The sequence below is a fragment of the Pelodiscus sinensis genome, chromosome 18 (assembly GCF_049634645.1).
Source record: "Pelodiscus sinensis isolate JC-2024 chromosome 18, ASM4963464v1, whole genome shotgun sequence".
In the NCBI taxonomy this organism is placed as follows: Eukaryota; Metazoa; Chordata; order Testudines; family Trionychidae; genus Pelodiscus; species Pelodiscus sinensis.
In genome coordinates this window covers 23,848,763-23,990,469 of record NC_134728.1, presented here as the reverse complement: position 1 = coordinate 23,990,469, position 141,707 = coordinate 23,848,763, and the positions used below count along the sequence as shown (strand labels likewise).

Below are 141,707 nucleotides of genomic sequence, written 5' to 3'. Positions count from 1 at the left end.
CTCTGATGCCCCCGCCCAAATCTGCTTTCCCCCACAGTGAGAGGTGCACACTAGGGAAAATAGCCTAGATAATTTCACCTGCATCAAACATCACCAGATCCGGTAGGTCACAAACTCCTATGTCACTGGCTAGATGCTGCAGAGTGAACAAAACATGATGAAAGGGAGGGAGGCCACCTCTCCACCAAATCAGCCTGGCTCAGCAATCCCCATGTCGCCCTGTCCTCCTCGCTCCCAGCCAGACTTCTCCAACTTTGTGACCCAGGACTTTCCTAGAATCCACAGGCTGGCAGTCCTAGCAGTGCAGCGCACTTCTTTCTTTTCCCTCAGCGGGCTAAGGCACATGCACTGTCAGTTCCAAACCTGCACATGCTAAGCACCCTACATTCTGTGGTGTCTCTACTCTACACATTCCAGCCTGGCTTCACAGGGCTCTAATGGGCCATTCCCAATGGCCAGAGGTACGTCTGTTTCACAGAGGATTGTGACAGTTCAGAATCTGGCTTCATTCTGATTTGGGTTGAAAAATCAAAAATTGCCAAGTTCTCTGGCGTGGAGCCTGGTGCCAGGGCAAGTATCCTGGTGAGCCTCAGAGTCACACTCCTTGGATGCTCATCTTTTGAAACCTGTTTTTGTTCTGTGGCAACTGCATTGAAATCAAACTGTGACCCCAAAGCGTTTTAAGTTCAATGAACTGGCACATTCCCACAACAAATGTTTTGCTGGAATATTTCTGACCCCCTCCACAGTATAGGCTTAGAACATTAACACCTTCCGCTGGACTCTGTGGTTAGTGGGGAGAACATGTAGCAAGCCAAGCATTCAAATTCCTGTACACACATTAGCTAATAATTGAGTCTCACTAGATGGCACCAGGCACCAGCATGTGAAATCCTAGCTTGTAATTAGATCCTGTGGCACTTAGAGGCTAACAACTATATATATATATATCTTTCCTGGGCAGATTAGCTTGCAATTAGGTTGGAAGGATTTGATTTGTGTTGGTAAATGTTGGCAAATGTCAATTTCACTGCACACACACAAACCAAGAGGAAAAATTCATCTATAATAATCAAAATTTACAAATGGGCAAAGTCAGAGAAATAGTACTTGAAACCTAAATTAGAGTTTGTTTTAAGGCTATTTACTTAGTATATTTTGACTTCTCGTGTAAACAATTTGAGTTTTAAGAGTTGTAAATGCTTTAATTTTGGAAGCTCGTCTACTATCATTAAATAATTATGTCATGACCCCCTCTCTTTATCTCAACTCCCTCATCATTTCCCAAAGAAGAGAAACATAGCAAAAATGCTTAAAAATATCCATGGATACTATCAATCTAAACATAACAAATATCAGTCAAATTCTACCAACTCTACTTTTAGATGCCGAGGCATGGTACAACTGTGGGCTGCAGGCAGACAGCATTGCATTGACCAGAGCTGAGGCAAGGGGATCTAAGCATGGCTCTAGCCTGGCATATTCCTTTCTCTGTCCTCCCAGCCATTGTTACACTGGAATACCAGGGACATGCTGGGGCTGAACCTGAGGCAGTGACATGGGCTGAAAACAGTGGGATCTGCTCCGAGACTCTCAGAGTGAGAAATTCATCAATCTAAGGAAGTTGCATTGTGCCACCCAAGACTTTCACAGCACCTGGATCCGACTGCGTGGGAAGCTGTCTACGGCAGGAAGCTTGTTCAGTAGCAGCAGCAGCAGGTCCAGCATTGGTTCCACTTTATAACTGACTCTGATGCTGGAAGAACTGGGGTTTGAGAACTCTGCGCCAATAAACCGCTCCTGGGTACCTCATAGCTGGTGCTAAAGGTGCCCAGAGATCTCAGCTCAGTGCTGCCTTAGCTCGTTTCTCCCCTTATTGCTCTCCAGCCACCGGATCACTTGTGGATTCAGAGCCCGTGCCTGCATGTAACCTATCGTGTGCACTAGGTGGCACTAAATGCTGGAATTCCATGCGTCCTCACGGCACAGCGTTTGAACAGTGAGTGCCAATGAAAGCCAGGACATACCCAGCCATCAGCATAGACAGCCTCGGTACAGCAAAAAGTCCTTTACTGGTTGAAACCCTGGAAAGGGCGAGGCAGCTCTGGGCCAGCATTCACCCTCATCCTTAGTCCTCTATCTCCTCTGGCCTTCTGGCCTCCTTCCTGCCCCTGAGAGTTCCCGCCCCACATCACACATCCCGCCAGAGGCTCTGGAGGTGGCTGGGTGCTTTGGAACTGGCTGTTCTGTGCCTGGTACCCCGCATCAGCAGCCAGCGCTGTGCTCTGCCCTGCCCAGGCAAAGGCGGTGCCTGTCTTGCACTGCTTGCAGTCGAAAGCCCCTGTAACTCAGGCCAGTCCGAGGCTGTCGTGGCAACAGCGGCTGGACAGGGCCTGTTCCAGCAGCCAGGATCAACATTTCCTCTGTGGCTCTGACCATTTTTCCTTTTCCCAGGCTAAGTTCCTGCTTCAGTGTCAAGCCGAGGGGGTCCCCGGGAGCAGCACTGACACCGCCAGCGCAGGAAATCATTTCCCACAACTACGGCTGGTGAATGACAGGGCGACCTGGGCTCTGGTTCTTTCTGCTCTGGGTCTGGGGGAGGGGCAGCTTGTGGGTGACTGGGGAAGATGCCCAGGCCGTGGGGAGGGGGTATTAGGTACATAGAGACTCACACACAGCGAAGGCACGGCAAAGCCTTGCATTCTCATTCCTCAGAGCAACATGTCCCAAAGCCCACCGGGATGTAGAAATGGGGCTTTCTCCCCAGCTTTCACTGCCTGGGAAGGTGTGGATGGGGCAAGCACTATCTTGCGGGGGCTGGGTGTTTTCTCCTCATTCTGTCCCTGATGCTGTACAATAAGCTTTAACTAGACTGTCCTGCTCTGTTAAAAATAGACTTGTTCCTGCAGCCGTTATGGTTTTCCCTCACTACTTGGCCAACCTTGTGGTTTCCTCCGTTGCTCCACTAACAACGTATGGCTCTGGGCTCAGCAGGTGTTCTCTTGGTTTGAATGTTTGCGCAATTGCCGGCATTTGTCTGGTGCAGAGGCTCTGGCCGGGGTTCCTAGACAGTAAAATGCATAAGGTAGCCTGTTTCTTCCTGCCTAAACATTAACAGCATGTAGGGCTTGGAGGGTTGTGGGGCCAGGGCTTGGACTGTGCTTGTCACAAAACTTGTGTTGCTCAAGAGATTTGCATAGTCTGTTTAAGGAGCAATCAATCTTTGCAAGAAAGTCTTCAAAAGGGCACCAGATGCCCTCGTTGGGAACGAAGGAAGGTGATTACCAAAGGGGCTCCCAGCTTTCAAATGCTGTTCTGCTCTTTCCTCTTAAGACAAGAGCTCACAAAGGAGCCAAGAGCCAGGCAAAGCAAAGGAGAGGAACATGTAGTGATGACTCTGGTACCTGTGGCTTTGTGTGAGTCCAATTAAACCAGGTGACTCAGCCCAACTCTTACTAGACAGAGGCTGAAAGACAGAAGAGACTCTGGAATGGGGTGGAAACTGCCCCAGAGGGACTGTCTGGACAAGAGCATGTTTCAGACTGCTGTTGAGTAATGTCAGAGCTCATTGCAGCATGGCAGGGTTGTTATTTTTTTCTTGACCAACAATGATGTGGACAGACTGGTGACCCCGATTGTGAAACGGACAAGGGAAGGGCCAAATGTTAGCTGGTCCCCAAGCACCTCCACCTCCCGCCCACTCCACCCATGGGAGTGTTTAAATCCCAGTGGGCTCAGCTCAGGGCATTCAGACTCAGCTCTACAGAACCACCATGAAGTCCCTGAATGTCCTTCTCTTTGTTGGGCTCCTCCTATGCTGGACAGAACTGTCGGCTGCGTCTGGGAAGAGGCGAGGTTAGTACAGAACAGTTCTACCCCGGGGCAGGAGGCAGTAGGCTCTGATCTTATTGGAGGGCCGAGAGCAGGGGCTTAACAGGGTTCTAGAATTCAATGTTTCCAGGAGCTGACCCGTGTCTGCCTGGATTCATTTCTCACCAGGTTTCGGTTTTTGGGTGAAGAAGGGGAGAAATTATTTTCTTTACATAAGAAGTTCTCCCAGATAGCGTCCTTATCTAACAAAACTAAGGTACCATGCTGAGAGACACTATGTAAAAACCTAATATAGATATGTACCGTGACAGTCATGCTCACCATTGTTTCTGAGCAGGTAATCAACAGGCTTGGCAGAATTCAATTTCTATTTTTGTATAATTTTGATCGACAACACTATTTATTTTAAGTATTCTTTTCAATTTTTACCTATTTACATTTTCACAGAAAATTACCTGGCAAGTAACCAATAATTATTTAGTGACAGTAGACACTGACACATATTAGGTAACATTACACAACGAATGCAAGACAAATTGTCAATTGCACATTTCAGAATGGAGAAAGAAAATGCAGTATCCTTAAATCAAGAGCTAAGCACCCTCCAGCTCTCTTTTATCTTACCTTGTCCATCAGTAAATTGGGATTATTCTTGACGAAAATATTTCAGTTGGTTTGAGTGCACAGTGAAATCAACATCAACACACATTTACTGATAAAATACAAATCCTCCAAGCCTGGTAATAAATACACATAAACCCAAACTCTCTACATCCAGACCGAGATCCTAGAATTTGGGTATCTTTTGGGTTTCAATGGGAAACCCCATGTCAAACAAGTAAGTCCTGGATTTCATCCAGAGGCCACAGGGATTGTTGCTGTGCATCAGCTTTTTTGGGAAGGGGTTCTACTGCCATGAGTTACCCACTGAAAATTCTCTCTCCCACTGTTATCAGTCTCAGCTTTATTGATTAATTGAAGGATTAATTGAAGTTTACACATGAACATTTGGTGATGGAAGGAGAGAGAGAGTGAGCCTAGTCCACGGAGAGCCTTGTAGATTAAGACCAGGACCTCAGAGTAGGGTTGGTGCCTAGTGGATAGTTAATGCAGTCAACTTTAGCTGTAGAGTGAGGAGCACTTATATTCCTTTCTCATTTCTGCTCTATCACAAAGAATGTGGCTCACAGCACCACTGCCTGTTGAAGATTGGAAGCAGCATTATCCAGAGTTTGGTGGTGTCGCGCTGTGTCCTGACATGTAGCTGTTGTATGAGTGTTGAATTCTGACCCTCATGAGGCAGTGAATGGCATTGCCTCTAGCCTGCCGGGTGACATGCCGTGTGGATTTTAATCAACAATCCCCGCAGCCAAGACCCAGTTGCTCATACGATGGCTTTTTTCTGTTACAGTGAAGCCTGGGATCTGCCCGCCAGATTACGTAAGATGCGTTCGGGCAGAACCTAATGAGTGCGGCATGGACTATCACTGCAGAGAAAGACAAAAGTGCTGCTATTCCCGTTGTGCCAGGCGGTGCGTAAACCCAATACAAGGTAGGACACACAGATCATGAAAACACTCATACAGCAGGAATCTCTCCCTGGTCCTGATGAACCGGGGGTTGTCTGCGGGATTTAGAGGCATCTTGGGCTGCCACCTTTGTGGAGTTAAACGGAGAGAAAAATGCCTGGGGAGCTCAGAGTAGGAATTCCATCAGGTGACAGCTGGTCACCCCATCCAGAGGCCCTGATGAGAGCCAAACACCGAGTAAGAGGGGTTCACTGTGTTGGGCACTTTATGACCAGGAATTGGAAACTGCTGGCTGCATCTGGAAAGAAACCAGGTTAGTACAGAGAGCGGCTGCCTCCCATCCTACCCTGGGGCAGAGGGCAGCAGGCCCTGATCCCACTGCAGGGCAGAGAGCAGGGGCCCAGCAGGGGTCCCTGCACTGTGTGACCCCCGCAGGGCAGCAGCAGCGGACAATGTCGTATTTGGTATTTTGCAGGGCAACACTGTTTTATTTGCAGCCCTTGTGCCCAAAGGAGTGGGGCCAGATTTGAACCCTTTGATGGCTAGGCCCAACATTCTGGGTTCTCAGCTGCTTTTTAGATCAAAGAAAGGAGCAGCCCCATTTGTCTTTGCTGTGAGCCTTGAGCCTGCTCGGTCCACAGGGACAAACAGGAAAATAGCCTGTTCTGTGGCATTTAGTCAAAAGTGATTGTGAAACGGACAAGGGAAGGGCCAAATGTTAGCTGGTCCCCAAGCACCTCCACCTCCCGCCCACTCCACCCATGGGAGTGTTTAAATCCCAGTGGGCTCAGCTCAGGGCATTCAGACTCAGCTCTACAGAACCACCAGGAAGTCCCTGAATGTCCTTCTCTTTGTGGGGTCCTCCTATGCTGGACAGAACTGTCGGCTGCGTCTGGGAAGAGGCGAGGTTAGTACAGAACAGTTCTACCCTGGGGCAGGAGGCAGTAGGCTCTGATCTTATTGGAGGGCCGAGAGCAGGGGCTTAACAGGGTTCTAGAATTCAATGTTTCCAGGAGCTGACCCGTGTCTGCCTGGATTCATTTCTCACCAGGTTTCGGTTTTTGGGTGAAGAAAGGGAGAAATTATTTTCTTTACATAAGGGCTACGTCTACACTGGCCCCTTTTCCGGAAGGGGCATGTAAATTTCAGCAGTCGTCGTAGGGAAATCCGCGGGGGATTTAAATATCCCCCGCGGCATTTAAATAAAAATGTCCGCCGCTTTTTTCCGGCTTTTAAAAAAGCCGGAAAAGAGCGTCTAGACTGGCCCCGATCCTCCGGAAAAAGTGCCCTTTTCCGGAGGCTCTTATTCTTACTTTGAAGTAAGAATAAGACCCTCCGGAAAAGGGCACTTTTTCCGGAGGATCGGGGCCAGTCTAGACGCTCTTTTCCGGCTTTTTTAAAAGCCGGAAAAAAGCGGCGGACATTTTTATTTAAATGCCGCGGGGGATATTTAAATCCCCCGCGGATTTCCCTACGACGACTGCTGAAATTTACATGCCCCTTCCGGAAAAGGGGCCAGTGTAGACGTAGCCAAGAAGTTCTCCCAGATAGCGTCCTTATCTAACAAAACTAAGGTACCACGCTGAGAGACACTATGTAAAAACCTAATATAGATATGTACCGTGACAGTCATGCTCACCATTGTTTCTGAGCAGGTAATCAACAGGCTTGGCAGAATTCAATTTCTATTTTTGTATAATTTTGATCGACAACACTATTTATTTTAAGTATTCTTTTCAATTTTTACCTATTTACATTTTCACAGAAAATTACCTGGCAAGTAACCAATAATTATTTAGTGATAGTAGACACTGACACACATTAGGTAACATTATACAACGAATGCAAGACAAATTGTCAATTGCACATTTCAGAATGGAGAAAGAAAATGCAGTATCCTTAAATCAAGAGCTATGCACCCTCCAGCTCTCTTTTATCTTACCTTGTCCATCAGTAAATTGGGATTATTCTTGACGAAAATATTTCAGTTGGTTTGAGTGCACAGTGAAATCAACATCAACACACATTTACTGATAAAATACAAATCCTCCAAGCCTGGTAATAAATACACATATGCCCAAACTCTCTACATCCAGACCGAGATCCTAGAATTTGGGTATCTTTTGGGTTTCAATGGGAAACCCCATGTCAAACAAGTAAGTCCTGGATTTCATCCAGAGGCCACAGGGATTGTTGCTGTGCATCAGCTTTTTTGGGAAGGGGTTCTACTGCCATGAGTTACCCACTGAAAATTCTCTCTCCCACTGTTATCAGTCTCAGCTTTATTGATTAATTGAAGGATTAATTGAAGTTTACACATGAACATTTGGTGATGGAAGGAGAGAGAGAGTGAGCCTAGTCCACGGAGAGCCTTGTAGATTAAGACCAGGACCTCAGAGTAGGGTTGGTGCCTAGTGGATAGTTAATGCAGTCAACTTTAGCTGTAGAGTGAGGAGCACTTATATTCCTTTCTCATTTCTGCTCCATCACAAAGAATGTGGCTCACAGCACCACTGCCTGTTGAAGATTGGAAGCAGCATTATCCAGAGTTTGGTGGTGTCGCGCTGTGTCCTGACATGTAGCTGTTGTATGAGTGTTGAATTCTGACCCTCATGAGGCAGTGAATGGCATTGCCTCTAGCCTGCCGGGTGACATGCCGTGTGGATTTTAATCAACAATCCCCGCAGCCAAGACCCAGTTGCTCATACGATGGCTTTTTTCTGTTACAGTGAAGCCTGGGATCTGCCCGCCAGATTACGTAAGATGCGTTCGGGCAGAACCTAATGAGTGCGGCATGGACTATCACTGCAGAGAAAGACAAAAGTGCTGCTATTCCCGTTGTGCCAGGCGGTGCGTAAACCCAATACAAGGTAGGACACACAGATCATGAAAACACTCATACAGCAGGAATCTCTCCCTGGTCCTGATGAACCGGGGGTTGTCTGCGGGATTTAGAGGCATCTTGGGCTGCCACCTTTGTGGAGTTAAACGGAGAGAAAAATGCCTGGGGAGCTCAGAGTAGGAATTCCACCAGGTGACAGCTGGTCACCCCATCCAGAGGCCCTGGTGAGAGCCAAACACCGAGTAAGAGGGGTTCACTGTGTTGGGCACTTTATGACCAGGAATTGGAAACTGCTGGCTGCATCTGGAAAGAAACCAGGTTAGTACAGAGAGCGGCTGCCTCCCATCCTACCCTGGGGCAGAGGGCAGCAGGCCCTGATCCCACTGCAGGGCAGAGAGCAAGGGCTCAGCAGGGGTCCCTGCACTGTGTGACCCCCGCAGGGCAGCAGCAGCGGACAATGTCCTATTTGGTATTTTGCAGGGCAACACTGTTTTATTTGCAGCCTTTGTGCCCAAAGGAGTGTGGCCAGATTTTAACCCTTTGATGGCTGGGCCCAACATTCTGGGTTCTCAGCTGCTTTTTAGATCAAAGAAAGGAGCAGCCCCATTTGTCTTTGCTGTGAGCCTTGAGCCTGCTCGGTCCACAGGGACAAACAGGAAAACGGCCTGTTCTGTGGCATTTAGTCAAAAGCGATAGTGGTGGTGGATGGTGTCTTACTCGCTCCCCTGAGTAGCAAGAGGTCAGAATTCAATGTGTACATGGCCTGACCCATCCATGCCTGGGCTCATTTCTTCCTCAAATTTGGATTTCTGTTGGCTTGTGTGAGCACAGTAAAATCGATGTTTCCTGAAATTGACCAATATAATATTAATCCTCCAGCCCTGCCAATAAACACATAGGAATGCAAACAGAAGTTCTACATACACACTAAAATGCTAGGGTCTGGGGTGAGAGGTTACCTTTTGTTTTTCAATGGGATCAGGAAGCCACACGTCAAATAAATTAGTCCTGGGTTTTGTGATGAGACCGCAGGGCTTGTGGCTGTGCTTTAGCTCTGCTGCTTGCAGCTGGCTACTGAACAGTGTCTTATTCTGATTAGTCCCATCTTTAGTGCTGAAAATCATCCCTGATGATTGATAGCAGCTTGTGTGTTAACGTTTGGTCATGGAGGAGAAGACGATAACAGAGAGCCCAGTCCATGCAGAACTTTGAACACCAAGGCCAGGTCCTCGGAGTAGGTCTTGGAGGAGGAGATGGTAGAATCATAGAATACTAGGACTGGAAGGGACCTCGAGAGTTCATCGAGTCCAGTCCCCATACTGTCTAGACTATCCCTGATAGACATTTATCTAACCTACTCTTAAATATCTCCCGAGATGGGAAACTCCACAACCTCCCTGGGCAATTTATTCCACTGTTTGACTACCCTGACAGTTAGGAACTTTTCCTAATGTCCAACCTAAACCTCCTTTGCTGCAGTTTAAGCCCATTGCTTCTTGTTGTATTCTGGGGGCCAAGATGAACAAGTTTTCTCCCTGCTCCTTATGACACCCTTTTGGATACCTGAAAACAGCTATCATGTCCCCCTCCAATATTCTCTTTTCTAAACTAAACAAACCCAGTTCTTTCAGCCTTCCTTCATAGGTCATGTTCTCTAGACCTTTAATAATTCCTGTTGCCCTTCTCTGGACCCTCTCCAATTTCTCCAAATCCTTCTTGAAATGCGGTGCCCAGAACGGGACACAATACTCCAACTGAGGCCTAACTAGCGCAGAGTAGAGTGGAAGAATGACTTCTCGTGTCTTGCTCACACCACAGCTGTTAATGCATCCCAGAATCACGTTAGCTTTTTTTGCAACAGCATCACACTGCTGATTCATATTCAGCTTGTGATCCACTATTACCCCTAGATCCCTTTCTGCCGTACTCCTTCCTAGAGAGTCGCTTCCCATTCTGTATGTGTGAATAGTAGAAGGAGCGCTCAGGTTTTAATGCTCATTTCTCATCCATCAGAAAGATTCTGGGTCACAATGGCAGATCACTGTTGCAGACTGGAAGCAGCAGGAAGAGTGCAGCAGCATAGCCCTGTGTGTCGACCAGTTGGTGCCATTCAATTGAAGAATTGTCACCCTCACAGGGCAGAGAGTGACGGGGCCTCTAGGCTGGCGGGTGACACACCGGGTGGAGTTCAACCACTAATCCCCCCACGCTACAGCAAGTTGTTCACACTGTGACATTTCTCTATAACAGTGAAACCTGGGATGTGCCCACCGGATGACACGGTATGCGTTCTACAAGGACAGGATGAGTGTAAGAGGGACTTTGAGTGCAGAGGAGAACAGAAGTGCTGTTATAACGCTTGTGCCATGCGCTGTATAGACGTAGTACCAGGTACGTACCACAGCTAATGCAGCGCATACAATCTCCTGCAGAAGGAAATCTCTCCCCACTGCCAATGAGCCAGGATTGTCTGCAGAATTCAGAGACATCTTAGGCAGAAACCGTTGGGAATTCAGAGGACAGAAAAATGCCTGGGGAGCTGAGAGGCGGAATTCCACCAGGTGACAGCTGGTCCCCCCATCCAGGGACCTTGGTGAGAGTTGGGGTTGGTCCTGCTTTGGGCAGAGGGCTAGGCTTGATGGCCTCCTGGGGTCTCTTCCGGCTTCTATGATTCTATGAGAGCCAGACACTGAGTGAGAAGGGCTGGCTGGGTTGGGCACTATTATGAGCAGGAGTTGGAAGCTCCTTCTGGAGAAGCAGAGAGAGGGTACAGCTGGTCCGACCCAGCTCCTGAGGTGACAGTTGCACTCCAGTAACAGAGACACAGCTGTGTCCTTATGAGGGTGAAAGTTCATGGGTTGCACAGAGTTAAATAACATCCCCAGGTACCTGGGGACTGGGGTTAAATGTGTGTGACAGGGGCTCACTCCAGCCCTGCCTGGACCCGTTTCCCCCATGACCTCATCTCCAGGCAGCAAGTCTCCAGTCACAGGAGAGCTCAGCACTCGGGGTCCTACAGGGCGTGGCTCCCTGTCGACCATGGACAGCTCTATGAGAACAACAAGGGAACATGACGCGACTGAGCCTGTGCAATGCCGAGAAGGGGCCTAGCGCGGAGGGAACATTGCTTGAAATGCTTCAGCAGCATGCGAACGTCAGGCTGGTGCAGAAAGGGCCACAGGATGGAGGCGGCTGTCCCAGGCTGCAGCTCTGCAGTGTAAAACTCCCCTTGCAGCATGGCAGGGTTTGGAGGGGGAGAGCAGGAGAACCAAGAACAGTCGGGGCAGACCCGAGAACCTGACTGTGACATGGAGAAGGCCAAGGCAGAACGCTGACAGGCCCCCAAGCACCACCACCTCCCTCCCAGCTCCACCCCTGGGAGTGCTTAAATCCCAGCTAGCTCTGCCTGGGGCAGTGATACCCAACTCTCCAGCAGCACCGTGCAGGTAGTGGGAGTCCTTCTCCATATGGGCTCCTCATGCTTCAGACGGAGCTGCCAGCTGTATCTCAGCAGAAGTGAGATTAGTACAGAGACCGTCTGCCTCCCATCCTACCCTGAGGCAGAGGGCAGCAGGCCCTGATCCCACTGCAGGGCAGAGAGCAGGGGCTCAGCAGGGGTCCCTGCACTGTGTGACCCCCGCAGGGCAGCAGCTAAAGGTGTCCCATTTGGAAACTTCCCTTATTTGCCGCCTTTGTGCCCAAAGGTCAGGTCTGACCTGTGAATCAGGATTTAAGACAGATTTTAACCCTTTGAATGCTGCACCGAATGCTCTGGGTTCACAGTTGGGTTTTAGACCCTGGAAAGAAGCAGCCCCATCCCCATTTGTCTTTGCTGAGACTCCTGAGCCCTGCTCACTCCACAGGGACAGAGAGGAAAACCTCCTGTTCTGTTGCATTTAGTCTAAACTGATGGTGGTGGATGGTGTCTAATGAACTCCCTAGAGCAGCAAGAGGCTGGAATTCAATGTGTCCATGGCCTGACATATCCCTGCCTGGGCTCATTGCTTCCCTAAGTTCGGATTTCCAGTAAGGAAGGGGATTTTTTTTTTTTTGGTGGTGATAACAGTTTGTGAATTAACATTTGGTCATGGAGGAGGAGACAGTAACTGAGGGTGCCCAGTTCATACAGAGCTTTGAAGATCAAGGCCAGAACCTTGGAGTAGGTCTTGGAGGAGGAGGTGTAGGAGGAGCGCTCAGGTTTTGATGCTCATTTATCGTCCATTGCAAAGGACGGGGGTTACAATGGCCCATCACTGTTGCAGACTGGAAGCACCATAGCCCTGTGTGCCATTCAGTTTGAGAATTCTGACCCTGATAGGGCAGTGAGCGACAGGGCCTCCAGGGTGCCGGGTGACACACCGGGTGGAGTTCAACCACTAATCCCCCCACGCTATGGCAGGTTGTTTACACTGTGACATCTTTCTGTGACAGTGAAACCTGGAAGCTGCCCACCAAATGATGTAATATGCATTCAGTCAGAACCTGATCAGTGTGCTAGGGATTCTGACTGCATAGGAAAACAGAAGTGCTGTTTTTACGCTTGTTCCATGCAATGTAAGGATGCAATAGGAGGTATGTAACACAGGTAGTGCAGCGCACACTGTCTCCTGCAGAAGGACTCTCCCCACTCCTGATGAGCCAGAGGAGACTCATCTTCCCCATGCAGGATTCAGAGCCATCTTGAGCAGGCACCTTTTGGGGAGGTCAGCAGGCAGAAAAATGCCTGGGGAGCTCAGAATGGGAATTCCACCAGGTGACAGCTGGTCACCCCATCCAGAGGCCTTGGTGAGAGCCAGGCACTGAGTGAGAGGGGCTGGCTGGTTTGAGTGGGCAGATGAGCAGCAGTTGGAAGCTCTTCCCGGAGCAAAAGAGGGTACAGCTGGACAGACCCAGTCCCTGAGAATACAGTTTCAACCTCCTAAGGATGCAGCTGTGTCTCTGTCACTCATGGCTGCTGTAGAATTAAATAACTCCCCTAGGTACCTGGAGGCTGAGGTTAAAGGTGTGCGTGGGGGCTCACTCCAGTTATTCCTGGCTTTCTCCACTCCCCTCATCTCCAATTGGCAGGTCTTCAGTCACTGAACTGCTCAGCACTCAGAGGCCCTGTTCTGGGCTTCCAGTGGGTTCAGCATACCCCAGAATGGGATGGGGGAGGTGAGGATGAGGGGAGGGGGTAGTTCTGTGCCATTTTTTGTTCCTCCTGGATTCTACACAGAGGATTGGATCCAGCATGTGCAAGAGAGGCCTATAAGGAGCCGTGTCAGCAGCACAGGGCAGGCAGGAATGGCATTCAATTTGCCTGCCCCGTATCCAGCCATGCCTAGGCCAGCAGCTGCAAAGAAGGCTGCATAAAACCACTCTGGTATTTGGCCCTGTATCAGAGGAGCAATTACCCGCTATGTAGATCACTGGCCGTGTGCACCTGTGCACTCACACACCTGGCACAGACGAGCCGAGAACAAAAACCTGGGTGTTTTACCAGGGACTTGCCAAGTAAGGAGGAGTATTACTGAGCACAGGCCAGTGCTGCCCCAGGGAGGGAATCACAGCTCTGAGCACAGACACAGAGCACTGCATGAGAGAGGGAGCTGGAGGGCCCTGCCAGGGGGGCAACGGGAAACCTCCTTGCCTGTGAATTCTGAGGGAGTGGGATCCTGAGGACGCATGCAGCAGGCTCTGCGTGTGGGCCGGGCTCTTTCTGTAGGAGCTCAGCTCTCCAGTACATACGGAATGAGGCAGAGCTGTCCAGACCGCAGGGGCACAGAGCTCAGGCTGTCCTCAGCCACGTACATTGCACAGGCTGTCAGGATACGGGCAGCTGCTGGATGCACCAAGCATGGGCCAGGCCCTGCACAAGACACAGTCCTATAGTGCTGAGAGCTTAGGAGAGCCTGAGACCCCAGCCAGGCCTGGAGCTGGGCCCTGCTGGCTTGCTGCCAAGCTGGGCCCAGGGCAGCTGAGTTTGTACCGAGCTCAATTTTCTCATGATGTCTCTTATGTTTTCATATTTCCAGTGTAACTCCCTGCTGCATGGACAGGCCAAGGGCACCACGAGACCAGTGCTGACTCTAATACCTGAGTCTTGGGCTATCCAGATCCCTGCAGGCTGTATCCCGAGGTTCCCATCCAGCCTCCCACATGGTTACAAATAAACTCATTTATGCCTCAGTTTATGGCTTTACTTGTGGTTCTCTGTTGAACAATCTACTAATAATGAATGAGGGAAGGGCAAGAGCCAAGGGTTGGGGGCCGGGAGGTACATGAGGAAGTGAACATGGTTGATTATTTCAGCTGTGGAGCCAATTTTTGTAGCAATGAGGCCAAACGTTCTTGTTCCTGCCAAAGAAACATTTTCTGATCGTAACTCAAAGGGCATTTGTTAAGGGGTGTGAGACAGGAGTTTTGTTTGGATCTAAACGGTCCTGATCAAAATATCTTGTAGTACCAGTGATACACAGGGCCCTATCAAAAATCAAGGAGCCACCAAAAACAAAGCCTATTAACTAAGAGCAGTATCATTTGGGATCTATCTCCAGAAATTCACTTAAATTAAGACAGATGTGTACACACACTCTCTCTCTCTCTCTCTCAGCTGGTAGATACAAAGCAGTTCTAGGAGGCATCCGGCCATATCTATCCTTACAGAAGAAGCAGGTTTGCTTCCTGGTGTCCACAGAAAAGTAAAACCACTGAGCTGCTTGCCTGTGCTGTGAAAGGGGAGCGCTTCCCGGGACTTTCCCCACATTTCTGGCACTTTCCGAAGTTCCTGAGGTTAGACACCGAGCTGAGCATAGTCTGCAAAAGTCCAAGTCCTGTTGTGCTCAAGGGCCTCTCACATCTCCATGGAAAGAGCTGCAGAGCTCAGCAAAGCTCAGGGGAGCTGGAGCCCTGCAGAAGCCACAGTCACATATTGGCTTCCCTTCCGATTTCCTTTGTCAGCTGCAGCATCCTTCAACCCTCCCACTGTAAGAAAAGGCTGAAAATCCTCCTGAGATTGACCCCTCAGCCCGTCACAAACACACAGACACATTCACTGCCCTACACCGCAGCCCCTGCTGGGTCCAAGAAAGAACCAAACTCCCCTCCCCACGATTTAATGAAATGTGGGACATGGCCCCAAGGTTCACATGACCCTGAAGTCACACACACACGGTGAGGAGCAGAACCAACTTCTGCTGCCAGCCATTGGAGTTTTTACCCAGGACATCATAGCTGCTCCCCTAAAAGGGCAGGATTGAGGCGGGTAATCTAGAGCATGCTGACTTCGCCCCCGCTGCCTCCTGTCTGTCCATCCCCTCTGTGAGCAAAATAAAAAGTTCCTTATTTAAAAAGAGAAAGAGAGATGGACAGACAGACAGTGCTCATGTTACTCAGGAACAAGAACCCTAGTTAGAAACGCTGCATCTTTGAGCTGCCAGATGAACAGCCTGTCCCACAGAAAGCAGCTTTGAGAGAGGGAGCGGATGGCTTGTTGAGCTCTGTGGGGATTATTCAGAGACGGTGTTAGCCACAAAAGGAACCTGTGGAGAGCGAGAGACCCAATCAGAACTCCTGGGTACTATTTCAGCTCTAGGAAGGTGTGGGGTCTAGTGAGTTACAGCAGGGGCAGATACATCTCATTTCTCTGTAAGAACATCAGAATGGCCATACGAGGCCTATCCCAGTGTCCTATCTTCTCACAGTTGCCAATGCCAGGTGCTTCAGAGGGAATGAACACAACCAGCAATCACTGAGTAATTCATCCCACCACCCCTTCTCAGCTTTTGGCAAAAAGAGGTGAGGCACATGCAGAACATAGTGTCGGATCCCTGCCCACTGTGGCTCATCACCATTGAGGGACCTATGCTCCATGTATTTATCTAGTTCTTTTTTAAACCCTGTTATAGTCTTTGCCTTCACAGCATCCTCTGGCAAAGAGTTCCACAGGTTTCTTTTGTTTGTTTTAAATCTACTGCCTATTATTTTCATTGAGTGACTCCTCATTCTTGTGTTATTTGAAGGAGAAAATAACACTTCCTTATTCAAAATTTCCTTCCCATTTAGGATTTTATAGATCTCTCTCATGAGGTTTCTGTTATGACCAGCCTGCTTAGTATGGCTTGTAGCTTGCTAAACTGGTTGCAGAAGACTGCTGCAAGGTCAGATTTGTCCTAGTGACTCAGTCAGACTTTTATGAGACAGAAGGCAGAAAGAGAGAGACAGAGCAGAATCGGGATGAACATGGTGGAATTACAGATGTCAGGCCAGCAGCAGGGCTGACAACCACTGCAGGCCCAGGCCCAAAGTGTGAGGGGCCCCAGCTCCGCGGCCCTGGAAGGCACATCGCTTCCAGTGGAAGGGGCAGGGCTGAGGGCAGTCAGCCTTCAGCACCACCTGGAGCATGGCGCTGCCTCCCTCCACCGCTGCCACCAGCACTCAAAGCCATGTTGAGTGGCGGAGCATCGCTCCTGGGGCAATTCAAAGGGGCCCAGGTCTCCAGCTGCCAGCGGCTGGGAGCTCCTGGCAATATTGAAACGCCAGGTCTTTGTGCAATTGTTCCTTTTGCCCCCTCCCCGTTTCCCCGGTTGGTGAGCCTGTAGGCCTGGGTGGAAGCAATGGAAGACACCTTAGATTCACAGTTCCAGAGCTGCTCAGGATACAGCCTGGGAAATGGGGAGGCATTGGCCTCTTCTTCCTCAGCTAGTGTGGTGAGGACACTTTTCAGACACAGGACAGAGAAGGCAGTTCAGACCCTGGGTCTCAGCCTAAGGATGAAATGTTGGATGATGTGCAGAGGTTGATGCTGCCCGGAGGGCTTCCCCGCTCCCATCCGAACAAACTGCCAAGTGCTCCTCTGAAAATAAATGCTCAGAAATTAGGGCATATTTGTCCCATGAAAAGTTCCCAGTGAAAACAATTGTGCAGTAGCCTAGATGCGGCCACCTCCTGTCATCTTGAGAGAAGTCTGCTCTGCTCTTCTAACAATTAGGTAACCTCCCCAGATGCCTTAGAAGGGCACTCACACTTCACACATACCAGTTCTTTAATACCGCTCTGAAATTTGTTTCCTGGCATGTTTATAGGTCAGTGACACCCCGTTGCCTTTCACCTGGTTCATACAACAAGAGATTTCTGCCAAGGGCAGAGCTCAACCCAACAGCCCTGGCTACTCAGAAAAGCAGCAGTGCAAATTGAAGACTGTGAGAAATAAAATGTCACATTGACACAGACATCATGGCTGGGGGGTCCCTGGGGCTGCAGCTTCCGACAAGTGAGCCCAGGGACAAATGTATTTTGAAGTCACCATGCTGCATGTCTGCCTGGGGGAGGGGGGGGGGGGGAGACAGATACATAGCCTCTGGCACAGAGCTTGGAAAAGCACACAGGTTGCTCTGTGTTGGGTCAACCAGAATTTGCTCTGCCAACCACAGATCAGCTGGAGTGCAGTGTTCTGGTCCCAGAGGCTGGCAGAGGAGATGGCCAGGTTTGGCTACACCTGCTGAATACCACCTATGGATCTCAGCTGCCCCATAAGACCATACTGCTGCACTCTGCCTCAACAGCTCAAAGTAGCTGGAAGAAGGGAAGGCTTTGGTGCCCAGTCCTTGAGCTATAGGAGTTGGTTAAGCCAATGACTAATGCCCCACAATAAATCCATTCATTGTCATATAGCAGTGTCATCTTTGTTTGCCAATTAAGGCTCAGCTTGATTAAGATGGTCACAAAGGGAGCACATCAAGGAGGCACTAAGTAAGTTGTAATCAACAAACCACATAAGCGCTCAGACTCAGCTAGGGAATCATAGTGTTACCATTATAGTGCGTCCCCATCATGATTGAGTCAGTTTTCCAGCTGCTACAAGGCAACATACATTAAACTATGAACAAAGTGAATCAGAGTCTAAGAAGGCTGCCTTTTACACCCCCTCCTTGCCTGCAGGAACTTTGTAAAGTAATTAGAAGAATAGTGTCTGGTTCATGGCATTACACCAGTTTTACACTGCTAATGGTTTTGCTCCCCTCATTGGAATTAGACCAGGGTAACATAGCAGTTGTGTTGGATTTTGAGATATTAGTGAAGTAATTCATCATTAAAATACTTGTTCTACCCCTGTCCTCCTGCACTAGTTTCTGACCAAGCAGTGGGAGGCCCTCATATTGCACCAACAGGCAGGTGTAGAAGAACATAGCTTTTCTTGATGCCCTTGGTCAGAGGAAAGCCATGTCTGAACCATGTCTCATATAAAAGTCGGTTTCTGAAAGCTCTCATGACTTTTCCTTCTTATTCCTACCTATCTGTCATCTTGCTGAAAGGCAGATTCTACCCTTCCAGAAGAGCATGATGGGGAGTCTTTAGTGTAAAATGAATGAGCACCTGAATCTATATAATTGCTGAAATAACTTCAGATGGTTATAGGTTACTTTCCCAGGGATCAAATAGATGTACCAAATGTACAATTTACATGTCAATCAGTATGTGCTAATGGTTATATTAACCCAGGAAAATGCACCTTTCCTTAGAAAATAACAGCACACATGGAAAGTACAACACGCAAATGGAAAAAGATTATTAACATTAATATTTTAAATCAAAGCTTCCACTTGGTGATTAAAATCATTATTTAAATCACTGATATAAATTGCCTTGATTTAAACCAATCCAGCCTGGGGTGGGAGGGCTGTCATGTTTTCACATACACGTTTTCTGAATCCTACAATTTTCCAATTAATAGTCTTCCAACATTTTTAATGCTTTCCTATTGCCATAGTTACAATGATTTCAGATGCTCAGACAGATCAGAGAAATAATCCCAGCCCTGGACACAAATCTCTGATGCCACCGTCCAAATCTGCTCTCTCCTACTGTGTGAAGTGCACTGTCATGACCATGAGGGTTAGCCAGCAGCCTGGGGACTAAGGGCTTGCCTATGTCCCTTACCTAACCAGATAGAGGACAGCCAATAGAAATGTAGATAGGAATTTCAACCGGGGACAAAGGAATTTTTGGTTTTTCCCTCCTTTGTCCCAGTTTGAAATTTCTATCTACATTTCTATTGGCTGCCCTCTATCTGGTTAGGTAAGGGACACTGTTAACCCCTTAGTCCCCAGGCTTCTGGCTAACCCTCATGGTCATGACATGCACACTAGGGAAAATAGCCCAGATAATTTCACCTGCATCAAACATCACCAGATCCGGTAGGTCACAAACTCCTATGTCACTGGCTAGATGCTGCAGAGTGAACAAAACATGATGAAAGGGAGGGAGGCCACCTCTCCACCAAATCAGCCTGGCTCAGCAATCCCCATGTCACCCTGTCCTCCTCGCTCCCAGCTAGACTTCTCCAACTTTGTGATCCAGGACTTTCCTAGAATCCACAGGCTGGCAGTCCTAGCAGTGCAGCGCACTTCTTTCTTTTCCCTCAGTGGGGTAAGGCACATGCACTGTCAGTTCCAAACCTGCACATGCTAAGCACCCTACATTCTGTGGTGTCTCTACTCTACACATTCCAGCCTGGCTTCACAGGGCTCTCATGGGCCATTCCCAATGGCCAGAGGTACGTCTGTTTCACAGAGGATTGTGATAGTTCAGAATTTGGCTTCATTCTGATTTGGGTTGAAAAATCAAAAATTGCCAAGTTCTCGGCGTGGAGCTTGGTGCCAGGGCAAGTATCCTGGTGAGCCTCAGAGCCACACTCCTTGGATGCTCATCTTTTGAAACCTGCTTTTGTTCCATTGCAACTACACTGAAATCAAACCGTCCCCACGAAGTGTTTCAGGTTCAGTGAATTGGCACATTCTAACTTCCTAACTGTCAGGGTGGTTAACCACGGGCATAAATTGCTTAGTGGTGTTGTGGAATCTCCATCACTGCACATTTTTAAGACAAAGTTAGACAAGCACACACCCGGTCAGGGATGGTCTAGATGGTGCTTGGTCCTGCCATGAGTGCAGCGGACTGGACTTGATGACATCTCAAGGTTTCTGCCAGTTCTGTGATTCTATGATTCCCACAATAAATGTTTTGCTGAAGCTTTTCCAACCAGCTCCCCAGTATCAACTTCGGACCTTAAAACCTTCAATATGTCATGCAGTGGTCTCCAACCTTTTTACACCCAAGATCACTTTTTAAGTCTCAGAACAGGCGAAGATCTACCACCCCACCCCTTCCTTGAAGCCCCGCCCCTTCTTTGAAGCCCCACCCTCTCTATTCTCCTGTCTATCACTTGCTATCCCAAGCCCTTATACACTCTGTTAAACAGTTTATTTTTAAATTATGCAATATATAACATTGAAATCACATGTTTATAGTTATGAAATAAATGGTCTGTTTTTAATTCATGCTATTTAAATGTCAAATGAAGCATTTACAATTATACATTTTGTTCTCTGCTATTTTGTACATCTAAAATCAAGTATCGATAATTATATATTTTTTCTTCCAATAACAAAGTCTCAGTGTGACACCTGTGACTGAACAGTATCTGCCAGTGTCTTGAAGTCTGGGTTGTAGTCTGAGATTGCTAGTCGTACACAGTCCATCAGATGGGCATCTGTGATCCTGCGCTCAGCCTGGGAAGCTTGCTCCAGCATAGCTGGAGCTAGACGCAGCCTCCCTGGGCTGAGCACAGGGCAGCTGGGCTGGAGGGAAGAGAAGTGGCTGCCCGGCCAGCTGGCCATGGCGCTCAGCCAGGGTGCACCAAGCTCCACGTGGGCAGGCGCAGAGGAGAAGCCGCCGATCAGCTGGAGCGCGGGGCAGCCTCTTTCAGCTGAAAGCCACAGTCAGCTGGCTGGGGTGTTTCAGCCCTCCCAACCTCCCAGCTCCCACTATTCCTCGCAGCTACTCACCTGTGTTGTTGCTCGGTGAGTAACTGCTGCTCAAATGAGGAAATCTAATGTAAATGTACTGCACAGGCGCGCAGTTCAGAGAGGGCTCAAGAGCTTCTCTTAGAGCCCCTGAGATCTACCGGTAGATCGTGATCTACTGGTTGGTGACAACGGATGTAGTGCATGGGTTCCCAAACTGGGGGGCATGAAGAAATTCCGGGGGGCACAAGGTGACCCAGCCACACACCCCCCAAGTTTTGCTGCTATTTTTTGGGAGGGGGAGGGCGTAAGGGTTTCTCAAAAATCAAAAAGGGGGGGGATGATGCCGAAAAGTTTGGGAGTCACAAGACTGTAGTGCCGTGGTTCCCAACAGGATACCTGCGGGGGCATTTATGTGTGCCTGCGCCGGCGTTTTAAAGCTACTCACATTCACATAGAGCAGGGTCGGCAGCCTGGGGCCCGCGAGGGAGCCCAACGCGGCGCTTTGGAGGCTTGATGCCCGCCCCCACCACAGCAGGCAGCCCGCGCAGGCGCTTCAGTAGCCGGAGCGGGGCCCTTTGTGGTGCAGGAGCTGCGAGCCAGACAATGGCAGCTGCGGGAACCTACCAATCCCCAAGCACATGGCCAGGCAGGTCCTGTGGGAGAAACAGGAGAGCAGCGCGTCTTGCTGGTAAGTGTCCAGCCCCCCAGCTACTCCCACTCCAATATCTTCATCCACAGAACTCTCCTCCCAGACCCTGCACCCCAATCCTCTGCCCTGAGGGCCAATCCAAACCCCTGGCCTGATCCCCCTCCCCCAGGAAAATGTCTGGTATTTTCAGTTTCTCAGCTGAAAAGCCACTTGGGACATTCTTCCCCTGCCATGTGGAAGGGTGTGTGAAATTTAAAGGTGCCATGATTTTTTTGATTGTTTTGCTCAACATTTGGACATCTACCCCCCTTTTTATTAATGCAGAATTTTGTTTAAAAATGAATTACACTATAATAAAAATAAAAATTATCCAATTAAATTAAGTTTCTATCAAATGTACCCAATTCACATTTAATATGAAAATAACCTTCAATTTCATATTTGATGCCTTTTTTTCTATTTTTTCTCCAATGGGGGGGCCCACAAAATTGACATTCTTCCCCCTGCCATGGTGGGGATGGGTAGTGTGAGATTTAAAGGTGCCATGGGATTTTTTTTAGGGGGGGAGGGTGCTTTTTTTGCTCAACATTTGGACATCCCCCCTCCTTTTTATTAATGCAGAATTTTTTTAAAAAAGGAATTACACTATAATTAAAATAAAAATTATCCAACTAAATTAAGTTTCTATCAGATTTACCCAATTCACATTTAATATGAAAATAGCCTTCAATTTCACATTTGACGCCTTTTTTTGTTGGCGCCCGCCACACTCTTCTGAAAACATGAATGTGCTATTGGCCACAAAAAGGTTGGGGACCACTGCTGTAGTAGATATATGTTGCCAGCCAAGTACACAGTCTTGTACATGCTTTAGCTAAGAAATTCACACTAGATGGCACCACACTCCAGAATGTGTGACACTTGTTTGTAATTCAACTTGTATTGCTAAATGCTGGCAAATGCCAACATTTCACTGTACACACACAAACCATTGGAAAAAAGTCTATCTATATATTTTAGAAATGTGCATCTGTCTGTCCATTGGTGAGTCTGTTTGTTCAAGAACTCCTCCTAAACCACGGGTGGGCAAGATGTGGTCCACATTGTTTCCAGCACTGAGATCAGTTCAGAGATGATGTGGAACTAGAGTATCTGGGAAACTTATTGGCTGCGTCTAGACTAGCATGTTTTCTGCAAATGCTTTTAACAGAAAAGTTTTTCTGTTAAAAGCATTTGCGGAAAAGAGTGTCTAGATTGGCACGAACGCTTTTGCGCAAAAGCACTTCTTGCGGAAAAGCATCCGTGCCAATCTAGACGCGGTTTTGCGCAAGAAAGCCCCGATCACCATTTTCACCATCGGGGCTTTTTTGTGCAAAACAGTTTTTAGCTGTCTACACTGGCCCTCTTGCGCAAATACATTTGCGCAAGAGGGCTTTTTCCCGAACGGGAGCAGCATAATATTTGCGGAAGAACACTGACAATATTACATTAGATCGTCAGTGTTCTTGTGCAAATTCAAGCGGCCAGTGTAGACAGCTGGCAAGTTTTTCCGCAAAAGCAATTGCTTTTGCGGAAAAACTTGCCAGTCTAGAAGCAGCCATTGTGTATTCCTATAGCAGAATTTATCATAGCTAAACCATCCAAGACAGGTGGCTATCCTGCCTTTTTAAAAAAGCCCTTTGTGCTTTTGTGGTGTCCTGCCCCCCTCCGCCCCCGATAGTCTGTTCCATAGTTCTACTGTTCTTACAGTTAGGAAATTTTCCCTGAGTTTTAATTGAAGTTTGTTTTTCACCACTGGATCCTTTCCAGGTTTTCTACATCCTTTCTATGGATTGGTGACCAAAGCTGGACATCATACTCAAGCTAAATGAAGCGGCACTATCACCTCCGGTGCCTTGCATGTTATGCTTCTGTTAATGCAAACCCAAACTGCAGTTTCTTTTTTTTTTTCTTTTCAACAGCATCAGCTTGTTGACTCACACTGAGATTGTGATCCACCAAAACTCCCAGATCTTTCTCAGCAGTGCTGCTGCCAACTCGGTTGTCCCCCATTCTGTGTCTGTGTCTGTATTTTTCTTCCCTAATTGTAGCACCTCTTTGTTCAGTCTCATTTTGCTGTCCGTTGCTCAGTTTTCTAATTTATATGAAGTCCTCTGAATTTTAACTTTATCCTCCAAAGTATTTGCAACTTTTTCTGGCTTTCATTGGGGGTGTTAATTCACATCAGATCCAGAACAGAGTCCTGTGGAACCCCACTTGACACCTCTGTCCAATCCGACATCTGACTCTTTCTGATTGTTTAACCACTTACGTACCCATTTAATGGCAGTTCCGCCACATCAGCCAACTTATCAGAACGCCATCTGGGACGGTAATAGAGATGTAGCCGTGTTAGTCTGGTCTTGTTGAAACAAAAGACAGAACTATGTAGCACTTTAAAGACTAACAAGATGGTTTATTAGGTGATGAGCTTTCGTGGGCCAGACCCACTTCCTCAGATTAATTGTGGAAGAGAATTGGCATGACCATATTTACCAAAGGGGTACAATAAAAAAAAAGTGAACACATATAAAATTGACAAATCAGATTTTAGAACAGAGGTGAGGTGAAGGGGGGAGGTTAGTGTCTAGGAGATTAGGGGTGACAATTGGGGAAGTTATCTTTGTAATAGGTATCTTTGTAATGGGTATTTGTAATAGCTATCTTTTGTTTCATCTGGGACTGTCTCTACCAATATTCCACCTGTCCCTTTGTCTCTCAGGGGGTTTCCCTGCAGACTCAGACTCTGCTCAGGAACACACTGAAGCCCTGTGATAGTGTCAGACTCTGGTCCCCTAAGTAACGTCAACCCAAGCCACACAGGAATATGGAAGTGGGGCTTTCGCCTCCTGCTCTCACTGCCTGAGACGGTGTGGATGGCAGGAAGCAGAATCTTTATCTGGGCCCATGTGTTGTGTCCTCATTCTGTCCCTGACACGACACAATGAGAGGTTTACCGGAGCTTCTAACTCAGTTATAAACACATTGGTTCCTGCAGATGCTCTTGTTCTTTCTCACTCCTTGGCCAACCTTGCGGCTTCCTTAATTGCTTCACTAGCAATGTGTGACAATGGGGTTTCTCCTTGCTTGACGTCTGCACAAATGCTGGTGTTTGCAGGCGGGGAGGATCTGGCAACCACTCCTGGACAGTAGACTGTATAAGGTAGCTTGTTTCTTTCTGCCAAAACATAAACAGCATTTGGAGCTTGGGGAGTTTTGGCGCCAGGGATTGGATTGTGCTTGTCACAAATCTTTTATTGCTCAAGAGATTTGTGTAGTCTTTTAAAGAGGAAAAAACCTGCCAGAAAGTCTTTGAAAGGGCACCAGATGCCCTTGTTGCGAAAGATGGAAGGTGAGTTACCAGTGGGCCTCTCAGCTTCCTGGTTCACTTCTGCCTTCTCTTCTCCAAAAGAGCCAAGAGCAGGGTCTGATTAATGTTTTCTGGGCCTTTGTGCCAAATATATTTGTGGGCCCCCATGTAGTTGTTACTAGCCCCTCCCGAGTGTGAGCCTGATGTGGTAGTGCTTTAGCCTACCTGGTACTGAATCTCAGCCATTTTTCATTTTGATAACCTACCTCTGCATGCCGGTATGTATTGCCAGACACAGTTTCCTCAGCCCCGAATTTTCCTCATTGAGTCATATACCCAGGAGGGTTTACCAGTGTCCATAGTGAGCAGAAATTCCATAGTGATCAGGGGACACGCCCCACAGATTGATCTCTATAGTCATGTCTCCAGGAGCACCCTATTTCACCAGTCACTGTGTGGTCCTGGTCTCAGCTCAATAAAGTTCCACGGCCAGCAGCTACCTGAACAATTCTGACAAATCCCTCCTCCAGCACCCCTCCTGCCATTTAAGCAAGCCATTTACAAACACCATTTCCCCAAAGCGAGCGCTTAGCCCTGGGACTCTGTAGTCGTACATCTCTCTCCCTCTGCTCCCATCTACAGCTAGTCTATTACCTGGTCACCTCCATCTCTCCCAATGCTTGTTTCCCTTCTACCTTGGACATGCTCCCCAGCCAGCTTGGACTGTTCTCCCTCTGTAAGTCTGACTTGCTTCCTCTTTTCCCACTCCCCTTGACATTCCTTTCCTATTGGTGACCCTCTTCCTTGAAGTTAACTCCAGTGTTTTTATCTGCTCCTACCTTAATGGTCCCAGTCACCCGCAGCTTCTCTGGCTACAGCCATGGGGCCAAGCTCCAGAGGCCAGCCTTAGACTCTGCAGTTTGGTGCTTCCCTCCTCTAGGCCATGGCTTAAAGTACCTGAGATGCCCATCACTTGCAGCAGGGGCCCCCAATTCCCACACACTCCCAGCTAACACATCGTTGTGCAAAAAGTGCAGCCTGAATGATTTTGGAAGCTGGGGAGCCGGGAGGTTCCCATTCCTGAGCATCAGGTCTGCATAAAATTCATACCATCCCCCTCCGCTGTGGGACTGGGACCCTCTGAAGACAGTGGAGTTACCCATTGTAACCAGTTATGCCCAAAGCCTATTGCAGTGAGAGTCTTCCATTGTCTTTAATTGCCTATGCACAGAGCAGTGAAAAACCCCTTTCTAGACTCTAGGGGCTGTGTCTAGATTGGCAAGTTTTTCTGCAAAATCATCTGCTTTTGCGGAAAAACTTGCCGGCTGTCTACACTGGCCGCTTGAATTTCCGCAAAAGCACTGACGATCTCATGTAAGATTGTCAGTGCTTTTGTGGAAATACTATGCTGCTCCCGTTTGGGCAAAAGTCTTTTTCCGAAAAACTTCTGCGCAAAAGGGCCAGTGTAGACAGCAGAGATTTGTTTTTCGCAAAAAAGCCCCGATCGCGAAAATGGCGATCGGGGCTTTTTTGTGGAAAAGCGCGTCTAGATTGGCCACGGACACTTTTCCGCAAAAAGTGCTTTTGCGGAAAAGTGTCCTGCCAAATTAGACGCGCTTTTCCGAAAATGCTTTTAACAGAAAACTTTTCCATTAAAAGCATTTCCAGAAAATCATGCCAGTGTAGATGTAGCCTAGGAGCAAAGGGCATTCTATTCTGCACTGGTTTATTATTGTAACAGGAGGGTCTCATATTACCTAGTGAATCATCAACATTTCCTGCAGCACTTCAGTTCTTCTGAGAGGGCTCCCACCCAATTACTAAATGTAAAACTGCTAAGCTTACAAGGGCTGAAACTATCGTGTATCAAGGTTACGAAAGGAAGGCACTTCTGAATTCAGTAGGAATGTTGGATATGTGCAGAGCACAGGATTGGTTCCTCCATAGTTACAGAAGTGCAATAATTTGGAACAATTTTCAGTTTGTGTGATTGCAGGATATCTGGAGCCATATTGTAAGACTGTCCCATGTAATGGGGAAAAGCTGCGGTGCCTTTGTTGTTCTTTTGTTCCACTCTTCGTTTCTCTGGGGAGTTTGCCAATGCAATATTACTGTCTTATTTTTAAAAGAAGAAAATAAAAAAATGGTAATGGCTGTTGAAAATAATAACCCCAGTCCTAGTTAGCACTGGGAACATGTCAATATTGCTCAATTTTAGCCTACTTTTTCTATAACAAATCGCGCTGGATCAGTAATTAATTTGGGAGAAATGATGTAACAGCTGCCCAAAGTGAACTTTAGGACTCCTGAATTTTGAGGCTGTTTGATTCTGGTGCTAGATTTCCTTTCTGAGGGTATGTCTAGACTGCAGAGTTTTTCCGGGATACCAGAGGTCTCCCAGAAAAACTACGCTGCATCCAGGGAATGCGTTTACTCTTCCACTTTTTTTTGTGTGGAAGAGCAAACACGTTCTTTCGGGGAGCCCTGTATATCTCATTCTACGAGGAATAAGGGCTCCTCCAAAAGAGGAGACTTTTCCACCATTTGGCCAAATGGCGGAAAAGCCTCTTCTGGAAAAGCAATCGGAAAAAGCTATGCAAATTGCGGAGCTTTAAAAAATAAAAAAAAGGCTATAGTGTAGACCTAGCCTGAGTATTAGATATATTGGGAAAAGAAAAGCCAATTTCTGCTTCAATGGATTCCAGTGCTGCTCACACAGTGCAGCGAGAGAGGAGGAAGTGAGTGGGGCCACTTCTGAATTTGAGCCCGGTACCACAGAACCATTGGCGCCATGGTAAACCCGCTACTACCAGCAGGCAGGCAAAGCAAAGGAGAAGAACGTGGAGCAATTGTCTCTGATCCCTGAAACTCAGTTTCAGTTTGATGAAAGCAGACAGCTAAGCCCAACACTTATCAGACAGCACACACAAAAATAAAGACAGTAAAGACTCTAGAAGGAAAACGCCCCAGACGGAGGGACTGTCTGAACCATAGGAGCAGAGGATGATCAGGACAGAGCTGTGGAGAGGGTGATATCATTTAGTTTCCCTCGTCAGAGCAGGTCACATCTTCCAGGATCAAGGAGAAAAAAAGGCCCCAGTGCTGGGCTTGTCAATCCCTGGGTCCCAGCACGTGGTAGCAGTGACTAGGATAGCAAAGGTGCATGCGGGAGTGCGGGAGGAGTGGCCCAAAGCCACCTGCTGTACTGAGTGAGCTGCCAGCTGCTCCCAAAAAAAGGACTGTCCATAAGCTGAGGCAGCCATTGCTCATCAGAGGTGCCCAATCAAAACATCAGCTGCATTAGAGAGGCATCTTTGTTCCCTGCTTGTGGCTGGTCCATCTCAGAGGTTAATAATCAGAGTGTGTTGGTAAAAGAGAAAATTAAGCAAGTTCAAGTGCTAAGTTCAAACCTTCTAGACTGCGCAGGATTCCTGCTTCTAAATGATTTTCCCAGGGTCATGTCCTTTGGTAGGTGGAAATACCCTGCTCTAATGCTCTGGTATCCTCACTGGCAGCCTTGAAAGACCCTGCTTAGCCATTCCACCACTCCACATAAGTACTGCTCACACCAGTTCTTTAGCTCCACTCTGTTGCTCTCCTCTGACATGTTTCTAAGTTACCATGACACCCCGCCACCATTCACCTGTTTCAAACAATTCAGCCGAGCAGAGAGCTCAACCCAGTAGCACCCCTGAGAACACAGTGAGACATAATATAGCTCTCTGGGCTTGCCAGTTCACAGGAGTCAGAGCTGGCAGCTCGCATTCTTTGAGTGGTAGGATCTGGTTCGGCTAATTACTCACCTACCCCCGTGGAAACCATTTCATTCCTATCTATTGTTTATGGCATTTTAAGCCAAGGCCCATTGCACAGGCCTCTGGGTGCAAACACAAATCAGGAGCAAATTGCTCCAAACCAACAATGTCAGAAAATCTGCCGAGCACTTTTTGGGCCCGTGGCCCCATTCCAAAGGCCTCCGAAACACGACCCCCAACCCATCACATGCTGACGGAGAGCCTTCCACACGGCCTGCCTGGCTCTCCTGATGGGCCTGCACTGATCAACAGCAACCTCAGCCAGCGAGAATACGACAAGGGAAGCAAGTTCCAGCAACACTGGTACTCCCAGAGCTGCTCCAACCCCAGACTTTCCCCAGCTCCTGGGGCTGCTGCAAGGCTGGCTCTGCCGCTGCTTGGCATTGCCTCCTGAGCTGGGGGAGCTCACCATGGAGAGCTCCTGGCACAAAGGGGCACTAGGAAGACACAGACTGGCGGCTGGCTCTCCGCCAGCCATTAAATACTCAGCTTTAGTAACACCCTGGGGAAATACCAGGCTGATGGGTCCGCTACACCTTATGGGGAAACTGCTGTTTGCAATGCTATAGGATCATGCTACTGTCAGGCTGGGACAGAAAAGGCCAAAGGGTGGAGGCTGCTGTTCCATAAGGTCATTAGAACAGCTATACTGGGTCAGACCATGGTCCATCTAGTCCAGTATCCTGTCTGCCAACAGTGGCCAATGCCAGATGCCCTAGAGGGAGCAAACAGAACAAGCAATCATCAAGTCATCCCTCTCCTGTCATCTATTTCCAGCCTCTAGCAAACAGAGGCTAAGGACACCATTCCTACCCATTGTGGCTAATAATCATTGATGAACCTAACCTCCATGAATTTATCTAGTTCTTTTTAGAACCCCGTTAAAATCCTAGCCTTCACAATATCCTCTGGCAAGGAGTTCCACAGGTTGACTGTGCGCTTCATGAAGAAAAACTTCCTTTTGTTTGTTTTAAACCTGCTATCGATTAATTTTATTTGGTGACCTCTAGTTCTTATGTTATAGGAACCAATAAATAAACTTTCTGTATTCCGTTTATCCATACTAGTCATGATTTTATAGATGTCTATTGTATCCCTCCTTAGTCTCCTTTTTTCTAAGCTGAAAAGACGTGGGGTACGTCTACACTACAGCGCTAGTTCGAACTAACTTAGTTCGAATTAGTTAATTCGAACTAAGCTAGTTCGAACTAACGCATCTAGAACTAAAAACTAGTTCGAACTAGCGTTTTGCTAGTTCGAACTAGTAAGTCCACATTGAGTGGACTCTGAACAGGGCTTAATGATGGCCGGAAGCAGTGCCGGCAGGGCATAAGAGGAGGACTTAGAGCGTGGAGATACTGTCTCAGGCTAGCCGAGGGCTGCGCTTAAAGGGTCCCGACCCCCACCCCGGACACACAGTTCTAAGGGGTGCCCCGCTTGCAAAGAAGTTCTGGCTTGGAGTGCCCTGAGTGCCCACACTGGGCACATCACACCACTCGGCCATCAGCCCGGCTGCACTTGCCGCAGGCTGCCATCTGGGGAGAGGGAGTAATTGGGGGGCTGCAGGAGAGCTTCCACCCCCAGAAGCCCGCAGAGCCAGCCCAGTCCTCCCCATCGGGGGCTCGTGCCCCATTCCTCCCTCACCTTCTTCCACTTGCCCTTCCCTAGCCCCCCTTCTTATTGATGTACAAAATAAAGATAACGTTTCTTCCAACATTGACTCTGTCTTTATTGAAAAAAACTGGGGGAGACTGGGAAAAGGAGGTGGGAGAGGGGAAGAGAAAGGCTGGGAGAGGGGAGGGCAACTAACATGATCAGGGGTTGGGAACAGGTCCCAGATGAAGAGAGGCTACAGAGACTGGGACTGTTCAGCTTAGAAAAGAGGAGACGGAGGGGGGACAGGATAGAGGTCTCTAAAAGCAGGGGTTGGGTGGAGAGGGTGCATTCAGAAAAGTTCTTCATGAGTTCCCATAAAGAAGGACTAGAGGACACCAAAGGAAAGGAATGGGTAGCAGGCTTCAAACTAGTAAGAGAAAGTTGTTCTTCTTCCCAAAGCAAATAGTTAACCTGTGGAACTCCTTGCTGCAGGAGGCTGTGAAGGCTAGAACTAGAACAGAGTTTAAAGGGAAGTGAGATCAAGTGATGGAGGTTGGGTCCATGGAGTCCTATTAGCCAGAGGGTAGGAGTGGTGTCCCTGCCCAAAGTTTGTGGAAGGCTGGAGAGGGATGGCACGAGACAAATGGCTTGGTCATTGTCTTCGGTCCATCCCCTCCAGGGTCCCTAGGGTTGGCCGCTGTTGGCAGAGAGGCTACTGGGCTAGATGGACCTTTGGTCTGACCCAGGACGGCCATTGTAAGCTCAGGGCTCAGGGTCGGGGGTCTCAGTGGACCCCCTTGATTTTCATGCACACCTGCTCCTGGGTGGCCAGGCTGGCAGCTCTCCTGCCCTAGACGGCCACTTTCCTGTGCCTAGTGCGGAGATCGTGGACGAGGTCCACGATGTCCGCACTAGCCCAGGAAGGTGCCCGCCTCTTGCGGTCCAGGGCAAGCTCCCGGGAGCCGCCAGCCTGGTCCCGGCAAGAGGGGGTGGGCTGGGAGGCATCGGGTGGGTGGCTCTGTGCCGTGCCAGGTGCAGGGTCTGCTAGCTGGGTGCTGGCAGGCTTGCACCTGGCACGGGCACCGTAGCCAGCCCGTGCCCCTTTAAGGGGTCCGGGGCCGGGAGGGGGGCATAGAGTTTCCCTGGTGTTGGCCAGAGTGGCCACCAGGGAAACCTGGGGAGGGCTAGCCTCCCACTAGTTCGAACTAAAGGGCTACACAGCCCTTAGTTCGAACTAGCTAGTTCGAACTAGGCGTTAGTCCTCGTAAAATGAGGTTTTCCTAGTTCGAACTAAGCGCTCCGCTAGTTCGATTCAAATTCGAACTAGCGGAGCGCTAGTGTAGCGCATAGGAAAGTTAGTTCGAACTAACGTCCGTTAGTTCGAACTAACTTTCTAGTGTAGACATACCCCCAGTTCATAATGTAAATGCTCTCCGTGCAACATGGCAGGTCTCTGGGGAGGAGGGACCTATTTTTTTCTTCCCCAAGAACATTTGGCTGAGACACTTGAACCTGCCTATGAAATGGAGAAGGGAAGGGCAGAATGTTGGCAGGCCCCCAAGCACCACCACCTCCCTCCCAGCCCCACACCAGGGAGCATTTAAATCCCAGCTGGCTCCGCTTGGGGCATTGAGACCCAGCTCTCCAGCAGCACCATGCAGTCGGTGGGCGTCCTTCTCTTTGTGAGGCTCCTCACATTCCAGACGGAGCTGCCAGCTGCATGTGGGCAGAAATCAGGTGAGTACAGAGAGCAGCTGCCTCCTGTCCTACCCTGGGGCAGAGGGCAGAGAGCAGGGACTCAGCAGGGGTCCTATACTGTGTGACCTCCGCAGGGCAGCAGTGGACAATGTCCTATTTGGTATTTTGCAGGGCAACATTTTGCCTTATTTGCAGCCTTTGTGCCCAAAGGAGTGAGGCCTGATCTGCCAACACCGAGGCTATGTCTAGATTGGCATGATTTTCCGGAAATGCTTTTAACGGAAAAGTTTTCCATTAAAAGCATTTTTGGAACAGAGCATCTAGATTGGCACGGACGCTTTTCCACAAAAGCACTTTTTGCGGAAAAGCGTCCATGGCCAATCCAGACGTGCTTTTCCCCAAAAGAGCCCCGATCGCCATTTTCACGATCAGGGCTTTTTTGTGGAAAACAAATCTGAGCTGTCTACACTGGCCCTTCCTACACTGGCCCTTACAGTAGGAAGTCAGTGCTTTTGCGGAAATTCAAGCGGCCAGTGTAGACAACTGGCAAGTTTTTCCGGAAAAGCAGCAGATTTTCCGGAAAAACTGGCCAGTCTAGACACAGCTCCTGAGTTCACAGTTGATTTTTAGATCCAGGAAAGAAGCAGCCCCATTGTCTTTGCTGTGACCCTGCAGGGACTGATAGGAAAACTTCTTGTTCTGTAGCATTTAGTGAAAACCACTGGTGGTGGATGGTGTCTTACAAACTCCCCCTGGTAGCAAGAGGCTGAAATTCAACATCATGTCTATGGCCTGATCCATCCCTGCCTGGGCTCATTTCTCTCCCAATCTCATTTTCCAATGAGGAAAGGCAGAAATTATTTTCTTAACTAAACAAGTTTGCCCCGAAATCTCTCCCTCCCCCATCTGTCCCTGTATCTCACAGTGCTAAGGTACCACAGTGAGAGGCACTACATAAAAGACTAAGACAGCGACCCATTGTGATTATCCTGGGTGCTCCTCGCTCTCGTCCCTCAGCACATCATAAGAGGCTTTGCAAAAGCTGATTTTAATGTTTGTATCATTTGGATGGATGATGGATGTTTATTTTTAAGTGTTGTTTTCAATTAGTATCTAGTTGGATCTTCATAGTTGTGGAACATCAGAGGACAGGGGAGGCCAGCCAATAATTACTTAGTAGGAGCAGACATTGAGACTGAAAAAGATAAAGGTTTATAACCATTAAAACATGAGTTACTGGCATGACAGGCAAGCTGGATTAACTCTTCGGAGAGCCCGAGAGTACTAGAATTTGTGGGGCCACCTAGGCTCCAATATGGGTCCAAAAATGAGGGGTTCAGAGTATGAGAGAGGGTTGTGGGTTGAAGCAGAGGGTGGGGGTGGGGGATATGGGCTCCCATGGGGGTGTGGACTCTGGGGTGAGGCTGGGGATGAGACATGTGGGATGCAGGAAGGAGCTTCATGCTGGGGCCAAGAAGTTTGGAGTGTCGGGGGAGGGGAGGACACAGGGCAGAGGGTGGGACTGGGGAGTGGGGTCTGGGAGAGAGTTAGGGTTCAAGACAGGGCTCAGGGCACCTGGCAGGAGTTAGGCTGTGGAAGGGGGCTCAGGACTGGAGCACGGGTTTGGGGCATGGGACACTTACTTGGGGCAGCTCCCCTTCGTTGCTGCAGACCCCAGGGAGGGAGAAGAGGGGCAGCAGGTTCCGTGCATCACCCTGAGTCACCCACAGGCCCATTGGGAGCTGTGGGGGTGGAGTCTGCAGGCAAGGAAAATGCGTGGATGGAGTTTCTTGGCATGTTGAGCTCCAGCTGCATGTGGGGAAGAGAGGGGTGATGGCAGCGTGCAGAGCTGCGTTCGCTCTCTATCTCACCAGGCAGGGCCAGAAAGGAAAGTCTTTAGTAGCTGCAGCCCAGAGCCCAGGCTAAGGGGGCCCCGCACAAAGATCTACTCGTTTGGAGGCCCAGAGATCTTCTTGTGGGGCCCCCTTTAACTCTGGACGCCCCCAAACCCCTTTTTAAATCCAGCCCTGATCACACGTGTAAATATCCTTACATTAAACTCGAATTCACTCTCATTTTTCTTATTTTGCCCATCTGCAAATTTCAATGATTACTGATGAAAATATTTTGTTGGCTTGTGCGTGATCAGTGTGTACGCTCATGTTTCCCTCTCTTTTCTGCCCCATCTCAAAGGAGCAGAATCTGCTAGAATCTGGAAGCAGCAGCATCCCTTGCTTGGCAGTACAGCCCTGTGTCCCGTCTAATAGCCATTGTTGTGAACTGTGATCCTCATAGGGCAGATCCACATTGCCTCTAGCTTACCCGGTGGATTTTCATCAACAATCCCTTCAGCCGGTTGCAGGTTGTTCCTACTGAGGCTGTTTTCTGTTACAGTGAAACTTGGGACCTGCCCTCCAGATTACAACAAATGTAGAGTGCCAGAAATGGACGAGTGTGACTTTGATTTTGATTGTGGGGACTACGAAAAGTGCTGTTTTTGCAACTGTGCCATGCGCTGCGTGAAACCAGCAGAAGGTACGTGAGGACGCTCGGGGCCACACTTCAAGGCTACGTCTAAACTGGCCCCTTCTCCGGAAGAGGCATGCTAATTTCTAACTTTGGAATAGGGAAATCCGCGGGGGATTTAAATATCCCCCGTGGGATTTAAATAAACATGGCCGTCGCTTTTTTTCCGGCTTGGGGAAAAGCCGGAAAAGAGCGTCCAGACTGGCACGATCCTCCGGAATAAAGCCCTTTTCCGGAGGATCTCTTATTCCTACTTCAGGTAATAAGAGATCCTCCGGAAAAGGGCTTTATTCCGGAGGATCGCACCAGTCTGGACGCTCTTTTCCGGCTTTTCCCCAAGCCGGAAAAAAAGCGGCGGCCATGTTTATTTAAATCCCCCGCGGATTTCCCTATTCCAAAGTTAGAAATTAGCATGCCCCTTCCGGAGAAGGGGCCAGTCTAGACGTAGCCCAACTGTCCTTCGGGGGGCTGTGTGAAGGATTCAGAGGGATCTTGAGCATGAGACTTTGGAAGTTCAATGGACAGAAAATTCCCTGGAGAGCTCAGAGTAGCAATTCCACCAGGAGACAGATGGCCACCCCAGGCCAAGGCCTCGGGGAGAGGCAGACACTGTGTGAGAGGAGCTGGCTGGGTTGGGCGGGGTTATGAGCAGCAGATGGTACAGTTAGATAGGCCCAGCCTCTCTGATGAGAGTTTCAGTTTCATCAGGATGCAACTGTGTCTCTGTCACGGGAACATGAGTTGATGGTTGGCACAGAATGTAATAACTCTCCCAGGTACCTAGAGGCTGGGGTTAATCTGTGGCGGGGAGGGGGTCTCACACAAATCCTGCCTGGATCCATCTTTCTCCAGTCCCCACATCTCCGGGAATCAGGTCTCCACTCACAGGACCACTCAGCACTCAGGTCCCCTATTCTGGGCTTCATCTGCACTCAGCACAGACCAGAGGATGAAGGGGATGGAGGAAGGAAGGGGTCTGTGTCACCTTTGCTTTCAGAATCCAGGAAGCACAGAGGATTGGAATCAATATAGGCAAGAGAGGCCTGTAAGGAGCCATCTGTCTGCAGCACAGGGTAGGCAGGAATGGCATTCAATTCACCTGTCCCACATCCAGGCACACCTAGGCCAGCAGCTGCAAAGAGGGCTGCATGAAACCACTTCACTGTCCTTGTGTCTGAAGAGCTACATAAGAACATAACACTGACCATACTGTGTTAGAACAAAGGTCCATCTAGCCCAGTATCCTGTCTGCCGACAGTGGCCAATGCCAGATGCCATAGAGGGAGTGAACAGAACAGGTAACCTTCTAGTGAGTCCTCTCCTGTCATCCCTTTCCAGCCTCTGACAAACAGAGGCTAGAGACACCATTCCTACCCATCGTGGCTAATAGCCATTGAGGGACCTAAACACCATGAATTTATCTAGCTCTTTTTTGAAACTTGTTAGAGTCCTGGTCTTCACAACCTCCTCTGGCAAGGAGTTCCACAGGTTGACTAGGTGCTGCGTGAAGAAAAACTTCCTTTTGTTTGTTTTAAACCTGCTACCTATTAATTTCATTTGGTGATCCCTCGTTCTTATGTTATGGGAACAAGCAAATAACTTTTCTTCATTCACTTTTTCCACACCAGTTATGATTTTATAGACCTCTATCATATCCCCCCTTAGCCTCCTCTTTTCTAAGCTGAAAAGTCCCAGTGTTTTTAATCTCTCTTCATATTGCCCAATGGGCTTGTGGTCCCTATATGCCCACATATCCAAAATATTCAGTGAAGGCCAGAAAAAAGAATTTTTTTTTCCAGAGACTTGCCAAGAAATAAGGAGCATTACTGAGCACACAACATTACTATGGCAAATATGGCAGGCTCTCATGTGCAGCCAGCCAGCAGGGCAGTGGGTATGTGATGGAGAGCTAGATAAGGTCAGGTAGGAGGCACCACATATTGGTGCTCAGGAAAACATGAAGGCTTTTTATATACCATTAATTTATTCTGTTGCAGAGGCTCCAGGGATTTGTCCAGACATCACTGAAATTTGTTCCATGATTGATCCTCCTAATGTCTGCAAAAAGGACAACACGTGTCCAGAAAACCAGAAGTGCTGTGACACCGGCTGTGGGAAAGATTGTGTTTGGCCTAAGAACAGTACCTATCTCTCCTGATATCTCCGGCACGGGTACATAGCTCTGTGGTGAGATCACGCCCTTCTCCAGATGAGCCAGGGAGAGCCTTCCCCAGGGAGGGAATCACAGCTCTGAGCACAGACACAGAGCACTGCACTGACCAAAGCGCAGGCCCAGGTCAGAACATGCTGCTTTAGCTGTGAGGAACGCGGGTCCTTGGCTTCCCCAGCACGCCTCACGCTAGAACGCTCTGGGGACAAGCTGCTGCTAAACCTGGACCTGATTAGATTGCAAATCCAATCGCCTCTCAGTCCCCTTAGACGCCCCCATGTGCTCCGACGCGATATAGGGGCCAAGTGGGAGAAGACAGCAGAGCTGGGAGAGGAGAGACAAGGAGGAGGAGGCGGCATGAGAGGGGGCTGGAGGTCCCTGCCAAGAGGGCAACGGGGAACCTCTGTGCCTGTGAATTCTGAGGGAGTGGGATCTTGAGGACGCATGCAGCAGGCTCTGCGTGTGGGCTGGGCTCTTTCTGTAGGAGCTCAGCTCTCCAGCACATACGGAATGAAGCAGGGCTGGCCAGATCACAGGGGCACAGCGCCCAGGCTGTCCTCAGCCACGTACATTGCACAGGCTGTCAGGATACGGCTTCTTCAATGGGATGCACTGAGAATGGGCCTGGCCCTGCACAAGACACAGTCCTGTATTGCTGAGAGCTTAGGAGAGCCTGTGACCCCAGCCAGGCCTGGAGCTGGGCCCTGCTGGCTTGCTGCCAAGCCTGGCAGCTGAGTTTGTACAGAGCACGATTTTCTCATGATGGCTCAAATAACTTTTTATATTTCCAGTGTAACTCCCTGCTGCAAGGACAGGCCGAGGGCACCGCTAGACCCGTGCTGATCCCGATCCCTGTGTCCTGGGCTGTTCAGATCCCTGCAGGCTGTATTCCAAGGCTCCCATCCAGCCTCACACATGGTTACAAATAAACTCATTTATGCCTCAGCTTTGCCATTGTAGAGTCCTGAGTCTCATTGTCTCACCTGCAGGTCTCTGTTGAACAATCTACTAATAATGAATGAGGAAAGGGCACGAGTCAGGGCTGGGGGCCGGGAGGTACATGAGGAAACAAACATGGTTGATTATTTCAGCTCCAGAGCCAGTTTTTGTAGAAATGGGGCCAAATGTTCTTGTTATTGCCAGAGAAACATTTCCTGACAGTATCTTTATGCAGATTTCATCAGGGTGTGAGGCAGGGAGCTTTGCCTGGGTTCTAAATGGTCCTGCACATAATATCTTGTAGTAGCAGTGATACATATAGGGCCCCATCCAAAATGGAGGCGCCGCTTCACACAAAGCCTGTGAAACTAAGAGCAGTATCATTTGGATATATCCCCAGAAATGAATTCAAAATAAGACACACACATGAAACTCTCCAAGCTGGCACCTACGAATCGGTTCCAGGAGACAACCTGCCATCTCTATCCCAGGGAACTTTACAGAAGAAGCAGGTTTATTTCCTGGAGTGCACAGAAGAGTAAACCCTGTAGGCTGCTTGTAGGTGCTGTGAAGGGCGAGTATTCCTGGGACTTTCCCCACATTTTCACAACTTTCCGAGCTTCCTCATGGTAGACACTGAGCTGAGCATAGTCTGCAAAGGTCCAAGTCCTGTTGTGCTCAGGGGCCTCTCACATCTCCATGGTGAGAACTGCAGAGCTCAGCAAAGCTCAGGGGAGCTGGAGCCCTGCAGAAGCCACAGTCACATATTGGCTTCTCTTCCGATTTCCTTTGTCAGCAGCAGCATCCTTCAACCCCCGATAAGAAAGGGCTGAAAATCCTCCTGAAATTGACCCCTCAGCCCATCCCAGACAGACCTGTTGCACAAACACATTCACTGCCCAACAAGGCAGCCCCTGCTGGGTCCAAGACACTTAATGAAATGTGGGGCACAGCCCCAAAGCTCCGATGACACAAATAACCATGAAGTCTCACACACACACACACACACACACACACGGTCAGGAGCAGAACCATGAAGTCTCACACACACACACACACACACACACACACACACGGTCAGGAGCAGAACCATGAAGTCTCTCACACACACACACACACACACACACACACACACACACGGTCAGGAGCAGAACCAACATCTGCTGCCAGCCACTGGAGTTTTCACTCAGGACACCATAACTGCTCCCCTGAAAGGGCAGGATTAAGGCAGGAACTCCAGACCACGCTGACTTCACCCCATACGCTCTGCATCTGCACGTCCCCTCTGCGAATAAATAAAAAGTTCCTTATTTAAAAAGAGAGAGATGGTGCTTATGTTACCCTGAGCCACTTAGAAAACGCTCCATCTCTGACCTATCAGACGGCCAGCCTGTCCCAGAGAGAGCAGCTGTGAGAGAAGGAGCAGACGTCATTCAGAGATGCCGCTAGCCACAAAGGGAGCATGGGCTTGGCCTGCTGGAGGTGAGGGGGAAGTGAGGCTTTTCCTTTCTGCTGAGGTGCCATGGAGGCAGGAGGCGAGCTGTGATGCTTCACAAACCTCAGCCAGGCATTCCTGGGAATTTTCCTCCCTCACGCTCTTCAGGGGAAGGATCAGAGGCACCTACAAACTGGATCACAGCACCCCAGGTGGGAAATGACATCAGTGTCAACGTCGGCCATAGCACACAGTATGAGCTATTTGAACTTAGGGCGGAAGGTCTGATTTGCTAGTAGGGAAGGAGAGGGATAAGCAAGAGGATCCGTTTCAGGTGGTGACTCTCAGATCCTTGGTTCAGCTGGGAAAGTCCAAACCTGCTTCACCTGAAGACAAACGCACACAGGGCAGGACTGGGAAAAGAAAAGTCCCGAGGAGGAAAATGCAGCTTCTGTCTGATGGCTGCAGTCAGTTGCTGGAAGACCACGGGCACCGTACATGATATGTGAGCCAATTAATGCCGCCCATGCGCTGACCCCACTGCAAAAATGTGTGGGGTCAATGCAAGGGAGTGGTTAACTATCATCAATATTTTCCTCTGGCCAGGCTGTGCTGGGGAAATTTCTGCTGTGACCTGGCTGCTTGGTATGGCTGGTAGCTCCCTGAACAGGCTACAGCAGATTCTTGCTAGATTTGTCCTAGTGACTCAGCCAGGTCTTTATAGGACAGATGCTGAAAGGGAGAGACAGAGAAGAATCAGGAGGAACAAGGTGGAGTTGCAGGTGTCAGGCCAGGGAGGGAGGAATGGAAAACTCATAGGTTTACAGCTCAGGAGTTGGTGTAGGCATTTGGCTTCTCCCCCACAGCTAGTGTGCTGGGGGCACCTTTCAGAGAAGGAAGGCAGTGCAGGCCCTGAGTCTCAGCCTGAGGGCAACATTTGATGTGTGGAGGCTGATGCTGCAGGCCCATATGCAGGAATTTCTGTGAGGGGTGCAAGCTGTGGGAGGGGCTGGTGGCTGCCACAGCCCAGTCCCAGGCTCCATGGCCCAGCCCTGCCCCCGGCCTCATTCCTGGGTGAGAAATGGGGGAATCAGCTTCAGCCTTCCCCAGCCAGCCAGAGCATGGGGGAGGGAGTCTGGGGCAGCCCGCCTTGCTGCTTTCCCCCGGCTGGCCAGAGAACAGGGGAGGGAGGCTGGGGCAATGTGCTACCTCTGCCTTCCCTAGATTGGCCGGAAGCGGACCCATGGTGGACCATGAAGGACCATGTGTATGTAGGGGGTGTATTCACACCCTTTGCACTCCTGTCCCATACTGGCCTGTGCTGACTGGAGCCCTCCCCCATCCCATCCCCTATGCCCTGGCATATACATTACCAAGTGCTCCCAGGGACATTATTTCAAATTTTGGTTTGCAGGGAGAGGAGACTGGAACCATGGTTCCAGGAGCTACTCAGGCACTTGAAAACTCTGGTAGACAGCTAAGCAGTTAGCTGACAGGAGCCCTGTATCTATTTCCTATATATAAAAAAAGTCAAATACATATTAGCCCCACTGCGCTCTAATAACAGCATGTTCTGACATCTCGTGGCAAGTCACTTAAGGAACACTGCTACGTTTAGAATTTTCATATATAGGCCACGTTTCCACTTGCAGGAAGCTCGACGTTGTGGCGGTTGATCTTCTGCCATTCAATTTAGCAGGTCTAGAAAAGACCCACTAAATCAAATACTGAGGGTGCCCCCATTAGTGCCAGTACTCCTACTCCTCGGGAAGAGTAAGATGATGGGAGTCTTTCTCCTGTTGACCTCCAACTGTGAGAATGGCGCCAAAGCTCTGCTTAAAGTACATCAGCTCCAGCTACGTTTTGTACGTAGCTGGAATTGCATACCTGAAGCTGACCTTCCCCTGAATCATGGACCTGGCCATATTCTTATTTTGTTACTAACTCTGCACAATAAGGCTATGTCTAGACTGCAGAGTTCTATCAGAAAAAGATATGCAAATTGCGGGGTTTAGTGGGTTACAGCAGGTGCAGGTACATCTGGCTTAACTTCAATGTAAGAACATTAGATTGGTCATACTGGGTCAGACCAAAGGTCCATCTAGCCCAGTGTCCTATCTTTTCACAGTAGCCAACATCAAGTGCTTCAGAGGAAATGAACACAACCAGCAATCATTGAGTGATTCATCCCACCACCCATTCTCAGCTTTTGGCAAACAGAGGTGAGGCACATGAAGAACATGATGTTGGATCCATGCCCACCCTGGCTAATAGCCACTGAGGGACCTATTCTCTATGAACTTACTTAGTTCTTTTTTGAACTTCCTTATAGTTTTGGCCTTCACAACATCCTCTGGCAAAGAGTTCCACAAGTTGACTTTGAAAAATACTTCCTTATGTTTGTTTTAAATCTACCGCCTATTAATTTCATTGAGTGACTCCTCAATCTTGTATTATTAGAAGGAGTAAACAACACTTCCTTATTCAAGTTTTCCACACCATTCTTGATTTTATAGACCTGTGTCTTTCTCCCCCTTCATCATCTCTTTTCCCAATTGAAAAGTCCCAGTCTTTGTAATCTTTCCTCATATGGATGTGTTCAGTACTTCTAGTAATTTCTGTTGTTATTCTCTATACCTTTTGCAAATCCAATATATCTTTTTATGAGATGGGTTGACCAAATCCGCATGCAATTTTCAATATTTGGGCGTATCATGGATTTATATAGAGGCAATACGATATTTTCTGTCTTCTCTATCTCTGTCCTAACAAATCCCAATATTCTGTTAGTATTTTTGATTGCCACTAGACATCGAGCAGATATTGCCAGACAACTATCCACAATAATTCCAAGATCTCTTTATTGATGAGCTCAGCTAATTTAGACCCCATTATTTTCAGGCCTATATGCGGGGGGAGGGGTGCGAAGGGTGCAAAAGCCCCCCCATGGTTCCCCAAGAAAGCATGCTCCAGCTGGCCAGAGGAAAGCAGGAGCAGCCTCCTCCCTCCCCCATGCTCTGGCTGGGGCTGATTTTGCTGCTTACTTGAGGGAACATGGTGGGTGTATTCACAGCCTTGCGGTCCACATTTACAAAGAAACCACCTCCCCAGAAATTCCTGCATATGGGCCTGATTTTATATGTATATTTAGGATTATATTTTGCCATGGGCATCAACATTGAATTTCATCTGCCATTGTGTTAACCAGTCACCCAGTATTGTGAAATCCCTTTGTAACTCTTTGCAGTCAGGCTTGCATTTAACTATCTTGAATACATTTTGTATCATCTGCAAATTTTGCCACTTCACTGTTTACCTTTTTTTCAAGCTCATGTATGCAGGAGTGGCCCGAGGCGGGCTGCGGCAGCTGGCACCCCAGGCGGAACGCGGCGTCCCGTTGAAAGCGGCGCCCTAGGCGACGGCCGAGTCGGCCTAGAGTCACGGGCTGCCTCTGCATTTATATGTCCCAATATGGATACCTGGGGACACCACTATTTCCTTTTCTCCATTCTCACCATTGATTCCCATCCTTTGTTTCCCATCTTTTAACGGGAGTGCCTGACAAAACTTTTGGAATCATCTAATGATCCTTAGATTACCTTACAAACAAGCCTTCATCACCCTGCCTTTGTTTATAAACAAACTCCCTGCCCCAAAGTGTGTGTTGCTCCCAGCTGAGGAATTAATCACATATCACACTCAGGCAGTGTTGAAGTTGAGAGCTCTGTCTGGGGCTAGAGTAAGTAGAGCCCTAAATCTAGGGGAGGTCTGGATCTCCCTGCCCCTTCTAAATGGCACCGCGGAGTGCTCCTTCAAATGAAATGACCAAAAAGCATGGCAACTTTGTCCCATGAAAGGTGCCCAATTGTTTATTTTTCACTAGCCCAGATGTGGCCACAGCCTCTTATCTTGGGATGAGTCTGCTGTGCTGTTCTAACAATGAGGCAGCCTCCCCACATGCCTTGGAAGGCCCTGCTCAGCCGTTCTGTCATGTACGCACACGCCGCTCGCACCAGTTCTTTAACTCTGCTCTAAAGCTTCTTTCCTGACATGTTTACGGGTCCCACAAACACCTTGTCGCTTTTCACCTGCTTCGATCCATTAGAGATTTCCGTCAAGGGCAGAGCTCAACCCAACAGCTCCTGCTATTCAGAAAAGCAGCCACACAAATTAAAGTCCGTGAGAAATAAAATGTCACTTTGTCCTTGGGGTTACTACGAGTGTCACCGCTGGGAGCCCTGGGGGCTGCATCATCCAATGGGGTATGTAGAGGGATGAATGTGTCTTTAAGACACCTTGCTGCTCCTCTGACCGTGGGGCTTTGGGCAGAATGCAGAAGAGATAAAGAGCGGCTTCTGAAATAAGATATGCAAATTAGGTGTGAATTTGCATATCTTCTTCCGATCCCTTTCTCGGAAGAGTTTAAAAAAAAAGCAGTCTAGATGGGGGTTTTCACATGAAACCCCCTTTTTTGAAAAACCCTTATTCCTCAGAAACTGAGGTTTACAGGGGTTTATTTTTTCAAAAAAGGGGGTTTTCACACGAAAAACCCCATCTAGACTGCTTTTTTTTCTGAAAAAAACTCTTGGGATTGGAAGATGATATGCAAATTCACCCCTAATTTGCATATCTTCTTTCTGAAGCCGCGGGTAGTCTAGATGTAGCCCAGGAGTCCCTCCGCCAACCAAAGATCAGCTGGAGTGCAGTGTTCGACTCCCGCCTTCTTCTGCTCCTCTTCACTGACTCTGTGGAAGTAATGCCACCCAATCTGGGACCTCTGGAGCTTAGTGCATGAGCCTACCACTTGATCTAAAGCCAGCTGGCTCTCAGCTAAGGCTGTAGTGCAAACTCATTCTCTCTCTCTGTATGTGGTCTACGTGCCACTCCATGCGACAGTGAGCCACACCCAGCAGGTGGGTGGGTTACACAGAAGCTGGCAGAGTGGGTGGCTAGGAGCTGGAACGAGGGCCAAGAGTTTGGCTCTCCGTCCTCGAGCGATGGGACTTGCTCAAGCTAACGACAGAGACGTCCCACGGTAAATCCATTCATCATCACATGCCAATGTCATCTCTGTGTTCCAGCAAAGGCTCAGCTTGATTAGAATGGTCCAGGGACAGATATCAGGGGAGCATTGAGTAAAGAGTCATCAACCAACTACGTAAGTGCTCAGACTCAGAGACGCAATCACTTCTGTTGCCATTACGTTGCATCCCCATCAGCTGGGCTGGTTGAGTCAGTTTTCCAGCTGCTACCCTGACAACTTTGCTACATTCATTAAAATAGGAGTAAGGTGTGACCGGGGTTCCAGGGAACCAGCTGAAGTCACTCAGTTAGGGTGAACTCCAAAGAACAGGGCAGCCACTCCCCAAAGCTGGTGGTTATTCCAACACTGGGATTTACCAAGACAGCACAAAACAGCCTCTGTGATACTTTACTGGTCATTGTCACAGGGAGAGCACTCACCCCCACGGCACCTCCAGTTAGTCACTCTGGAAATTAGTTCTTCAGCCCTGGAGTGCCCTGTCCTGTCCACAGCACCCTTTGCTCCTAGTGCTGTCCTAAGTCAATGCACCTGCAATTTACGGTCCTCCCTTCCCAGGGAATCCCCAATCCTCCTATACCTGCCCTGCCTCAGTGACTCACTGCCAGCCATCATTTAGCCCCTTCCCTCAGGGGCAAACTGCAGTCTGAAATGGCCACTCATCTCTGGCAGGGGGTGTGGACTTGCTGCCTTCTTCGTCTTTGGCTATCTCCCTGCAGACCCAATATACTCAGGCCCTGCAGCCTGGAAGCAAGGTCAGGGCAGAGCTCCCCCCGCTGTAACTGCCTTTCCCTAGCACTGCTCTGTCTCAGGAAGCCTTCAGCTTCCTTGGCAACCAGGTCTCCAGGTAGAGCAAGAGTGTGTGTTATCCCTCCAGGAGCCCTTATTTATACAGACCCAGTTTGGCCCTAATTGGCTGGTTCTACCTCAGCTGTGGGCTCCGCTCTCTCAGCCCTATCCCGGGCTGGGTTTTAACCCTTAAAGGGCCAGTGTGGGGCAGACACCCCGTCACAGTCATCCAGAAGCTGACCACACAGTTCTCTTCAAGCAGCTCAGCCTTAGGTTTCTACCCAAGTCAAATAAAGTTCTACCAGTCCCAAAGGATCAGACACATTGCCTCCCAGGTCAATGAATATTTCAGATTTTATCCCAAATACATGCTCGCAGCCAATTCTTATTAACTAAACTTTATTAAAAGATTGGTTAAAAGCTCAGTATACAAACAGACATGAGTACAGTTCTAAGAGCAGATTCATAGTAGAGCTGTTGAGCTTTGTAGTTGCAAAGAGCTCTTTTAGAATTTAGTCCATAGGTTATAGTCTAATGTCCAACATCATATTCTGGGTGTACCCTGCACAAAACCTTAAGCAGATGAGAGACAGCAGGATCAGGACTCCATGGTGTTCCTATGCCATTTCCTGACAGCCCCTTGACTATGCAGTCCTGGGTGAACAATAAGCTTTTGATGTGATCTTCCGCTTCCCAAACATCATGGTAATTAACATAAGGCAATTTAACCATTAAACAATGAGCAGTCCTTACCGTTTTACTCATAAAAGCTCATGATATAATATATTTGTTAATCTCTAAGGCATCACAGGACTGCTAGTTGTTTTTAAAGCTACAGACTAACATGGCTACCCCTTAGACTTTTTATCTATAAAGTCTGTGATAAACTATTTAAAAGAGACATATGGAGGATTAAATAATTTCTCCCAAGATTTGCTTAAATGTTAATATTCCCTTTGATCTCTTAAATATCTATAGTAATAGAGACAGGCCCGTACGCAGGGGCGGTGTGAAGGGTGTGAAAGCCCCCCCTTGGTTCCCCAAGTAAGCATGCTCCAGCTGGCCAGGGGGAAGGCTGGGGTGATATCCCCACTTACTTGGGGAGACCATAGGGGGTGCATTCATGCCCTTGTGGTCCACATTTACAAAAAAACCCACCACACCCCCCGTAGAAATTCCTGTGTACAGGCCTGAGAGAGGATCTGTCTGTTTACATGGCTAACATCTAAAAAAATATATAAATAAACATGCACAATTAGGTTTGTATTTCAAAGTTCTGGCCTATCTAGCATTGAATGGCCTTAAACACCATTTATATAATTTTCTAACATGTCTCCACAAGCAGGCTCCGGATTAGGTAGCCTGCAGCATGCTGAACCCTCTCTCGCGATGTGTCATACTTGGCATAAGATTTGTCGCAATTGTATAAAAGTGGTAGCAACAATGGATTTTCTGGTCATATTCTAATCAGATCATATCACACAATGCAAAGTACACCCCATGCCTGTAAGGATTTAGTAGCGCAATTAAAAAAGTGGTCCTGATTCTTCATGACATCACAGCTGTTTTACACAGTTTTTTCTCACCTCGTTGGAATCACACCATGGTAACAGCAGACAATCAGGCCTAGTATGTTGTGTTGGACCTTGAGAGATCAGGGAAGTAATTCATCATTAAAACATTTGTTCTATCACCGTCCACCTGCACAGAATTCTGGCCAAGCACGAGGTCCCTTGCATTGCACCAACAGGCAGGTGTAGAAGAACATAGCTTTTATTGATGCTCTTGGTCAGAGGGAAGCCAGCATATCAAAGTCAGTTTCTGAAGACTCTCATGGCTTTTCCTTCTCATTTCTCCCTATCATCCTGATGGCAAGCAGGTTGCTCAGGAGGGCACAGCGGGAAGTCTTTAGGGTGAGGGAGAGAGAGTGTTAGCATGGTCCTTTCTCACAGTCTTTATTTGTAGGTTAGCTAATTGGCAAAAGTCTGCAAAGCAGAACATCCATGGCTCTCTCTGACATTGATGCCTGTTTAGCAGCTGAGTTGGCATCTTCTGCACAGGAACACGGGGATGCCAGAACTGCCATGCCACAGGAGGGCCCTAGCCCATCCATCCAGTGTCCTTTCTCTGAGAAGCCGTAGGCAACATCTATATTGGATAATAATGGAATAATGTGACCACTTTGCCAATCTACCTCTGTACTTACCTGCCCCCATCACCATGGAATTTGAAGCTGCTACGGCATGGAGGTGGAGGTGTGATTTCACAACTCACACAGGCATACTGACACTAGCTCTCAGCAAGTTACTGCTGCAACAGTGGTGGTATAGCTGGCGTCGCACAGGCTGGGTGGGGTGAGCAGTGGCATAGACTCACTGTGCCAACCACGTACCCATGGGTTTGTACTCAGCATAGCTAGCTGGTTTCATCACTTGCCACTGCCTGTGCTAGCATCACTATGCTATTATTTTCACCTTACTAGTGCGATGAGCGCTAATGAGGATACATATATGCAGGCAGGGGGTCTCAGATGCCTTTAGCACCTGTTGGAGACAGACCTTTGATGTATTTGCCCTTGCAGCACCCCTACGAGGCAGAAAGCTCCTATTATGCTCCATTTTACAGAAGAGGCACCGAAGCAGAGAGACTCGGGGCCAGATTTTCAGAGGTATTTTTTCAGGGACAGATAGCAGCCTAGGGGTATGTTCAAAAGCACCTATGCACCCACTGCTGTCTTCTGAAGAAAATGCCAGCTCGGCAAAGGGGATCCTAAATATTTGGTTTCAATGGAGTTTGATGCCATGTGGCGTGAAGAATCCTGTTAATCTGCATCTTCAGCCAGCTACGTGCCTTTGAAAATGTGACCTCCTGCAACTTGCCCAAGGTCCGACAGAAAAAAGGAGACAGACCAGGATCCAGGTCTTCCAAGTCTTGAGCCTATACTCTGGTCTAGGGGAAGCTTTTGTCAGATGTTACATCTAGGCACTTAATACAGCTCCTCCCAGGGCAATGCTGAACTCTAAAGTCTCAGAGGGAATGGCTGTCCCCCGTCTGTATTTTGAATGGTTTGTGAATCAATGGTACAAGAGGAGAATGTGGCCTATGCTGGCTGGATAGACCGAGCCTGTCAGCACTTTTCTGGGTTACACCGATTGCTTTAAACTCCTTGGATACACATGCCTTTGGGAGCAGAGGGGAGCTGGGGTGTGGGCAGGTAGAGGCCATTGTCCTAAGCTGCTGATGAGTCATGTGAGGAACTCCCTATTTCTGCCAGGGGCAAAACCTCCCAGCAGAGGAGGTTCTTTCCTAAGAAGGGGTGAGGCAGACACGTGTGTCGGCTCATGAAATGGAAGGGGAGGAAGGTCAGGATGTTGAAAGGAACCCAGATGCCTCCTCTCCAACCCCGCCCACGTGAGAGCTTAAATCCCAGTCTGGCTCAGCTATGGGCATTCAGACCTGGCACCCAACAGCACCATGAAGTCAGCTGGTATCTTCCTCCTTGTAGGGACCCTCACCCTCTGGATGGCACAGCCGTCTTGGACTGGCATGACCTTACCTGTGCAACAGATCCTCCAAGGTAAGTGCTGTGAGCAGCTGCTGGCAGCTCTACCCATGGGAGGGCAGAGAGCGGGGGGCTCTTTGGGCTGTAGGGAGGGATCCCCACCCCAGACAGCACTAAGAGGGCTGGCTGCTCTCTTTACTGACCCTCAACCTTGACATTCTGGGATCACAGCTGCTCCTGAATCAGAGAAAGGAAATGTCCTTGTGCCCTGATATGAGCCCAAAGGCCATGTCACTAGTAGGGTTTTATACTGTCCACGTACTGATCCTGGCAGAGACCTTGGAGTGGGGGTTGATGCAAATCCCCCAGTAGGTGCCAACGCTGCAGCTCCTCTTTGTGAATATTTAATCAGATCAGTTCAGTCTGAGCCTGCTTGGTCATGGGGGAGGTTTGTTGGGGACAGGTTCACAGCCAGGCACCCCAATGCATTTCCGAGTAGACAGGGCCAAATCCTCACTTGATGTAAAATGACTGTAGTTCTACCGAAGTCAACAGAGCGACACTGCTCTGTGCCTCTGGCCCTGCCTCTATTGAACAGCCCAGCAAATGGACAGGACTTGCTGGCTCTAAGTAGTTACAACTAGAGTAGCACAGGTTGTTATTATGGGAGCCAGCAGCAAAGCCCCCTCCAGGTTGGGCATTAAATGGGTGATTAAACAGCATGGCTGGGAAGCAGGGGTCTGGGATGACAGTGTCCACAGGATTTACCTAGAGATTGGCCTGGCTCCTTTCCCTCCAGATGATGAGGCTTCAGCCACTCACCCCTCAGTCCCCTCGGCCAGGCCCCTCTTGCAGTGTTGTGCTTCTTCAGTCCGTGCTGACATGGCAGCATTTCACACCTGCCTTGCAGTGGCAGAGCTGCGAATGACACACAGAGGCTGGCAGAGGGGATTAGGTGCAGGAGAATTCTGTGGAGGCCTTTCAACCCACAGCAGAATTTGACAGTATCCAGCCTACTTCTACCGCAGTCTGCGCTCTGCCTGGTAGCAAGCACCTTGCGCTGTTGCTCAGCATACTGGGTGGTGTTTAGACCATGCACTTCTTTCTTGCAGTGGAACCTGGAACCTGCCCGGTGGTTGTTCTTAGGTGCAAGATGCACAATCCCCCCAACCGCTGCACATCAGACAGCCAGTGTGCTGGGACAGACAAGTGCTGTGACACCGGCTGTGGGCTGGACTGTATTCCAACTCAGGAAGGTACCTGCTATATTGTTTATAGCCCGGGTGGGGATGGTGGCTCTGCAGGGAGCTTTTGCCCTGTCTCTGCTGAGCCAAGGACAGTATTTCAGCCTTTAGCAAGAACCAAACTTTGTGCTGAATGCTTAGTTTTTCTCCTTGTAACACAGGGTTTGTTTGATAGTTACAGTGAAAGCTGGGACCTGTCCTTGGATCAAGAATAAGTGTCAGATGATAAATCCTCCTAATACATGTAAAAAAGACGACGACTGCCCCAGCATCATGAAGTGTTGCATGTCCAGTTGCGGGAAGCAGTGCATGAATCCCAACCCAAGTTCCTCATCGGGTCAGTATTTCTAATGCTTCTACCATGTTTTGCAGTAAGATCATCCCCTATTCCAGCCCATTGAGCATGGCGGGGGAGAAGGGCTTGTCCAAGCAGGCCTCTCAGGCATCCCTCACTTCAAGGTATGCTAGCCCTTGGTAGTCCTTCATTCCACACACGTGGCATTCCTGGACTTTCATTGTCCAAAGTGATGTGGATCTGAAATGAAGAATAGCACTGGGGTTATAAAGAGAATCACTGGCTCTAAAGGGATGAAGCGCATGGAACTGTAGCTTTCCTGAAGGGACCAGTTGTTGTGGACTTTGAGTGACCTCTGAAGTAATTAATCGTCAGAACATTTGTTCTACCACAGCCAGGAGGGGTCTGAGGTGGGCTGCGGCAGCTGGCGCCCCAGGTGGAACATGCGAATGGTGCCCCCATTGGAGTGACATCATCATCGGGTGCCCCGGGTGCCCCGTGACGTCATCATCGGGCACCCTGTTGAAGGCAGCGCCCTAGGCAACAGCCGAGTTGGCCTATAGTCACGGGCCGCACCTGACCACAACCCACCTTCATGGGATTCTAAATCAAGTCACTTGTCCCTCTTATTGCCCAAATTGGTAGGTGTAGAAGGACCTCTATTTTCTTGATGGCCATTTTCTTATCTGTCGGTCTGTTTCTTAAAAGTCTCACAACTCTTCCTTCTGTGTTTTCCTGTCTGTGCACTATCAAAAAAACCCAAAACCTAGCTGTAGGCACTCTGCTAATTAGCTGGGTGGCATATGAATTTTTCCTGAGTGGCTGAGCAGGTACATAGAAACATTGGAAGTGTTATGTCGTCCCGTGCTCGCAGTTTTTGTTTGTATGTTAGTCACTTGGGAACAGGCGAGAATTTATAAAATAGAAAATGTTTCAAGATTCCCTCTTATCTTGTTTCCTGTTCAAAGGATGTAGGAATTACCACGTCAAATAAAATCATGCGTCCATCTATCCAGTATCTTCTCTTTGAGTCCTAAGTGACTTGCTCAAGGTTAGCCAGGGAGAGTGAGATAGAATTTAAACCTAGGTCTCCCAAATCTGTATCCTAGCCACTGGTCCATCCTTTCTCATTAAAGGAAGCCAGTTTCTCACCACGTCTTGGGTAAGATTCTTGCAAGATATTTATCACAGTTTATCTTGGGGTGACGTTGAACTCAAAGGTCCCGGTGTAAATTGTTGTTCATCAGGGGTGCTTCATTAGCAAAAAAAAGAAGCTGAATGCAGGTGAAACTGAACGAGTGAGCTTTATTCAACCTGAACTTCTCTGTCCATATGGCTATGTTGATTACAGCCCAACTCCTCACATTCCCAGTTTCCCTGTGTCACCTCAAAGACTTTCTCCCCAGGGAACATGGGTTCTGACTTCAGTTCCCCTGATTATGATACATCTTCCCTATTTTACAAGCATTTTAATATAAACATTACAAACAAAGAATTGACACCTTGACTACCTTCAGCCAGAGGTTACTAGTGTGTAGCCAAATTAGTCTTGTCTTCACCATAGACTCAGGTGGCTATGTAATCCTTGAGATTGTTTGGACTCCTCATCTGAGAGTGACACATCTCTGTCTCCCTGTCACCTATCTCTAAGTCTAGAAAAATATCTCCCCATAAAGATTCCTCCCTCTATGTGGACTTGGCCTCTGCATGGTTCATTCTCTGATGAGCTCTGTATCCTTGTAGGCCCTCCCTGTGTACAGTCTCTGAGCTGTTTTCTTATCTGATTCCACTTGATGGCTAATCTGTAGGACTGTTGGGGAGCAGATGTGGTGGTCAGATTCCTATCTGCATGCAATTTACTTCCATTTTGCCAAGGCAAATTGAGGTTTGTTTTCAGTGAGTACAGTGGCCAGAATGCCATGTCTCACAAGGCGAGCCTTTCAGTTTGACAATCACCAACTTGCTTCCTGTATCAGGCAGGGCATTGACTTCCCAGCAATTTGAGCCATAGTCCACCACTGTCAAGCGCTGCTTTTCTTTGAAGGTTAGTAAGTGTGTTCCCATCTCGTCCCTCAGGCTAGGGCTACACTGTGTCTTATATCAGAAAAAGCTACGCAAATGCACTCCGCATTTTGTGTAGCTTTTTCTGATTCTTTTGTCGGAAGAGGCTTTTCCAACATTTGGCCCATCTAGACTGGGCCAAATGTCAGAAAAAACCCTCCTTCAGAAGCCCCCTTCTTCCTCATGAAAGAGCATGTTTGCGCTTCCACAAAAAAAAAAGCAGACGTACAAACACATTCCCTGGACACAGCGGGGGTTTTTTGGGATACCTCTGGTATCCCGAACCCCCCCTCCCCCCCCCCCGCGCAGTGTAGACATAGCCACAGGAAGCTCATGTGGTAAGAGAATCTCTTTCCCCCGCTGTTTATGGCAGCTACCACGCCATTCTATCAAGGAGCAGAGTTGTATATTCATCCTGGCCAATAAACACTCTAAGGGTACATCTATACTGCACTGTTATTGTGGAATAACTAGTGTCATTCTGAAATAACAGCGCGAGCGTCTACACAGCAATTCCATTATTTCGAAATAATACGAAATAGCGGATGGCTTATTCCGACTTCCATAAACCTCATTCCATGAGGAATAACTTCTCTTTCAAAATAGCTAATTCAAAATAGCGGCAGTGTGGACGCTCCACTGCTGCTATTTCAAAATAGCTCCTCACCAGGGCCATTCTAAGTAATTTCTCCCCAGTGCCTCCTGGGGCTCTAAATTAAGGTAGCACGTCCACTTTAGAGAAGTCTGCCTCGGACTAATTTTGAGGCTTCCCTGTAGTGTGGATGTGCTATTTCAAAACGAGCTATTTCGGAATATATCTTTCAGAATAGCTTATTCCGAAATAAGTGTGCAGTATAGACATACCCTCAGACAGCTGTCTATGCCCAGGTATGAAGCACATCTTTTTTGAATGACATCCTTACATACCTGGGTAAGGACGACAGCTCCCTGCCCACAAATCATGATTCTAGCCTGCACACTCAGCTCACCTTTTTATATTAACAGTATGGTTCTCCTCCTCCCAGTACTTGGCTTTTCTCCACTACAGTCGCTCTGCTGAGTCCTTTTCCATAGCCTCCTGGATTTCCATCAGCTTTGCTGTTGTAACTGAGAGAGGGTGCATCCTGTTAGTGGTTTCAGCATCCTGACCCCCTCCCACATCTGACGCTGATCTCAGGGAGTCAGCTAGCTCCAGTAATCATCTCGGACAATACCTGATTTCTACCTGGTAGAGCAGATGGGGCAGCAACATGTGCTCACATCTCTCTGGAGCACTAAGAAGGGGACTTGTAGGATTGTCTCTAAAGGCACTAGTGGCCAGAGGGACACTGATAGAATCACTCCATTCCACATACCACAGCCAGGAACTCTTTTTTTCTTGGGTATACCTGAGTTTGCTCTCAACCAGGGATCTGCCAGTATAGAACTTTGTCTACACTAAGTCCCGCCGTCGATATAATCTATGTGACTTCAGCATTGCAAATAGCGTAGTTGAAGTCAACGTATTTACCACAGCGTATGGTAAGGTTGGCAGGGGCTGCTCGCCCATTGATGCCAGCTACTCTTCTCATTCTGGGGGAAGTACGGGCGTTGATGGGAGAGTGCTCGGGGATTAATCTGTTGCGTCTAAGCAGAGGTGATAAATCAACGACCAGTGAATTGATTGCTGAGGCATTGATCTCTGGCAACATAGAGATAAGTCCAAAAAGTGATAGTAGCAGGGGTCTAAAGGATTTGGCTAGAGACCTGCATGGGTCCTACTTTCCCTCCATAATTCTCATCTCCAGATGACGAGGCTTCAGTCACTCACCCCTCAGCAACAGAGGACCCAATTCCCCCTGCCACATCCCTCTTGCAGTCTTGTTAATCTTTGTCCATGCTGACATTTTACACCTTGCCTTGCAGAGCAGGGAACAACATGAGGTGCCCGGCAGGGGAATGCCAGTAGAGGCTTTTCAACTACTAGCAGAATTTGTACATGGAGATATACCTATCTCATAGAGCTGGAAGGGAGCTGGAGAGGTCATCAAGTCCAGTCCCCTGTCCTCACAGCAAGACCACATACCATCCTTAACAGATTTGCCCCAGATCCCTAAAAGGCTCCCTCAAGGATTGAGCTCACAACGCTGGGTTTAGCAGGCCAATGCTCAAACCACTGAGCTATCCCTCGCCCTTTCACAGAGCCCTGCCTGCTCCTACCACTGGCTGTGTGCTGCCTGATAGCCAGGGCCTCTCACTGGAGCTTAGCATGCTGCCCAGCATTGGCGACTGGTGCTTGGGGAGTGAGTACAAGAGGGGCAGGCACCCCATTTAGCATTTAAAATGTTGGTGGGGAAATGGAGGTGGTGCATCTCTGGAGTGCTACCACGAGTCACCTATGCTGCCCAATAGTACAGGGTGGTATTTATACTGGGCAATTCTTTCTTGCAGTGAAATCTGGAACCTGCCCAGTGATTCCTGTCAAGTGCAAGATGCATAATCCTCCTAACCGTTGTGTATCAGACAGCCAGTGTGATGGAACAGACAAGTGCTGTGAGACCATCTGTGGACGGAGCTGTGTTCCACCTCAGCAAGGTACCTGCCTCTTTGCTGATACTGGTGTGTGTTGATCCCCCAGGGAATGCTCCCTCTGGTCCTGCTGAGCCCAGGACAGCATTTCAGCCTTGAGTAGCTAGAGATCTGTGTGCTAGGGGCGCAGTCTGATGCAGTGAAACCTAGGACCTGCCCAGTGACCGAGAATACCTGTCTTGGGTAGATCCTCCTAATAAATGCAAGGCAAACCTGGAGTGCTCTGGCACACCAAAGTGATGCATGTCCGCCTGCGCAAAGGCTTGCCTTCCGCCCAGCCAAAGACCTGCACCAAGCCAGTATTTCTAACCCTCCGCCTCGCTCTGCAGTGAGCTCACACCCTGTCCCAGCCCATCGGGGGCGGGTAGGGCAGGCGTGTGCTGTGTGGCCAAGCAGGCCTCCCTCTCCCTACCTGACTCAAGTAGCCCCTCCCACTTTGGCAGGTGCCGCTCCTTTTAGTCCCAGTGGTACCTGCATGCCACACAGATTTGACATCCCTGCTCCTTGCTGTTGAAAGTTATTTGCAATGAGGAGTGATGGCACAGGGGCTACAGAATCACTGGCACCACAGGAATGAATCGCACAGAACTCTAGCTAGTCTGCAGGAATCCCTTGCGTGGGTCCCTCCTTTTAGGTCTCAGCAGGGTGAGAGGTAAGGCCCCAAGGGGACTGGAGCTGAGCCGTCAGCAGGCAGAGAGCAATGTTCGGGGCTTGGCTAGTATCCGGGGATAGGGTTTGTTTACTCTGCCATCTTCCCTTGCAGCCAAATCTGGGACTTGCCCAGTGGTTACTGTCCGGTGTCTTATGATTAATCCTCCCAACCTTTGTGATCATGACCATCAATGTGAGGGGCCAAAGAAATGCTGTGAAACTGGCTGTGGGAGAAACTGCGTCATGCCTCAGAGAGGTACAGTCCTGGTCTCGGGATACGTGGGTCTCCTCTCTCCTGATGACAGGAGGCCCTGGCTAACTGTCTCTGGGGAGCTCAGCCCGGCTCAGTCATTGTTCTGATCTCCAGGTGCTGGACCCAGAGTTCCAGAGCATTTGGGCAGAAGCAGCTCAGATAATGGAGAACTCTTGCAAACATGAGGCACCACCGCCTGCATCCCCTATCCCAGCATGCAGTGCAGGGGTAGCTTGCACAATGATCTGCCTGTGTTACACAGAAACCTGGCCTTTGTCCAACAGTCAGTATAAGGTGTCTCTCCTTGTATGCTGGTGTGAACCGGACAGGCAGCGTCCAGGAAATCGGACGAGTTCTGACGCCCACTGTGGGCTGGATGGTGACAACCCACAGAAAAATACCTGCCTCCACTGATGTTTACATCTTAAGTGTCCAGCCTCTACAGTGAGATCTCTCCCTGGCTCCAGCTGGGCATAGGGGCTGCCCCCTGGGAAGGATAGTACAGCTCTAGGCTGCAGGCACAAATCACTGCTCGCTGCAGTCTAGAGGTGCCGTATGCTGCTTTACCAGAGAAGTACCTGGGTACTTGCCACCTTCCCCTACACTTGTTACACTGGTGCTGAGCCTGAAACATTCAAATTCATGCTGGCCCTAGTGGAGAGATCAGCATATGAAACCCTGAATGAGTAGCCAAACTGTGGCTGGAAACAGGTGAAACAAAATACAAGTTCAGCATCAGAAAACCAGTGCTGCCATGGGGTGGAAAGTATTGCAGCCACACGGGAAATGGCCACGATTTTGGAACAGGACGCAGGAGTCCGAGTTCCCAGCCCCCTGTTCATTCCAAGAGCACAGCTTCCCCTCTGAGACAGCCCAGGATTTTCCCCTTATGGCTTCTGACTTCTTTGTTTCCTCCCTCTCCGCCCCCCCGCAGCGTAGCTTGCTTCGGAAGTAAATCAAGGCATCCCAGGAGCAGCAATGACACCAGACCCCTGTAGCTGAACCTCATGGAATTTCCCCAGGTCCAAAGCAGGAAATCACTTCACCTAACTCCAACTCTCCACCTAAACCGTTGGGAAAAAAAGTGGACTCTAGATATTTGAATCGACACAGAGAGCAGAGATGCATGTCACTTAAATGAGGTGATGAAAACAATGATGCCATCCACAGAACTTCACCCAAGAAGGGATTTTTTAGTGAAGTTTCTTACAGGTTAGCCTGCAGTCCAGCGTGAAGATGATATGCAGTTGAAGCAGAGGTACTGGAGCGAGGAAGGAAAGCAACACACCTCTTGGCTTGAAGTGGATTCCATTATATACAAGGTTTTCAATTTGGTTCAATGGCTCTCAGCACCCCTATTTACAAACTGTTCCAACACTCCCCCCGTCATCCAGTGTGACAATCTACTTATCTGTATAAGGAGCATCTTCCATCTGCTCTGCATTTTTATCAACATTCGCCCAACTCTGTCTGCGAGAAGAGGTGGAGAGTCATTGGTCAAAGAACAAGGAATGGTACATATTGTAACCTCGCCACCTCCAAAATTACAATAAACCTTTTCCCCTTTTTTGACAAGAATGTTTTAGTATAAAAGTTCTTTACAATCTAATACCATCTGAAAGCTATCACTGTCTTCAGCACAATTCCAGCTCCAGGCCACTAACACCAGTGATGGAGACGGTGTTTTTAGGCTCTTTTCACATATTTTTTGTACTATCACTTGGTACGGCTCTTGGGAAATTCCTTTACAGGTTCAGATCCTGCCTAGACAGCATAAAAAAACCCAGGAGAGTTTTGTCCTGTGTTAACCCTGAGATTTTTTATCCATGATGCTTTCGTCAGTGTTCCTGAGCAGAAACAGCGTGCCCTTGGCGTGGATCTTATTGACTGGGGCCACCCCTCCCTGTGCTACTGCCCAAACTTGTTGCTCATGGGATTTAATTAGAACCACTTGGACACGTTCCAAATAAAGAGTTGTCTTTCAAGCCTTATCTTTGTTGTTTGTGATTCCAAAGCCTGCCCGGTCGCACCCACTCTGCTTTTCATCCCCAGCCTCTGCCAGCGCAGTCAGAGCCGGAGCCAACACCAACGCACGGCTCCAGACTCTTTCCCCACAGTTGGGAGTTAGGGAAGTACATCCCCAGTCCAGGTGGGGTCTCAAAGCCACTTGGCTGTGGTGGGGGAGAGAGATGGGGAAGGGGGAAGCCACAGCTTGGAGCTGGCAGCATCTGTCTTGTGAGCTGAGAGCAGAGGGGTGCATGCAGTCCCCTCCCTCAGACAAAGGCTTCTCCCCAAAAATCAATAGTTTACTGGCTTCTGTCTTGTCTGGGACAAGGTTTCTGTTGGGGCCTCTCTCACACTCCCCCTGTATGTGAGTTTGTCCCCACGGCCACACTGAAACTGACTCTGCAGCCAGAGGCGACTGGTGAGGAAGGACACAACGGGCATGGCCCCATTGACTGCCCACTGCCTCGTGACGCCTCCACGCACCACCGGAGAAGGCCCAGAGCAACGCCTCCACCGCCCCAGGCCCTGCTCCGGCCTCGTCTCTTCCCCGCTCCTGCTCTGCCCCCCCTATACCCGCTAACCCCTCCCCTTGAGCGATGCAGCCTTGGGGGGGGCTGGCGCCAACAGCAGGGGTCGGACCCTCTGCACTCACTGGCAGCGGCGGAGGGTCGGGGGAGAAGGGGAACAGAGCAACGTGACCTGAGCCTGCTGCTCTGACTGCCAGCCATGTTGCTCCATGTCCCACTGGTGAGGGCTGGCCTGCCCATTCCTCAAGTGACATGGCCAGCCACCTGTGAGTGGAGCCATATTGCTCGGCTTCCCTCCCCCCCCCCCCACTGCTGGGGAGTGCCAGGAGGCCTGGTTCTTGCTCTGGGCGCCCGCCTCCACCCCGCTAGTCCCTTGGGCTACTCAGAGGTTCTGGCCCCTTGCTCCATCCACCCACAGCATTGGGGGGGGGCCCTCGGCACCCCCCATGCGTCGCCAGTGTGCAGCAGGCTCTGGAGCAAGGGGAGAATTTCTCTCTTTCCAGCAATGAGTCCATCACTCTTTTTTCTTGTGCAAAGAGCTCCAGGAAGGCACAGGAACTGTCTGTGAAATGACACAGGCAAGGGGGTCAAATACTGGCATCGACGAGATACCGCAATCTCTGCTCCCGTCTCTCGCCTCCCACCCCTCGGGAGTGAGATTTTAAATACCGGCCTGACACAGCTGTGGGCATTCAGACCTGTCTCCTGAGATAAAAGCACCATGAAGTCAGTGGGCATCTTCCTCCTCGTGGGGCTCCTCCTCCTCTCGGCCGAGCTGCCGCCCGTGTCTTGTAGGATCATGTCCTGTCGGTGACAAGCTGGAGGGGTTCAGCGTCCGGCGTCCAGAAAAAGCATCTGAAAGGATCGGGGCTGGCTGAGGGAGGAGGCGTGGCAAGTGTGAAGCCCACTAGGGTTGCCAGGTGTCCGATATTGAGCTGGACAGTCCAGTATTTTCGCCTCCTGTCAGGTAAAAAGGTTCAGAAAATACCAGACACCTAAAGGCTACGTCTAGACTGGCCCCTAATTCCGGAAAAGTCATGCAAAGCAGGTAAGTCAGAATAGGGAAATCCGCGGGGGATTTAAATATCTCCCGCGGGATTTAAATAAACATGTCCGCCGCTTTTTTTCCGGTTTGGGGAAAAGCCGGAAAAAAGCGTCTAGACTGGCGCGATCCTCCGGAATAAAGCCCTTTTCCAGAGGATCTCTTATTCCTACTTGAAAGTAGGCAAAATGTTTAGTAAATACGTGAAAGTAGGAATAAGAGATCCTTCGGAAAAGGGCTTTATTCCGGAGGAACGCGCCAGTCTAGACGCTTTTTTCCGGCTTTTCCCCAAGCCGGAAAAAAAGCGGTGGACATGTTTATTTAAATCCTGCGGGGGATATTTAAATCCCCCGCGGATTTCCCTATTCTGACTTACCTGCTTTGCATGACTTTTCCGGAATTAGGGGCCAGTCTAGACGTAGCCAAAATGTTTAGTACGTTTTGATTTTTTCCCGGCCAGGAGGTGAAAACCCCAGGCTGTCCGGCTCAATCCGGAGCAGCCTGGCAACCCTAGTGCTTACCGGGTTCTTCAGGGGAGCTGTCCGGCCCAGGCGCAGGAGGCAAGATGGCGGGCAGCTGCCAGCAGCCTGCTAGGGCCAAAAAGCCACACCACTCAGTTTTTAAAGGGGCCATGGTGGGTTTTCTTTTTTTTTTTTTGGTCAACAAACTTTTTCCTGGCATGGTTTTGTTGTTGTTGTTGTTGGGTATTCCTTCTGAAACCATCTGGCAACCCTAAAGCCCACAGAGCTAGGAGATGGCTCAGTGAGGATGGAGCTTGCTGCAGATACTTACAGGGTGTGAACCCCAAAGGAGGCGAGGACACAGCTGGGGGGTGGGGCTAATGGAGAGAGATGAAGCAAAGGAAGTTTTGGGGTGAACTTTAGGAGACGCTTCCAGGCAGTGAGGGGTATCAGGCTATGACGAGTCACCCAAGGAGAGGTTGGAAGCCCTGGGGCCAGCGAAGCAGGATGGTTGCTATCTTAGGCGCTGTACCTCAGTGACACTCGGCTTTTTGAAACGTTTTGGCTCTGATGATTGGTGTTGGGGGAGGGGCTGGATGAGGGGAATTGCTGCAAGTATTTTCTGCTCTGACCAGCAAACTGGCTAGGGCCACTCCAGAGGCCCATTGCTTGGGACAATTAAAGCAAATCTGACACATCAATGCAGAGTAAGGAACAATCCTGCCCTGACCGGGGGTTTGGGGTTAGAAGGGACCGGACAGGGATTTTCTGTCTCTAGGGTTCTGAACCTTTCCCTGTCGCAGGGAGCGGTGAGTACTGAGAGCGGCCAGCTCCTGCCCCAGCCAGCCACCCAGGGCCCGAGTCTCGGCCCATACACAGCACTGATGGGCACAGGCGGCTCAGCTGGTTGTAGGGCGAGTCCCAGTTCTTAGAATCCCAAGGAGGGAGCTGCAGTGACAGGAACCTTCAGTCACCGCCTTGACTTGTGATTCCCACGGGGTGGAGCATGGACCTGTCAATCAAATGGAAAAGAAGCACAGTATTTAACCCCTTCAAGGGGGCAGTATGTTAGGTTGAAAAAGGACGTGCTCCTAGTCCTGGCTGCTGAATCTGTGAGCTCTGCCCCTGCAAATGCACCTAGAAGCAGGGGGTGTTCACAGGGTATACTGCTTTTCGCATCAACGGACAGCTCATCTGTTTCACCTCCACAAGCGTGTGGGAAATGGAGAGGCCAGTCCAACTACAGAACATAGGGCTGGAGCACTAATACTGAAGCTATGCTCCCCTCCCTCCAGCTACTAACAGCATAGCTACACTGCAGCCTGAAACAACCACATGGCCTCGGAATTATTTCAGTTGGTATTGGGGAGGGAGGGCGGCCTTTGTGCTGGGAGCTGCTCAGATTTCGTTCTCCCTGTCTCATGTGCAGTGATCCTCTCTTGCAGGGAAACCTGGAACCTGTCCAGACGTCAGAATTCACTGCGCCATGCATAATCCCCCCAACCGCTGCTACTTTGACAGCGAGTGTCCAGGATTCAAGAAGTGCTGTGACACTTACTGCGGGAAGGCTTGCGTTATTCCTAAAGGATATGGTAAAGGTACCAGCCTGATCCTCTCTTTTGGCTCTGTTCTGAGATCACTCCCGGCTTCAGCTGAGCCTCAGCTGCCCTGCAGGGAAAGTCATTTCAACCCTTCCAGACGAGATCAGCTCTGATCAGACCTATTGTCAGCAGGCTCCACATTCTGGTGGACCAGGGAACTTTTCACATTGTCCCAAACTATGGGTCAGTTCAGCGCTCAGATGGATCCAGCCCAGGGAGCAGCTTGGGAAATTGGGCAAGCTACAGCAGCAGTGGCTGGAGAAGGGAAAAGGAATCATAGAATCATAGAACCACAGAGCTGGAAGAGACCTTAGAAGGTCATCAAGTCCAGCCCCCTGCCCAGGGCGGGACCAATCCCAACTAAATCAACCCAGCCAGGGCTTTGTCAAGCTGAGACTTAAACACCTCTAGGGATGGAGGCAAGGGGAAGGCGACTTGACTGACTGGGTTGTGGTCCAATGCCCACGCTGTCTTTAGATAACATCTCCCCTGGCCTCACCCACAAGCCTCACCCAGGCTCTGGAAAGCAGACAGACGTCGTATGTTTTGCTCTTTACAAGAGTGGCATTATGAATGCACCACATGAGCGGCATGAGGGCCAATAACAGTATATGCTAATGCCATACAGCATGCCAGGCCTGGCGCCATACACCCACAGCAGCTCTGACTGGGTTCTGGGACTTCTCAAACATACACGACTGTTAGGGCCACTACAGGGCTTGCCTACGCAATTCCTATCAGCTACAAATGGAAGAGCCAGGGAGATGCCTCTTGGACACTTCCTGGGGATGGGAATGGGGGACAGGCCTAGAATACTCTCATCCCTGCCCCATGAACATAGGAACAGGATCAGAAGGGACTTCCTGGGGAGATGCCAACATGGAGACTTTACTCTGCCAAGTTAGCTAGCTCAGGATTCAGTGTCCATCCACAAGCCAGGAAGTTTGTTCCCCTCCCCACTCCTGGGGTATCTGGGCCTTGGCGATACTCTGCCCTTTCTTGGGGTCCACTGATCCGGCAGGTGGAAATCTCCCTTTCGCCTGTGGCACAGGTTGGGACAAGGCCAAGGCAGCAGAAGGGCTGGGCTGGACCAAACTAAGTTGTGTTCATGGGAGCTGCGGCTGAACTAGAGGCCGGGTTTGTACAGAGCAGGATTTCCTGTGGGACCCACTGATCATTTTCCCTTTCTCCAGACTAACTTCCCGCCTCCTGAGGGCGTCCCCAGGAGCAGCCGTGACACCAGCTGGATGTGCCTGGGACCCACAGACCAGCCCTAGGAAATCTGCCTGCACAAGCAGCGCCTGCACTCGGACCCATCTCGTCTTTAGCACCAGTCACACGCGTTGCCCCTCTCAGGCGGCTGCCCTGGAATTTCAAACCCTACCCACGTAGCACGGAGGGGACTGGGCTGAGCCTTTATCCTGCAAGGGATCTGAGGAGCATGCTTCACAGTCCTTTTGCAGTGGCCCTTTCCCTACGTTGCAGGGGAGGCTTTGGGCAGGGCTGGGGGCAAGGGAGGGAATCTCTCTCTTCTTGCCCTGACTGTATAATTTGGCATCCCTGGCACCTCGTGCACAGTAACCAATAAAGAAGTTTGTTCATGTGGCGGTTTGTCACCTGTGATTCTGGTCACCTCCATCTGCAGGCTTCCCCCCCCACTGCCTCCACCCCGCTTGTCCCGATGGTCGGCACATCCGGACCCGCGTCTTCCCCAGGGAGCTGCCCCGGTTGGTTCGGCACATTGATCTGTCTCTTTCTAAGAAAGCCTTTGGGGCCTTAACACAAGGGGAAGTGGCTCTGAGTGACAGCAGCATCTGCACATCTCGCTAACACAGGGCAAGGGAGCTGTCCCATCCAGGGTGGGTTGGGAGCCACTTCGCTGAGTCCCCATCCCAGGGCCCTGGAGAGATGCACTGAGGCTGGGTTTGGCAGATGTGCCACTGAGCTGCCATGGCTGCCCATCCTGCCCTGGGCCATAGCCCTGAGAGCCACTAGCCTCCGCACCCTACCCAGGCAAGGCCAGCCCTCTCGGGCCAACTCAGAACTGTCTGTTCAGAACGGAGCGAGCACCATCCCAAGTGCCAGCTGGAAACCCACCCAACGCTGCCTCCCTGACTGCAGGCCTACAAGGAGCCATGATGGGGAATTCTATGGACTGAGCCATCTAGTCTGCACCAGGGCTCAGGTCAGCATGGAGAGGGAAAGCTCCTAGGTGGCAGGTCTCCAGGGAAAGCAGGGGGAAGGAAACGGAGTTTGAGGGGCAACATGCTTTCCCTGGCCTAACAGAGTTCCTGGTTCAGAGATGAAGAATTTTTCTTGCCCTCCACTGGACTCTCTCCAGTGCATCCACATCCTTTCTGTAGCAGGCAGCCCAAACCTAGATGCAGTACTCCAGCTGTGGCCTCACCAGTGCCAAATAGAGGGAAATAATCACTTCCCTCAATCTGCTAGCAATGCTCCTACTAATTCACCCTAATATGCCATTAGCCTTCTTGGCAACAAGGGCACACTGTTAACTCATATCCAGCTTATCATAGAACCACAGAGCGGGAAGAGACCTCAGGAGGTCATCAAGTCCAGCCCCCTGCCCAAAGCGGGATCAATCCCAACTAAATCAACCCATCCAGGGCTTTGTCAAGCCGAGACTTAAACACCTCTAGGGATGGAGATTCCACACCCGCCCCCCCAGGGAACCCATCCCAGTGCTTCACCACCCTCCTAGTGAAATAGTTTTCCCCAGTATCCAACCTAGATCTTTCCCACTGTACTTGAGACCATTGCTCCTTGTTCTGCCATCCATCACTACTATGAACAGCCTCTCTCCATCCTCTTTGGAACCTCCCTTCAGGAAGTTGAAGGCTGCTATCAAATCCCCCCCTCACTCTTCTCTTCTGCAGACTAAACAAACTCAAATGCCTCAGTCTCTCCTCATAGGTCATGCGCTCCAGCCCCCGAATCATTTTGGTCGCCCTCCACTGGACCCTCTCCAATGCATCCACATCCTTTCTATAGTGGGGGGAGAGCTAGACACAATACTCCAGATGTAGCCTCACCAGAGCCGAATAAAGGGGAATAATCACTTCTCTTGATCTGCTGGCAATGCTCCTCCTAATGCAACCTAATATGCCATTAGCCTTCTTGGCTACAAGGGCCCGCTGTTGACTCAAATCCAGCTTCTCATCCACTGTAATCCCCAGCTCCTTTTCTGCAGAGCTTCTCGTCTGCTGTACTCGCCATGTCCTTTTCTGCACATCTGCTGCTTAGCCAGTGGGTCCTCAGATTGCAGCAGTGCATGGCATTCTTCTGTTCTAAGTGCTGGATTCTTCACTTCTCCTTGTTGTACCTCATCAGGTTTCTTTTGGCCCAACCCTCCATTTTGTCTAGGTCACGCTGGATCTTCCCTACCCTCCAGCATATCTACCTGTCCCACTAGCTTAGTGTTATCTGTGAACTTGCTGAGGGTGCAGACCAACCCATTATCCAAATCATTAATGAGGATATTGACCAACATTGGCAGCAGGAGTGACCCCACTTGACACCGACTGCCAATTAGATATTGAGCCATTGATCCCAACAATCTAGCCAGCTTTCTATCTACTTATTATCCATTTATCCAAGCCATACTTCTTTAACCTGTCAACAAGAATACTAGGGGAGGCCATATCAAACCCTTTGCTAAAGTCAAGGTTTATCACATGCACCACTTTTCCCATATCCACAGAGCCAGTTATCTCATCATAGAAGGCAATTAGGTTGGTCAGGCATGACTTGTCCTGGTGAATCCATGTTGACTGTTCCTGATCACCTTCCTCTCCTCCAAGTGCTTCAAAATGGATTCCTTGAGGATCCCCTCCATGATTTTTCCAGGGCCTGAGGTGAAGCTGATCGGTCTGTAGTTCCTTAGATTCTCCTTCTTCCAAAGATGGGCACTGCATTTGCCTTTTTTCCAATCATCCGGGACTTTCCCAGATCACCAAGAATTTTCAGAAATAATGGCCAGTGGTTCTGCAATCACAGCAGCCAACTCCCTCAGCACCCTCAGATGAAGTAGATCCAGCCCCATGAACTTGTGCATGTCCAGCTTTTCTAAAGAGTCCTTAACCTGCTCTTTCACCGCTAGGGCTGCCCACCTCCTCCCCGTACTGTGCTGCCCAGTGAGCAGTCTGGGAGCTGACCTTGTCTGTGAAGACTAAGGCAAAAAAAGACTTGAGTACAATTTTTTCCACACCATCTGTTGCTGGGTTACTGCCACCATGCAGCCATTACACCTGCCATGACCTTCCTGTTGCTAACATACCAGTAGAATGTTTCTTGCTATCTTTCACATCCCTTGCTAGCTGCAGGTCTAATTGTGCTTTGGCCTTCCTGATCACACGCCTTCATGCTCAAGCAATGGTTTTATACTCCTCTGTCTAAGTTTCAGTTCTTGTAAGCTTCATTTTTGGGCTTAAGCTCACTGAAGATTCCTCTGTGAAGCCAAGCAGGTCACCTGCCATATTTGCTGTTCCATCTGCTCATGGGATGGTTTGTTCTTGTGCCTTCAATAAGGGTTCTTTAAAATACATGGGAATCTTTGGTTACACTGACATACAGCTGTGGCGCTGTTCACAGCCAGACCCCACCAGACAGTCTTAGCCCTCTACAAGAGTGACTCGTTTGATATGCCTCAAATCCCTTCCCAAATGACGTAAGCTAAACGACAGAAAGCCTGTCTGCCCCAGAATAAGAGCGGCCACACCGATGGTTGGACCACTAGTTTAAATTCACATCTTCAATCATACCGAAATACTCAACTGCATAGCCAAGGCAAAAGCAGAGGAAAGCAGCCAAAAGGGTCAGGAGGCTGCAGAGGAGGAGAGACGGAGAGTATGGCTAGGGGCCAGCTCAGCGAGAGCAGATCTAGGGGATGACATTCCCAAGGTGCAAGCCCCTGGGGAGAGGACACAGCTAGGGGTGACGTGGGAGGAGGAGGCAGCTAGTAGGACAAGATGAAGAAAGGGTAAACATTAGGAAAACTTCCGTGGCAGCAAGATGCATCTGGCTTCTTCTAGGATTTAATGCAGGGAATTTTCTCTTCTCACACTGCGTACAGTGCGATTGTTCCCTTTCCCCAGGCTCACTGGGCTATGGGGGTGTGACAAGGGGAAATCTCCCACCCTGTATCCCAAGCTGGGCTGAGGCCATGGCAGCTGCTGAGCCAGGCTGGGGGGAGTTGGTCGGGGTTGTACCGGGGGCTGGGTTTGTTTAAAGCAGGATTTTCTCTTGGCTCCTCCAATCACTTTCCCTTTCTCCAGCATAATTTCCTGCTTCATCCATGAGCTGAGGTGTCACCAGCTCAATGAGCCCAGCTTTGCTGGAGTTCATGGGGCAGCCCTGGGAAATCACCCAGCACACCACCAGCTCCAAGACACAATGCTCTTAATGGATGGGGAGTGGGTAACACATTTTGGAGGTGCTGGGGAGTGGGAACTGGGGTGGTGGGGGGAGAGGCTGTCTCACATTTTCCATCTCCCTCCTTCCGCATCAATCCCACACATTATCTTGCAGGGGTATTGCCCTGGGGGTTGGATGCTGCCCAGGAGGCACTGAAAGGAACGGGCAGGCCTCCTCCTCCGCTGCTCCTTAGTCTGATTCACAGGCCCTTTGCCAGGGCTCAGGGATTTTAGGCAAACTCTTGGGGTGGCACTGGGGGGGTGTGTCTCTTTATTCCTTTTCTCTCTCATTCTGTGCAACAGGGCTTGGCCAGTGCTCTGGCCATTGTAGAAAACTAAAGACACTGGTTCAAGCAACAGGTTTGTGGGCCAGGTGATTTGTGACTATTTCTGTTTGCTGGTTCCTCTCCACTCCTCTTCCGGGACTCTGTTCCCTGCCACTTAGGGCATCAGGCAGATCTGGACAGCACACGGTCAGCTGGAAATGGACTGACTGAAAAATCTCCAGTAGATCCTGGTTCTCCCTGCTGGGAGCTCTGCTGGCGCCTCTTGGGGAAGAATTCTTCAGCTAGACTATGTCTACACTTGCGGCTTCTTGGGCGAGTAATATGCAAATGAGGCTAAGCGTGGAATATCGCCGAGCCTCATTTGCATACCTAATGAGCCACCATTTTTTTCAGAAGAGGCTCTTGCACAAGAAGGAGCATCTGCACTGCCCCTTGCACAAGAAAAACCCTCTTGCGCAAAGCCGTTCTTCCTCTCAAGTACTAGGTGTAACGGCATTGCACAAGAGGGTTTTTCTTGTGCAAGGGGCAGTGCAGACGCTCCTTCTTGCACAAGAGCCTCTTCTGAAAAAAATGGTGGCTCATTAGGTATGCAAATGAGGCTCGGCGATATTCCACACTTAGCCTCATTTGCATATTACTCGCGCAAGAAGCCGCAAGTGTAGACATAGCCCCATTGTTTTGCGCTCTTTGGACAGGGTTTCAGAAGGGGTGGGGGAAGGGCAGCCCATGTGGGTGTAAGAGAAGGAGCCTAAAGCAAGGGTCTGGTGTAAGGCCTGAGGCCTGAACCGAAGTAAACAACAGTTATATTGAAAGTAACAGGCAGCCCTGTCAAAAGCAGATGTTTGCCTGCAAGTCAGTGTCCGGGACATGAACTCGGCACTAGCGCTGCTAAAACACACGGAGCGTGTAACTACATTCTGCAAGGACACTAGCACGTGATAAAACTGTTTGACAAAAAGCGATGAACAGTGATATTTTGTCTGAAAGCTCAGGAGTGAAGCACAAGAATGTGGCAAATAGGAATGCCTGGTCTGAAATAGGAGGAGGAAAGCGTAAGGGGAGGTAACAAACATGTCATTAACGTGTAAGATGAGACACAAGGTATCACAGGTGGTTTGTCCCAGTCTATAAGTGTTGGGGTACCTTGACCTGAGCCTGTCCAGCACATGCCATTCTACTGACTGCACCGAATCCATTGCCACAGGCACACATCCTTAGCCTAACTGTAGACATCGGCTCCAGGGGATCTATTCCTGTGCTCCATTTATAATACACCTGGCTTGGGTGCTTTCGTACCTGATCTGATTCTGTGGTCCTTGGGGGCTCTCTTGGAATCTACTGTGCTAGCTATCTGCATGGAGCTGGTATACGATGCAGGGAGAGCGCACATGCACAGCTGAAAGGTTACCATCATTGGACAGAGCAAGATGCCGGTCAGGACACCACACTGGTGCCTGCTGAATGACGGTGGGTTTGAGATTTCCTGTGGGCCCTCTTCAACTGGCAGTGAACATCTCCCCCTGCCACCTCCCCAGGTGCGACCTTGCACAAGTTCATCAGGAGCATAACCCAGAAGACTGAGTAAGAGAGGCCTGAGTTAATGAGCTGAGTCCCCGTACCAGGGCCCCTGTGTGAGGCACAGAGGATGGTAGACATGCCACAGAGCTGCCTGCATTGACCAGCCCTCCCTGCCCCATGGCACTATGCCCTGCCAGCCTCAGATCCTTATGTAGGGGAGGGGCAGCAGGGCAGGTCAATGGTGCATGTATTTAATGTTGAGGCTGTGCTGAGCAGACAAGCTGAAGGCAGCAGCATCCCCATCAGAGGAGCAGAGCAGATGGCAGACAATCAAAAATAATAGGTTATAAGACACTCGCAATGCTTTGGGCTGACCCATGGTCACTGAATGCCTGGGGAATGCAAAGCTGTGACAGAGGGAACCCATGTGCTGTGTGGTAGGGAGGGGAAGGCCCTTAGACACAGAGAAGGAGCCAGGCCTGCGAACAGGAGAGCCTGGGCTCTTGGGGTTCATCCAGCAGAGGAGCTGCTTTTAGCCATGGGAACAACACCTTACCCATAGAACCAGGAGGCAGCAGGGCACCCAGAACCAGAGAGGCCAAGGGGCAGGGCCCTCCTTAGTCATCTGCAGAATACACACCTGCCTAGAGCACCACTAAATTTGAGGCACCAGGTGCCCCAGCCAGCTGCATATGCCTAGGGCCATCACCACCAGGAAGGACAGCAAGGTGCAGGTGCCAGCTGGCCCCATCACCAGGCCCTCCAGGACTCTGCCCAGCCACCATTTGCTCACTTCTCCAGAGCAGGAGCATGTCTGCAGCATGGGGGGAAACCAGGCAGGGCTGGAGACCAAAGCTGGGAGAGAAGGCACAGGGCTGGAAGTGGAACCCCTGGCAACAGCTGGGACCCTAGGCACAGAGCCAGCAGCAGAGCTCCCCAGGCACAGGGCCAGGACCCCAGGCTTAGGGGCAGCAGCATCTGGGAAGCCATGTAAAATGTGGGATTTTACAGCACCGCCAGTTCCCACACCTCTGCCTCCCTGCCCTGCTTCTACCCACCTCCCCGAGCACAGCCCTCCCCCCAAACACACACACTGGGCTCCATAAACCTTACAGATGGCCCTGCCAAGGGAACTGATTGCCTTACGCCTCTCTGGCAACTCTGGCTCCTTTCTAAATGAAATGCCAAAAAACTCCGTGATTCCCCAGGAAGCCCCCAGCACTTGGAGACATGAGCCCTCCTGTAACAGGGCAGGGCTCTCCCCAGCTAGCTAAGGACTCCTTGCCACACCCCCATCTCACTGCATTGCCCAGGCTCAGCTCCTCATTTCCTACCCTTTTCATTCCCAGCTTCTTTCTACTTCCCCTTCCTTCCAGAGGACTCCAACAGCCCTAGATCTCCAGGGCTCCCTCCTCCCAGGAAGCCCAAGCACTAAAATCACTCCCTCAGCCTGACCCACCAACCCAAAATCTGGCTGCCTCTGAGCCCAGGTGCCCCCTTTTAAAGCTCAGTTAGGGTCAGCTGACCAGGCACAGCTCCAGCAGCCTTGCTCCCTTTTAAAGGGCCAGTGTCCCCCTATAACACCCTGGCAGATGCCTCTGCACTTGCTAACACTTGCCTGTCCCCATGCCATTAGCCGCTGCTGTGATCGTTCTGCCGGACTCGTTCCTAAAGGAGCACCACCGGCAGCCCACATGACACCCTGTGAGCCATGACCCAGCATGGGCAGGACCCTTAACCACTGGAGAGGAGGGAATTACCAGGAGGGATCGCCTGCCCAAAACTGCAGTGGGGAGCTGCGTGTGGAGCGGCTGACCTAGCCCATACTAGCCTGGCAGTGGGGGTCACCCTAAAACCTCCTGAGACAAAAGGGGGCAGGGCGGGACTGGGGAGCAGGGTGGCCAGACTCGCTGGGCTTGCATGACCCTGCTGTACTCTGCAGTGCTTAGCGCTCTCATTCACAAACCCAAAGCACCAAGGGGCACTGACGACCTGCAATAGCCCATGAGCTGGAGACAGAGGGGTCTGTGTAACCTCCTCCCTCAGACAAAAGATCCCCCCCCAAGTCAATAGTTTACTGGCTCCCATTTTGTCTGAAGCAAGGTTTCTTCTGGGGCCTCTCTCCTCCCCCTGCTCCCGCATGCGAGTTTGCCCCCACTGACCACATGGAAACTCCCTCTGCAGCTGGCTCTTGAGCAAGGGGAGAATTTTACACTTCCCAGCAATGGGTCAATCGCTTGTTTTTCTTGTGCAAAGAGTCCCAGGATGCACAAGAACCTGACTGTGACTGGTGCAAGACAAGGAAACAAATACTGCCATTGACCCAGGCACCTCATTCTCTGCTCCCCCACCCCCAAGTGAGACCAGCCTGGCTCAGCTCGGGGTGTTCAGACCCGCCTCCTGAGAGAGCAGCATGAAACTTTATCTTCCCTTCCACTTTGTGGGGCTCCTGATCCTCTGGGCCAAGCTGCCACCAGCATCTGGTCAGACGTCTCCTCTTAGTGACAGAGCTTTGAGCGCCCCACCTCTGCACTGGACACTCTCCAGCCCTCTAGCAGTGAGCAGGAGAGCCTGGGGCCAGTGAGTGTGATGTGACATTGCACCTCTATATTGGTATGCAAATTTGCATTTGAATATGAATAGGCATAACTCAAACAGGCTTTATGCAAAACAAGGCATGTGACTAAGCTGGGACAAATGAGAGAAAAGCAACTGACTCGATCAGGGGGCAGGAGAGGGGGGTGAGGTGGAAAGTGCTAAATCCATAGAGCACGGCTCGGAGATAGAGCCGCCCCCTGGAGCTGTAAGCACGACACTCTGTCTGTGAACCCACTGCTGGGCATAGGCAGAGCATCACAGAGCAGAGGTGAGGGAGGAGAAATTGAAATTCCAGGGCGAACAGGAAGACAGTCCTTCTGGCTGTGATGAGGCTCCGAAGGGAAGGGGTGGGAGCACTGTGGAGTGGGATATTTAACACTAGACTGGATGTATCTCTAGTGAATGCAGAGTAAGGAACAATCCTGCCCTGACTGGGGGTTTGGGGTTAGAAGGGACCGGACAGGGATTTTCTGTCTCTAGGGTTCTGAACCTTTCCCTGTCTCAGGGAGCGGTGAGTACTGAGAGCTGCCAGCTCCTGCCCCAGCCAGCCACCCAGGGTCCGAGTCTCGGCCCATACACAGCACTGATGGGCACAGGCGGCTCAGCTGGTTGTAGGGCGAGTCCCAGTTCTTATAATCCCAAGGAGGGAGCTGCAGTGACAGGAACCTTCAGTCACCGCCTTGACTTGTGATTCCCACGGGGTGGAGCATGGACCTGTCAATCAAATAGACCAGAGGCAGTGGGATCTGGGCGCTCGTCCGCCAGCCTGAGAAAAGCAAATGCACCTAGACTGCATTTCCCTTCAATGGACAGCTTGTTTGTTTCACCTCCACAAGGTGCTGACAAGTCTGTGGGTAATGCAGAGGCCAGTCAGAGAGCTGAAGCACAAATCCCAAAGCTATCCCCCCCCCCATCTGCCTACTGCAGTGTAACACACAGGCTACGTCTACACTGGCATGATTTTCCGGAAATGCTTTTAACGGAAAAGTTTTTCCGTTAAAAGCATTTTCGGAAAAGCGCATCTAGATTGGCAGGACACTTTTCCGCAAAAGCACTTTTTGCAGAAACGCGTCCATGGCCAATCTAGACGCGCTTTTCCGCAAAAAAGCCCCGATCGCCATTTTCGCTATCGGGGCTTTTTTGTGGAAAACAAATCTCTGCTGTCTACACTGGCCCTTTTGCGCAAAAGTTTTTCGGAAAAAGACTTTTGCCCGAACGGGAGCAGCACAGTATTTCCACAAAAGCACTGACAATCTTACATGAGATCGTCAGTGCTTTTGCGGAAATTCAAGCAGCCAGCATAGACAGCTGGCAAGTTTTTCCGGAAAAGCGGCTGCTTTTCCCGAAAAAGTGGCCGGTATAGACACAGCCACACAGATAAGCACCAGACCTCTGAATTACAATTAGTTCAACTAGTATGTTGTGGGGCCCTTTGCGCTGGGAGATGCAGATGTCACGAATATCATGCGTGCGACGAGCTTTGTTCACGCAGTGATCCTCGCTTGCAGGGAGACCTGGAACCTGTCCAGCCACCATCTTTAAGTGCCCGGTGGACCATTCCCCCAATCGTGGCTACTCTGACTGCCAGCCTCCAGGACTGAAGAAGTGCTGTGCGCCTCCCTGTGGGAGTTGTGCTTCCTCTGGGACCTGGTGAAGGTCCCAGCCTAATATAACCTGTTGATTTCCTTTCTCTGGGCTGTGCGCTCTAACCCTGCTGAGCTGCGGGGGGTGATGGGAAAGGGCTTTTCAACCCAGAGGCCTTAACATTAACCCAGACTTCCAGAGGCCTGAATATTTTTACTATGGAAGAGGCTGGTTCCTGGCACCTTCCCGTTCCCTCAGGCACCCCTTATGCGGGGTATTGTGCACAGGCTGGTGCCGAGCAGCAGGGCCGACAGCTTCCACGGGCCCCCAGGCAAGGTAGGGGGAGGGACCCAGAAGTGGTGGGACCTCAGGAGCAAGAAGCGGAGCCAGAGCAGCCAGCCCTCAGTGTCACCCGGACCATGATGCTGCCCCTGCCCCCCAGCCTTCAGAGCCACACCGAGCGGTACTGTGACGGTAATTTAAAGGGCCCTGGGCTCTTGCTGCCATTGCTACTGCAGCGGTACTGGTGGTGGTCAGGAGCCCTGGGCCCCTATGTATTGCCAGGCCTTAGGGAAACTGCCCCCTTTGCCCCTCTCTCCCGCCATCAGCAGGCCTGGTGTTGGGCTTCAAACATCCTCATTCACACTGTCCCCAGCACAGGGTTCCTGGGTGCAGCCTGGGAAACAGGGCATGTAACAGCATCTGTGGCGAGAGATGTGGGGAGGGAAAATCCTCTTTTTATTACATAATTTCTATGGTGCCACAAGATAAAGTTGGAGCCACCTGGGAAACGGGCAGAGGAGGCCCTTTTCAAGACATGGAACTGGGAAATCCACCGTATGCTGCATCTGCGATTGCCAGATGGTCTCCCAAAAAATACTGGACACCAGCGATATTTTCTGGTCGAGCAAAAAAAAAAAGGAATGCGGGATAATAAGCCCCCCCCATTCTGGGGCGCCCAGAGCAGCGATTGCAACCCTGCCTCCCAGCTGGGACTCCCAGGCTGGGAGGCAGGTCCCCGATGGGAGCCTGTGATTGCGCAGAAGCCTGGCGGGGAGTCCCAGCCACTTCCCCCGCCTCCGCCAGGCTTCTGCGCAATCACAGGCTCCCAGCGCCGATCGTGGCCCCGCCTTCCAGCCGCTCCCCCCGCCCACGCCAGGCTTCCATCCGGTGCGCAGCCGGAAAAATCAGAGAATACTGGACATTGCACATGGCCAGTATTCTCTGATTTTTTTTACCAGATAAAGAGCGCAAATACCGGACTGTCAGGTAGAATAACAGACACCTGGCAACCCACATCTGTGGCCAGAGTAGGCGGGCAGGGTGTTCCTGGCTTGGTTTGCAGCCCAATGATCATTCAGTCTTTAGAGCCTTACTACAGTGTAGAAAGGGGCTGAAAGGGAGGGTCCAATAACTTGGGGTATGTCTACACTACCCCCCTAGTTCGAACTAGGAAGCCTAATCCGAACTATCTAGTCCGTGCCGCGTGTAGCCGCGCGGCACGGGGTTCGCACTAGCCGGCTTTTAAAAATGGCGGCGCCGGCTTTATGCAAATGAAGCCCGGGAAATTCAAATCCCGGGCTTCATTTGCAATTGTGGTATGACTACATTACCCTCCTATTTCGAATTAGGAGGGTAGTGTAGACATACCCTTACAGATTAAGTGCCATCCCCAGGGCAGGAAGTTCTAGCCCTCTCCCTCTTCTTGTGGTAGCTGGGTTTTGGGGATGCCCTTGGGTTTCACCCACTCCCTGTCTCAGCCTAGGACAGATCTGGCAGCCTCTGGGTTGGGGCATGTTCCTGGAAGTCGGGGCTGTCCCATGGCTGGGTTTTTACCACACTTATCACTTTCCCTTTTCCCAGAGTCACTTCCTGCATTCTAGATGGGCCGAGAGCGTCCCCAGGAGCAGCCCAGAGGTGGATTAAGGTTTGTCGGGGTCCAGGGTCAGAGTAATTGGGGGCCCTGCCCCACCCCATCTGCCTGATGCCTCACCCACAGCCACACCCTTTTCTGCCCCTCTCCCAGGACCAGCCCCTGTTTCATCCAGAGTCCCTCCGTTCTGCCCCCCACTACAACCCTGCAAACTCTTTGGCTCCTTTCTCCCCGCACTGCGGCCCCACGACCGGAGAAGCTCTGTCCTGTACCATGTCCCCAGGGCACAACAGGGAGTGAAAGCTTCTCTCGTCCCAGGCCTGCAATGGGGATTTGGATGTGGGGGCTTCCCCCAGCTGCCTGGGCTCTGAGCTTTGGTGAATGTTTTCCAGGGCTTCCCCAGCTGCCTGCAATCTGCCTCTGGAGCAGCCATGACACCAGCTCTAGGAAATCACCTGGTATGATTCTGATCAGATACCACAAGGATCTTGGCTTGCAAAAGGGCTGGGAAGGGAGGGTAAAACAGCTTGGGTATTAGGAAGGGCTCTGTGATGGGGTGGCACCTTACAGGAATGTCTCTGGCTGAAGGCGCTGTGCTCTACCCCCTTGTCTTTTGCTTTTCATTACACCCACACACCCATCCCGCATCAGGGGAAAAGCTCTGTACATCAGATCCCGCCTGGGCAGTACAGAGGGCGGGGAGAGGCCACATGCTTTAATGCTGCTGAGCAGCATGATTCACAGTCCCTCTCTTGTGACTCTCCCTGCCTGGGAATGGGATTAGGGGAAATCAAGGGGTGGGGCTGACAAGCTCTTCATTCGCTCACCCTCCATGTGATGGGCTTGGCTAGCACCCCACACACTATAGCAAACAAAGGCACTTGTTCATGCAGCAGCTAAGTCCTTTGCTAGTCAGAAAATCGCTTCATGTCCCTGCTTCTCGGTTGCCCTTAGCTGCCGACAGCAGATTCGGATGCATTGCTCGGTTGCATTGGCCCCAGCAAAGCCTCTGCAATGGTGACACCATGTCAGTGAGCAGGAGGCTCAGGGGGTCTTGGATCCGTCCACTGGAGGAGCTGCATTGAAACAGATGAAGGATGCCCAGGCGAGAGCTGGTTGTGGGGACCAGACTGGCAGCCAGAGGGCAGCACAGCTTTGTCCTGTGACTCTGACTCCTTCCAAGGCAGCAAAAGAAACAGGTTTTCTGAACTGTTGTTAGATCTGGGGGGGGGGCAATAAAACCATGGTGGGTTCACCAGGGTTAGCCCCAGCGGGCTGCTGCCACTATATTTACCTGCACCTCCGCAGGTACTGGTGATCGCAGCTCCTGTGGGTTGCCATTCCCAGGCAATAGGAGCAGTAAGAAATGGCATGGGCCTCGACACCACTTCCAGCAGCTCCCGTTGGCCAGGAATGGTGATCCACAACCAATGGGAGCTGTGGTCACCTGTACCTGCAGAAGCTCCGGAAATATAAAGATGGGGGCCTGCCAGGGACTAACTTGGTTGGACCAGCCCTGTGTTGGATGGAGCCTGGAATGATTTCCCCAGTGTCTAGCTGAGTGGTTGGTTAGTGATTGGTAATAAATCTAACCAGTCACAATAGCCCATTTTGATCCAGTGCTGGGAAGCACAGTTTGCCTGACAGAGAGGCTGTGTTTAGACTGGCCAGTTTTTCCAGAAAATCAGCTGCTTTTCCGGAAAAACTTGCCAGCTGTCTACACTGGCCGCTTGAATTTCTGAAAAAGCACTGACTTCCTACTGTAAGAAATCAGTGCTTCTTGCGGAAATACTATTCTGCTCCCGTTCAGGAAAAAGTCCCTTTTGCACAAAGCTTTTGCACAAAAGGGCCAGTGTAGACAGCTCAGATTTGTTTTCCGCAAAAAAGCCCCGATAGCGAAAATGGCGATCGGGGCTTTTTTGCGGAAAAGCGCGTCTAGATCGGCACAGACGCTTTTCCGCAAAAAGTGCTTTTGCGGAAAAGCATCTGTGCCAATCTAGACGCTCTGTTCTGAAAATGCTTTTAACGGAAAACTTTTCTGTTAAAAGCATTTCTGGAAAATCATGCCAATCTAGACGCAGCCACAATGTATTTTGGGATGAATGGAGCCCATGGAGAAGTATGGAGGAGACAATGGAAAGGCAAACTCATCAAAGGAAATACTTTTGCATACAACATACAAGCTTTGGAATTCACCGCCACAAAGTACCACTGAGGCCAAGAGCTTAGCAGGACTCAGAAAAAGACCGGGTAACAGTTAGCTAGGTGCTTGGAGCATTCACAGATACATCAAGGTAAACTTTATGGAAGAGAGAAAATCTCTCATGCTCCTGGGCAAAAAACACTCTTCTAACTCCCTAGGGTTAGGAAGATATCTGACGAAGTGGGTCTTTGCCCACGAAAGCTTATGCTCCAACACTTCAGTTAGTCTATAAGGTGCCACAGGACTCCTCGCTGCTTTTGCAGATTCAGACTAACACGGCTACCCCTCTGATACTTCCCCTATGTGCAGGTTATTCCTTAGTTAACAGAAAAATTGGAAAGAGTTCAGTAAAGAACCACAAGAATTATTCAAAGTCTGGAAAAAATGCCTTTAGCAAGAGACTGAGGGAGCTCAAAGAGATCAAGAGTAATTTGATCACACTCTATAAAAACCTTCACAGAAAGAAAATACTGGGCCCAATGTTCTTTAATCCAGCAGAGAAAGGCAGATCAAGACCCTATGGACTGACGCTGAAGGCAGCCAAGTCAAATCAGAAATGAGGCATTTTTTTGTTTTACTTTGTTTTAAATCAGTGATGGTGATTAATCCCTGGAGCAAAATACGAAGGGAAAAGAGAGTTACTCACCCTGTGCAGTAACGGGGGTTCTTCAAGATGTGTGTGCCTGTGGGTGCTCCACTCTGGGTGCTGGTGCGTCCTCACACTGGCGACCAGAGAATTTTCTAGCAGTGCCCCGCCGTGGCGTGCTTGTGCCCTGGCACCTCCTCGTGCAGTTGGTGTCCGTTCTTCAAATTGTGGAGGCAGGTTTGGAGCCCTGCCCCTATAGCTGAGGACAACACCGCTTGTCCAACCACCATAGATGACGTGATGGCAGAGATAAGCGCATAGTGTTTTGCAAACATGTGGTCAGATGACCAGGTGGCTGCCTTGCAAATGTCTTCCAGAGGAAAGCAGTCGTGGAAGCCACAGCCTGGGTTGAGTGGGCAGTGATACTGTCAGGTGGTTGTTTGTTGTGGATGTATGATGAGATCCAGTTGGGAATCCTCTGGGGGGAGACGGCTTAGCCTTTGGAATGTTCAGCGAAGGATAGAAATTTCTCCATGATTTTGTTCGATCTATGTAGAACACGAGTGCTCTGCAGATGTCGAGGGTATGCCATGAAGCTTGGGATGGATACATGTGTGGCTTCGGGAAGAACGCAGGTAAGTGTATGGGTTCATTAATACAAAAGGGAGAAGGGACCTTTGGGAGGAATTTGGAGTGAGGCCGAAGAGTTACTCTGCTCTTAGTGAATATTTGATAAGGGGAGGAGGGTCTGCCATTAACACAGCAAGCTCCCCCATTCTTCTGCTGGAGGTTATGATCACCAGAAAGGCGACCTTCATGGCTAGATGTAACCATGAGCAAGTTGCTAGAGGCTCAAAGGGCGGTTTAGTCAAACTCCTAAGGACGTGACTGGAGGCTGAAACAATGGGAAAGTATTTTGGAGACCAGTAAGGAAGTGTCTGGTGACTGGGTCTGAAAAGAAAGAGTTGCCATCTGTGGTCCAGTGAAAGGCAGCTATTTCTGCTGCATGTACCTTTACCATATTGAAAGATAGGCCAGATTCCCTTAGCTCCAACAGGTAGTCTAATATGATGGGGACAAGGGTAGTATCAGGAGGGATGGGATGACTGTGTTTGAGCCAATCAGAGAATCTGGTCCACTTGTACAGATAAGCTTTTCTGGTGGACTGCCTCCTGCTATTGATTAATATCTGTTTCACTCGTTCTGAACAGGTATTTTCAGCATTTTGGAGCCATGAAGGAGCCACGCATGGAAGTGGAGTTTATGTGGTTTGGGGTTGAGAACTCTGCCGTGATGTTGAGTGAGAAGATTGCATTGCAGGGGAAAGATGTACGGATCCTCTGTCACCAGCCTGTGTAAGTAAGGGAACCATGTTTGTCTCAAACATGGCGACCGCTTTTGCGCAATAACTTGCCAGCTGTCTACACTGGCTGCTTGATTTTGTGCAAAAGCACTGACGTTCTACTGTCTGAAATCAGTGCTTCTTGCGCAAATGCTTTGACGTTCCCGTTCGGGCAAAAGCCCTTTTCCGGAAATGCTTTTGCGCAAAAGGGCCAGTGTAGACAGCTAAAAACTGTTTTGTGCAAAAAAGCTCCGATGGCGAAAATGGCGCTCTCCATCCCATAAAGGATGTGTCCATAGTAATTGTGAGTGTTGGGGTTGGCTGATGAAATGGTACGCATGTCAACACGTTGTGTGGTCCGTCCACCATTCTGAACTGAGGACACATGGTGGGATAGTGACTGTCTTGGAAATGGGGTTCCTGGAAGGGGTGTAAAGTGTGGCTAACCAGGCCTGGAAACACCTCTTGTGTTGTCTGGATAGTTGGACCACATATGTGGTGACAGCCATGTGACCCAGAATCTTGAGGCATTCGCGGACTGTGTTAGTGGAGGTCATGCGTGCCACTGATATGAGATTGTGGAGGGCCTCAAATCTGTGTGTGGGTAGAGTTGTGGGTAGGCTGCAATAGTGTTGATGTGTGCTCCTATAAACTCTAGAGTTTGTGTGGGTTGGAGTGTAGATTTCTGGTAGTTTATGTGAAAGTCAAGTGTGAGTAGAAGATGGGTGGTAGCATTGACTGTTTTGTGTCTCCTGGAAGGATGTACCTTTTATAAGACAGTCATCCAGATATGGGAATATTATGACTCCCTGATGACGTAGGTACGCCATAACAACAGCTAGTCTTGGATAAAACTCTGGGGCTGCATCTAGACTGGCAAGTTTTTCTGCAAAAGCAGCTGCTTTTGCGCAAAAACTTGCCAGCTGTCTACACTGGCTGCTTAATTTTGCACAAAAGCACTGACGTTCTACTGTCTGAAATCAGTGCTTCTTGCGCAAATGCTTCGACGTTCCCGTTTGGTCAAAAGCCCTTTTCCAGAAATGCTTTTGCGCAAAAGGGCCAGTGTAGACAGCTAAAAACTGTTTTGTGCAAAAAAGCCCCGATAGCGAAAATGGCAGAGTGAGCTCTTTTCTGCGGTGCCACTGATTTAGACAATGCTGTGCCAGAGGTGCCTGGCTTATCGCCTATGCTCACCCTTGATAAGCTCAGTGCCGAGGGTCGTGATCTTTCTGGGGAAACCCAGGTTTTTGCTTTAGGCTTGCCAGAAGAAGTAGAGGGACGACTTTTGTCCATACCTTTTGGCTTGTCTGACGCTTTAGCCCTGGGGGACAAGTTGTCCCACGGAAGCTGAAGAGATTTCTCGTATAGATATGTTTTCAGCCTATTGGTTGCATCATGCTCTAGCCGTGAGATTCATAAATTCTGCATCAGATGGCCTTCTCCCAGGCACTTCATACAGGAGGCGTGCCCATCAGAGACAAGCACAGCCTTACGGCAGGATTCACACCGTTTAAAGCCTAGGGATCCAGGCGTGAAGAAAACGCGGTCAGGGATAAACCACTAAGAAAAGCCTTTTTTTTTTTTTGAAGGTAGAGGGTTGGGTAAGAATAAAAACTTGGAAAGGAGAATAAAACTGAGGAGAATTAACTATTTTTCTGTTGTTTCTAGAGAAAAAGGGGCGAGAGAATGGAGTTCCGTCCGCAGCTGAGGACAGTAAAGAAGGAACTGAGGGGGCTGCACTGCGTACGCACCTAACAGACACCAATGGCACGAGAAGACACCAGGGCTCATGCGCAGCACAGTGGGGCACCACTAGAAAATGTTCTGGTAACCGGCGCGAGGACGCACCAGCACCCAGAGTGGAGCACCCACAGGGACATCACTCGAAGAAGAAGTGGTGGATTCTCTATCTCTTGAGGTCTTCAGATCAAGATGGGGGGGGCCCTTCTGGAAGAGATACTTTGGCCAACCAGAAATGATTGGACTCAGAACAAGAGTAATTGGATGAAATTTGCTAGCCTGGGTTAAAGCAGGAGGACGAACTGGATATTATAATGGTCCCATCTGACACTGGTCTCAAAGGGCTCTTTCCCAAGTAATTAGAGCCAATGTTTCCAGGTCTGATCCAGTAGAGCAATTCCTATGATGGTTGAGGGCAGATGGGTCTGATTTGCATACAGCTGACAAGTGTACATAGATCACAGAATTCTCTTCTCTCTCAGGAGTAGCTATTAAACAGGCATTTCCATGCTGCTGCTTAATTTGATAGCATTGCAATTATGTTTTCTTAACAAGATTAAATGACTAATAGGTTTGATTAAGCACAGAACTCCGGGCCTGGGATGCATTTTTGCTGATAACGCATGTGTCACTAGACAATCCAAAATGAATGGTAACATGCTAACTCAAGCAGTTCATTTGCATCACAGGAGATAAGCTTATGTCAGTGCTGCAGACGTGGGGGGGAGCAACAGAATTTCTGGGCCTCTGGGCAAAGTGGAGGGATGCCAGCTCCACACTCCTGAAAAGGGCGGTGACTCAGTTAGATGGGGCGGGGCCAGGGGAAGCTGTCAGTAAATTTATGGACAGTCCATAAAAAATTAGCTGAAATTGGACATGTCTGTAAAGTCCGTAAAAAAATGTAGGTGTCCGTAAATTTCGTAAAAAACCAGCAATTATTCTATAGCAGCAGTTCTCAAACTTTTTGGGCTCCGGAGCCCTTTACATGAGTAAAAATTTGTGCAGAGCCCCAGCGGTCCACTGATCGTATGTGTTGTACCTGTCGATGTTTCCAGTTTGTCACCTCGCGGAGCCCTGGAGATGTCTCATGGAGCCCTGGGGCTCCGTGGAGCAGTTTGAGAAACACTGTTCTATAGCAATTAAATTTCTTCTGTGCTGCTTCCGTCATTTTATTGCAGAGCAGCGGAAAGTGGACGTTTTAATTGTTTATTTAGCTCAATGGTTGAGGTGATGTAACGTGAATCATGTGATCCACAAAACTGAAAACTTCCAGGACCATGACTAACTAAATGAAAGTTAAATAGCATATTGATCTTGTGATGTATGAATTACAATGATTACTTTCCACTTTTGGCCACTTATGTCGTCTTAATATAGTATAAAAATTATGTCCGTAAAAAAATTTGTCTCTCCATACATTTTTCCCATTTTGTACATAAATGAAATTTCTGTGGGTTGGCAACCCTGCTACCCACAGCCTTTAGTTCTACACCTCCATAAATTCTCTTACCTTTCAAGTCATAGGGAGGCACGCTCCCTACACTCGGTACCTTTTTAACAAGGGGATCAACCCTCCTCCTGCCTCATCCTGGATCTGATTTTCCCCCATGGCACATCATCAGCCTCCTAGTCTTCTTGGGAGTTGTGTTGTCTTGGTTCTTTAGCTGTCTCTCTCTTTCTGGAACAAGGAGGACCTGGTTTGTATATTCCCCAAGTCCCTCCCACTCCCAGAAGCCTCTGAGAGGATTGGTTAATTGGAGTCAGCTGCTCAGAGTGTTTTCTCCCCCTATGTGACAGTTCACTGTTAAAAAAGGGTAACAGTTGGCACACGGTAAAATATAAACGGGATTTTAAAGCATTTTAATTAGCTCATCAGTAAATATGAGAGGACTCCCATCGCCCCTGGTGTTTCACTATTGCAAAGTCAGGTACTCAGAGGCAGATGGAGAAGTGACACGTGTAGCTTAAGGTTGTAACTCAGACTCACGTTTGTGTTTAGAGTGCAATCTGCAGTTAAAAGGTATGTGCTCAGGTCAAAGCCTAACCTGTGACACATCACCCAGGCCTTGGGGACAGGCTGCCAGGTTCCTTTGTTGCTGAGTGTACTATCGCAGGAGTGGGCTGGGCGTGTGATGTGAAATGGCTTTAAGAAATGAAAATGAAGGGATATATTTTTACGAGGATTAAACATCCTAAAGACAGAATCAGGGTTAATTTGAACTGAAGGAGACATTGGAGTTGGAATATTGGGCCACAAAAGCTTTGTTCCTCAGTTACTGCCTTGACAGCTGTACTTGCCGTGTATTGAAAAAACAGGGACATACAGAAAAGAACTAGACTCCAGCTAATTAAATAGACAAGGGGCGAGTAGTACCAGCTTGCAACAAGGTATCACCTTTAATGGCTTCATTGGAATTTTTAGCCAACAGGAAAATAGCAGCTCAGTAGCTTCAGATACCAAGATCATGGGATAGATAGATAGATCTGTTTAGCCCACATGAATATATTTTTAGAACTCATTAACTCTTCACTCGCAGGATATAAAACACCAGAAAAGCACACAGCTAACAGGATTCATACAACAACGTGTGAGGCAGAGTCTTTCACATACAACAACGTGTTCTTCTTTTCCTGACTCCTGTGTGTGACTACGCAAGTGAATAGTGACTACAGGCCAGGTTCATCCATCCGCTCCATCAGCTCTGTGCCACTCCAGATGTGCAGGCTGAGTCAGCATTGGGAGTGTGCAACATCTGGATCAGCCTTGTCAAATGTGTAGGAAGCACTGGCTCAAATTCTGCTTCCTGCTTTGAGCTGGCTGATCAAACTCTTGGCGCTAGGGGAAAAGGAAAAGGCAGATGTTGTATAAAAGTAAACTGCTTTTTACTCTCACTTTGAGCCCTTGGTAACAGTAAGGAGCAGCTTTTGTTCTTCCTCCGCCTAGAGACTGGCAAAGTAACACCTGTTAGCTGGCTTCATACCTATGAAAGCCCTTCCATGCTGCAGGTGAACAGCTGGTGACTGCCTGGAATTTGTATTGTAAAGGCTGCACTAAATGCAGTATATTTTATGTGGGGCTTGTCCCTCGCAATGCACCAGAGATGTCTCCTCTAACTCAGCCTCTTCCCAGCCAGCATGAGTGGCTCCTTGTTGTTATGCATTCCTGGGGCCTTTCAAAACTAGCTATGCAAGCTGCTAGTGTGCAGATGAAGTGCTGTCGCTTCATCCAAGACCCATGCACACGCTGAGAATGGAAATTGAAAAAGCTTCAAATCCAGCTCTCGAGACGCATTACTCAGCAGCTGCCGCGAGTCATCCTCCTTCATATTTCATTATTTTAATGACCACATAAACCCCTTTGGAATAATAGCTTTGATAACACACGCATAATTGCCTTGGCAGAGCCGAGATCCTGAATTGTTTGAGCAGATAGGGAGACACAACTGCAGAAAGGCTGGATCCTCTTTTAGGTACTCAGGAAATTTAGCACCAAACTCTAGCCGAGTAGCTGCTCTTGCTGCTTGTGGCTGCAGGGATCACAGGCCACTTTCCAAGCTGAGAAGCAGGCTTCTGGTTTCCAGTGAGCTGTAATCAGCACCAGGCAGTGTTGGTGTTGTGTTAAAGTTCTGGGCTGTTTAACTAAAAGTTATCCAAGGGTTAAATACAAGCTGTGGGCACTAAAAAAGAACAAGGCATCTGAACATCAAACTCTCCTGCAAAATGCTGGTGCTGATAATCACCCCCTCCTGGGCATGCTCTCAAGTTGGAGCTGTTCACATCAGGGATGTGAAAGTGTAACAGGGTGGGACTCACCGCCAGGGCGCCTCCTGCTGGTCATTCAGGGAATCTGCTTCATTCAGTGATGGAGCGCCCTCTTCTGGCCGGTGTCTCACCTGTTGTTACCTTTTAATAATAGCTCCCCCACCTTGTGTCAGGAGCCACGTCCCTCCCAGACAGCAGCAATCCTCCCCTCTGGATACTGCCCTGCTGCAGTGCCCCCACACTCTGGGGTCCTCCCTCCCAGTGAACCCACAATCTCCTATGCCCACCTTACCTCAGTGACCCTCTGCCAGTCATCATCTAGCCCCTGCCTCAGGGGCAAACTGCTATCTGACATGGCCACTCGTCATTGGCAAGGAGTGTGGACCTGTTGCTTTCTGCTGTCCTGGCTGCCTCCCTGCAGTTCTAGTAGCCTCAGGCCTAGTGTCAGACCCTGCAGCCTGGGAGCATGCCCAGCTCTGCCCACCTTTCCCCAGCCCTGCTCTGTATCAGGAAGCCTCCAGCATCTCTGGCAGCTAGGTCCTTCCTGCTCCACAGTTGGTGCAGGAGTGAGTCTGTCTCTGCCCCTCCAGGAGCCCTTATTTATACAGCCCCAGCTGGGCCCTAACTGGCTGGCTCTGCCTCAGCTCTGGCTCCACTGCTCCAACCCTCTTCCAAGGCTGGGCCAGAGCCAGAGCTAGTGCTGTGGGCAAGGGGCTGCTCCAGCCCCATGGAGTGCACCGAGGACAGGGGCTGCTCCAGTCATCCAGAGCAGCTCCTGTCTGCAGTGGGCCCAGCAGCATCACAGGCAGGGTGGATGTGGGGATGCAGCTTTCTGCTAGGACTGGGTGAAAACTTTCTGTCAAAAATATTTTTCAACAGAAAATTGGGTTTTCAACTAAGTAACAGTTGTCACAAAGAGTGACAACCATGATGCACTATGAGAGTAGATCATGGAAGATGTTGTCTGAGCTATAGAAGATAACAAGAGCATGAGGCACCGCAGCAGCATTTTAGAATGGAAATATTCTAGATTTTGATATTTTGATGAAGCTCAAAATTGTCAATGGAAAAAAATCCCATTTCTAACCAGCTCTACTCATTGATATCTAGCCACTGGAGCAGTTACAGACTGAGCCTTCTCAAACTTAATTCTAAGTTTCTCAGTTACCCTGGCTTCGGGAGTTGGTCACTGACTCAGGGCAGTGGTGACATCACATGCAGCACTGTTGATTTCAGTAGTGTGATACTGATTTACACCAGGGAAGGTATTCTGCATGGAGAAGTGGGTGTGTCATCTCCTAACACTGACTCCAGAGTTGTCATTACAGCCACTAAGGCTACGTCTAGACTACAAGCCTCTTTCGAAAGAGGCTTTTTTGAAAGATACTTTTGAAAGATACTTTCAAAAAAGACTCTTTTGAAAAAAGAGCGTCTAGACTCCAACCAGTACATTCGAAAAAGCAAGCCGCTTTTTTGAAAGAGAGCACCCAGGCAGTCTGGATGCTCTTTCGAAAAAGCACAGTTTGCATTACATAGCGCCTTTTTTCAAAAGAGCACTTTCAAAAAAAAGGCGTTCTTCCTTGTAAAACGAGGTTTTCCGTGGTCAAAACAACTGTCGCATTCTTTCGATTTACTGTCAACAGAATGCAACAGCAGTCTAGATGCAGGGGAAGTTTTTTCGAAAAAACCCTGGAGTCTAGACACACCCTGAGAGTAGTGGTTTCTTTCATTGCTTGGATCTCAGCTTATGAGGCCCACAGCTATGAGGGAGCTGCTACTGTGTACAGGAGGGACTATCCAGTCCACCATCAACACCAGGATGAGTCCTCATCTATAGAATTTCCGAAGCCAGTCCCCAGGACACATTAGTACACACTGGAGAGAGTGTACCTAGGACTTCAGCCCGGTATGAAGATGACGTGCAGCCCACCTGCCAATGGTTTGTCTGACGTGGTTATATGTAATGATAAACATTTCTGATGCTATTGATTGTCAGTTAGCTGGCAATGGAGGCAGCACTGGAATGTTTGCTGTAGTCTACATAGGAATAAAAGATATGCAAAAATCATTACTTCGTTTTCTATATGTGCACGGTCAACAGGACAAATGTAAAAGCAGCAGCTATTTTCTGCAGACAATACACTTTATGGTTTACTTCTAATGCATAGTACAAAGCCTGATAGATACCCATCTATGCGGAGGAGCAGTAATAGCGACAGTAGAAATAATAGATCTGTAGAGTACCTTTTATCCTGGACAGTCCCAGAGCATTTTACAGACTGTGCAGATATACAAGGATTACTCGGCCACCACTGAAATGCACCTATGTCTGGACTGGAACAGAGCAGCCAACTGCACCAGCATGATTCTAGGCAGGGAAATGAAGAATATCTTCTCTAACTGAAATGAGAGAGAAGTTTTGGTTGGCAAAGTGGGGCTGGAATTTAGCCAAGACAGCAGAAAGCATTTGAGGAGGTCACTGTGATCACTGGTCCTGTATTTGGTTCCCGCATGTAGGTTGTTTGGATGATGCTCTGTTCTGTGTCGTAGTTCTAAATGCAGCAGGATCCTATGAAGTGACAATACAATGAACAGCGACTTGCTGGAGGTGGTGTCAATTCATGTCTTCTTTGCTCTTGCAACCTACTGCTATTCATCTCCCATGCAAAGCTCTGCCAAGTCTCAGATGCACTGCATGATATGTTACCTAGCACAGAATAAGATCCAAGTCTCAAGTGTACAGCATAGAGTGGTGTTGCAGCAGAGAGCCAAGAAACATCTGAGTTATGTATTTCTAAGCTGAGATTCTTGGCTCTCTTCCTCGATTAGATCTACAAAGCTCTCCCCAGAATCTATGTCATCCAGCACAGAAGCCAGGACAACAGCACCCATCTGCTGTGGAAGACTTTGGCCTCTGTAAAGAAGAACAATAGGGCACCAACTGTTCATCACATTCCCATTGTGCTCTTCCACATCGAACGCCCAGCACCATGGCCAGGGAGAAGGGGGAGTTTTGTGCTCCCTCCTTACTCAGTTGCTTTTGTGGAGGTTGTCTCATTTTGCACCTTGCTTCCTCGACCCCAGACAGGATGGGGAAATAATCCTTCACATCCAAAATCTCACCCGTTGGGGTGTCTGTCGTGTGAGGAATCTTTTCCCCACTGGGTTTATGAGGACGTGGATATCTCAGTGGCCATGGTCAGCTAAGTCAACCACCTGGTGACCTACTGCTACATCTGAGCAGCCACGTGGATTTCTTACTCAGGAGGCAGCTGGCTTACTTCTGAGAGTGTGGCTAAGCCAGGGAGTGGTAGCAGCTGAAGAAGGGAGAAATTGGAGCATGGCTGTACTAGCGCCTCAGAGCTTTTTCTTCTTCTCACCATTCCCTTACCTCCACAGCTGAGCAAAAGATTCTGTGAGAAGACTTTGATCCTGCTTGGCTGAAGGGGGAAGGCTACCCATCTCCACCCCTTGTCCCTATAATTACATCCTGGCTAGCAGGGTCTGGCCAGTGGCGTTCCACAAGGAGTAATGGTAGTTCGAATTAGAGAACCTAATTCTAACTACCTATTCCGTGCCGCGTGTAGCCACGGGCATGGAGTCTGCACTAAGGGGGATTTAAAAATGGCAGCACCCAGCATGATGCAAATGAAGCCCGGGATATTTAAATCCCGGGCTTCATTTGCAACTTCGAATGCCTACATTAGCCACCTTAGTTCAAACTAGGGTGGCAGTGTAGACATACCCTTAGTCTGTGTCTACACAGCAGGCAGCTATTTCGAAATACAGTGAAGTCCAGGATATCCGATCTTCACTCATCCGACCTTCCGGTTTATCCGACATAGACATTCGACGTGCTCTTTACATGTCCATGCGTCACATACCGCTATGGCCGTGCCTTCATTTCCTACTTTGCACCAGTGATTTATGTTTCTGCTGTGATTTGTGTTTCATTTATGTTTCTACTGTGATTACGTTTCATTTTTCCAATTCCATTTTCCCTTCAGTGCAATACTGTATAATATAATTTTATTATTTGAGGAACATGGCATGTGGAAAGAGAAAAAAAGTGGTTCTTTTCATTGAACAAAAACTTGCAGCATTAACGACAATAGACAAAGGTGAGTCCATGCAAAAAATTGCATCTGAACTCGGTGTGGGGTTACAGTTGGTGACTGGAAGAGGAAAAGAAGTGAGTTAGAAAAGTGGTGCTCTGATCAACCTTCAATTGCAGGACTGAAGGACAGAAAAACAATGAAAAAATGTGAATATGAAAAAAGTGAGTGAAGCTTTGTTCTTATGATTCACACAGCAAAGGGAAAAGGGAATGGCTATCCCAGGCCAGATTCTGCAAGAGAAAGCCCTGAGTTTCCAAAAGGAATTTAATGAAGGGGAACTTGATTTCACGGCTAGTGTAGGCTGGCTTGATCGCTGGAAAAAACGATAGAAGTTAAGACAGCTCAGTATATGTGGTGAAAAATTATCAGCAAATCTGGAAGGGTTTCTGAAATGTAAAGCAAATTTTCACTGTCTCATTGAAAATGAAGGATTATCATATGAGCAGATTTATAACTGCAATGAGACAGGCTTAAACTATAAAATGCTGCCTTCAAAAACTCTAGTTTCCTGGGCTGAAGCTTCAGCTCCTGGGTATAAACGGAGTAAGGAAAGAGTGACGATTCTATCCTGTAGTAACGCTACTGGTAACCACAAACTAAGACTCACATTTATTGGGAAGTCAAAAAAACCCCACGAGCTTTCCAAAACATATCGCCTAGTGCTCTACCCGTTTCGTACAAGAATCAGAAGAATGCATGGATGGATTCAGCAATTTTCTGAGGCTGGTTTTTCAATGAATTTCTTCCTGAAGTTGAACAATTTTTGAATTCCATACACCTACCAAGGAAAGCAATCCTTGTCATTGATAATGCGCCATCTCATCCTCATGAAGATGAATGCTCCGTGGGAACATTAGAGTGATTTTTCTTCCTCCTAATAGCACCTTGTTGTGTCAGCCTATGGACCAGGGTGTGCTTGAAGCGTTAAAGAGAAAATATTGTCATAAGCTTTTAACTACGCTCATTGAGGCGATAGACAATGGAAATGGTATGCTAGATAAGCTAAGGACAGTGAACATAAAAGATGTTATTTATTGGATCGCACAATCATGGGAAGAGATTGAACCGATAACTCTGGCAAGATCATGGAGAAAGTTACTTCTGAATGACGAAAACACACAAGAAATGATGCAAGAAAATTGTGATAACCTGCTACCTTTGCTACAACAAATTCCAGGCTACGAGAAGGTGAATGATGATGATATTCAGGAATGGATGGAGAAAGACGAGCAACAGGAACTGACTGACCGCGACATAATAGCTCTTGTGAATCGGGATGACAATGACAATGAAGATGATGAAGATGAAGATACAAATGACAATGACAAAACGGAGAGAATTAGTCATAGCGAAGGGGTCAAGGCTCTCGAGGCGGCACTGGCTTACGTTGAACAACAAGGGGAGGCAACTGCTAGTGATGTTATGTTATTGAGACGCTGGTGTGACCTCGCCACAAGGAAGAGAAACAAAGCTGGGAAACAAACTTCAATCACTAATTTTTTTAAACAATAACTTTAGCATTTTGCTCTACAGTATTCTGTTAGTTGTTCTGTAGAATAATATTGTTACAGTATTACAGTATGTTAGTTGTTAGTTACATATTACAGTATGTTAGCTGTTCTGTACAATAATATTACAGTATGTTAGTTGTTCTGGAGAATAATTAGTAATAAACATGATTGCATACCAGTTTCTGTTTTATCTGACATTCTCATTAATCCGACCACCCCTTGGTCACGTTGACGTCAGATAATCGGGACTCTCCTGTGGTGTCAAAATACTGTCAAGCTGGAGGACTTCTTACTCTGACTCCTGTAACCCTGACTGTACGAAGAATAAGGAAAGTTGGAGGAAGAGTGCTTTATTTCAGAATAAGTGCTGTGTAGACGCTCCCTATTTTGAAGGAAGATATGCAATTGACGTAGCTCAATTTGCATCGCTTATTTCGAGTTAAACCCTGTAGTATAGATGCACCCTAACAGTGTGGATACAGAAATAGCACTTGGAAGTAGAATAAGCACAAGACAGAGGTGATGGAGGGAAAGGAACAATTGCCCCAGGGCCCAGAGATTTAAAAGGGCCCAGGGCTCTGGGCTGACACCTCCACTACTGCAACAGCTGCAGTGGCTGGAACCTGGGCCCATTAAATCACTAGGAGAGCCGCAGATGGCATGGTGCAGGCAGTGCTGAGGGCTAAGGCTAGGGAAGGCATGGCACAGTCTGGGTGGTGCTGAGAGCTAGCTGCCTCTATGCCTGCCCCTTCTGCCCAAGGGTCCACGCTTTCCAGGGGCCCCAGAGACAAGTCCCCCCTTCCGTTGCCCAGGACCAGCCCTGGCACAACATGAACCAACATGATCTATTGTCCCTGCCCTAACATGAGGGGAGGCCCTCAGCCAGCAGGGCCAATGGAGCTGGTCCATTTTGTCACTGGATGTAGGTGTTGGTTGGTTGGTTGTTTTTGTTTGTTTGGTTGGTTTTTTGCAAGGAGCATTGATAAGGGAACTCAAGCCAGGTATTTGTTGACTGTAACTCTGGCTAACTAGAAAGGGACACCGAGCCCTTTCTAAGCACTTTATCTATCTATCTATTTATCTACTAGCCAATTAGACCATCATAAGACGGGATTTTCAGGTCTCTCCTCCATCTCGGTCTTCTCTCCTGAACCTCCAGTCTCTGGCTCGGCCTTTCTCTCTCTCTCTCTGTCTCCTCCTCCTACTGCCTCCACCTCTCTCTCTTTCTCTCTCAGCTCTCCTCCATCTCCTGCCTCTCTCTCTGTTTCTATCTTTCTCTTCTCCTCCCACTCCTGCCTCTCACTCGGGGGAGCGTGGAGCCCAAATGGTCGCTTGCTCCGCTTCCTCTCCCGCGGCGGCCCAGCTGAGCGATGCAGAAGTCAGCCGAGCGCCACAGCGGGAGGTGAAGGAGCATGGGGCGGTGATGTTCACTGCCAGGGGGTGGGGCCTGGAGCTGCTGTCATGCAGCACATCACCACCCCTCCCCCCTTTGCCTCCTGCCGTGGCACTCGGCTGACTTCTGCGCCGCTCAGCCGGGCTGCCGTGGGGGAGTAAGTGGAGCAAGCAGCCGTTTGGGCTCCCTCCTGGCGGCCTGGCTGAGCGGCGCAGAAGTCAGCCGAGCACCATGGTGGGAGATGAAGGGAGGCGGGGCAGTGACGTACACGGCCAGGCCCTGCCCCCTGGCCATATACATCACCACCCTGCCCCCCCACCCCTCCCACCGTGGCGCTTGGCTGACTTCTGTGCCACTCAGCCGGGCCGCCGCGGGGGAGCAAGTGGCGCAAGTGGCTGCATGTGCCGCTTGCTCCCCCGTGGCAGCCCAGCTGAGTGGCACAGAAGTCAGCTGAGCACCACAGCAGGAGGCAACAGCGCCACCCAGAGGGAACAGCCAGCATTTCAGCATTACAGACTCGCAGACAATGGGCTACTATATATATGATGACAGTTTGTGTGTCTATCTGCCAGCCTGCTTGTTCAAGAACTCCTCCTAAATGGTAAGAGCTAGGACCAACACAGTGCCAGAGGGCCCTCAGCCTCGGCACACACCAAACCCTCTGCCCTAAGCCCCCACCCCCTGCTTTCATTCCAGCACTCTCCATCCTATGCCTGGAGACTCTCCAACCCTCCTAGGCCCTTTCCCTCAGTTCTGCACCACACCCGCTACCCTGAGCCTCCCTCCCACCCCTGCCTTAACTCCGGCACCCCTCATCCCCTGCCCTGAGCCCCCCCACACCCAACCCCCTGCCCTCACTCCTGCATCCCACTCCCTTCCCTGAGCCCCCCCCCCACCAAACCCTGTGCCCTCAGCCCCCAACCCCTGCCTTCAGTCCAGCCCCGTCCACTGTTGCTCTGAGCCCCAACCCTCCTATCCCCCTTCCCTCACTTCTCACCAGCCCTCTGCCCTGACTTCTGCACCCTCACCCCTGCCCTGAGCCCTCACACACACCAACCTCTGCACCCTCACCGCTGCCCTGAGCTCCCCCACACTCTCAGCCCCGTTCTCAATCCTGCACTCCCAGCCCTATTCTGAGTCCTCACCCCCTGGTCTGACTTCAGCCCCTCCACTCCCAGAACCCCAGTCTGACATCTGCACCTCCACCCCTGCCCTGAGCCCCCTGTCCCCCGAACCCTGTCCTTCAGTGCACCACCCTCACTCCAGCACTTCCACCCCACCCTGAGCCCCCAACCCTCCCGGTCCCCTGCCCTCATTTCTGAACCTCCAGCCCCTTTTTTATCCCAGCAAAAGAGAGAAAAACTGAAAATACTGTCTACCTGCAAGCTCTATTCTTCTTTTATTAATGCAAACTTTTTCCCTACGTTTTTGAAAAATACAATAATGTAAATAAAGCACGTGCGTTTTCCTTTTACTCTACAAACGTAGTAAAGTTAAAATAGCAAAATCTTGCACAGAACCCTTGTGTCTAGACTGAATACAAATTAGTACATTCGACTTCAGTAACCCTCAAGAGGCCTGCACTAGTTATACAAGTGATCTGGACTCTCAGCCTTACCTTCTTCATGTTCTTCTCCCCTGCTGCCGAATCCTTCACTTAGACTTTCAGTGGCTTAGGTGGAGGGGCAGAATGTATGTGCTTTGTAAAAGTACCAGGCTCTGTAAATAACAAGTAGTAGCAATGATGTTTTCTGCACAAGCACAGCAGGAGTCACACCACTGACAAGGGAGAAGACTTCTGGGGTCTAGCCCTGGCTTTGCCATGGAATGCTGTGTGTTCTTGAGCAAGTCAAGCATAGCTCTGTGCCTCAGTTTCCCCCTATAAAATAGGGAGAGAAGGCTACCACGTGAGTATGTGAAGTCTGGTGTGGCAACCTCCTGAATGCACAAGCACTAGAACCTCACCTCTGCATGAAAACAGCCACACACAACACAAACCAATATGCACAAGTACCAGCAACTTGTAGGCACATATACCGAATACATATCTATCTGCGCAGGGGCTGTACCAGATCACTCTCCTACACACTTTCACACACAACACAGACCCTGAGATCCTGCACACCCACACAGATATGCGTAGATGACAGAAGCTATCTTCACTGGGATACTGGCAAATGCATACCTGACACATACATTGCATACCGAAAACAAACTCTTTGGAAATGCAGCAGGGTTTTGCAGCAAGGAAGACATGGAAGAGCCCAGAGTCCTCCAGTTGTCGAAGATTGTTTTCAATCTACAATGTGTAGTTTCCTTATATGGCCTCACACCACAACTGCCAGCACCATCACATTGGAAAAATCCTGTCTTGTCTGACCAGTTTGTGCCAATGTGTACTGATCATTATACAGGTTAGTATCATGCCATGTGATAGCAAGAAAGAGAAAACTGTGAGGGTATGTCAATATTCAGCTTTTTCACATTATTCTTATGAAAGAATTATCAGCAATTCCTTTGAAAGGTACATGCCTACTCTTCTTTATTTCCCTCCCATACTGTATGCTCCCAGTTCACACGGGATAAGCATCAATTCTTTATTTTTGGAGTTCATTGGTTGCAAACAGCATGTCCCAAAATGCTATTCCCAGCCACTGGCTGTCAGAAAAATTATATTAAATAAGGCTCTGTGAATTATTCACGACATTGGATCTAACATTAATCCGAAAGAAATGGGCAAAAGTTCACTGTACTACAGATGATAACATTATATTCCCTGAAAGACAAAGAGATGTGACTCATATTTACAGGGAAAGATCAGAGACATGATGTCAAGCCGAGAAATAGTGCAGAATAAATTTGTGGCATGTGCACCAAAGCATATGTGAATGTGCACTGCCAGTAGAAACAAAACTTAGCTGTGAATGCTCTTCTCATCAGCTGGGTGGGATCTGAACCTCTCCTGTGTCGCCGCACCAATGCACAGCTTACAGGTAACATTGGTCCCACTGTGATCAAATACAAAATGCAGATAGTGGTCCACCAACCAAATATCTTCCTTCCTTGGGAGTTCCTGTGACTTGCTCTTTTTAATAAAGAATGGGCAGCTGGCTCTGTAATAATGAATTATCGGTGTTTGTATTCTTTCCAGTCTTCAGAAGCTCACTGGATCAATGCAATACAGTTTGATATTAAAGCAAGTAATTACCAGCCTTATGGACTATGTCTAAAACAATTCTTCCCTGAAGTGTTTTTATTGGACTCATCTACAGTGTGTAACACATACAGACCTGTCCCACAATGCACCCAACGTACTGTAAAACCTGGGATGATTTCATAGGGAGTAAACACTTCTTCAGTTGTTCCAAAGTCCAGCTCAGAAATATGCAAGGAATCTGCCCAGGATGGCAAACGTGTTACTCTTCTGTGACAGTGGTCTGGAAAGGTATTGACTACACTTTATTTCTGAAAAGGCCCATTGCATCAAAAACAAAATGTTGTGAGGATGTATCAATATTTATGCAAGTTTCAACAGAATGGAGGCAGAAGGGCAAGAGCTACAAAGAGAGAACAAAAACCTGGCTGTTCTGATCCAAACAATGATGTTTTGACCCTATTTAATTTTGCAAAAATGTTTGGAAGTTCTTTTGAGTCCAGTGTGGAATGAAAAAAGAAAAGTCAAAAACATCAAAAGTTGTCATGAAGTAGAATTGTCTTTTTTCCAGCCAGTTCCATTCTCCATGCTTGAGTCCTGTAAAAAAACTAAGCCCGGGCCCTCACTGTAAAGCAAAGCCACTTTAGCTCCCTGTGATTTGTGGGTTCCCAGGGGAACCATCTAGGTCACTCAGTTAGAGAGCACTGCAAGAAATGAGATGGCCAATCCCCAAAGCTGGTGGTTTTCCCAATATTTATAATCCCCAGCCAGCTCAAACAGCTTCTGGCCTTATTGACCTTATTGGAGGTCAATCAAAGTCCAAACCACGCAGTTCCCACAAAGTATCCAGCCTCAGGCCACTATCCAAACACTCCAGTCAAATAGAGTTCTACCGATCCAAAAGGATTGGACACATCACCCTTCAGGTCAATGAGTATTTCAGACCTATCCCAGATACACGCTTAAAGCCAGTTCTTATTAGCTAAACTAAAATGTATTAAAAAAGAATAAGAGTATTGGTTAAAAGATCAATATACATACCAACCTGAGTTCAGTTCTTGAAGTTCAGTTATATAACAGATGTCTCAGAAGGGTAGCTGTGTTAGTCTGTATCCGTAAAAACAACAAGGAGTCCTATGGCACCTTAGAAACTAAGGGTATTTCTACCCTTACACCCTCTTTCGAGAGGGATGCAAATGCAGCTGAGTGAAATTGCAAATGAAGTGCGGATTTGAATTTACCATGCTTCATTTGCATAATCGCGGAACGCCGCTATTCTGAAATACCCTATTTCGAAATAACAAATGCTGTGTAAACGCGGTTATTTTGAAAGAAACTTCTTCTTTTGAAATAACCCTTACTCCTCAAAAAATGAGGTTTATCGGTTATTTCGAAAGAAGGGGTTTCTTTCAAAATAACCATGTCTGCACAGCGTTTGTTATTTCGAAATAGCGGCAGTCCGTGATTATGCAAATGAAGTGCAGGAAATTCAAATCTGCGCTTCATTTGCAATTTTGCTCACCTGCATTTGCATCCCTCTCTCAAAAGAGGGTGCAAGTGTAGACATACCCTTAACAGATTTATTAGGGCATGAGCTTTAATGGGTAAAATCCACTTAATCAGAAATTGGAGTGCAGTTTACATAGGTATAGGTATGTAGAAGGACAACAAAAGAAAGAGGGTGCGTGTGTAAATGAGGCTAATCAAGTCTAATTCAAATTAAGGTGGGGAAGATCTAGGTTGGATATTAGAAAAAACTGTTTTACTATGAAGGTGGTGATACTCTGGAATTAGTTGCCTAGGGATGTGGTAGAATCTCCATCCCTAGAGGTTTTTAAGTCCCGGCTTGAGAAAGTCCTCGCTAGGATGATTTGCTTGGGATTGGTTCTGCTTTGGGCAGGGGGCTCGACTCGATGAACTCCTGAGGTCTCTTCCCACTCTATAATTCTATGAAGTCAGGGTGGAAGTGGCTTATTCACAGCAGTTGATGTGGAAATGTGTATATCAAGAGAGGGGAAATTGTCTTTGTAATACCTTAACCAGCTAAGATTCTTATTCAGTGCTAAATTGATAGCATTGAATTTGCAAATGAATTCCAGTTCAGCTGTCTCCCTTTGTAATCAGGTTTTGAAATTTAGATGGTCATAGTTAAAAATCCATATCCAGGGTGGTTCCGGCCACTGACTGGGATCTCAATCGTTGTGGCTTAGGTTTCCTCAGTATGAAATTTCAAGTAGATTTGCGACCCTACGTCAGTATTCATTAAAGCAGTGTTCTCCAGGGTTCTGTGGAGCACCAATTGGGAAACACTGCTTTAAAGGGGCCCCGGGATATCCTAGGATCTCATTTGTTATGGCTTGCAGCTTCCCCCAGGAGCATCCAAGCAGACATGAGACAAAAATGGATCAGGACCCAAGGGCCTTTATACACTTCCAGCAGCCCCTTGGCCTGGAAGAACACAACAGTCTTTTGCTATAACCACATCAGGTAATTGGCATAAGGTAAATTAATCCATTAAGCAGTTTATCACAAACTTTAAAGAGACATCTTGACAATGACATTATCTCAATCAAGATTAATCTAAATATTAATATTCCCTTTTGATCTCTGACTCAACAATTCTAGTGACAGCCAGGAGATGTCTGTTTACAAACATGGTTGGCATCTATATAAGTAAACACGTAGAACTAGCATTACTTCTAATTCCTAACAATACAGGTTTGCATTTCAAAGCACTAGCCTAATAAGCATTGAGTGGCCTTAATTACTGTTTACATACTTTTTCTCACATGCCTAGGGTGACCAGCTGTCCCGTTTTTAAGCCGCCTGCCGGTGTCTCTACTTTTTTTTTTTTTTTAATGGGCCAATTGTCCCATATTTTCTCTCTCCTTCCAGTGCTGGTGGGTCCTGCTGCTGGCCAGATCCCCTCCAGTGGTGAGAATGTGTGCAGGCGGACCAGTGGCTAACAATGGGGTTGGGAATCCAAGGCTGGTGGTTGGTACAGTTGCAGTGTGTGGGGCCAGCCACTCCCCCTGCTGGTGGCTGCTGTGGTGCCTCCTCTTGGCCAGCAGGCCCCCTTCACCCCCTGTCCGGTTTCCAGCCAGCACTGGCTTGCTGCAGTGGTTCGTGAATGTGGGCTGGGGGTGGCTGGTTACGTGTCACCTCTGCTGCCCACCCATCGACCCTTTACATGCTTCCCCTCTCCCTGCCCTCTCCCTGCTGTGCCCATTCATACTCCCCCCTCACAGCCCTGCTGCTCCACCATATCCCGTGCCCTGCTCCCAGCACTGTGTGGACAGCCAACCCCTGGCCGGATCATACAGCTCACCAACACCCTGGTTGGCAGGCTCCTTCCTTCCCTCACTGCTGCTGGCTGGGCTGGCACCCAGGGAAAGTGCAACTCCCTACAGCCCAGGGCACTGCCTAGCAGAAACCAAGCCCTGCATGTGCCAAAGCCCCGCACAGCGCTGGCCTGGCAGGGAGGAAGCTATTTCCAGCCTGTTTGTGCACCAACTCTGCAGGATCCACAGCAGGCCCCAGGCAAGGGCATAGTCCCCTCTTCACACATTGTCCCCACTCTAAGTCCTGCCCCCAGGGCATGCGGGTCTGCTCTGTCCCCTAGGCACCCTCCCCTGCTGAGCCACTTTGGCCTGGTTCCTTGAAGCCCCTGCAGTCGGGTTCCCTGGGCCCTGGTACTCTAGCCATCCTTAAGGCTTAACCCCTTCCTGCCTGCACTGTAGCCAGGGAACAGGAGGTGGCTGGGTTATGCTGGTGGCCAGCAGCAGCCTGGGGATGTTATCTGCCTTTCCACACTGTGTAGGCAGGAAGGGACAAGCTGCTTCCAGCCATGGGGGATTGGGGAAGGGGAGGGAGGGATGAGATCACCTTTCAAGTACACAGGCCAGGTCATCCCTACCCCCATCCCCACCTCCCTGCACCTCCTCCCTCCCATAAAGTGCTGAGAGGCTGCACTGGCCATGCTCTGGTGTGAAAACTGACAAATTTATGACCTAGGTGCCCCCACATGTTGCCTTGAGAAGACACAGTACCGGCTACCAGGAGAGGCAAGTCTGTCCCAGGAGCCCAGCCAGGCATGGAGGGTGGAGAGTACTGGGCAGGTCAGTCACCTCCCTCCCTGCGTGAGAGAGCTGAATGGGAATGTGTGTGTGTGTCACAGCTTTCCGTGCATACCCTGTGCAAAGATAAGAAGGTAAATAGAAAAGACTCCAGCAACACTGTATTTCTTTTTAACAGGGGCTCAGCCAACCTGATGTTAATTAGACCATTTGTACTGCAGAGTTCTGATTGATTGCCATTGAACTTGCCTCAATATGAGTAATTTTACCAGGTGTTCCGTATTCAGCATAAGAAAACAGGGTCACCTTACACATTCCTTTACAGATATGGGTCATTTGGCCTGGGATTGTTTAACCGTTTCTGGCCATGTGCCCTGCTTGGCACAAGTTTTGTGGCAGCTATGGAACAGTGGCCACCTTTTATAATGTCACAGTCCCTGCCTGACAATTCCCTCTACATAAGGGCATTCAGGATTAGCACAGAAATAGTGTTGCAGACTCTATGCTCCACCTCCAACCAACCATGGGCAGGGATAAAGAACAGCAGGATTCCACTGGTCCCTCTCTGCTGGGTCACCCCTGTGGGCACTGGGAGCAAGTGAAGGCAAACAAATGGTCCTGTCCATATGTGTCACATGCACAGCTGGGTCTAATTTCTGCTCCCGTCTTTATACCAGCTCTAGCAGACTGTACAGGACTCCTCTGCCACTCAAAACCCAAAGCCTCATAAAACACATCTCACAAGCAAGCAAGCCATTTGTACAGCCGGAGAAATTCTGTATTTGATGAAGCCCGCTCCAGATGTTGAAAGGAGCCCATCAATGAGCTCCATTCAGTGTAGAGGAACAAAAGCTGCTAAATAGCCTCCCTCCCATCTGTGTTAGTTTTGCAGCCTTCCGCGGTCCAGGGGAGTGAGTCAGAGAGACCTGAATGATCGGCGCATTCATCTTCTTGCCAGCTTGTTCATTGAGCAGGTTGGTCTGCAAATGGCAACTCAGTGACTCCACAGGCTAGTCCAGGGCCAACGTGCTTTTCTCATTTGCCCACGAAGCCTGTTGCATCTTTTGAAAAGGCTTCCTGTTGGAAGCCCTCAAGCCACCTTGCGGACAGGAAGAGTGTCAGAGGCCCAAAGCCAGGCATTAGCCAAACCTATTTCAGACCTGTGCTTCTGCCTGTGGGAATCCTGCTCTAGTGCCATTGTCATCTCAGACACCAAGAGCTGGGTAGAAGGACAAATGTATTGTAGTCAAGCAACTGGGGATGGGGGGGTTGTGATCTAAAGTTTGGGTCACAGTGGGGATCCAGGACAGCTCTCGTTATAGGGAGGACTGGAAACAGAATATTGTGGTGATTGCTATTGATGTAGGCAGGTTCTAATTTTCAAGGAAACTAAAAGGAGTTAGGTGCACATCTTTGGTTGAACTGCAGTGTGAGCTGGGTGCCTAAGGCCTGCAGAAGTCTTTGAAAATCTCAGCCCTATGGCACTGTAAGAGCACAATGTGTGAAAGGCATCCAGCCAATAAGCCGGCCCTGCCCCACAGAGCCCCAACTTTGCAGGGCAAGACAAACACCATGGGAGTGGGGAGGGATGCCTCAGGACCGGCGGGCAATCAGGTGGTTTTGGGAGGAGAAGAGGGATGTTGATTTGTCAGTGTGATTGGGAAACTGTCCCGAGTGCAAGGGGTAGAATGAAAGCAGGTGCACCTGGCATGGGAAAAACAGGAGGGGAGAGAGAGAGAGCATACGTGGCTGTAGCTGGGATAGTCTGGCTCTAACAGGCCTTGATGTTAATTTTCTGCTGGGCTTTTTCACATGGGAAACCACTGAACTGAAGGGAGATTTCAGGAGAGATTGGAACTGACATTTGGTTGGAATTTGGCAATAGTTAAAGAGCAGAGCTGGGTTTCAGCACACAGAGAAAACCTGGGACAATCACCATTGAAATTACAATCCCAGTGCAAAGTAGTCTGAGCTACCTTCCCTCCCCACCGCCGCTCAGCAGGGATGTGCAATGGGGCAGCCCGGGCTAGCCATCACACACTGTGGGGGTCACACTGTGAAGCTCAGGAGGCCACACTCTGTGGCCACCACAGCATTGCCATAGATGCACTGGGGGACTGGGCTTCCCCAGTTCTGCTCCTCTCCTGCTTCTTGTGTCTGACTCCCAGCACCATCTCCCTGTCTCCCCCTATTGGGTTGTGTTCCTCTCCCCCAGCTACCAAAACCTGCAGCTTTCCAACCCCCTCCAGGGATAAGTTCCCCAACACCCCTGCCTGACTCCCTTCGTAGCATCCGAGCCTCCTACATTTTCCAGGAGAAGCTCCCCTAAAGCCGTCTGAGAAAAGGGAAGTGGGGTGTCTAGCGTCTGCTTTGGTAAGACAGGGTTTAAAGAGCCAGTTCAATATTGATGTGTAATTGTCTCTTTATCTGGGCTTGTGACCAGCATTCCCTGTAAGCCGAGCGCTTGGCGGCCACTCAGGAGACACTCAAATGCCGCCCCGCGGATTAGCACAAAGCCCACAGCATGTGTTTCTACAGGTGGTGCACATCTGCACATGCTTCGATGCACATAGCTACATTTATGGAAAAAATCAGAGGGAACACTGCTTGTGACCCCTTACAGCCCTGGCCCCTGCACACCCTTTTAAGCACTGCCTGATCCTTGCCCCAACTACCAAACCCTAGAGCATGTGTCCATGGCAAGAGGTCTCCCACAACTCCCTTACCCAAGACCCATCAAACAGCCCCCTAGAATCCAGTCTCCTGGGTACAAGGCTGTGCTCTGTGTGAAGGCTGAGTGATGACCAGCCACAGGGAGAGGCATCTGAGGCCTGAGACAAAACCCCTGGGAAGAACTAGTCAGCCTTCCACAGAAACACAGCTGATGCTGTCTGCGAGTACCTGCAGCCTGCTGCCAGGCATTTGCAGGATCTGTCTTGCTGCTCTCAGCAGGGGTCTCCCGGCTGTCGGAGGCTTTTCCAAATGGACTAAACTGGGCTTCAGCAAATTCCTTCTTTCCTGCTTTCTGAGGGGAGCTCTGCAGATAGGGAGGCAGAACTGACAAGCCACGGGGTTCAAAGGCAATCTCCAGCAGCAGGGGGCGGCTATCTTAGCCCTGTCACGGAGCAAGGACACCAGAGTCCCTGCTGCCTCTCTGAAAGAGCCCCCTTCTGCTGCTGTAACAATGCTATAAAGTCATGTCCCTGCTGGCACACGGGTTCTTTTATGGAGCTCTCACCAAACCTTGTTTGGGGTATGTAAACATGAAGTGAGAACTGATCTGTCAGCAGACAAACTAAGATTAGTAAGAGCATGGCCCTTGCCCAGGGCAGCCAGCAGCTGACAACTCACCCTGCAAACTCAACTAGCAGCACATGGGGAACATCACGACTAGCCTCCATTCACCTACCCCTCGCTTACTGCTGCTGCTCTGCTGCTTCCTGATGTTGCTTTGCTTATGCAGCCTAGCCCAGTAGCCCCTGATCTTCTTCAGTCCTGGGATTCCTACAGAGAATACAGCTACCTGCTGGCGTTGGGCCCAGGGCTCTGCAGAGAGCTGGGAGGTGATGCTGAGTCCTCCTTGTCAAGCTGTCCTGCAGAGGCTCAGGAGCATGAGTCCCAACCTCATGGCTGACTGGTAAGACGCAGGGTACAAACTCCAAATGGGCGGTGAGTTCCACGCTAAGGCCTTGTCTACACTTACTGGGAGATTGGCGTTGTGGGGATCAATCTCCTGGGGGGTGGATTTAGCGAGTCTAGTAAAGACCCACTAAATCTACCGTTGATCACGCTCCCATCAACTCGGATACTCCACCGGGTCGAGAAGAGAAAGGAGAGTCGATGGGACAGTTTCTCCCTCTGACCCCCTACAGTGGGGATGCTGCAGTAATTCAAACTAAGATACATCGACCTCAGCTACACTATTCAAATAGCTGGAGTTGCATAGCTTAGGTTGACATTGCCCCGAGTGTAGACCTGGCCTTACATTTCACCTATCAAGAGTGAATGCCTCAGGCCCTATAACAGCCTTAACATGAAGTCACTAGCAATCCCTCTGGTACTTTGCTTTATCTTTCTACCCAGGTAAACTTACCTTTTGTGACAGGTGGTTCCTCATACCAAGAATCACAGTCATAGCCCAGTCCCAAAGGACGGATTACTTACCCCAGGTCAATGGCACTTAGATCTCACACCAGAGATAATGCTTGTAGCCAGTCCTATAATTCAGCGTACACAGATTAAATAGGGAAAGTAAATAAAAGAGTTATTTATCATGTTAAAGCACAAATGATACACAGACACACAAATGAGTTACAATTTTCCTTCTCTTGCTCTGCCCCCACACCACCCTTTCCCCCAAACCCTGCTCCAACCTTGCCCCATCTCTTTCCACCCCTGTTCCGCTCCACACCAGGCCTGCCAGTAATCCCCCACATTGCTCTGGGCCCTGTGGGCTAACATCAGTGTGGGGGACTGTCCCTTCCATAGGATGGTTGGGATGGCCACCAAGAGGACCCCAAGGCATGGGACCCGGGGCAGCTGCCCCAACTGCCCTATGGATGGGTCAGCTCCACTTCTATAATAAGCAAGCTGTATATATCCTTTAGGGCTACTAACCCAGGTGAAGCACTGGGGTTCTTTTGATGATATCTAGAAAACACCTCCTAGAGTCCAAGCAGCATAGAGATACCATTCCTTCTGGGGAGGGGTTTTCACTTCCTTCCCTACATGTGCCCTGAGTTCCAAATTCAGCTAATGGGAGGAATCCACTTTCCTGACTTACCTCCATGGCAAGGGGGGGTGGCAGTGGGGGGGGGGAGAAGGGGAGGAAGAGCAAAATGTTCCACAATGGTCCGCCTGGTGTCAATGGGCCTTCCTTGTTGGCTAATATGCAACACTTCTGTGGGAGATCAGCACGTCACACTGCTTAACATCTCTTTCCCGTCTGGTGAGTTTGTTACACAGTGACAGGGGCTTACAATACAAATGCTTAATTATTACCTTACAATATGGGAGACAGATGCTGTAAGGAGATTAATGCAGGCAGCAACTCACAAGCACCAATACAGTCTAAATACTACACCCATTATTATAATTCTAATACCTATTTTAACAATAGGTCAGGAAGGAATTTTCCCTCCAAGTCAGATTGGAAAAGATCCAAGGGGGCTGATCACCTGCAGGTGTAAACTAGTGTAGATGGAGGGTTCTCTGTAACTCGCAGTCTTTAAACTATCATGAGTGGATGCATCCAGAGGTTAGGGTCTGTTATAGGCACAAATGGCCTGCGATGTGCAGGAGGCCAGACTAGATGAGAATGCTGGTCCCTTCTAGCCTTAAAGTCCATGAGTCTATAACAAAACTGCCACAGAGGTGAGCCAGACTGGATACAGTTATGTATTTGCCAGTGTTCATTTGAGACATGGGGACTCTGGCATGAGCTGCCACCTGGTCTGCCAGTGTCATATTCCTTCCCCGCATCTTCTTCTTCACCAGCAGTTGTTCTGCTGCTCCTTTCACAAAGGAAACTTGGGGGTAGGGATCTTTGCTGGGCTAGCAGTACACTGGGCTCTCATCCTCTCTTCCCCCTCCCTGCTCTGCTTCCCCTTTGCTTTTTTCATTTTGTGGGCAGTGACAGTGGCAAGGAGAAGTGGCCACGGAGTCTGAATTCCCTTCTCCCCCAGATGCAGTGTCTCTAGCTCCAATGAGCTCAGAGGCAGAGAAAGCGATGGGTGGGAAAGCTAGTTCAACCTTTGCACTCAGGGTGCCTTTATCCTGCAGGTATTCATCCACAAGGGACATCTTTCACCAGCTCTGAATCCCCTGAAAATGTGCTGTAGGAGGCGCAAGTGAGGGTTGAAGACAAAATCTATCCAGGGGGAAAGAGTTGAGACTGTCTTCTTGGAGTTTGTGCTCTGGGAGGCTCCAGACTGTAACGGACTGTATCTTCAGACTGTAACGGAATCTGTTTGCAGACATACAGTCAAGCTCCAAGTTAATTGGAGGCAACCCTGGAAGAGAAGATAGCAGCTTATTGAAAACATAAAACCACTGGGGCATTTCCCACTTGCCAAATATCAGGATCAGAGACAATTAACTAGCAATTAATAATCTTTGAAATATCAGACTGCATCATCACAGATAGGCATCCTTAGGCTATGAACAGACTAACTGGGTGAGGAGAGGTGAGATTTTCATTGCTTGCACCTGGAGTCATACGAACATTGCCTGGGGATATTCCATAGGCCTACAGACAGAGCGGAGCAAATAGCTGATTTTGCAGCGGGGGGGGGGGGTTCAATCTGCAGAAATGCTTGTGACTTAGAAACCCAATTTCATTGACATCAATGGAACTCAGAGCTCCTAAGTTCCTCCATCCCCTTTTGAAAATGGAAGTCAAGACTTCTAAAACACTCAAGAATTGCTTTTGACAATTTTACTCCTACTCTCTTATTTTGATGCCTAAGTGGGAGCCATGAGCTTTCAAAGATATTGGCGGGCTCCCTTCCTTGCTCCCCAATGCAAGAAAGAACAAATGAGAGAGGTAGACTGAATGGAGAGTAGATGTAGACTTTGCAATCAACATATTTCTCAAACGAGATAAAACGCTTGTGGCAATAAAGGCAATGAAAGATACATGATTGTTATTACTGTAAGCAAGGAAGTGCAGTAAGTATCTAGGGATGTCATGCATTTGGAACTAGAAGGGGAAGAATACAAAATGGTTCAGACTTTGGAAAAGTTTATGGCCCTGTGATCCATGTTACAGCTATTGTCAGTTGCCAGGACCAATCATGTCCCATGCCCATCGCATCTCAGTATTTTTACTACAGGAAGAGATATATCATTGCTGCTAGCAGACTCTCTGCCTCTCCTAGACAACCCGGACGAGAGAGCCTGAATGGATGTATTGATGGCCTCTCCTGTGGTTTCTGGTAATACTCTGATTTCTCTGCGTTAACCGATCTCCTTGCAACTGACCACTAAGCGCAATGCGATCCATCATCTTCATCATCATCGTCATCACACTGAAGGCACCTTACATGGCCCAAAGCACTGGGGCAGGCCAGAGAGGAGCCAGCAGGGTTGTGTGGTGAAGGCTCCAGCACTTATTAAGGTTTGTGGCTTTTTCCAGCTTATTTCCATTTCCTGGCTAGTGATGCTTGCGGGATTTCCATTTATTTATGGTAATCAATCCTTGCAGCGTTGATGTTTCAAGGTCACCTTGGAGGCTTCAATGCACTTAGTCCTAGCCAAGGTTTAAATTCCCAAAGACTATTTCCCAGAGCCCCCCTGGTGGGAGGTGCTGTGACTTGGGGCCACAGCCGGTTTAAATATATGTACTGGAGCTCCACTCTAGACAGTGCTAGCTGAATTTAAACCCTAGTTCTGGCCCTATTGAGTTTTGCCACTGACGTCAGTGGAACCAGGGCTTGATCTCTGTCAGCTCGGAAGGATGGCTGGGTGAGGGGTAAGCTAGTTCACTAAGAGTCAGGCGACCTGGGCGCTGTCCCTGGCTCCACCACAGGTACTCTGTGTGACTGAGGACAAGCCCATTGTGTGGCTATTTGCCTCTTTCACGCATTTCTGCACTTACAGATGGGGCATTAAACTCAGGGCCTGAAGAAGGCAGCTCACTGTGCAAGGCCTGAAATATGCTGTCTTCGGCAAGCTGCAGTTTCACAGCCTGGCACATGGGATGCCTCCTGTCTACACCCCCAAGAGACAATGAAGCGAGTCTAGATGATGGCCCGGGGAGAAACAAGTCTGTCAGCAGGCAGCAGATGTTGGGAGAAGTGCAGATTTTTTTTTTCCAGAGTGACTCCCCATCATTACAGAGTGCAAGCAGTCCCTTGTGGAAAAGGCTCCCAGCAACACAAGGAGGGCACACTGGTCTGTTGGTACACAGCCCAGCTGTTGCAAGCTGAGAACACTAACAAATGCCACCTCTGCTTCTGCCCTGATTTAGCTTTCTTGAACAGAAAGGGACTATTATTTACACCTAGATCAGTGTTTCCCAATTGGTGCTCCACGGAACCCTGGGGAACAAAACTAGGGATTCCGCAAGGAGCCGGCAACCGAGGCTAGACTCAAGGGGAGGAAGGGGCAGGGAATCAGCTCTTGGCTCAGCAGTTTTGCAGGGCTTGGGGGAGGTGCAGGGAAACGGGGCTCAGCTGTGCTGTGGGGGAGGCATGTAGGGAACCAGAGCAGGGCTCAGCTGGGCTGAGGTGGATGGGGGAGGGCATACAGAACAGACGAGCGGCTCAGCTGGGCTGTGAAGGACTGCAGGGAACTGATGCTGAACTTCCTTGGATTGTGGGGGATGGTTTTGGGGGAGGTGCAGGGAACCAGCAGGGGTGGGCAGATCAGTTGGGTTGCAGGGGATAGAGGTGCAAAGAAGCCTAGTGGGGAAGGGGCGGGGGAAACCAGAAGCCCTGAAATGACCTCCCCCGGTCCAAAAATTCCTCATCTGGGACCAGTCAGGTCCAGAGGGTGCCAGATCAGGGAGGTCCAATTCCTACCCAAGTCCCCACCTTGCACCCTCCCTCATAGCCAGACACCCTACCCCCAATCTGCTCCTGCTCCCTCCCCCTGGCCAAACACCCTACATCTAGCCTGCTTCTGCACCCTACCTACCACCCAGACCTTGACCCCTTCTGCCTCCCACCTCCTTCCCAGATCCTGCACCCCATCCTTATCCTGCTCCTTGGCAGCCCTGCCATCCACCCTAGCACCGCCCTGGCCCCAGCACCTTGCCTCACACCCCAGGACTCAGCACCGCCCTGGCCCTGGCCCTAGCACCTTGCCTCACACCCCAGGACTCAGCACCACCCTGGCCCTGGCCCCAGCACCCTGCCATTCACGCTAGCACCCAGCAGCACCCTGTTCCTTGTCCCAGCACCCTGCCAGTCACCCTAGTGCCCAGCAGGACCATGTCCCTGACCCCAACACCCTACCACCTGCCTGACCCAGCACCCTGCCACCTGAGCCAGCATCCTTCCACCCAGCAGCACCCTCGCCCCAGCCCCAGCCCCAGCCCCAGCACCCACTAGCACTCTATCCCCTACCCCCACCAGCACATTTGGGACCACATTAGTGAAGCTTGGGGTTTTTTGGAGGAGTGTGGGTTTTTTTTTTTTTTTTTTTTGCATCTCACTTGTGTGGCCCCAACTGACTTTTCAGTGGGTCAGAGACCTTAGACTAAAAACAGGTTCCTCACACCTCTCATATATAAAGACAATGCTAAAACCTTTTGGCTGTGTCTACACTGGGCCACTTATTCCGGAAAAGCAGCCGCTTTTCCGAAATAAGCTGCGAGCTGTCTACACTGGTTGCTTGCTTTTCTGGAAAAGCAATGACGATCTACTGTAAAACTGTCAGTGTTTTTCCGGAAAAACTATGCTGCTCCCGTTCAAGCAGAAGTCCTTTTCCGGAAAAACTGTTCTGGAAAAGGGCCAGTGTAGACAGCACAGTAGTCTTTTCCGCAAAAAAGCCCCGATCGCGAAAATGACAATCTGGGCTTTTTTCCGGAAAAGCGTGTCTACATTGGCACGGACGCTTTTCCGGAAAAGCATCCTGCCAATGTAGACACGTTTTTCCAGAAATACTTATAACGGAAAAACTGTTCCGTTTTAAGCATTTCCAGAAAAGGGTGCCAGTTTAGACGTAGCCTTTGAGTTTGACATAATATTTTATTTAAAAATGAAGCCGGGCCAACAAGCTCCCAATTGGGGCCAAGCCCTCATCTGGCTGCAGCATCATAACACTCCTGCACCACCTGACCCCAAAGCTGAGCCTGTCATACACTGGAACCTCCTGTCCTGAGCCTCTTACATCCCTAAACTCCTGCATTCCCACATCCTCAGTCTTCTGCCACAACATTCCTCCACCATCCACACATCACAAATCTGTGTCCTGAGCCCATCATACTCACAGCCTCCTTGCCCTGAGTACCACACATATCCATCCCAAACTCCTGCACCCTCACATCCACAAGCCCTGGCTTGCTCAACACCCCAACCTTCCACCTGAGCCCAACACACCCCAGCCTAGAGCCCCCTCCCCAAGCCAACAGCCCCTTCTCCTGCATCCAAATTCACTCCCAGAGCTTGTACTTCTCACCCCTTCCCACATCCAAATCCCTCATTCCCACCCCACACCTCACTCTCACTAGGTTCAGACAGGTATAAGGGCTTGGGATAGCAAGTGATGGAGAGGAGGGGAACAGAGCGGATGAGGCCTCACAGAAGGGAGGTGGGGGGGTCTCAGGGAAGGAATGTGATTTTCATGAATTGGTGGGTCTCTCTCTCCTCCCGCCCCCTCCCCCCCCTTTTTTTTTCTTTTTTTGCTTGACAAGCCTAGGGGTTCCTTGAAATTCTGAAAAGCTGAAAAGGGTTCCTCGGCCAAATAAAATTGGGAAACATTGACCTAGATGTTAAAACCCAGTGTGCTAGCTGCCAGTTTGGTGATTGCTCTCTGCCTCAAACTTTTCCTGCATTTTGGATTGGTTCCAGGGTCCTTCTTCACTTCCTGTCTCAAACTGCTGGGTTGTGGAGCTACATGCTGGGGCCTTTAGCCCCAGAAGTGGCTGCTTTTCCCTGGGGAGTAGTTGGTAGGTCAGTTTGTCGCTTGGGAAGTGCTATCTGATCTTTCTGTGCAGAAAGGAGTCATACAGATGCACTAGATTCATTTTTATCCTCTCTCCTGTATTTATTTACTGCTACATTACCATCGGCTACGGAGAGGCAAGAGAGCCGACGTAAGCCAAGTGCATTGTGCAGTGACTCATTGCATTCCTGCGATGGCTGCTTGCTGCAGACTACCCCTGCTTCTGTGATGTGCTTCTAAACGGTAGAGAACACAGAGGAAAAAGACTTCTTAGTTCTGAGCAGGGGACTGACTATGCACAGGTGTACCCATTTAAACCCAGTGGGCATTGGTGGGAAGAGAGACACCTGTATGCTCAAAGAAAGGAACAGACTTACAAGGCAGAGATAATAAGGCATTTTCAGTTGACCTGCTTTTGTGCCTATTTCCATCCCCACATCACCCTGAGTTAGTTCAGAAGCCATGCTCAGCGCACATACCCGCACCGTGCTGCTATACACAGTGGCAGCTGGAGCATGCAAACCGAGAGGGCTCACAATAGAGAGGGGCCCCTCCATGACACAGTGGCCCCTTTTACCTGACTCTGGCAGCGTAAAGGGTCTGAACGTGGAAGTATCTGAGTCCTGCTCACTGCAAGATCCCTGTGGGGTGGGGTGAAAGGGCCTTGTGGAAAGAAGAGCTCAGATCTTGGCTTGCTACCAAAGGAGAATGTTCTTTCCAACATCTGAATCTGTGCAGCAAGGGGAAATTTCACCCCAGCACAAAGCCTGTGCACCACCTAAATCCCAGTTAAACCCTCAAGTCCCAGTTAAACCCTCCTTCTGCACAGGAGTGACTCTCACCCCAAACGTACCTCTTCCTCATTGCTTTATGGCCAAAGGGTCCACTGGGGAGTTGGTATCAACAGAAAGTATCAAGAAATGCCCAGGATTCCAGTGGCCCTTCAAAACCTGAACCCACAGCCCTTCTTTAGCTAGAAAGATCAAAAGAAGGCAAGATGTGTCCTTTGCGGCACTCCAGAGTCCCTGATTTCAGACAGCAAATTCCTCGGGCCAATGGTTTGCAATGAAATCTTGCCCCATGGATGTTGATGGCAAAAATCCTGTTGACTTCACAGAGCCAGGATTTTCCTCCTGACGTTTTCACTTCGCCACAAAGCCCTGTGGGCACTGATGACTCTCCATAAATAAATAGTGAGGGACCAGTCCTTCTCCACAAGAGTCACTGCCTCATCTGTCAGCGACAGAAAGAAAGTTAGGGGGTAGGTTTCATTCTGGGCATTCTGAAGTTCTGGTGTATGCTGGACTCTTGTCAATGCTGGTTATCTTTGCTGGACGGTGGATTTTAAGTAAATGCACCAGAGGCTACTGATGGGCAGTGTGTATTTTACAGCTAAATATATGAGGGAAAGAGAGAGAGAGAGACTAAATCTGGAGCATTCCCTCAAAGGGTCAGAAAGCAGGACCCTCAGGGCAAATTTCCTCTCCAATAAAATGGCTGTCTGAAAAATATTTGGAGGAAAAAGAAAATACAACTTGACTATCATGCAAACAGGAGATGCTGCAGAAACAGAATTTAAAATACATCCCTGACCCCACTCCTAGGACCGGGGAAATCACTAAATCTGCCACCATAATTAATTACACAGCCACCTATTTATTCTGGGATTCTCTGCTCAGATGAATTCACACACATTTCCTCCCCAGTTTCCAGGCTGCTGAGCCATCCCTAATTACCATAAAAAATAAATAACTTTTGCTTCATATCACAGCAGAGAGGAATTTCTCTTTGTCTTTTGGGGCCTCCCTTGAAGACATCCTTCCCCCTGCTGCCTCATTCCCATGTAAACAAGTGCACTGAAACACACAGCCACACTGACACAGGGAAACACACAGACACCACCACCCCTTACACGAATGAGCTCATTCTGCTACACAGAACTATCACACTACTGATTAACCCAGCAGAGTGAAACATGTAAACCCCAAATAGGCTCCCACCAAATCTACAATCCAGGACCAGTGGGACATGAAGCACAATTCACACACAAAAAGGAGAGATGGCACAAAAAACGTGATCCAGGAGACTGACAGAGATCGACTTTCTGCATAAACTACTTAGACTGTAAGCCCTTTAGAGCAGGGACCATCTTTTCATTGCATGCCTGTTCAGGGCCTAGCAGCACGGGGCCTTGACTAGGACCCCTTGACACTATCCCAGAGCCACTACAGAGACATCAAAGAGCCACTACACAAAGACTAAAAATAATAATTGTGTCTGAAACACAAGGGAGGAGGAATCAGAGGTTCCCTCAAACTATCAGGAAAACACAAATACTTTTTTAATCAAAAAGCAATAAGAGAAAACTGTGTCTAACCTCGAAAAGGCAAGAGAGGGAAGCAACCGGCCACCAGACCTGGAACAAAGAGGACATGGATAAAATCCCTAACATAGGCCACACTTGTAGAGATCACCTGAACAGATTCTCAGACCCATACAGCCACTTTGCATTCGTATGTAACCCCCAATCCTCACTTAGTGAAGCACTAAGATTTTCCTCTCCCCCGCTCCTCCCACCGTGGTAACTAACCTCTGATATAGCCTGTGGCTGGTAACAGTTGCTGGGCCCTCCTAATTCACAGAGATTGCCCTGGGTGGTAAAGGCAGCCCAGTGACTTGAAGTGGGATAGTTGACATGGCTGGGGCTCATGAGAGCTGTACTGGCCATAGGAGGTTTTCACAAGCTTCAGTGTAGATGGCAGGTCAGTCTGAGCAGGGTTAAAATGGTGTTAAAATGCTGGGCTATGCTACATCTCTCCCTGCTGGTATCCCCTGGACCTGTGCCTACGGGGAACGATGTGTCCTAACTTTGCAAGAGCAGGCAAAAGTTTTATGTCCTCCTGTGGAATCCTTACTCCAAATATTTAGCTTTCACTGAATGGGGGTGAGGGTCCTGTCCTTTCCACTAGAAGCCTGTGTGTTTGGCCACATGTCATACCTTGGTGTGCTGCCAGTGCCCCCACAGGTTGCATGTTATGCAGGTTTATTATCCCTGCTACCCGCATTTCTTACCCTGTAGGACTTGATCCAAAGCTGTCCGGCAGCCACGGGCATCGACTTCGCGGAGCTGTGGAGCAGCCCCCTAGTCACAGAATAATGGGGCTTGAAGAGATCTCAGGAAGCCATCGAGTCCCTGGATCCCTCTCCTCCTACGCGCTTGCCCTGGCTCCCCGTGGCCCAGCAGATGCCCTGGGAAGCTCGCCGGCTCTGAGGTACCCCTGGGGCTGCCACGTTCACTTACCAAGGGGCTGCTTGGACACGGCAGCGTCGGGAGCGTGTTCTCTCGGGTGCACGGTCCGAAACAAACCCGGCAGCCGTTGCCAGCGGGGGGTTCTTCTGGCAGGGACCCCGTACGGGGCACTTTCCCTCGGGCACCCCCTGTCCTAATTACCCCCCCCCCCCCCCCGGCGGCACAGCTGCAGGGTGTGGTGCAGCGGGCACCGGCTCCGAGCAGCCGTGGGGCTCTGGGCGGGTTGCTGCTGCGCTCCCAGGGGGAGGCGCGCGCCGGCCGGCAGGGGGGCAGCGCGGAGCGCCCAGACCCCTAGCGCGTGCTCTTGCGCTGGCCGCAGGGGCAGCGGCCAGACGGTGCCGAGCGCGGAGCTGCCCGCCAGCCAGTGGCTCCGCTTCGCAGGCAGGTGCCTCGCGCTCCCCCAGCGCAGCGCGCGCCGGGGCGGCCCGGGAGCCGGGCGCTGGAAGAGCCGGAGCGCGGGTCCCGGCATGGAGGCGCCGGGCGCTGCCCAGGCTCCCCGGAGAGGGCGCAGGGGCTGAGGGGCTGGGCCGGGAGCGCACACGCACCGCTGCGGCTTGCTGGGCTGGCAGGTAAGGAGCGGCACGCGGTGCCCGGCCCTCGGCAGGCTCCAGTGGCATCCCAGCCCCGTATCTGAGCCTCCCCCCCCAACCTCCCCCGTGCCTGGATCCGCGCGCCTCCCTCTCCCCGGGTGGGACTCCCAGCCCCCCTCCCCGTGCCGGGGTCCGCGCTTCCCTCCCCACGGGCGGGGAGCCCCTATCCCCCCCTCGTGCCAGCCATGGTCTGTGCTTCTCAACCCAGCCCCTTCCCTCGTGTCCGGGGCTCTGCTATCCACCCCGAAGCCCCCCTCCCCGGGTCTGCACTGCCCCCCGTATCCCCGGGTCCACATCTCCCTTTCCCGGGTGGGACCCTCAACCCCCCCGAGCCAGGGTCTGCAGCCCCCTTTTCCAAGCGGGACCCCCAAGCCTCCCTTGCCCCCACCCGACCCCTCCCCCAAGCTCCCTGGTTTCCTTCCCCCAGCCTGGGTCCGAGCGCCTCGCTCCTCCCGCCACCTTGCCAGAGTCTGCACCACCACCCCATGCCCGGGTTTGCGCCTCTCTCCCCCAGGTGGAAGCCCTCCGACCAACCACTGTGCCTGGGTCTGCACCCCCTCTAGCCTGGGCAGGACCCCTAACCCCCGATGCCTGGTCGCAACTCCTCCTCCAACCTCCCCTCCATGTCAGGGTCCCCCCCCCCCATGGGACCACCTCATCCCCCATGACTGGGTCCCTGCTTCCCCTCCCCGGGTGGTGAGACCCCCCCTTAACTTCCGTGCCTGGATTCCTGCCTCCCTGCCCTCAGGTGGTGAGACCGGCATGCCTGGGACCTTGCCTCCCCTCTCCTGGGTGGTGAGACCCTCCCCAGGCCCATGACCAGGTCTCATTGGCAGGCTCGAGCACTGCTGCTTCCCGTCTAGAGCAGGGGTTGAGCAGCAGGAGGGGGTGGTTCTGGGCAGGGGAATCCTGCAGTTAATGCTGGGATCCCCAGGCAGGGGGTGGCGCTTCCCCATTGCACTGAGGCAGATGTGCATTTGCAGCTACAGGCATCTGAATGGGACCCCAGGGAGAGAGGAAGCCTTTTTGAGCTGAGGAGGGAGCAGGGATGGGGATCCCCAGCCTTCCGCCCAGGGATTTTGCAGAAAACCTTGAGCTGCTCATCCCCATCTAGTACAGCAGGCTAGATGCCCTGGCCCTGGGGCCAGTACCTCTGCCCTGGCCCTGGGGCACCTGACTGAGCATTGGCATCAGCTCCTGGGAGACTGCTTTCTGCAGCTGGGACCAGAGAACCTCCTAGGGCCTGATCCCAAAGCCCATTCACATCAATGGAAAGCTAAACCTATTAGAAGCAATGGGAATCTTTCCATAGGCTTCAGCGCAACAGGCCTCCAAGGAACAAAGAGGGTGCCCAGGAAGGCAAAAATTGCTGGAGGGACCCTGCCCTCTCCCTTCCAAGACTGTGTTCATTAAAGGCAAACTGCAGCTGTTGAGGCTAGGATCCCCAGGGCTTGTTGGGCATCCTTTGACAAACAGAAATCAAACAGAGTGAGACACCGGAGGACTCTGCAAAGGCACTTTGCATGTAATAAAATGACTGCTGAGAATTCCATGAGTGCTGCTGGACCCAATGTGCATTTCCCCCAGACAGCACCTGCAGATTTGTCTTCCCATACTAAGAACAGCTTAGATATTGTGGCCATATGTTTTAATGCAATCAGCACTTCTCCCTCCCCACACCAAAGGATGCCTTCACAAGTGACTTCCATACCTGGTGGATCGTAATTCACTTACTATGTAATCCTTTCTAGGATTTGTCTGCAGCAGTTTGCCAAAAACACCTTCACAGAATTTGCAGGAGTGAGCTAAAATGAAAGGAAGTGTGCTTTAAAACTAAAAAAATACAAACTTTGCTAATTACTTCTGTTGGGGAAATTTGCTTTTAATCTCAGTGTAAATGGGAAGTATCCATGTACAGTATTGGGCAGAACTTCTAAAGCTGTTAATCCAAAACCCTCTATGCATTTACTCAGGGCTGAGGTTCGCGTGTTAAGCCTCCCAGCAAGTGTATCATACATAGTTAATTCTTCCCAATTTTTTTCGGAGAAAAGAGGGTTGGGCCATTTTAGAATAAATACATATAAATTGTATTAGAAACCCTTTGGAAAAAGTGTGTTGTCAAAGAAAACTCCTTTAGCATGTTGCATGGGTGTTCTTCAGATTATATATCTACTGCCTCAGACACCTGCTTCAGAAAGTGAATGTCTTCACAATTTTTTTTGTGTTCATTTAAATGCACAGTGCATTTTTAGGATGCATTTATAATAAACTTGTGTGATTCTTCTTAAAACACTTGGAATGCATTATGTACATTTAGCAAGAAGGGATGAGCATTATCCCAATGTATTTTTCCCATTAAGGTACAGAGTTTTGAATGAATGCTTTAAACTAATGGAGACATTTTGCAAATTTACATATAGTTCTAGACAGTCTCATTGGTATTCACTGTCCATTGTGCTGTAAAAAAGCCCTCCCCAAATCCATGAGAAAACAAAAGCTTATTTCTCCTTGTTTCGGAAGAAGATATTACTAAGAGAAGTTATCACATCTGAAAGTAATTCTAAGATGGAGCACAGCATTCAAATGCTTTTGACATCATCCCTGACTGCAGAAGCAAACCTCTGAGGCTGCACAAGTGGCCTGTTCCCCCCGCAGCCTGATCCAAAGCCCACTGAAGTCAACTGAAGTTTCTATTGTTTTCAGTGGCCTCTGGTTCAGGTGCTCCCTACTGCTGCTTCCTGGGAAGCATGCAGATGCTCAGGTGTGATGTTGAGATATGTCTCTTTCCCACAGACTAACTGTAGCTTGAATTCACCAGCATCCTTCTGGAAGGAACCTGGATTAGTCATCACTTTGCCACGGATGGACTGTGAGGTAGTTTATTCATGGAGATTATAGGTCATGAAAATTCCAGTTCTTTCCTTAAAAGTAACATCCCCTCCACTACCTCCCTATGTTAGTATTTTTTTAAAAGTTGATTTTGAAAGGACTTGAGAGGAAAGACAGTGTTGCAATTAAGCTCTGAGGCTTATCACAGATAATAGCTTCCTCCAGTCATAGTGAAATGCGAACATTTGTTTTATGCACTGATGAGCATGTTTCTTTAAGGAGCTATGGCTCAGAGAAGCAGTGGAGTTAAAGAATGCCTTTGCCAAGCTGTTTAGCACAAATCTGGTATTAGACTCTCTCCCAGACCCTCTATTTCATACCTGTCTATGGATTTTATTCCTATGAATGGGCATAACCTGGGAAAGGGAAACTTCTAAAGTCCTTTTCAGCTTTTTTTGTGCTTGTACCTCTCAGTGAACAGACATTCCATTACCCACCTGGACAAAAAGGATCCTTCTGTAGCAAAAGCTGCAGACTCCCTGCTCAACTTCAGACGTAGGCTATGTCTATAGGTGCAGTAGTGCAGCCATATCAATGGAGCTGTGTCCCTACAATGCATCTGGCGAGGATTCTGTCTATACCAGTGGTTTTTGAACTACAGGTCATGACCCAGTACCAGGTCACAGAATGTCAGGCACTGGATCTCGTTGCTGCAAGGTGATCAGTGGGGGTGCTAAGGCAGGTTCCCTGCCTATCCTGGCACTGCAGACTGCGCTGTGCCTCAGAAGTGGCCAGCAGCAGGCCTGGCATCTACGTAAGGGGCGGGGGGCAGAAGAGCTCATGGGGCTCCATGCACTGCCCCTGCCCTGAGCACTAGCTTTGCACTCCCATTGGCTAGAACCTGCTGCTGGCTGCTTCTGAGGCACAGCATGGTCTCTGGTGCCAGGAGGAACAGGAAGCCTGCCTCAGTTCCTCTGCTGTGCCATTGACTGGCAGCTACTCAAGGTGAGCCTGCCCCAGCCCTGACCCACTCCCCCAAAGTTGAAGCGCTCATCCTCAGCCCCACCCCAGAGCCCACACTTTAGTCAAATTATGTTGGGTCACAGGCATCAACAATTTTCTTCAACTGAATCGTGAGAAAAAAAGTTTGAAAATCGCTGCTCTACACCAGCCGGAGAGACCTCTTCTGTGAGCACAATAAAACCATCTCCACGAATGGGAAAAGCTCTCCTGCTAACGCAGCATTATGCTCATGAGCGTTTATGTCAGTATAACATGTCACTCGGGGAAGAAGGGCATTGTTAGTCACACCCCTGTAGGACATGAATTGTACTGACGTAAGCTGAAGTGTAGACCAGTGGTTCTCAAGCAGAAGTATGCACTGGTCTTTCGGGGGGGGGGGGGTACATCAATTCATTTAGCTGTTTGCCTAGTTTTACAACAGACTACATGAAAAGCATTAGCAAAGTATTTACAAACTAAAATTTCATACTATTCACTGAAATGTAAGTGCAGTAGTTATATTCCAATTGACTTAGGTTATAATTCTATGGTAAAAATAAGAAAGGAAGCAATTTTTCCAGTTGTGCTTTGACACTTTTGTATTTTTAGGTCTGATTTCGTAAGCAAGTAGTTTAAGAGACATTGAAACTTGGAGGCCCACAGGAGAAATGAGACTCCTAAAAGGGGTACTGTGGTCTGGAAAGGTTGAGACCCTCTAGTTTAGATATAGCCTTAGAACTGAGAAACATAAGCAATCCCTCCCTGACTGACAAAACATTCTCACTGGATTTCAGAGACCAATGGAAGCTATATCCAGCCTCTCTCGGCCTTGATGTTTTGCCCAGTGACCTATGAACCCATTAAAAATCTAAAAATGTCCAGTTCTCAATGTTATAAAAAGCCCATGCCCTGGGGATGCAGTTGTGTAATGTGGTGGTGAGCAGCGCTTAGCAATGTGGCTGAAGCTGTCAAGGGAAGAGCTTGCATATTAACTTCCAATCGCAAACTCTTTGCTCCTTCCCTGTTGAAGAACAGGCTCCACACTCAGAGGATTAATAATTAACGGATATTACTTGATCTCACTCAATCCATTTCACAGAGCGAAATCATAGGTTGGCAGCACTTGCAGGAACCTCAAAGCCTCAGCACCTCCACTCTGAAGCCAGCAAGTTTTGGGATATTACATTGAGATTTTTTTTGAAAAGTAGTTCAGAGCCGGAAAAATACCTCATCAGCAATATCTCCTCTCCCGTGGTCACTGTGAAGTGCTGTAAGGGAATCTCTGTCTGATCAGCGTTCCAATCATTGTGCTGCACAGTAGCATTCACTATTGTTTTGATCACTGCTCTTCTTTCACAGGGTATATGGCCTTAGCCTCTGTGTGTGATGTGTTTTGTTTCTGTAACTTGTGTGCTATATGAGAAATTCACCATGTGACTGCACTTCTGCCTCACAAAGGGACTTTTTTTAACATCACACTGCTCAAAACCATCAAGGGAAAACCCTGAGAAACTGTTTGTCCATGGGGAAATTTTAATCTCTGAAACTGAACTCCAGTCTAATATCTCTTGGCCAAGAAGCCAGCACTCTGGCCTCCTTCCCTCCCTCCGCCCCCCCCCCCCCCCGAAGGACAACTTTGGATAGCATTGTGCGCATCTTGCATTGCAGACTCCACATGTGAGCTTAATAGAATTCTAACATTAGCTTTTGTGTGCAAATTCTATTTGCCCTGGTGGGCTTTATGGATGCAGATTCTGACACCTGCGGAATCTTTTAAAGTGTATCCAGGTGCACAGTTTTGATAGTTCACAAGCCGAACCAAGGTAGACCCTCTTAAAGTGGGTCTATATTACTTTAATTTCTGCACTTTCATCATTTCTGGTGGCAAATGTAATTAACTAGTGGCAAATTTTCCAGCAAAAAATGTCATTGAAATAAGCACCTTCCTATGAAACATTCTGATTGTGATTAAACTCTATTTCCTGATGGACGATGACATTTTTTCCACCAGATCTAATGCGAAAGTAAAAAATTCTGAAGGCTCTGTGACTAGAAAATTGATGAAAATGGTGATGTTGCAAGAGCTGACAGCATAAACTTTAATCTATAAAATGGGAGAGAGGTTTTTTTAGTAATACAGGCAGTCTCCGGGTTACATACAAGATAGGGACTGTAGGTTTGTTCTTAAGTTGAATTTGTATGTAAGTCGGAACTGGTACATATTGTAGGGGAAACTCTAACCAAACATTTCTCCAGAGCTCAGTTTTATTCTCCCACACCTCACTTCCCTCAGTCCTTTATTCTCAAGCTGAGGTGTCTGCTGAGAAAAGCTGCTTCGCGTCTCCCTGGTCTGCTGGGGGGAGGGCGCTAGCTTTGCGTCTCCCTGGTCTGCTGGGGGGAAGCAGCTAGTGCGGGGTTGCCTCACCCCGTCTGTAAGTAGGGATCCGATGTAAGTCAGATCCATGTAACCCGGGGATTGCCTGTACTGTTTTCTTTTGGGTGGAGAATAAACCCTATATGACATCAATAGTTAATTATCACTTTGAACAGGAGAAACCCCCTCCATCCTTTCAAGTAAAGGCCTGGGAATCATAGTAAAATCCCTTATGTCTCGGTAGCCCTCAACAAAAATGGAGTCTCACATTTCGAAGGTAAAAGAGAAAGAAGCAGACAGGGTGGGGGAACCTCTCCAGAAGAAAAAATCCCCCCATTTTAAGTCCTTTGCAGATCATCTTTAAAAACAAAGGGGAAATTAATCCATTGCCACCCAGTATGTATCTAGTTAATGACATTTAGCTGAACAGCACTTTTTAAAAAGACCACTGTATAAAGAGATGGTACCTCTTTACTTCTGCTGCACTGTATATTATCTGCAGGCTGAACCAGCAGCAGCTCCACTGATCATGGTCAACAAGACCTTAAACTATTGGGATGCTGATTTTGAGGACGATGTCATCAACATTAATGTCGGGGGTCTGCGACGGAGGCTCAGTTCCAGTGCTCTCTCTAAATTCCCCAACACCCGGCTGGGGCGTTTGCTGTTGTGCGACTCGGAGGAGTCCATTCTGCAGCTCTGTGATGACTATGATGTGAGTGCCAGGGAGTTCTACTTTGATAGAAACCCTGGCTTCTTCCTATATGTGCTGCACTTCTACCAGACCGGGAAGCTGCATGTTATGGAGGAGCTGTGTGTCTTCTCCTTCTGCCAGGAAATAGAGTACTGGGGCATCAACGAGTTCTTCCTGGACTCCTGCTGCAGCTACCGCTACCATGAGCGCAAGCTGGAGAGCCGGCACTACAACTGGGACGACGAGAGTGAGGTCAGCAGCGTGGACACATCCCCGGATGAGATCTTAGATTTCAACCATGACCTGCTCCGCTACAGCACCCTGCGCTGCGGCAACTTGCGCAAGCGCCTCTGGCTCACCATGGAGAACCCAGGCTACTCCATCCCCAGCAAACTCTTCAGCTTCGTGTCCATAAGCGTGGTGCTTGTTTCCATCGCCACCATGTGCATCCACAGCATGTCTGAGTACCAGGTGCTCGACGAGAACGACAACTTGCTAGATGACCCCATCCTGCACAACCTGGAGTATTTCTGCATCGCTTGGTTCACCTTTGAAGTGTCCTCCCGCCTGCTCCTTGCACCCAACCTGAGGAAGTTTTTCAAGCACCCGCTGAACCTGATTGACATTGTCTCAGTGCTGCCCTTTTACTTCACCCTCTTGGTGGAAGTGACTCTGGGCAGTGACTCAGAGCTGGGTAACCTGGGCAAGGTGGTGCAGGTGTTCCGGCTCATGAGGATATTCCGGGTGCTGAAACTGGCTCGGCATTCAACTGGACTGAGGTCGCTAGGGGCCACCTTGAAGGTAAATGCTGCTTTATATTCTTATCTATTGCTTTTCTGTTTAGGCATGAAATATTTGCTATTGCAGTAAAATGTAGCTGATAGAGGTATCTATTAGGGATGTAAAATCCCATTTAATTGGTTAACTGGTTAAATGTTAAGTTCAACTGGTTAACCAATTAAATGGGGGAGGAGCTGGAGGGGCTGGTGGAGCAGTCCCCCCTGCCATGGACAGGGGCTGCTCAGGCCAGGCTGGAGTGCTCCTGCCTGTGGTGGACCCATGGAGGTGGGCGGCTGCTCCAACCCCTATCGGTTAATCATTACCAGTAAACCTCACCTGTTAAGGGTGAGACTTACCACTTAACCGGTTAGCCATTAACATCCCCAGTATCTACAATACTTCCACCCATGTCCCCAGCTAGTGGAAGCTGGAAGATTCCTTAGAAAAGTGTCACAAACTTTGGTGATATACCAAAAAAATCTGGTAGGCTAGGCACTGTGTGTTCCCTTAGGTGCCATAGGCACTTACATCCATGTACACAGCTCCCAAAGGTGCACCGGCATTCATTCTTGGCCCTGGCTTTGTGGTACTCCAGCATGCCAGTCTCTGCCAGTAGAGTACCAGTGTGGTCAGAAAGCACAGGTGTAGTAGACCCAGTGGTGTGAATAGTTCCTGGGTTCAGCTTTCCTATATATTCTATGGGCTGCACTGGGGCCACGCTAGCCAGAAGCCACTTCATGTTCTAATAATACGGCATGCACCACGGAGCTCAGCTGTGCATCCTACTCCCAGAACCCAGCTTCTTCAGCTTCGCTCTACTTCTGTCTCCAGCATGGCTGAGGAAAGGCCTTCCTAGGAGCATGCTGCCAGCTCACCTGAGGCCAACACTCAAGTATTGGTCTCCCTCCCTCTAGGGAGATGAGAAGATCTTGGGCCAGCTCAGCTCAGTCGCTCGCAGTGCTTGAGTGGCTGAGGTGGGCATCACTCGGTGTGGTATACAGAGAAGGCCAAAAGACTGAAGGAGGGCCAAAAGACCAAGGCCAAAAACATAGTTTTTTGACAAAGAAATGGGCTTGAATTCTTGGCACTTGCCCTTCAACACAGTCTGCAGTCTCTCAGGCTGGTGCAGAGGTGCCTTGTGCAATTCTGAGGGCTGAACTGAAGTACACTGGTACCCTATCCTGAGCAGTCCAGCGGGACAAAGACCAGACTGGCCGATGCAGGACCAATTTGAGGGGACCTGGATTCAGACACAGCAGAAGAGACAGCCGTTAAGCAAGTCTGACAGGAAGAAGTGGAGCCTTCACAGTAGGGGCCCTCTACAGCAGGTATGCAGCTCTTTATTGTTGAGTGAACTGAGGGGGGCTGGGGAAGAGCTTTCAGGATCCATTACAAACCCTGCCATTGGTGGCCCTATAGGGACAACCAGCCTCATGAGGTGGAAATCGCCAGCCCTATCACTCGGTCTCCACTCTCCTCCTGGCCATATCAATCCGCCCCCTCCCTATTCTCCATTCACAATCACATAACAAGCAGCTGCTGAACCCAGCCCAGGCAGTTCAATCCTGCTGTAATTCCTCTAGGTCAGCTCTCTACTTGTCTGGAGCTCCCACACATGACTGCAATACAAACAATCATCCCAATAGCAATCATGTATAGTGTAAATATTGGAGACTCTTATTGTAAAAGAAATTCCATATTGGGCCCTGTGGCCAAAACCTTTCCTTTGAATCCCTGCAGCCCATGTGCCATACTGAGGCAGCTTTTCTCTACCCGCTGACACATTTCATTGTCTTTCTCGTTAATGTTCCATGAAACAGTTCTAGTCCCTTTTTGCCAGCAGAGTGATGTACATCTAAACTACCATGTTCCAGAAGGGTTAGGGGAATAACTGTACTGCCCACTCCCCCTACCATCAGACAACAAATACATCTTTAGAAAGCTAATGGAGATAGCAATTAATCTCAGCCCTTATTTCCCCCAGTTCTTGGCAGCTATGTAAAAAAAAAATCCACATAGCAAAAATTCAAAGAGTAAGGCTATGCATCTTTGTTTCCACTCCCACAGAGACTCACACATACAGCTGTTCTTCCAATATCCTCATTCATGTGAATAGCTCACCAGTGCAAATTTATCAAACTTCCCTCTTGTTTTCTCTCATTCCCACTTGATGGGTCTCTCTGTAAAGAGTTGTTTCCAAAGGTCTGGTCTCCATAGTTAGTCACACAAAATGACTGCCCCATGCACCTACATTAACTTATCAATACCATGTACCCTTATTTTCCTAAGCGTCTGTGAATGTCTATTGTTATGTACTTCGCCATCTCCAGCCAAGGAGACAGTCCCTTCAGGACAGTATTAGAATTCAAAATTGAACTGAAATTGCCCCTTAGCATATTTGTATGGCACGTGGCACAATAGGACGCACCCTGGTCCATGGGCGGGACTCATAGTCACTCCTGCAATACAAATAATAAATTCTGGAATTCATAGGGATAGTTGGGGTATCACTATGGCTTTTAACTCTTTTCATTTCTTATTTTTCAGTAGAGTGGCAGACACCCCAAAAGCGACCCATGGTCACAAAGGACTACATTGAGAGTGGTGGAATGGCTGCCAAACCTGAAAAACTGGGAAGACTGATTCTTGAACATTCACAGAGACAAAAATAATGCAAGGGACCTAGAGTATGATTTCCATATGTGGTTCTGCAGTGTATGGTCAAAGGCCCCCAACCCAGACCAGCACACTTGAAAAATAGTCTGATTTAAAATCACAAACATGTTATAAAGGCCTGAAACACACCATGTCTAATGCCCATGTTTTCAAGTGGTTTAAGGGAGGCTCTTTGAAAAGTAATATCTGTTTTTGTTACTTAAGTAGATTACAAAAAACACATTTCTTTCTGAAAACCTAGCTCAAAAGCGAGCATTTAGCTGAGGACTCTGGCAAAAGATGGCTATAAACAGAATGTAAAATGGTTACATTCTTGGTTGCAGAATTCCAATAAAGCTATACATGTGGGAAATTCTCCCTGAACTCTTTCTGTGTTGCAGCTAGGTGTGAAAGACAGTGACAGAGCAGGGACTGACAGGCTCCTTGTATGTTGTTATGCAGGGGGCAAAGCCTGAGGAACTAGGATTTTCCTGGGCATTGACTCAGCCTGAGCCACTAAATGATGTTTGCAAAGTCTCTCTTGGTCTACTTTTGATCCAATCACATCCATTTGGGAGAGATTGAAAGCTCACTGAAAACACCAGACCAGATTTGCATCAGATTTGAGTTTTTATTTACTGGGTGCACAAATTGAAGTACTGTTAACATTCATTTCTTCCATGCTGCAAGAGAATGAAATCCTATTGACGTAAGAGGGAAGTAGGGAGTTGGTATCTTTAGCAAGTGGACTGATTAGCATTAGTGCCACAATGATATCTGCTGTTGTGTTTATTGTAAAGAAATGCTGGATGTTTGTCAAATCACCTGTGGCCTGATCAAAAGCCCATTAAAGTAATGAGCCTTGCCATCGCCTTCTGTAGTCTTTGGATCCAGATGTTAGTTCTGACAAAGCCTTGTCCCGGAGACAAGAGCCCACGTGAAAGAGGATCTGCTACAAGAGAGACCTATCTACCCCTCCCCATTGTCTGCTCCAGGATATTGTACTTTATTCTGTCCCTCCAACCTCTCATTTGTATTGACTCTTTCTGAGCAATTGGCCCTGACACTCCATGCTGCTAAGCGGCTGCCTGTGTGAGACTGACTTGTAGGGGATGCTGCCAGTGAGGCAGCAGTGGCAGCAAATATCAGAGAACCTCTGTGCTCTAATTCATCCCGGCTGGGCTTGAAAGGCCAGTTTGTGATATTGGATGTAGTTATCATGTTCTTCGGATACAGGCAAGGTGCCTAATTCTCACTGAAAGTCAGCGGGGGAGCCTTATTCAGCTGCTTTTGTAAATCCATGTATGAATCTATCTTTAGAGCCTAAATATGCTGGGCAAGTCACTAGGGCTAGATTTACAAAAGTCAGACAGGATGTCTACAGCTAAGCCAGGAAATGCACCAAGTCTCAAGAGTCTCAGTCCAGTGATCTCTCCAGGAGAGCATCCTTCCTCCCCTTAATTCTCCCCTGTGCCAACGCAGGGACCATGATACCAGAGTCTTACACCACATGGGCACAGCAGACTATGCCAAGGAGCAACTTCCAGTCTTCACAATGCAGCCCTTTTTGTTTATTCATCTGTATCATCACCCTGACATCTCAAGATGTGAGCTGAGCTGCATCTGATTTTCCTTTATTGCATTACAGAAAAATATCCTGTGTGCTCCTTTGAAAAAGGCCGAGCATGACTCATATGAAGCCCACTTATTGGGAAACCTCTCTGGCTTTAGGGCTCCGATATCATCAGAGCCAGTTAGCTTAGCTACAGTAGTTGCATAGTAGGGAGTCTTCTAAAGCAGCTGGTATCGGGGTGATTATAGTAATTTCTTCCAAGCCGACGTAGTCTCTCGTGCAAACAGTCACTAGATGCAGCTGTGTTCCTATGGAGTTACCAATGCACAAAGCACTTTGAAAACAAAAGACTGTGCACAGGCAGCAGCCAATTTCCAAACATGACAATCTTAGATTCCACGAGCCCCTGTATTGTCGTCCTGGCCATGGTTTGTGATGCTGAAATGTCTGAGTTACAGAATCACTCGACTGCTCCTTTTCTTGCTCCCCAGTAACTCCCAGCAGCTAAACAGATACTCTTTAAAAATTATAAACAGACTTGCTCTCTTTATTGCTGCCAGGTGGGGCCTTTAGAGGTGCTGCTATGCTCCAGCTTGGAGCAAGTGTTTTATAGCCGGTGGGTAAGTCCCTGAAAATCAGAGGCTGCATTGCACACGTTGACCTAGCTTTCCCCAGTGGATGTCACTTTGACATCCACAGCCACAGGTGATGGAAGAGGAAGATTAGATTGTTCCTTCTAGAAATTATAGGCAGGAGCCGAGCAGTTACTGGCTGCAATGTAAGCAAAGCCTTGTTTGAATTCTGCTGTGAATCAGCCTCCTTATTCTTTCGTCTTGACCATGGAAGTCCTTTCCCCCAAGTCGCTTGTTCTTCTATTTTCTTTAGGAGCATCTGTATCTCTAAACACTGTTTAATGGCTAAACAGTACAGTCCAATAAAACAACGCCCAGCTGCTGGATGCCTGAACATCCGAATTTTGATTTCCTTCCTCCAGTAGGTGAAAAGCAAGTTGGTAGAAGCCACATCACAGCTAATAGGGGAAGTAACTGCTATGTCAGTTTTTCCCAGTGTCTAAGCTGCCGATGCTACCCAGACAGCACATAGGACTGGAAGGGAACTGCTGGCTCATTAAGTCCAGCCCCTTCTATCACAGGTAAGCTTGTCATAGAATCATGTTAATAAATTGCTCAAGCATGAGCAGGGAGCCCTTGAATCTGATGTGGCCAGTGCATGTTTCCAAGGTTGCTGGAAATAATTATTCTCTAGTGCCATGTGTGACACCGACAGGCAGACCTGAACCTGGGACCTCTGGAGCTTAGTGCCTCTACAGCTTGAGCTAAAAGCCAGCTGGCTGTCACTACGGCTGGGTCTACACTGGTGCGATCTTGCGCCAAAGCAGCCGCTCTTGCGCAAAAACTTGCTGCCTGTCTACACTGGCCGTGTGTTCTTGTGCAAGTAAACTGACGTTCTACTGTATAAAATCAGGGCTTCTTGCACAAGAACTATGATGCTCCCACTCAGGAATAAGCCCTCTTGCGCAACTGTTCTTGCGCAAAAGGCCAGTGTAGACAGGCAACATGAATTTCTTGCGCAAGAAAGCCCTATGGTTAAAATGGCCAGCAGAGCTTTCTTGCGCAAGAGAGCTTCTACACTGGCATGGATGCTCTTGTGCAAAAGCACTTCTCTTGTGCAAAAGCACATGCCAGTGTAGACGCTCTCTTGTGGAAGAGTTTTTGCACAAGAACTCTTCCGCAAAAGTGTTCTTGTGCAAGAAGCTGACAGTGTAGCTGTAGCCTAAGTCTGTAGAGCCGTGGTCACCAACCGGTCGCTCGCGAGCTACTGATCGATCTCGAGGCCTCGACCAGTCGCTCGCGAGGCGTCCAGTCAGCCCCGCCCCACTACTTACCTCGAGAGAAGACGGAGGTAATGTCGGCTTCCGGCGCGCAGGGGTTTGGCCCCGGGGCTTCCTGGCGCGGGGAGAGGGTTGGCGCCGGGACAAGTGCCTGCGGGGCTTCCCTGCGCGGGTGGGGGGCTCGGCCCCCTGGGCAGGCGCGCGCGGCTTTCCTGCACGGGGGGGTTGGCCCCGGGGCAGGTGAGCACGCGCAGGGCTTCCCTGCGCGGGTGGGGGGGTCGGCCCACTGGGCAGGCGCATGCGCAGGGCTTCCCTGGGGGGGGGAATGCTGGGAGGAGGGAGATGCAGGGGACTCTCTGCCTCCACTGGCATCCCACTCCCCTGTCCCCACTCCCCTGTCCTCAACTACAGAATGCTGTCCCCATTCCTGTCCCCACACCCCAAACTCTGCCCCCAGCTACAGAACTGTCCCCACTCCCCTGTCCCCAACTACAGAATGCTGTCCCCATTCGCGTCCCCACTCCCTGAACTCTGTCCCCATTTGCGTCCCCACTCCCCGAATTCTGTCCCTACTCCCATCCCCACTCCCCGAACTCTGTCTCCACTGGCACTCTGTCCCCTGCTGCAGAATCCTGTCCTCTGCCCTCCCAGCACCCTTTTCCCTCTCCCCTGCCCCCAGCCACAGTACTCTGTTTCCACAAAATGTGTAATTATAAATGCTTCATTTTAGATTTAAATAGCATGAATAAAAAACAGACCATTTATTTCATAACTATAAACACGTGATTTTAATTGTATGTATCGCATAATTTAAAAATAAACTGTTTATCAGAGTGTGTAAGTAAGGGCTGGGGATAGCAAGTGATGGACAGGAGGAGAATAGAGAGGGCGGGGCTTCAAGGAAGGGGAGGGGCTTCAAGGAAGGGGCAGGGCGGTAGATCTTCGCCTGTTCTGAGATTTAAAAAGTGATCTTGGGTGTAAAAAGGTTGGAGACCACTGCTGTAGAGGAAACTCTCTATATTTGTAAATGGTGTAAATGCCACTACATAAGACAGAGAACCACACCCAATAAGTGTGTGGGCTACACAGCCCTTTGCGCATGGTGTAATTCCCAACACTTGATATTCAACTCTAGGGCAGAGGTGGGCAACGTGTGGTCTATCAGGGTTCTATGTGTGGTCCACAAGACATTTTGTTTAGCATTGTCCTCGTGTCAGGCTGCCAGATTCCACTGGTTTCCATCCACGTAATCTTTTTCCTACTGATATTACTAAAGTAGCTCGCGCGTAAAGCCAGGGGTCTCATGAAGTGAGGCTCATGTTGGTTGCACACAGCATTGATCACGAGTGCTGTGAACTCCCTCTGCATCCAGTCAAAGCTCTGCTACGGTTCAGATGACACACCCCACACATTCTAGGCACATGAGATGGAAAAGAGTCACTCAGGTGGCCCACTCTCTAATCAGGGTTGCACATCACTGCTCTGGGGCCTCCTCTTTCTCCATACCCCTTTCAGATGCTGGCTATGGTTCTCTCGTGTGTACAGCACAGTAGGTAAGCATGGTGCTTTTTGTTCTATTCCCCTCATTTATATCCCTCTCATAACTGTTCCCAAGCCATGGACACACACCATGAGCAATGCACCTTGTGAGATCAGCTGCTGCCTGTTGGTAGTGTTCAGGCTCCTGCGAGTCTTCTGCAGCGGCCAATGATACCTGCCTACGAGGCTGTATTTTAGCTATGAGTGAGAAACGTAACACTATGTGGGTCTGAATGCTGATCTTGGCAGACCCAATGCCTTAAGTTCAGCATGACACAACAGGGGAAGTCTCACACTTCCACACTCCCCAGTGGGTGTGTCTGCACTGTAGCCTTACTGTTGACTTTATGAAAGGGTCCATTTGAATGAGCTGTTCTGTTATGCGTATATGTGATACTGACTCACCAATGAGAGATACCATCGCCTCTAAAGATCTGGGGCAGGGAAGTGGCATGATTCCTCAGCACTGCATGGAAACCCTTACAGGAGCCCTGTCTCTTTCCCTATGCCAGCAGGCAGGTGCAGAGCGTATAGCTGTGGTCTCACTGGCAGCAGCTCATAAAGTCCTTGCCAGTCCTGTGTTAGTTCGGAATCTGGTATGCTTTCCTCTCAGTGCCACTTCTTTGGTTTGGAGGCAAGAGTAAGGCTGAGCCAGTGTTTCCCCTCCGTTGTCTTTGAATAAGGGGCTTTTGTGGGCTACAGGCCTTGAAACACCTCTCCGGCGCTCGACTTAGGATGATGAGTGGAAGAGAAGGGGAATTTTCTCTGTTTTAGCTAGCATCTAGCACTTTACTGGGGGGAGGGATAAACTTCACAGAGCTCTTGTGCAAGTGGGTTTATTCCTCGTGGGGAGAGGAATAACTGTTCCGGAAGAAGCCCTGTTTTCTGACGCTGTACTGTAAATTTACTTGTGCAAGAACACGTGTGCGGTGTAGACACCCGGCAAGAAGCCCCCAGTGTAGATGTCGCCTAAGAGTACATCTACACAGCAGCATTATTTTGAAACGACATATGGCACATCTACACAGCAAGCCCATTATTTCAAAATAAATTCAAAATAACGGCCTTCATATTCTGACTTCTGTAAACCTCATTATATGAGGAGTAAGGGAAGTCGGGGCAAGAGTGCTCTATTTCGAAATAAGCTATTTCAACTTAAGCTACACAATTAGCATAGCTCAAGTTGCGTAGCTTATTTTGAATTTAGCCCTGCTGTGTAGACATATCCTAAGTGATGTTGAAATGTCTGTGGGAAGTCAGACTAGTTGGAAGGGTTAGGGGGTGCTGCCCTATGGATAAACCAATGTCATGTCAGTATCTTTCACTTACACAAAATGAACATAGGAAAGAAGTGTATTGAATAAGGCTGAGGAGGAGAGAGTGACTCTTCCATCTCTGAAGTTCTTGGAGTGTTGGGAACTGTGTTTCCATTGAGGGAACAGGCATGATACAAGGGGAGCAGGAAGAGAGGGAAAGTGAATGGTGATAAATCCCATTTTATTTAATTTTGTTCTGCTGAAAGTTGTTAATAGATGCCATTCAGCAGGCCACTGATCTAGAGGCAGTTGCAGACCTGGTTAAAGCCTAAGCACCGTTCATTCAGGCAAAATTGAAGGAGCAATTAAATACATCTTTATTGTGTGATAGCTGGAAACAATAGGAAGCTACTATCCAAAGCACTGGGACACATGGTGAAACTTGAGTAGGGCTAAGACCATGTCTACATTACAGGTGCTGCAGTAGTACAAGTACAGCACTGTAGCGCCATGATGTAGACACATTCCACAGTGACAAAAGGGGTTTCCCATTATTGCAGATTATCCACCGCTGCAAGCAAGTAGCTAGGTCAATTGAAAAATGATTCCATTAACTAGCTGTGTCTATGTGGCGGGTTAGATCATCATAGAAACAGCTCTCTGGTGTGAATTTTTCATACCTCTGAGCTTTGTGGCTACATTGAGTCACCCCTTGGCCTTCTCTTTCTTCAGCTAAATAGATGGAGCTCCTTGGTTGCGTCTAGATTGGCATGATTTTCCAAAAAGTTTTCCGTTAAAAGCATTTTTGGAACAGAGCGTCTAGATTGGCACGGATGCTTTTCCGCAAAAGCACTTTTTGTGGAAAAGCGTCCGTGCCAATCTAGATGTGATTTTCCGCAAAAAAGCCCCAATGGCCATTTTCATGATCGGGGCTTTTTTGAGGAAAACAAATCTGAGCTGTCTACACTGGCCCTTTTGCACAAAAGCTTTGCGCAAAAGGGACTTTTGCCTGAACGGGAGCAGAATAGTATTTCCGCAAGAAGCACTGATTTCTTACAGTAGGAAGTCAGTGCTTTTGCGGAAATTCAAGCGGCCAGTGTAGACAGCTGGCAAGTTTTTCCAGAAAAGCGGCTGATTTTCTGGAAGAACTGGCCAGTCTAGACACAGCCCTTGGGTTTATCATTATAAGGCAGGTTTTCTAATCCTTTAATCATTCTCTGGGCTTTTCTCTGAACCCTCTCCAATTTTTCCAACTTCCTGTTTTGAACTGTGGACATCAGAACTGGACATAGTATTCACAGAGCCAAATACAGAGGTAAAATTACCCAAGTCATTCTGCTTATCTTTTTAAAATATGGGCACACTGTTAAGTTTTCCTCCAGTATTACTTCTCCAGTATTCCAAGATTTATTGAACATCAACATTAATGACTCACTGTGCTCCTCTGTCACCTTATTTATAACTGGGATGTAAGTGATCTGGGTCTGTTTATTGCAAAATGATTCAATTTAGGAGGCTGTTAAACAGCAGTTAGGGAATGGACAGAAAGGGTGTTATCATAGGATATGAGTACTGTACATCATTACCCCCCTCCACATATAGGGTACGTCTAGACTGCATGTCTCCGTCGATGGAGCCAGGTAAAAGAGTTTACTCGGCATAGTCAATGAAGCTGGGATTTAAATAATCCCCGCTTCATTAAAATAAAAATGGCCGCCGTGCTGTGCCGACGATCAGCTGATCTGGCACAGCACGGTAGTCTAGACGCAGCACGGTCGACAAGGGAAGCCTTTGTCGACCACTCCAGTATGCCTAAGCACAGCGTGGCGGCCATTTTTATTTTAATGAAGCGGGGATTATTTAAATCCCCGCTTCGCTGACTATGCCGAGTAAACTATTTTACATGGCTCCATCGACGGAGTCATGTAGTCTAGACCTACCCATAGAAATATTAGTGAACACTTCTGCCTTTTCTGCATTATTAGTGATAATTCCACCATTTCCGTTTAATAATGCACCAATACCATTGTCAGGAGTCTTTCTGTTCCTAATATACTTGGAAAAAAACGTATTGTCGTTAATTTTGCTGGCCCGCTGAGCTAGGAAAGTGCTTTATTTCTGTTCAGTGAAACGAGTTCCTAGTCAATCTAAGTGTAAGCAAATGCAGCCACTCTTACCCTGAAATGAGTGTCCACGTGGCCTTTGGTCCAGGTTCAGGGCTGTCCCTGGGGGCAAAGGGCCCAGCCCTGCCCCCACCCTGCCTCTTCCCACCCTGCTCTGCCCTCTCCCACTCCCATTGCATTCTTTCCTCGAAATCCCCTCTTTCCGAGCTACACAAACTAGGGATTTTGGAGGGGAGGGGACTGTCATGGGGTCACAGCAGGGTTTGGGACCCCACACTCACCACAGCAGGAGCTGGAATGACCCAGCAACCTGCTCTGCCCTGCTGCCCATCTCCCAGCCCACTGCATCCCACTTCACGGCAGTGGCAGGGAGTAGGGAATCTCGGCCCCAGATTGTTCCCGTCTGCTCCCCGAGCCCTGCACCACTGGGACAGGAATCAGGTCACTTTGCTTGCTGCCACCATGGTGAGTGCAAGGGTGGGGGGCCCAATCCCTGCTGTTGCCCCACCCCAGGTACCCCAGGCCACTCTGAGCCCTGTAGGTCCCATCCACAGAACTGTTCAGGTGGCTGCCACAGGGCCCCCAAAGCGCAGGGCCTGAGGCAGCCACCCCGACTCATTCTATGGACAGGGCGGCTCTATACAGGTTTAACTATCAGTTTAAATTCACATCTTAAGCCATACCAGTGTGGCTCACCTATGTAAACAAGCCCTTGAGAAAACATCCCCTCTCTAAAGATTTCCATCATTTTCCTGTCCTGCCTTGATGAGCCATGACTGAGGAAAGGATTCCAGATCAGAGCCAGGTAACTCTCCCCAGGGCTCGTAAGTGCCAACAGATGACATGCTTCTGTCAAAAGCAGCCTGCCCGTGTTTAAGCAAGGAGGTTGTTAAGGGGAAGAAGCTGTCACTCTGCCTGTCACCTCTCGGAATCATGCAGCAAATGTTGCCAAGTGCATAGAAATAAATCTCCACCAAAAGCATGTGCATATTTGAGGGGTTCGAAGACGTCATTACGCTCAGAAGAACAGAGTGGGGCCATCAATTCCCTCAGTACAGCTCCCATTAGCTGTTTCTCCAACGTTGGGAAGGAATGGGTGTTTCTGAAGCAAACAGCCCTTCCATTGCTAAGAGCAGTCCCCCTCTCTCCAATTCCTTCCCAAGAATACAAGGCTTCCTCTCTTGCCATTACCACAAGAAAATAGTTTCAGTGGGGGAGAAACTTCCCATTAGAATCCCAGGCTGTATCTACACTGCACCGTTATTTCGAGATAACTAGCGTTATTTTGAAATAACAAAACAAGTGTCTACACAGCAATTCTGTTATTCCGAAATAACACGGCTTATTCCGAAATCTGTAAACCTCATTCTATGAGGAATAATGCCTATTCCAAAATAGCTATTTCGAAATAAGGCATGTGTAGACGCTCCACTGCTGCTATTTCAAAATAGCCCCCACTAGGGCCATTCTAAGTTATTCCTCCCCAGTGCCTCCTAGGGCTCTAAATCAAGATAGCGCGTCTACATTAGGGAAGCCTGCCTTGGACTAATTTTGAGGCTTCCTTGCAGTGTAGACGTGCTATTTCGAAATAAGCTATTTCAGAATTACTATTCCGGAATAGCTTATTCCAAAATAAGCATGCAATGTAGACATACCCCCAGAGTCCTGCCAAGGTAGGAGAATGTGTCTTAGTGTAATTAGAATAATAGAATCCTAGGGCTGGAAGACAGCTCAGGAGGGCATCGAGTCCTACCCCGTGCCCAAAGCAGGACCAGCCCCAACTAAATCATCCCAGCCAGGGCTTTGTTAAGCCAGGACTTAAAACCTCTAGGGATGAAAATTCCATCACCTCCCTAGGGAACCCATTCCAGTGCTTCACCATCCTCCTAGTGAAATAATTTTTTTCTAATATCCAACCTGGACCTTCCCCACTACAACTTGAGACCATTGCTCCTTGTTCTGCCATCTGTCACCACTGAGAACAGCCTCTCTCCATCCTCTTTAGAACCTCTCTTCAGGAAGTTGAAGGCTGCTATCAAATCCCCCCTCGCTCTTGCTTCTGCAGACTAAACAAACCCAAATCCCTCAGCCTCTCCTCATAGGTCATGTGCTCCAGCCCCCCAATCACGCTGGACTCTCTCCAGTGTGTCCACATCCTTTCTGTAGTGGGGGGCCCAGAACAGGACAAGACCACATTAGCAGTGGGGGAGGGCTGGGAAAGCCCTCTATTTAGAAGCTCTGCTGTAAGGAATATTTTTCTTCTCCTCCACACACTGGAAACGTTGGGTTTTTTTGGCTCCCCAAAGGCCAAGGAGAAGAAGCTGAAAGTAAAGTAATGATTGCTTTAAAAAGGTTAGCATAGAGTATTGATTCAGATGGCTGCCTCCCATTAGTTCAGGTGTAAATTACAGCCGTACCCAGAGATTTTATTTTCTGTAACCCTTTCCCTACTGCATTGATCTCTGGATTCTTGTGCCTTGACTGGTTCCTCTTGTAGCAGCCTCCCCTCACTGCCCTCTATCTCCATGTTGCAAAGGATGAGATCTGTATCTCTGAGCTGTCTGCACCGCTCTGTTCTGATTTCCATACACTGCCACAGTCCTTCCCTCGCTGTGGCTTAGTCCCTGCCTATAAAGAGCGGGCTGCTGGATCCTTCCATTCAGCCCGTGTGACCATGCACTCCTCCCCTCTGATGAGACCTGCTATTCTTGCCCTGCCGTGTGACAGTGCAACATGTAGTGATGACATTGATGGACAGACATACTACACACATGGCCTGTTGGCATGATAGCAGCTCAAGGCAGTTGGTGCCTGTGCAAGGCAGCAGGTCTTGAGACTTGCACCTGGCAGGTGCCAAGCAGAAGAGTCATCCTGCTGGGCTCCTCTTTGCCCCAGTGTGGCAGCCGGGAGCAAACCCTCCACCAGCCTTGCACCTTGACCATCTCTTGGGATTCCCACAGCAGAGACAGAGACCCCAGTGGAACAGCTCCATGTCCAGGGGAGCAGTGGATATTCATCATCTCTAAAAATCCAGCCATGTACATTGAAGTGCCTACATCTGGATGTGGGAGCCTAACTTTAGGCCCCTGGGTTTGAAAACACTGGTCTGCATGATCTGTACTAAAGTGAAGCCTTCCGCTTTTATCCCTCCTGTGGCCTTCCTCCCAGGCCTATGCCTCACTTCTGAGCCACAGGGGAAGAGGGGTCTGGCAGCACTGGTAGCCAGGGTGCACTGGATGGCTGGACTGAGTGGGACGGGGGCAGGGCTGAGCTGCTGGTCATGGAAGCGAGTCTCTGGTGCTATTCTAATCTCTGCCTTCCTGCCTGCCGTCATCCCAGCAATTGCACCTGTGCCTCCAGGGTCCTGCTCAGGCTGTGAGTGGGAGTGTTTGATCCTTGGAACAGCAGCAGTGAACAGCTGTTTGTGGGGCTGCAGAGCACCAAAATCCCAAAGCCTTGTGCAATGTAGGGGGTAACATCAGACAAAATGCTCTCCCCCAATCCTCCTGGGCTGGGAGTGCTGAGAAGGCAGACTGCTCTGCTCCCAGGGGCAGGGAGTGCCTTGCATCGCCCCCCAGGAAGCTAATTTAGCAATGGTGACCCACTGTTTTCTGGCAGAAGGATGGGTCCATTCCTCATGGGGCCTGGTAGCATAGAGGGGGTGCAGAGGATGGTTGGAGGCTCCCAGAGAAGCCTCCAACAAAATGGCAGTGACAGATGATGAGAGAAAAACCTCACTAACCTTGCCTAGCTCATGCCCTTTCCTTGAGCCATATATGGCTTCTCATTGTCCAGCACCTGGCTCCAGGGAGGTGCTTCCTATTATGAATGCAGGTTTACCCGCAGTAAAAGGGAAGAGAATGACAGCTATTGATTCGCCACCGGGAAATCAATTGTGTCCCTGACAAATGGTACAGACAGTTTGCATCTCAGCTGCATACAAACCAGAGTCTAGCCTAACACATCACTGGGTGCTTGGACCATTTGGACTCCAGCGGTAGCTCAGTGTAGAAATTCCATGAGCGCTAAGCTCTTGAGCAGAGGGCAAGTGAACACTCAGCTCAGCAGCTGGCTCAAGACTCCATTTGCAAACAGAATAGCCACAAAGCAACCTCCACCCAACAAGTGCAGGACTCCCTTTTCAGCTCAGCATCCCCTTTTCCTAAAGAAATACCCTTGTCCTGCATGGGGGGAGCCCAAAATCCACTGGAACAATTTAGGTGCCCACGGGCCACGCAGTAGGGAGGGAGGCGGCTAGTTCTAGTTCAGTGGAATGGATTCCTGCCTTCCCGTGTGACACCAAGGCAAAGAGGCAAAGCTCCAGGGAATGAACACGAGGCAGGAGAGCCAGGCGAAATATTAGGAAGCAAGAGGGAAGGATGCCAGAAGCAAACCTGGTTTGTATTAACACCCATTAGGTCTTGTTTTCTGACCCTACAGACAGCGTCTGGGCCTCTGCTGATTCTCCCTTTGCTTTGCCTTTCAGCATAGTTACAGAGAGGTGGGCATCCTATTGCTCTACCTGGCGGTGGGAGTCTCCGTGTTCTCCGGAGTGGCCTACACAGCAGAAAAGGAAGAGGACGTGGGTTTCGACACAATCCCTGCTTGCTGGTGGTGGGGGACAGTCAGCATGACAACTGTGGGCTACGGCGATGTGGTGCCGGTGACCGTGGCTGGCAAGCTGGCAGCTTCGGGATGCATTCTGGGCGGGATCCTGGTGGTGGCTCTGCCCATCACCATCATCTTCAACAAGTTCTCCCACTTCTACCGCAGGCAGAAGGCCCTGGAGGCTGCCGTGCGGAACAGCGACAGGAAGGAACCCAAGGACTATGAGAATGATCCCAGCCAGAACCATGACTTGGAGGCTCTGGGGGAAGCCTTCTGGGAAGGAGGCAGAGAGGAGTTCCATGATCTAACCAGAGACACCCTTCCTGCACACCGAGTGCCCTGAGACGGGAGAGTACAGCTCCTCCCTGGCACCCTCTGTCCTGGCAACGTGTGGCAGCAAGGACCTGGCTTGTACGCTACTTATCCCTTCTCCCCTCACCGCCTCTCGCAGCGAAGTGAACAGAAGCAGAGAGTGCAGATGCTGCTCACAGCACATTGTCCTACCAGGACAATGAAGCTACCAGATCTAGAACAAGCATGACTCTGTGTTATCCAAACTCTCCAGAAATCCAGCTGGCCTCTCTTAGCACACATCACAATGTTGGATTTCATCTCCTGTGGAGCAAGGGCCATTCAGAGCCAAGGGCTCAAAGCAGTATGCCCATCAGGTGCCAGCTGTTTGCTGTCTTGAGTGGGACAGCACTCAGCAGCTATATCCATTTGGGCACGTCTTGAATCACCGTATTTACTGTGTTCATGGCAATGCTGTAAGTGCCCCCAAAATGACCTATAAGTGGGTGCCAGGAAATCTGGGATTAAACATAATGGACGAAGGCCTTGCCTACATTAAAAGGAAGATTGCAGCTGCCACAATCAATCTTCCAGAATTCAGAGAGTCCCCCTGCCAGTGTCCAATACTACTTCTTTTGCAAGGAGAAAGAAAGGTGATGGGAGCGTTTGCTCCCGTCGGCCTCCTGCTGTGGGGAAACCACCAAGCTCGGCTTAAGGGAAGCTGACTAAAGATACATATTCTACGTAGCTGGAGTTGCGTACCTCAAGCTGAGCTGCCAGGTCTAGTGTAGACTTGGCCTTAGAAAAGGAAACCAAAGGAAGAAACAGGGAGCCCTCAACGTATCCAACTGGCCTATAGGAATGGTTGCCAAGATCTTCAGGTAGCTAAGGGCAATCATCCTGCAACCTAATGTTCTGTCACTGTCCATCATAATGTTAACACATAGGGTATGTCTAGACCATAAGCCTCTTTCGAAAAAGATTGTCTAGACAGCCCCAAGTCTTTCGAAAAAGTGAGCCGCTTTTTTGAAAGGAAGCACCCAGACAATCTGGACACTCTCTTTCAAAAAAGCCCTGTTTGTGGTCAAGAATGCCTTTTTTCAAAAGAGCTCTTTTGTAAAAAGACGTTCTTCCTCGTAAAAGTAGGTTTACCGCTGTCGAAAAAAAGGCCGCATTCTTTCAATTCAATTTCGAAAGAACGTGACGGCAGTCTAGACACGGATGAAGTTTTTTTTGAAAAAAGGCCACTTTTTTTCAAAAAATCTCTGTAATTTAGACATACCCATAATGTTTAGCCCCCAGTCCCTCTTCCCCTCCTGTGAAATTGAAATTGCAACAGGCTTCACAACTGGAAAGCAGCCAAAGGAATTCAAAACCCCATGATGTCTTCTCGGCTAGGGATGTAAAAAGTCATTTAAAAATGTAACTGTGTAACCGCTAAAGATCCTATATTTAACCGTTGAAGATCCTATATAAGCTTTATACTTCAGAGCCCACAATGAAGCCAGCTCCCTGAGAGCAGAGCCAGCAAGGGTTAACCATTTACATCCCTATTCTCTGCAGCAATGGAGTGTGATGAGTGAGCCCATCTCAGACTTGGTTGGTTGCCTTGTGGGTATCCTACCAGGGCTAAGACAATACTGAGTCCCATCCTCCTTATAGCTTCAGTCCTGGGAAGAGCCTAAGCTGCTCCTGGCCTTTCAGAGCCTCACTGGATAATTAGGAGGGAAAAAGTGCAATAAAGGTAACGGGGCCAGATACTATGGTGAGGGGTGACTGAGGAAGAGAGAGAGTTACACAGGATATCCTGTTTTTCTTCTGGTGAATCTGGCGTCACCCTCAGGTATCCTTGGAAGCACCCTCATCTCAGCATATGCATTTGCTTTCATTAGTGACAGGCCGTCACGACACTTGCTGTGTTAAGAGCGTCATCCCCCGAGGAGCAATGTTCTGGAGAGATGCAGAAGGCTGGGTTTGCCCTGGGCTCTCTGACACAGCGTGGGAAGTCCTAAGAGAGCGCTCAGTTAGGCTGGAGAGAACTCCTTGTTTGCCAGCATTCCCTACAAGTTTCCCAGCCTAGCATTGAGGCACATGGCATACCCTGTGCGAAACTGGCCTGGTGTGTGTTGGCCAGACAGCCAGCAAACCCACCACTCACACCACATCTGCCCCAAGAGATGTGTAGAGTGTGTGTTTGTTGGCGGAGGTTGCTAGTGCTCTGATAAGACAGCCCAGGAGACAGCAGCTTTGCAAGAGATTTGACAGATGTAGCAGGAAGAGTCTGTGTCATTGCTGGATGCGTGATGCCCTGAAGCAGAGTGATAAACCGTGGCCTATACCTAGACACATGCTCCAGTTCTGTGTGTTACAGTGATCCCAGCAGTGTTTTCTGTCTTCATCCTCGCAGTCCCCTTCCTCTGGTGAAATGCCACGTATTGGGCATTCATCTGTGCGCAGTGACTGTCTGCTGCAGGCTGGTGACACAGTGAAGCAAACCTCAGGTGCATTGATCTGCTGTTACCCTCCAAGGCTTTTCAAATGCCTCCCATGTCCTTTCAACACCCACCCCACTGAAACTCCCCTCTAGCATTGTCTTGCCCCACTCTCCAACCCACACCCACACATGGAGTGGCTAGTGTCCATCCCCAAATCTTTGCTAGGATACACTTTTTATTTCAGAGTCAGAATTTTAGCAGCAGCCAAGGCCTGGTTTTGCTCTTCTTATCCCTAACTTTTAGGAACTAATTTGACCAGCATGTGCTTGAATGGTCACTGTGCTCCTCAGATCCCTGTGTGCAAGCCCAGACCCTTGTCCTTTAGTGCTCCTGCATCCCCAGTTCCTTACAGCAGAGTTTCCCTTTGGCAGAGCACAGCTGAGCTAGGACACAGTGCACAGATTGAAACAAGGAATCATCAGCTACTGTGTCTACTCTTTGATTTACCAACTCACTCGTGGAGCTGCTGCCCAAATAACTTGGGAGGTGAGGGTGGTAGTGGGGAATCCCTGGCAGGGTCAGCACTCCGTGAGGCTAAGCAGTGAATATGGATGAGGTTTAACAGTCCCTGACGCAGTCCTGGGGTTAAGGCTGAGACACGTTGGCAGAAGGAAGAGGGTACTTCATTGGGGTGGGGGAAGCTCAGATACTGCTGGTCTGTGTGTTTAGCAAAATGTCATGCTCTGTCTGCCTGCAACTTTCACCAGCACAACATTACTTGAGAAAACACTGACTTGATCATGCTATTCCAGCCCTGGACTCCTCCTACACAGCTCTGCTGATGTCCCTCACTTCTGCTCTGTATCCCACTGCAATTTCATTCTCAGGCTCCAACATGCAGCTGAGCCCATCCTCTGAAATCCTGACTAGCCACACACATCCCATTTCAGCTCTGCAGTGTTCCTTTCCCAGTGGCCTCTGCTTCCCAGAGCTGGGATACCAGCAGCCAGGGCAATGAAGACATCAGTTCTCTAGCCTTCCCTGAAAACTCATCACTGGTCTCTGCCCTAACAGCCAGTAGCAAAGAGGAATAAACACAGAAGGAAGCAATTAAAAACCACATACACTGACTTCAGGAGAATCACACAGGGAGGGATTTGGCCTGTTGACCCGTGTAAGAGACTTTTCATTTACTCCAACCAACTAAACGACAGAAGAAATTGTTGGTAAAACATCTTACACGGAATTTCAAACAAGGATCAATAACTCGCCACCAGGAGATACAGTTTTGATGACATAGGTCAAGACACAGAAAATGAAATTTGCCATTAGAATAAATGGGGAACCAGCCAGTTGCAAACTGGCAAGGGAAGTGCCCTGCAAAAACCAAACAAGCCCACGATTAGCTCTCAGAAATAAATGGAAAATCAGAGTTGCATGAAGTCTGACCCCTTGTGAGTTCTCTGTGCTTTGGAAGCCTCCAGTACCAGGGTTAGTTGTTTTAAATGCAATTCCCCTGGCAGGATTTATGCACATGCTACCTTTGCAGGCAGTGAGTAGCTCCACTTCCTTGGGATAATTCACACTGCATACCAGTAAGTGTATGCAGGACTGCGGGGGGGGGGGGGGGGGGCCTTAAGAGTGAGGTGTCTAGGACAGGGGCGGACAATAATTTTTTTACTGGGGGCCACTTCAGAAATTTCAAACGGGGCGGGGCCTCAGGCAGAAGGGACGGGGCCAGGACACTCCCTGCTTCCCCACCCACAGACCATGATTGGTCTGGCGGTGGGGGAGCGAGTGAAGTCTTCCCCGCCCCCCTGATGTTCCCCCTAGGTGCCCATGCTCCTGGCGGTGGGAGGAAACTTCGCACGCTCCCCCCACTCCCAGGCCAATCAGAGTCTGGGGGCAAAGGAACACGTGAAGTCTCTTCCCGCCCTGCCGGGAGTGTGTGGCACTCCTCGCAGAGTGGAAGAAACTTCATGCATTTTCCCCCTGCCCCCAGGCCCTAATTGCCTGGGGGTGGGGGAGTGGCAGGGCCTCTGTTGTCCAGATCCACCCACTTTTCCCCACCCTGGCCTAGGAGAAAACCAGGGGCTGGGAACTTTGCAGCAGAAAGTGGCTGTAGTGTGGAAGTTAACCTGTGGGCTAAAGAGGAAAAGGAGAAAACCTGGAGGGAGAAGCCTAGAAGAGCCAAGTCCTGAGGGAAGGGTTTACCCAGAAAAAGAAAGCCTGGGGGAGGTGTCGTAGAAAGGAGCCCTAGGAAAGAGGAGCAAGGTGAAGGATTGTGCAAACATTGACTACAGGTTATAGGGCCCCTGGACTGAAATGCAGAGTAGCAGGTAGGACACTAGGAAGTGGAACATGACTGTGGGAGATGCCACCTTGACGGCTGGTCTGGAGGGACTTTGTAGCCCTAGAAGGGGAGGACTATATGACCTGCCTGGAGGGTTGAGTCACGAAGAGGGGGTAACCCTGCCCGACTCCAGTGACTGGAGCCCCTGGGGTGAGCAGCCGAGGAGGGGCATCAGACTGGACCAGAGCTAACCCCAAAAGGAGACTCAAGGAGGCATCCCTGCGGTGAGTCTACCTCCGTGTCACAGCCCTCGCTGGACTCTCGATAGATCTGCCTTGTTTCCTGTGTGGCTTTTGGGTTTCTAGGTTATGTGTCTTGGTAATGTCATCAGAGGAAAAAAATAAACCCATTTGTTTTTCTAAAAATAAAAGGACTCCCCTTCGAGCCACGTTCGAGCCCCCTGCGCTTGTCAGGGTGTCAGACGCCGAGCTGCCTTGTCTGCTCTCCAACAA

General features: G+C 49.3%; 3 protein-coding genes and 3 long non-coding RNA genes across 12 annotated transcripts; 3 read left to right on the top strand and 3 right to left on the bottom strand.

Moving 5' to 3' along the window:
• Positions 1 to 31,976: 31,976 nt before the first annotated feature.
• Positions 31,977 to 37,737, top strand: LOC112545586 (WAP four-disulfide core domain protein 12-like). Its single transcript, XM_025184026.2, has 4 exons — positions 31,977 to 32,133; positions 34,489 to 34,629; positions 36,618 to 36,792; positions 37,582 to 37,737. Exons 1-3 carry the CDS (start codon positions 32,052 to 32,054, stop codon positions 36,776 to 36,778), a joined length of 384 nt encoding a protein of 127 aa, XP_025039811.2. The 5' UTR covers positions 31,977 to 32,051; the 3' UTR covers positions 36,779 to 36,792; positions 37,582 to 37,737.
• Positions 37,738 to 48,394: 10,657 nt separating this feature from the next.
• LOC102445965 (antileukoproteinase-like) lies at positions 48,395 to 61,619 on the top strand. 4 transcript variants are annotated; one of them, XM_025183997.2, is made up of 6 exons: positions 48,413 to 48,571; positions 49,609 to 49,752; positions 49,916 to 50,077; positions 54,527 to 54,670; positions 55,428 to 55,571; positions 56,508 to 57,559. In XM_025183997.2, exons 1-6 carry the CDS (start codon positions 48,469 to 48,471, stop codon positions 56,564 to 56,566), a joined length of 756 nt encoding a protein of 251 aa, XP_025039782.2. In that variant the 5' UTR covers positions 48,413 to 48,468; the 3' UTR covers positions 56,567 to 57,559. The 4 variants fall into 4 exon arrangements, with proteins under 4 accessions (XP_075757393.1, XP_025039782.2, XP_075757392.1 ...); XM_075901277.1 differs by having other exon boundaries at positions 56,503 to 57,559; XM_075901276.1 differs by lacking the exons at positions 55,428 to 55,571; positions 56,508 to 57,559 and adding an exon at positions 61,051 to 61,619.
• A 21,121-nt stretch (positions 61,620 to 82,740) lies between these two features.
• LOC142818859 (uncharacterized) lies at positions 82,741 to 84,953 on the bottom strand. Its single transcript, XR_012896552.1, has 2 exons — positions 83,764 to 84,953; positions 82,741 to 83,205 (listed from the first exon to the last, which is right to left on the bottom strand). It is a non-coding gene; the product is annotated as an uncharacterized LOC142818859 (long non-coding RNA).
• Positions 84,954 to 84,963: 10 nt separating this feature from the next.
• LOC112547339 (uncharacterized) lies at positions 84,964 to 95,531 on the bottom strand. Of its 2 annotated transcripts, XR_012896553.1 has the most exons (4): positions 95,353 to 95,531; positions 92,772 to 94,266; positions 89,937 to 90,073; positions 84,964 to 86,531 (listed from the first exon to the last, which is right to left on the bottom strand). It is a non-coding gene; the product is annotated as an uncharacterized LOC112547339 (long non-coding RNA). The 2 variants fall into 2 exon arrangements; XR_003091067.2 differs by lacking the exon at positions 95,353 to 95,531 and having other exon boundaries at positions 92,772 to 95,341.
• A 7,678-nt stretch (positions 95,532 to 103,209) lies between these two features.
• Positions 103,210 to 112,199, bottom strand: LOC112547338 (uncharacterized). The gene is made up of 3 exons (XR_003091064.2): positions 112,064 to 112,199; positions 111,369 to 111,407; positions 103,210 to 104,394 (listed from the first exon to the last, which is right to left on the bottom strand). It is a non-coding gene; the product is annotated as an uncharacterized LOC112547338 (long non-coding RNA).
• KCNS1 (potassium voltage-gated channel modifier subfamily S member 1) lies at positions 112,098 to 140,338 on the top strand. Of its 3 annotated transcripts, none has more exons than XM_006132259.4 (3): positions 112,098 to 112,263; positions 119,599 to 120,591; positions 136,055 to 140,338. In XM_006132259.4, the coding sequence occupies exons 2-3, from the start codon at positions 119,626 to 119,628 to the stop codon at positions 136,517 to 136,519; spliced, it is 1,431 nt and encodes a 476-aa protein (XP_006132321.2). In that variant the 5' UTR covers positions 112,098 to 112,263; positions 119,599 to 119,625; the 3' UTR covers positions 136,520 to 140,338. The 3 variants fall into 3 exon arrangements, with proteins under 3 accessions (XP_006132321.2, XP_075757388.1, XP_025045052.2); XM_075901273.1 differs by lacking the exon at positions 112,098 to 112,263 and adding an exon at positions 112,601 to 112,870; XM_025189267.2 differs by lacking the exon at positions 112,098 to 112,263 and adding an exon at positions 115,453 to 115,765.
• Positions 140,339 to 141,707: the final 1,369 nt, after the last annotated feature.

Coding starts and splice junctions, on each gene's coding strand:
- LOC102445965 (XM_075901276.1), top strand. CDS start 48,469: ATGAAGTCAGCTGGTATCTTCCTCCTTGTAGGGACCCTCACCCTCTGG. Junction 49,753..49,915: donor CTGTATTCCAACTCAGGAAG/GTACCTGCTATA, acceptor TTTGTTTGATAG/TTACAGTGAAAGCTGGGACC. Junction 54,671..61,050: donor CTGTGTTCCACCTCAGCAAG/GTACCTGCCTCT, acceptor CCTCTCTTGCAG/GGAAACCTGGAACCTGTCCA.
- KCNS1 (XM_025189267.2), top strand. CDS start 115,658: ATGTTGAGATATGTCTCTTTCCCACAGACTAACTGTAGCTTGAATTCA. Junction 115,766..119,598: donor TGCCACGGATGGACTGTGAG/GTAGTTTATTCA, acceptor TATTATCTGCAG/GCTGAACCAGCAGCAGCTCC. Junction 120,592..136,054: donor CGCTAGGGGCCACCTTGAAG/GTAAATGCTGCT, acceptor TTTGCCTTTCAG/CATAGTTACAGAGAGGTGGG.
- LOC112545586 (XM_025184026.2), top strand. CDS start 32,052: ATGCAGTCGGTGGGCGTCCTTCTCTTTGTGAGGCTCCTCACATTCCAG. Junction 32,134..34,488: donor TGCATGTGGGCAGAAATCAG/GTGAGTACAGAG, acceptor TTTCTGTTACAG/TGAAACTTGGGACCTGCCCT. Junction 34,630..36,617: donor CTGCGTGAAACCAGCAGAAG/GTACGTGAGGAC, acceptor ATTCTGTTGCAG/AGGCTCCAGGGATTTGTCCA.